At 37.7% G+C, this 144179-nt stretch overlaps 1 protein-coding gene across 1 annotated transcript; it reads left to right on the top strand.

The window, feature by feature from the left end:
• Positions 1-3791: 3791 nt before the first annotated feature.
• On the top strand, positions 3792-93861 carry LOC131679466 (neural-cadherin-like). The gene is made up of 2 exons (XM_058960196.1): positions 3792-4241; positions 92002-93861. Exon 2 carries the CDS (start codon positions 92218-92220, stop codon positions 93859-93861), a length of 1644 nt encoding a protein of 547 aa, XP_058816179.1. The 5' UTR covers positions 3792-4241; positions 92002-92217.
• Positions 93862-144179: the final 50318 nt, after the last annotated feature.

Consider the following 144179-nt stretch of genomic DNA (forward strand, 5'->3'; position numbering starts at 1 on the left):
GAGAGTATCCAGCAGACATATAGGCCGATACGATGCTGGATCTCCTGGTGGTTTCCCTGGTTTTTGCAGCAACACCAGCTTCTGGATCTTCCATCTATCTGGGAAGTAGCTATCGTCCAGACATTTCTGTAGGACTATTCTGAACATGTCCGGAAACGCCAGCATCGCAGTCTTCAGTGTCACGTTGAGGATACCATCCGGTCCGGGAGCTTTCTTCGCTTTCAGCCCTTTTGCAATATAAGAAGCTCGTCGCTGGAAACTCGACTGTCATCTGCATTTCCACCGTCTGTATAAACGTACGGTGTAGGCGGCCATGCTGTTAGGTCGTGCTTCGGGAAATGGTCCTCTACAATAATTTTCAAAATATTCTGGCTATTTTTCGTGTATCATTTCACGAAATTTGGAATTTTATTCTTGAATCCATTCAATCCTCGTGAACTAAGTAATGATCCCTAATGTGTTAGTCACGATCCAATATCCGTGCTCGTGAAATTGTTCACAAAATTATAAAATATTATTCATGTATTCTTGAACTGGTTCATGATACCTAGTATAATAGTCACAATTTATTATTCGTGTTAGTGAAAAAATTCACGAAATCGTAAAATATTATTCACGTAGTCGTGAACTGGTTCATGATTCCTAGTACATGATTTGCGCTATATCTAGTATTTATTTGCGTGCTTGTGATTTTTAGAAGATATCCCTCATCATTTACAATTTCATGCAACATAGTAATGAAATTTTTACGTGAATTCTTTCACAAAATTTCGAGTATTATTCATGGAATCATTTTTGTTCCATGATTTTTTTCATGAAATACCCAGCTGCTAGCGACTTGTAATTGGTACGAGTAGTAGATATAAAAAACTATTAGGACCTCGAACATCGTTATTCATTTGATAAGGTTCATTGTGATGTCCAGACAGAAAACGAAAACTGCACTGAGAACCCCAAATAGTTTGCGTGATATAGTTCACAGAACAAGAAATCGTGAATGAGTCTTATTTTAATGAACCAGTTCATATTGTCACGTTACGTTACGTCACGAGTATAAAAAACCGTTTATAACCAAAGAATTAGTAGATCACGATAAGGCGAAGAAAATTTATGAATACAAGGATAAAACTGCTGATATCATGAACATTAGTTACATTACTCTTTAAAAGTAAGCTCTAAAATAAAATATCATGATATCGTGACTAAGATCCTGAAATCATGAACACAAATCACACAACTATTGACAAAAATATCCAAAATCGTGACTAAGATCCTGAAATCATGAACATGAATTGCTCTATTCATGACTAAAATATCAAAGAAGTTACAAAAAACGCAACTACGATTCTGAAATCATGAATACAAATCACACAATTCGTGACAAAAATATTTGAAATCGTGACGAAGCTCCTGAAATCATGAATATGAAGCACTCTACTCATGACTAAAATATCACGATAACGTGAATAGAAATTACGAACATCGCGACTATGAGCTTGAAATCATAAACTTTAATCCCGCTAACGTCACGAGAATTCACAAGACTCGCAAATAAGCTCCTGAGAGCAAGACTGCTGGTCACGATCGAGCTAACGGCCCGAAAAAGAATGCTGTTGCAAAGCTCACTCTCGATAGACCCTTTTGGTCCGGAGTGTAACAAGATCCAGCTAAATATTTAGGTTTGATTTACGATAAAAAGCTTACTTTAAAGGATCACTTTAGAGAAACCCAAGCAAAATGTAACAAATACATAATATGTTTATACCCTCTTATATGGAGGCATTCTAGGCATTCTACATCAATTTATAAACAAATATTTCGACCGGCAATGTTATATGCAGTGCCAATTTAGGCAAGTTGTTGTGCTACCAACAAGCCAACGCTTCAAAGGATTCAGAACAAAATTCGAAATTGATTTTGAAGTGTTGGTTTAACGCAAACGAATTGCATAAACTCGCAAACATAGAATCATTATAAATTATGACGAACAGTATTATAAGCAATTTCCGACAAAGTTCGTTGCAATTATCAATTGGCTCTCATTATAGTTTATAAGTTAGTTTAAAAGATTTTAGCTCCTTATTCACATGACAACTTCCATCTGAAAAAATCACTTAACTGCGAAAGTTAATAATAATTAACCGAATCATGTGAACAATAGGTATCTAAAATCATCACTTGTGGCTGAACACCCAATATACTGCCCATGATCGCAAATCGGTCCCATAAAGATAGGAAAACCCATAGAAAATGGGACAAATATGCGATCATGGGTAGTATATTGAATTAGAAATGTAATATAAACTAAACAACGTGTATTGACCCAAACTTTTGTGAAAACACCTCTTTAAAAATTGTGTAGCATCGAACTTTGTCAAATAAACGAAATATAAAAAATATCCTAGCAATTATCTGCAGCAACACAAAGGTAAAGAAATACACGACATGATAAGCCATCGACCTTTTCTGGGGAATAACAACACGGCAGAAAAAAATATATTTGCAGCTGCCAAAAAAGTACACCCATCCGTGTATATCTATTTTGGCGATACATACTAGCTTTTATCTCCGGTACACATTATGAATCGCACGCCAAGCGCCAGCACTGACGGAAACGGGGTTAAAACCAGACAAAACCGACCGATCGACCGAAAATCAACACGTCTACGACATAAGGCCCACCCGCTAGTCATTTAAACCGACCAACTTTGGTTCTTCAATCACATTGATGGAGAGCGATTCAATTTTTTGGACACATGCTCCCCTATCGGTGAGTGTTCGGCTAGGGTGGCTTGTGGTATCGACAGGCTTAAAACCTACCTTCCTCTTCTCCAACCACCAAACTCTGAATGGACACCCGCCAATTGCAACATTACCAACACATGGCAGCGCATTCTTGAAAACAATTTGTCAATTCTTATTTGGGCGGTGGGTTGCTGGTGCACCGGTGTTGGTGTTTACAACTTTTCCGACCCACTCGAGGGGTGGCCCGGACGAGGGAGAGCGAAAAGCGTTCCTCTCTTACTACTTACGCGGGGTGGTGATACCAACACACGGAAAAGAAGGAGAAACGTTCCGTGACTGGACTGGACTAAATGTCAGAACTTTTCAACACATGGGTTTTGTTTTGTGTCGCAGCCGCCGGTACCAATACTAGCTAAACTGATGGGTTCTAAATGCTTATCGCGAACAGCGAGTTTTCCGCCGTCTGGGTGGCAGTCAGTGTGAAAAGCTTACTCTCATATGTTTTGGTGGTTTGAAAGTGTTGCCAAATTAGTATCATCAACCAGTTCAAGACTTTCATTAGGTTTCAATTAATTTGTACCATTGAAGTTTTTGTTTGATAAAAAATTGTATTGTCACATTTTTTTCAATTTTTTACTTTTGATCCAACGTTATGCAAACTTCTTGACACATTTTGCCGATTTGAAAATATTAGCAATTACCCTCTTTGGTCAGTATTGTTTCATTTACTGTCTTATGTTTAACGATATAACAACCCTCCATTCTGGCATCACTATCCCATCCAGCCTAGATATAGTCGACGGTCAGCAGCACGCGTTCGCACGGGGAGGATTTTATTGATTTTACGGCATAGAACCATTTTCCTGCTGGCAGCTGTGGTGCTGGTGATGGTGTTGGTGGCGGTGAAAATCGTACACCCTTCGAGTCGTCCCGAGAGCGAGCGGAAAACTCACCAATCGTGCGTGTATTGGTAGAATATACGGTCCCTATCGTGCAAGTGTCATGCAGCCTACCAGCCAGCCAGCCAGTCAGCCAGCCAGTCAGCTAGCCATCTAGTAGTGGGCCGCGAGAGCAAACGAGAGAGCGACGAGGGTAAGGAAAAAAGTTCTTGTATTAGCTGAATATATGCTGCAAACTGTGGTCGCAGGATTCGCTGTTTGTTGGACATTTTCTGGTTTTCTAGGTGCAATCCAGAACGGAACTAGCTGAATTGTAGTGCAATTGTTACGCGGACTCATTGCGAGTTGAATTCGGTTGTAGGCCGAGTGTATTTCGGAATAGTGTTGTGAGAAAAACTGAGTGAACTGTGATTTTCTACATACGATTGAAGCTCAGGACACTAGGCGTAAATTGGGAATTCGCCAAGTGTCGGCAGGTTTGCTTGCTGTCCACGGCCTAGGAGCTGATATCGAATCTAATGGAATACTAATCATCGATCTAGAGCAAAGTAAGCAGGAAACGGATTAATTTTAACTTCAAAACGGGTAGCGGTGCAGGTAGGATTAGTGAAACGGATCACCAGGATAATGGGGAGAAAATGGGTGCAGCATGTTCTCATTTATACTAGCACAGATTATATTAAGAGTGAAGTAAGCAAATCATTATTATTCGAAGAAAAAATGATAACCACATCAAAATATTTTCAGTCTACTTTTGTATTTAGAAAACTTTTGTGGAAATTCTCTTCATTTCCGCAAATTTTCCGACGGGCAGGAGAAAACAAATATGGCCGCCATTTGGCAGGTTCTCGTGCACCGAAAATTCCGATAATGTCTGCTAAGACTGACACACAGCAGTGAAGAGGGGGCTTCGTGGGGAGCCTTTTTGAGTTCGGTTCGTTTGTGGTGGTGGTGGTGTACTACTACGGTTGTCTCGGGAAGCAAAAGAGCGAACGTCTAGCGAGGATTCTGGCTGCCGTCGTTTTCTTAACGTTAACGGAAAGGAAAAAAAAGCGCGTTTATACGACTTTATTCTGTGCAATTTTTCTGCGCCCCGACCGGTAATTAGAAAGAGGAAATGCGTTTGTAGTAAACCGAATTCTGTACGGTATGCCGTTTATTTTTATTTTACATCAATCACGACTAATTGAGCCCCGCTTTACGCCAACCACCCTGCGGAGTGCTGACATATTTTTTGCATTACTCCATCCTGTTCAAATGAGCACGAAACATGGTGCTATCGCGTGCATGTCGATTGTCATAATCCGGCGCATACCCTCACAGGTCGGGAGTTCGTTCGAGGAAATATGTTTTAATGATTTCAAATGCATTTCCTCGCGGTCAACCCTTCAAGCTTTTGTTGTCATGTGTAGCACACTCAACGTGCATTGCCGCTGGATTGAGCAAAACATAACTTGAACCCTCCGTTCGAAGTATCCTCGCGGATTGTAGGAGGGTCGGTTCGTTGATTGCCTCTTGCACTGGGAACGTGTGTCGATGGTCGATTGTAGTTCGAATTGTTCCACCATACTCTAATTATAAGTGAGGGAAGTGTAGTATGCCACATTCCTACAGCAATTTAGGTGAAATCGCAAGAAAAAGAACTGGGTTGGGAATAGTCCTATGTTCCATAGTGCAATTATGAGATTTGATGTTTTCTACTAAACTTGATAATCTAAATTTACCAATTTATTCTAGAGTAGAATGGGGACAGTTATGTATGGGGGCACAATAGGTATAGGGGGTTGCGTGAATAGATACACGGTAGAGAACACCGTCGTTGACGGTCCTTTCGGCTGTTACCGTGGATCAGACGTACTGGTTGTTGTTGTTTATGTTTTCACGTGTTGTTCTGCGAAAACGCATTTCGTGCTCAGTACAGTACATTTAATAAATGTAAAAAAATGTCAAGTGAGGTTTTTCTTACGTAAAAAATAATGCTGAACACGAGTTTTGTGTTGGTTTTTCGATACTTTTGTTTTTTAAAAAAAATATGAACATCAATATGAAACATACGATTGGGGGCACTATAGGTCAGCCATTTGGGTACACTATAAATCATTACTACAATGTAAATTTGAATTATTTTGACCGGAAATGGTGCGTAATTTGGTACGAAATACGCCAAAACGAAGTGAAGAGGACACAAAGAACGCAATTGCATCTCTTGAAGACGGCGCCAGTATTCGATCAGCCTCTAAACAATCTAAACAATTCAAGGTTCCGTTCGAAACATTACGTTCTTTAAAGCGCAAATGTGATCCTTGTACAACTAAGCAACCACGTGTGCCAGAATGCACAACTTCAATTTCACACGCTGGCGACGACGAGGACAGTCATTTGCAAGTACAAAGCTGGACACAGATGCTGAAAAAAACATATTTTTTTAACATGTTCTTCCACGGATTTATGATTTTACACATTATTTGCCAATTCCTCATTTTATTACCTGAACGACGTCAATGTATTGCATTTATTATTTGTGTTATTTATTTTTAAATAATCTACAGTATTCATACTCTTCAAATAAAAGTTGAACCACTGATTTTCTAGGCGTGTACATTGTTTTATTTAACCTCGAATATAGTTACCTTTCGTACCTTCAGATTTCAAAAACATCGATTAAAAGTACCTCCGTGTGATTAGATTTAGCTTAAAAAATATTTAACCAGGCATAACATCATTATTGCCAAAACGTTGCCTGATGTAAAAAATTTCCAACGAGTGCTTGTTTGTAAAATAAGTGCAAATAAAAAAAAGAATAAATAAAAAAAGGATAAATAAAATAGCAAAATACCGTCGCACGAGCTCGCAAAGAAAACTGACCTGCTTGACCCCACTATACCCTACTTATTATTAAAGTTCTGTTTCAAGCTTCTTCCTCCTGCGAGATTCTTTTGATATTCTCGAAGCTCAAGGTTTCGGTTCTTAATCGTAGAGCAGGTCTATCTGAGGTGACCCTAAGTTGTATTTAAAATATATATTACCAGTAATTTCCACATCTATTTATCTCGTATTTCCTTCATATACGCCATTCTTTAAATAATATTTGAACATATCAACAAGTAGCTCACAGTGCTATCTACTCGAATAGCATTCGACCATAGTATTCACTCTATAACCAATCATTGAGAGTTATTGCAGAGTTAAATTTACGATAAAATTTGAGATAGCAATTAATTCTACTGTCCTCCAAAAAGAGATACAAGAAATCAAACTTAAATGTGGAAAAAATACATGGAAAACGTCGATACATAGCCAACCCGCTCTTTTTCACTATGAAAGTCGATTTTTCGTTGAAATTCGCTGTAAAAACGTTAAAGTTTATTGTTTTTGTATTGCACCATAACATTAGACTTTATTGTAAATTATTGTACTGTTATAGAAAAATTATGCTTTTTTAATTATACATTTCTTTTCGGAGTAAATGTATGATGGAAAAACGAAACAAAATGAAATTCTCAAAAAATGTCTATTTTGTTTTTGCAGTGGTATTGATTGAAATCAATATGCCATACGATTTGAAAAAATGCACAGTAGCTGCAAAGGTACCTAAACGTGCATTCTATTAATCGTGCTCTAGGAGTTGACTTTATTGATTTGGTTAGGATTACTTTTTTGGAACGAAAGCCCTCTTCTTATGATGTTTATTGAATTATGATCAATCCACCTAAAAATAAGATAGAAAAATTATTTCTAACTAATTGTCAAGTTATTGAAAATTCTTCAGCGAGATAACTTGCTAAATATGCAAACTCTCCTAAATGCAAAGCACGATGTTTTTTTTATTTTGATTATAGCGGTTTTAACCTTAGGGTCATTCGCCTCTTTTCAAGATAGAGAAATCTCCTTTTGAAAAATTTCTAACCCTATATGCGGGGTTGGGAATCAAACCCAGGTGAGCTGCGTACAAGGCAATTGATTTACCAACTACGCTATGCCCGTCCCCTATAGCGCCATGTTTGTGGAAGCTACCTAAAAATCAATTTTTCACTAAAACATTTTTTCTGAATTTTTTTCAATTCTTCAAATATTTTATGAACGAAATTTCGTGAAAACGGCATCAAATACGTTCTTACTCTTGCGAATATGCACAGTCAAATTTTTTGCACGTTTTTCAGCTCTCATATTCGAAATTGTTCTCAATTTGTATGTGTATTTTGATAGTCCCAATTATTTGAGAACAGTTGACACATAGGAAAAATCCCAAAAGTAGTTATGTTGAAAAAGTTCTACTTATTTGGTTACAAAATAGAAAAAAGAAAAAATTGCAGGAAAGTTTTTTCGATTTACAGGACCGTGAATGCCCGTTGTGACTAGTATTTTTTTTTCTTGTGGTACTTCTCATTGTCTTTCTCATGGAATTTAAATGTCTTCCACATATTTCCACAGCTCTTAGGAATCGACGTTCAAAATTACGGCATTTTTACCCTGCTTTGTTCAATAACTCTTAAGTTTTGAAGTTAAATGCTTTGACGTCTTCGTCATATATCTGAAAGTTCTTAAACCTAACAACTTTAGAAACATTTGAAAAATTGGAAAAATCTAAAAAATGTTTTTAGGGTTTCTCTCATAAATAATGATCTTCATCTCAACACCATTATATGTTAAAGAGTTTGCTATTTAGCCAGTTTTCTCGTACTATAATTTTCTATAACTTTGTCATTGATATCATGACTCTATCTCGAATGTTAGTGGACATAAATTTTCTATGTCTCTTTTAGGTGGATTAATCATAATTCAGTATATATCAAAAGAAGGTGACTTCTATCCCATCTATTCTAAAGTATTCCTAGCACAACAAATCCCTAAAATCACCTCCTAGAGCGCAATTAATAAAATGGATGTTTTGGTACCATTACGAACACTGCACAGTGGTCCAGAATGAAAATTTAGCTGGAATTTTAAGGTTTTACCAAAAACGAAAAAATTTAGCCCTATAAAGTCGACGGAAAAGTTTTCGTAATTTGTGAGCCCCATCTTTTTTGTTAAAACACGGTTCTAATTTTACCAAGATTAAAAAATTAACTATTTAGTCATTCTACCTAGAACTAAACGACCATCAATGAAGTTGTCGAGCGACAAATTTTAGAAAAAAATTGGAAAAGACGTGTAAGCTCTATCAGACATATTTTTCATTTTATAGCAAATTTAAATCAAAGGTTAGGGTGTTCCTGAGAAAAACTGTTTTATCCAAATAACCACAAAAGTTGATTATAAACTGAAGTAATCTGCAGACAACTTTAAGATTGTTTTAAGGCGAATAATTTGTTTCATGACACCACATATCGAACCACTTTGAACTTTTCGACAAACATGGAATTCTTTGGAATACTAATATCACTTCTTAGGGCAAACGAAAGATAATCCTTTTTTAAATGCATATAAGGTCATGACTCGAGGTATAGTTGAAAAAAATGGCGTACGCGATTTTTTTCAAAATTTCACAATCAATTTTGGTATTATAAGTACTTATATTTTTTGAGTAATAGAAGCTAGAGTTTTGATGTATTAGAAGAAAATATGTCGCCCACTAAAATACTGCTTTAGGCCCATTGTAGCGGGCCGTGATTCTGAATGTGATATTCATTGTACGGTTCAGGTATGTGTGGGCATAGGGACTCGCGATCGCGTGCATCATCGCGAACGGCTCGAACATTTGTACGTTAACGTGCTCGATCGCGTGTGCGTTTGTATGTCGCGTGTGCTAACGTGTATGTAACTTCGCGTGTATAAATTTTATTTCATAACCGTGTGCCTTTCGCATATTCGCGTATGTTCTAGAATAATCGCGCGCGGACCGTGAATCTGACACTTAATTTTTCGTGTACGATTCAGATTCCAGAAGACAGTGGGTTCTTCCATATTATTAGAGTTTTCAGTCATGTCGCCCTAGAACGTGTGGCCTAGTGGATATGAGCTTTATTTTTTTGATTGGTCCAACTGAATGTATGGACCTAAATTGCTAGAATGAAGGTTAAAGATTTCCGGACGTGACCGATTTATGATCGCGCGCGTTTGCGGGTTCGCGTTTGAGACCGCGTTTGTAACTTCGTAAGTACTAAAACGTTACCGGAGTGTTATCAAGAATGCGCGATTGCGGGCATAGGTGTGCGTAGATGATCGCGAAGGCCTTAAGCGTTCGTATGTTGACGTGTTTGTCGCGTGTGCTCGCGTGTATGTGACTTCGCGTGTGTAAAATCGATTTTGAAACCCTGCGGCCATTCATATATTCGCGGACCGTCATTGTGATATTTAGTTTTCGGTGTACGGATCACATTCTGACAGGGAGTGAGTTACCCCATATCACTAGGAGTCCGTTGTTCCTGCATTGTTGGCGATATGCAAGATGAAGAGTAAAATTTTCAAAACAAAATTAAATATGGAATACTAACAGAACTATGATTGCTACTAAATAACCTCAAATACCCTACTAAATAACCTCAAATAGTCAAATTTAAAAAAAAATCATATATTGCAAATGTAACGATTGCGGAAACTATGACAATTTGAATGGAAAGAGAACTGTTACTTAAGTTATTCTTGCGGTGCATTTGTCATTTGTAGTGTATAGATGTAGGTAAGCTCGACCAACAAAGTGGCATTACAAGTTTAACGTTAGTAACTGCCATGCACTGAAAGGATTATTTTAAAATACTTTGTCAAAAATAATTACAATGATATTGCATTAAATTTCAAAGCATTTAAACAAGAAGACAATGACGGATTAGTTCCCATTAGTCACGTCTGTTGCTGTTCATTTTTTATCTACAAAAGAACGAACACCGATTTAGTACCTACAACTTTTGGATTTGAAAGGCGCATGAATCGTTCAGAATGGCGTGATTTGCATTTTCTGACTTGTGGAAAAGGTAGTAACTGGTAATGAGAGCAGGTGTACATAAGAGGAAGGAGCCGCGGAGCAGGCATACCATACTGTTGCATTTAGCCACTGTGCAATGAATTGCGCCGAATTGTGCTCGAGAGGTGGTAGAAGAAAGAATCCTTGTTTCTAGCATCTAGCAGCTATTAAATATGAAGAAAACTGCGCTACCGAAAAGCAATTGATTTCAAAAGCAATCTCGGAATCAAAGGTGCCGCATTTGCTAAAAATCTACACATCTAAAATGTGAAATATTGTTCCATATATATCAATATTGCTGGCATGCTTTGTTCATCTGAATACTTTTTAAGTTTGTTAACTTAATCATAATCATAATTTTGAGCATCTAATTCCACTCTGAAGTGTTTTTGATCTCTTATTATAACAAAAGTTCGATACCTGTACCAGGGGCTTCAGTACCATGGAACCGATTCTCGCCAGAAAGAGTTGGTACTAGGAACCCTAGGTTACGCCATCCGGTAACAAATTGATGCGTTTAATTAATTCATCTTCAGACGCAGACGTACTCTCGAATTGACACGTCGTAATATGCCCACATTTGCGTATTCTACTTTAATGTTTTCGATGGAAACAGTCTTGAACAAATTTACAAGGTGATAATGAAATAAATAATTATTTTTCTACTTGAATAGTTTTAACACGCGAAGCAAAGCTTCTCTGCACTAGATAACTAGTACAAATAAAATACCAATTCTTTCTATTTGTTCGTGCTCATTGGTAACAATTGAGATTTAAATCACTTCTAAAGCTTCAAGAATTGGCGGGATTCACAAGAATTAAAATAGTTTTTTTAGGTACGATTTAAGTGGAATAAATAATTGAATACTATGTTCACATAGAGTTAAAACATGTTTTAATAATTGACAAGATAGCGTTGAAATAGGTTTAACCTATTTTAACTTTTTTTTTTCTAGAGCATTTAGGGTTGCAAAACTATTTTCCTTGAAAATGGTGACACGAAAAATCTTTTTTCGATGCGTTCTACGCAGTGCTGGAAGCTGCTCAAATTTTTCCTTCCAATCCTCAATACAGTACTCCTACAATAGTTGCAAGGATGTAATGAAAAGTCGAGATCTAATGCCAACCTGATTTTTTTTAAATATAACCTTTATAGAACATGGAAGATTCTGGATTTGAGTTGATACTGGGGTTTGAAAAGGCTGCTTTGAATTTATTTTCTATGCCAAACGTCTTAGAAATGCTCGAAACAACGGATCCTGCATCTTCTCATAAAAAAAATGTTGTGGAAGGTTACCTCCATGACATTTTTAATTTTTAAATTGAGATTTGGAAATAAAATGTTTTTTTTTTCGAATTCACTGCAGATTTCGACATTTCATGGATTTCTAAAACATTTGGCTTACAAACAAAATAAAAACTGCATTTCCAAACTCAAGTCCCATCTCAATTCAATTTCGGTTATATTCCAAACTTCATCCACTCATCTTTTTGCACAAGCAAATGAAACAAAGATGCTAATTAAGTTTTTCACATATTCTTCGTTCTAGTTTCTAATAAAATAGGTTGCATCCAGCCATATATCGTGTGAAGATAAATGACCTTGTTCGGGGGAGTGGGCGTAGCGTGTTGGTAAATCGATTGCCTTGTACGCAGCGCACCTGGGTTCGAGTCCCGACCCCGCACATAGGGTTAGAAATTTTTCCTAAGAGATTTTTCTAACCCGAAGAGGCGAATGACCTTAAGGTTAAAACCTCTATAATTGAAATAAAAAAAAATGACCATGTTATTGCTTTACTATCAAAGTCAGATTGTTCTTCAATTTATATCTCCCATGACATTTGTCTCTTATTCCTTTTCTTCGTTTATGTACCCGCTCACAAAGTTGAGATCGATGGTGTAGTTATCGGTTTGAACTTGGCATATTTGGCTGTTTCAAGAACCCCTTGCTCCAGTGAGCAAAGATTTTGGGTGACAATCGCACCGGGTGAGACTTCTTTGCGTCTTCTTCGACAAGGATCGTTTTCATAATCGGATGTTTGTGCCGCGCGTGTCATGCATGCAGTATTGCACTAATTACAAGCAAATGGGTCTTTGTAACAATATTTTTTCTCTCATGAAAGGCCTCCATGTATACTAGTAAGAGAAAGCTCTGCCTCAAATCCGAAGCAAACAGCAACTGGTTTCAGACAATTGAGAAGAAATGCAGAGTTTCCAATGTTTCCAGGAACACCAAAAATCTCATGTGCATGTAAACCAGAGATTCAACTTACTCAACTTAGAGCAGGTTTGGTTGGACGTGGGTTGGGAATCGGCAAATTTGTGATATTGCGGAACTCCTCCCGGCATCGAGATGGTCCGGCATGGGGTTATCTTCTCGATGATAATTGATCTAGCTTACTTTACGATCTTTACTACATTTCCTTTCCCCTTGTTTATATGGAACTGAGAAATCGAGTGGAAAAAGTTTGAAATAATTTTCGTTATTTTGTTGAAATTTTAGTCTTTGTGTTGTTCGTTGTTTATTCTGGACTAACAGGACCGTAGCTTAGTCTTCTGGCGCCTTTGGTTGAGTCTCAGATCTGCGCCTTTTTGTTGTCTGCTTTGGATTTATTTTTCAGTTAGACTTTCAAACAGTAATTGTGTGTGTACCTGGGAATGATACTACTATCCTGACTTATTTTATGACAATAAATCAAGTTCTCGTCAGAATTCAATGCTCTCCTCCTTGAACCTAGAATAATAGTGGAAAACTACTTTTGAATATTTGTATAGTATGTTAAAGTCAACACTTTGCTCTGAAAAAACACACATAAATAGATAAAAACTTTTTTAAATTAGGAATATTTTTGGTTTTATTGTTTGTACATTGGAAAGAGCCTTGTCAAAAAAACTGGCGAAACACAGAGACGCAACTACGCTCTTATTTGAATGAAAAATGCGGTACACTTCATAATTCTACCGAACAGAAACAGGAGAGAAATACTGCCGCTTGTGCAGTAAACAAACCCTGACTGCGAAAACTATGCAGATATTTAAAACGTTCAAAGAACCCTCAAACAAAAAAGCGCGCTGTAATAAACTCCCAATTATTTTATGTCTTTATTAGGTATAAGTAGCGAATTTCATAGGGCAGAATATTTCAGAGGATCGTAAACTCAATCGTAAAATCCCGATAGCCACTTAGACAGTAGGTTACGCTACGGTGCTGCAATAACTTCTGGCATTATAACAAGGAAGCAGACTGTTCGATTCGGCAAATCATCTAGGTCATTCTGTTGGAAAAAATCGTACCCTTACCCGCGATGTCAGCCGTTTACGATACTAGCTAAATTTTATCAACCTTCTCAAATACATTCATTATTACGACTCAAGTGACTTCAACCCCCCGGGGGAGCAGAAAGTGAAAAGCCACCAACTGTGCTAAGGTTCCATTCAATTCCATCACCACTCATCAACACCCGGTCGCTTTCATCCGAATTTCAATCTATCATGAATGTCGAATCCTGCCAGCATTTGTTTCGTCACCCTTGCTCCCATTCCACTGTTTGCCCGTACCGTCCCTAAATGAGTCCTATTCATCATATTGGTCGTTTATTCAAAAGTTCCTTTTTTCTATTTGATTCCCTGTGCTACATTCCTCTATTATTTAAATCATGGCCCACTCTCCTCGCGATAACCCTGTTTCGGATCCGGACGGCAGCGCGCCCATCTCGTGTGGCATCCCGTGCTACCCGGAGTCCTGTGGTATCAAATATTCATGACGTGTTCCCTTTCGCACACTGCTGACTGCGGTCTGCGGCACCATCCGAAAACGCCAGATAGCTAGTCTCCTGACTGTCGTCGATTTGAATGTGACAAATTTTTTTATGCCATTCCCCGAGTAGTATGCGTTCGCCGCGGCATGGCAGCAACCGATTCGACCACTCCGAATCTGACCGACAAAACGGTTCGGATTTTCTGTTGAAACTAGTCTGCCGGATATACAGATACATTTATGTAATGTGCCTCGTTGGAAAGGTGGGTGAGCAGAGTTTCTGTTTTTTTTATCATCCTTTGTTCCATACTGCGGTAGTAATTGTCGGAATTATGTTATTGCATGCTAATGTGGCACGAAGCCAGCGCAGCAGCTATTCGTTCAGGCAGAATTCCACCGATATATATGAAAAGGGGAAATCAGTTTCGTCAGAATGATAGCCAGTGCCAATAGTGGCATGTGTCAACTGTAGTATGCACAGGCAAGTACTGGTCGGAGGATTGAGGTTGACTGTGTTAATTAACGTGTTTGGTTTTTGGTGCAGGTTTGAACTGTTCATTTGGGATTAGTTTGCTAACACTACACTCATAGTAATCATAATATTTTAATCATTAGGAACTGTTTCCATCATTTCGGGTAAACTTATTTGCTCTAGTATCTGTTCGTTTTAATTTTCGGAGTTCACACCATAAACTTCTTTATCGAGAAATAAATAAAAAATACTTCTCAAAGAATACCGCAGTAAAGACAGCGTCGTCGTACAAACATTTCCCGCAATGAATATGTCACGTAAATAATAATAATACATATAACGATGTCGTCTTGAAAATCTGTCTGTTTGATCAAACTCAGTGGCGCACCTGGCGGCAGTATCCCGGTACCACAGGCAAAGCATTAATTTTTATTTAATAAATCTAGCGCATCATACGAAAACAATCAATCAAAAGTATAGAACTTATAACATGAATTCTGCAATTCGCATGTCATTTCGAAAATTTATGTAAATGACCTCTCCACAAAAAAACGGAAACGATATATCTTCCGCCAAGCACTTAAAACGCCAGCCCCAGTCGAACAGGCCCTAAATAATGTCAAAGGTTACGTATACCCATTGCCCTAACGAGATCAACACTCTTTCTAATTGCCAGAAGGTTTCAACTTTCTACGCGTTCTCGAAGAATAATCGTAACCGCAGAGTCATCCCGCACTTATCTACCACCGTGGGGTGCCAACCACGCTTTCTTTTGGCGTACGAGTATCAGTTTACCGGGTCACGATCGACGATATTCCCCCCAAGCTATGGTAAGTGGTTTCGAACCAGTCAACTTTGCTTTGTCTCAAACATAACCTTACAGTACAAAGAAAAACCAACACAGAGAAACAATTCAGAGTAATCAACAATTTTAAGTGGAATTTAAGTGCAATTTGAACAACAACCGACACACGTTAACGAAGGGTAAACTTGTGGTTCTTTTCCGAAATGCGAACGCTTTTCCGATAGCTGCAGTTGGAACTGAGGTGTACGGATGCTCGAGGCACGATCTCTCTACTATCACGCGGTTTCCAGCCCAACCCTGTAGATTCGTTAAACATTGCAGGCGAGTTACTTGCGGAAGGAATGCAGGTGAGAGCAAATTCGTGAAATTGCTTCAATGCCAAGCCGTTGCCAACACCAGTACTGATGCTGGTGATGATGATGTTACGGTCTGGCTATTGCAAGATGTTCAGGTTCAAGTTCTACGGTCTTTTCTATAAATACCGGGTCAGGGAAACGAGTGCAACATAATTTCATTAAAATTAAAACAAACAGCACCACGGGCTCGGTTTTCTGCTCCAGGTAGCGTTGAATGGAATGAAGAGGGAAAAAATCAACCTGCCTAACACCTGAGATCCGCCCGTGGTTCGACAGCGAACTGGGCGGTAATGCTGTGATGAAAGCGAATACTTCGAGGGTACCCAACATGGACGGAGCTATCTAGAAAATGTTGATCTACTCTACCTCGTTTTCGGTCCCCCGGGAAGACTGCCCGGGTCAGGACTGTACCAGTGAAGAGCGGGTCTTGATAGAGCTAAAATAAATTAAGTGCATTACTTCCTCCTAGCCCCGAAATGGATCCCAGGAGTGTCTCTGTCGGAACCGGGCCTCGAGGAAATGTTTCGCTTCACCTGATGATAAACTGAAGTGATAGTTCATGTTCGCGTCTCGCTATTACCTACTGCATCCCTGGTTGCAAGTGCATTACAGCTACTCGACCTTTCATCTTTTCTCCTCGCGTTCGAGATCGTCGTGACGGTGATGCTTTTTGCAGCACCCGCGCCGGTCGGGATCCCACGAGCGGGTTGGGTTGGGTTTCGTTCTGTGCCATTTCGGCACTGCTGGGAACATAAATCATGAATGAATGAGGTGATAGGAAGAATAAAGTGCGGAAATTACGGATGGAAATGTAAGCTTTTTAAGCATGCTTAGGTCAATTAAATAGGGAATCTACAATGTACATTTTATGTCTGTTTTGGTACACGGCACAGTGTGGGGGCAGGAAGGTACTTTCGGCGAACAAAACAGCGAGTGCTCCGGGCTGTAACAGTGGGTATTAGAGTGACTAAATGTATGCTATTTTCCAGCACAGCACCTTTTGAGTTTCTTTTAAAGTCCCAAATGGTTGTGAAAATTGTCTGGGGCTCCTCGGATTTCTGCATTGCGGTTAAAGTTTGGTATAGGAAACACTACTTTTTTGCATTTACGCACTTGCAGATCGGTATTACACTCAAACTGAAAAGCCAAACCTACAAAAGGTTTGTACAGAATGAGGTTAACAACTTTGTGGAAAAATGTTACCAGCTGGAATTTTTAAAAAAAGTCTCATTACGATTTTAAGATAGAAAGGTTCAATTCTGAAAATCACTCTAAAAATTCTGTCGAGTAAAAAGTCTGCGACTAATACATTCTTAAATATTTAGTATCAAACAGTTGGTTTCGGTGGTACATTGGCAGTGTTGTCAGAATTTATAAATTTCTACGATTAAATCTATCCTTTTATCTTGAAACAGTATTAAAATTTTGATTAAAAATCTGAGCAAGTTACAGTTTTCGGAAAAATTGCTAACTACACTCTGGACTATTTTTTTACCGAATTGATATTTCAATTTGAGTAAAATAGCTATCTGTATGAGCGAACATGCAAAAAAGTTTATTTTCCCAGAAGAATTCCTATACAAACTTTAAACGTAATGCGCCAAACCGAGGAGCAACCGATCGATTCCATAGTTTGCATTCACTTGGGACCAGAAAAGTACTCACTAATTATGATCATTCTTGTTTTTCCCCTTCCAACGTCGAGCCATAGAGGAGGCTGGGGCTCGTTGGCGGTTGGGGTAAGTTGGTGGAGTGTACTTTTCTCCGTTTTCACTAGTCATATAACACTGTCTCTCGTTGTGTACTTAAAGTAATGTGAAATACATTTTGCATTGTGTTTATGTTGCATAACATTTTATTTTGTAGAAGTTGTGGACGATATTGTGTTTTCAAGCATACTGAGTAAATTTTCCTAATTTTAAACATTTTGTGATATTTTGGGTGACTTTCAATCTATTCTACGAATAATTATATTTTTCGATAGTGTGTGAAAAACCCTTCCAGTATGCGTATCGATATTACGTAGGGTTATCAACCGTATTTTTTAAAGGTCATGTCCTTAATTTTAACGATTATGGCAAGCGACCTTAATTGTACATCAAATGTCCTTCATTTTAGTCTCAAACCTTGACATATTTGAAAAAAAAAAATCAAGTTTATTCCGAGAGAAAGAAACTTTTCAATCATCACTTTAATCCTTCACAGACCAGGTGACAATTAAAGTTGCCGAAGACCAGGTAGAGTCGTATCCGATCCTCATTTTTTATTGCACAAGAACCCCTTTATTAATATTGAAACATCGTTTTTAGTGAAATACCCAAGTAACCAAAAGTTCGTATAAGGGAGCTGCATAAGCTTCTCGTTTTAAGTAATTTTTCAGTACGTTTTATGTTCTAATAGCGGCTTAAGCAGCTTTCAAGTTCCATTAATGCTTAAGCAGCTTGAAAGTTCGCTAAGAACTTTATGTGAACTTTAAAGTGTGCTTTTTAAGTATTATCCGAACTTCTGGTTGCTTGGGTAGTTCTTTTTAATCAAATTATTTCAATGCTTAAAATTTATCTTGTTCAAGGGTACCTAAAACGAAAAGTCGTTCCCCTCCCCACGCATGCGATAGCCTACAACCAATAGAACATAGGGTCGTATCTAATCCCACCTGATTCGGAGGGTTAATTGGTCATTTCCTTCCAGTGCCTTTTGTCATTAAAGTTATTTACATGCATATCCGTCGCGATTCACTAAATACTTTAATAAAAGAAATATAAAGAAAATTAATAAAGTCTTCTCCTCTTAGAATTAAAACACATTATTTATTCGATAACAGCACACCTAGCGCTTGGATTTAGAATAATGTGACAGTGATTTATCAGAACAATACACGATACGCACGTCTTAAAAAAGTTGTGCAAGATGGAAGCCGAGAAAAGAATATTTATCCACGCACTCACTCCGAAAATCCGACACTGAAGTGTCGACAGTGCACTGGCCTGTCAATACCGCCGGCATTTTCTTCCTACGTCGAGCTGTTTGTGCAGCGTCCGGAGTCGTCTTTACAGTTTTCGTTAAGTTCCGCTTAACAATAGCCTAATACTCTTCGATTAGACTGTATTGAGTGTATGGGACCATCCATAAATGACGTAGCATTTTTTGAGTGATTTTTAAAACCCCCCTCCCCCATCGCAGCATTTCATCACAAACCTCTAAATACCTCCTTGATCAGCAAAAAATTAAAAAAAAACAATGTTGAAACGGGTAAGATTTCGTGACATCAGGTCAACCCCTATTTCCCTTTAAAAAAAATCTACGTAGCATGACATGACCTCCTACTCCTTCGTCGTCACATATCATCACAAAATACAAAACTCCCCCTCCTCCATATAATGCTACGTCATTTATGGATATCCTTGCGGATGAAATATTCTTTATTGTCACGGTAACCCTGTACCACCCAAGCTTGCCAAATCTATCCAGAACTTCATTGGGCCTTCTCCAGACACTCTTGCTTATGTGGCTTCGAGTCCATCGTTTTCTTGGGTATGAATAGTTTGGTCTTGAGTTCACAGCTGCAACTTCCTTGCCAGATCATAAATTTCTGGACAATTGATCGGCGTAAACAAGTTTAAATTTGGCGGGCTCCTCGTGCTGTACCCAGATGAAACTTTTGTGCGGAAACCTACCGGAACGGGGTTTCATCGCTGGTGTGTGCAGGATCAATTTTCTGTTTTCGTCTTCCACCTAGCACATTTTTAACTGATTTGTATTTGTATTTGTATTTGTATAAAAAAAAGTCCAACTGACAATTTGTCTTAATGAACTATACTAAACTAAGGTAAACTAAACATAATTAAAATAGTGACAATACACGACGACGAAACTGCGAAGAGTTCATGACGAAGTCGAAAATTTCAGCAAACTCGTTGAAGCGACGACTCATTGCTAAAATTGGACTATTGGTAGCGTAGTTAGTGCTGCGCATTTCAGAATGCAGCAGGGCTCGAGGGCGAAGAGAACGGGTAGGCGCGTAGAGGTTGATTTGCGCTAGTAGCTCCGGATCATCATATTCAGCCAGCAGAATCTTTGACACGAAGGTAGCTTGCGCTGCATGTCTCCGGCGTGTTAAAGTATTAAGTCCCAAAAGACGACAACGGTCCTCGTACGGTGGCAGGTTTAATGGATTGTTCCACGGCAATTCACGTAACGCATATCGTATGAATTTACGCTGGACTGCTTCGATCCTAAGGCTCCACGTAGCTTGATACGGGCACCAAACGACGTTTGCAAATTCCAACTGCGGGCGCACCAATGAGCAATAAAAAGCCTTGAAGCATAGAGGATCCCGAAATTCGTTGGATATTTTGAAAATAAATCCCAGCAAACGATTGGCTCTGTCGATTGTCGCTGAGACGTGATGAGTATACGTTAGCTTATCATCAAGAATGACTCCTAGATCCTTCACGTGGTCAACGCGTTGTAGTAGAGTTCCTGCGATGTTATAGTTGAAGGTAACCATATTTCTCGTTCGATAATAGCTGATGACAAAACATTTTGCAACGCTAAGGACCATCATGTTTCTTACACACCAGCTATAAAAGGTGTCAATAAGATGCTGTAGCTCACGGCAATCGGCTTCATTTCGTATAACAAGAAAAAATTTTAAGTCGTCGGCAAAAAACAGCTTTCCTCCACGGCTAAGAACGAAAACCGCATCGTTCACGAACAGTGAAAAAAGTAGTGGACCTAGCGTACTACCTTGAGGAACTCCGGAAGTGTTGAAAAAGGATTCTGAAACAATATCGCCAATTTGAACAACGATTTCACGGTGCACAAGGTAGGATCGAAGCCAATGGCAGAATCTAGTAGAACACCCTAGCTTATCAAGCTTTGTTATCAGTATCTCATGATTAACTCTATCAAAAGCTGCCTTTAGATCAGTGTATATTGTATCCACCTGAAATTTCTTAGACATTTGTTCCGTGCAAAATGACGTAAAGCAGACGAGATTCGTCTCGACTGAACGTCCTGGGAAAAATCCGTGCTGAGATGTACTAATGTAGTGTCGACAAGCAGAAAATAACGCCTCGTTGATAATTGATTCAAAAACTTTAGATTCGACTCCTAGCGAAGAGATTCCGCGATAGTTCGCTATGTTGCGTTTGTCACCTTTCTTGAATACCGGGAACATAACTGAGCATTTCCAATCCTCAGGAAACGTTTGCTGCTGAAGCGATAGGTTAAAATATATGCAAGTGGTGTTACAAGTAAGTCCGAACATTTTTTCAATACAGTTGAAGGTATAGCACTGAGGCCGGGTGCATAAGATGACTTGGTTTTCAGGATTGCAGATATAACCATTTGTTCAGAGACAGTAAACACATCCAAATCAACAGCACAAGCAGGAACGTCGCGAGAGGCATTTTCGAGTTCGTTTGTGGTTGGCGAGTCAGTTGAAAAAACACTCGAGAAGAATCTGGCAAACAGCGTACATTTCGCCACAGTTGTCGTAGCTTCTTCGCCGTCGTAAAGCATCCTTGATGGAAGTCCAGTTTCTTTACGCTTCGTGTTGACAAATGACCAAAAGCCCTTCGGGTTTCGGCGTAGATTATTCTGGATGCGGTTTACATAGCGTTTGTACAGAAGCTTGTTGTAACAACGATACTCATTACTGGCTAAAGTGAACATGCGCTTAGAAAGAGGACACCGTCGAGTTGTGTACGCACGTAGGGTTTTTGCTCGAGTACGTTTTAGCTTTCGAAGAGTGCTGTTTGACCAGGGTGGCTTGCTAGGAGGCTGACATTTAGGCACTGAGGTCTCAACACAGTTCAGTAGTAGTCGCTTGTAGATGGCAACTGCAGCATTAACACTCACTTGGGCATGCAGTACACTCCAATCAATTTGCGACAGAGAACTGCGCAGCTTTACAAAATCAGTTTTGCGAAAGTTGAGACGGTCGACAGAAAGAGTTTCTACATACTGAACTGATCGAATAGTGCCAATTGAGATTTCAAGCGCGGGATGAAAGTTGTCAAGTGGAACAATCACGCTGGATGCTTCATTGACGGAACATACAGGTATAATAGTTTCACTAACAAAGACGAGATCCAGAAAGCGTGACTGGTGGTTAGGAATCATGCTTACTTGACTTAGCCCGTTGAAAGCAAATCCGTCCAGTAGCAAACGACTGGCGATGTTGGTTGTCGAAGCAATCGGGTCCGGGTAAGCGTATCCGTGTCGTGACGGCACCCAAATGAGTCCTGGCTGATTGAAATCACCAAGGACAATTCGCATCAAGACGAAACTTACACCGCTGAAACACGTGTATTTAAAAAAAAATGCTGTTAAATCTTTCCAAATCCGAAAAAAGTGGTGCTACAGAATTAATGTGTGGGGCAAGCATAACGTAGTTGGTAAATCGATTGCCTTGTACACAGCTCACCTGGGTTCGACTCCCAACCTCGCACATAGGATTAGAGATTTTTCTAAATAGGGCGAATGACCTCTATAATAAAAAAATGTATACGAATTCTCTAAGTACAACAGTGGCTTTAACATTTAATTCAATGTGTCCTGTATTATACCTAACACCAAATGAAAGTCGTTTTTTAAATTCCTTTTTAGAAAACATGCGGAAAGGGTAAGTTGGCGGTGACGCACGCGGGACAAGTTGGCAGTACTATTTACAGTGCAAAAATAGTCATCGAATATTTTTATTTTTTTTTTAAATTTTGATTATAGAGGTTTTAACCTTAGGGTCACTCGCCTCTTTTCGGGTTAGAGTACTAACCTCTTATGGAATAATCTCTAACCCTATGTGCGGGGTTGGGAACCGAACCCAGGTGAGCTGCGTACAAGGCAATCGATTTTTTATTTTATATCTGGAATACGGCAAGAGAATTTATTTCTTATGTATCTCGTTAGGGATCATCCATAAATGACGTAGCATTATATGGGGGAGGGGGAGTTTTGTATTTTGTGATGATGTGTGACGACAGGGGGGTAGGGGGTCTTGTCATGCTACGTAGTTTTTTTTAAAGGGATATAGAAAAGAATTTTTAAAAAAATTTGCGGTGACAAGTTTTACCGTCAAGCTACGTAATTACCAGGGGGGTATTTAGAGATTTGTGACGAAATGCTACGATGGGGGAGGGGGGTGTTTAAAATCACTCCAAAAATGCTACGTCATTTATGGATGGTTCCTTAATGCACGAGACATTTACTTCGGCCAATTGTTTTTGAATATGGAGTACTCGTCGAAATCAAAATACCGGGGTATAATAGCAAAAGTCGGTTAATATACAGTTTTATTGAAAAGACATTCAGCACGTTCCATAAATTTCCCTATCTATAAAAGTAAAGACAGTTCAACAAAAACTGAATAAAAAACAGATATGTTGCTAACAGTCTGCCCTGTTAGGCATTGTGTTCTAAATCAAAGTGGTAAACAATAAAAACCGAAAACATTGCTAGCTATCCCCGGTCTCCCCTATTCCCTAGATGTGACCTGTCGGTTTGGACCGAATGTATTTTAGATTTCCAGGTTACTCGGGCCACCATTATTAGTCTTTTTTAACACTCACCGCACGCGTATCATCCTCACTATGTGTGCCAATAAATTCTGATTTTTTGATTGCACCAAGCCAGCGAGTACGGGATCTGCCCTGAAATTTAAGATCTCTCCCAGGTTTTCCGCTGACCATATCTTTAACTCACCTCTTCCGGAAGTCGCGCTACATGTCCAACCACAGTTAAAAATATTCAAACTCATTGAATGAAAATTGATCATATTCAGCCACATTCATTTTCAATATTCAGTGACGCAGCTGAAAACGTCAAACGAACAAACCACCGTCTCCGATTATTACACGAAACGACCATGCAGCAACGAATCAAACACATCAAAGTAGGCCCTGACACAATGTAAGCGATGATGATTGTTGTTTCATATGCTTTACCGGCATTTGAAAACATTTTCCTTGATAATTAGTGAAATGAATATATTGTTCGATATTCAACTGAATGAATAACATGGATATTTGAATGAATATTTTTTCTATTCACCGCGAGTAGCATCAGGTTCATTTTCAGCCGCCAAAATAGAGCTTCGATTATTTGTAGCTCTGTGTCCAACCCACAATAGTCGATCCCAGCCGACTTGTCGAAGTTCGCTTGGAATTCCGTACTACCCGACGGCCTACCGTGTTGCGCTTCTCGACGAGTCTTTCGCATTTCGTCTAGTGAAATTGGTACTACAACGTGCCGTTCATCTCCAGTCCTCATTTGATGCGTGTCTTCTTCACTCCTTTGTCCGTCCAATAGCCACCTCAAAACGCTCTTTTCACCTGGCTGTCAGTATGAACTGTCAAAAGTTTTCCGGAGGGTATCGAGCTGGATGAGTTGACATCTCGTAGCTTGGAAGACGAACAGGATCGCTCCAAGGGAGGCGTCGAAAAGCATACCGTATGAATTTGCGTTAATTGCCTTCAATTCGATCGCCGTTGTCCGTGTAATTCGGGTTCCAGGTTTCCGAGCAACAATCCAGTGTAGAGCGCACTAAAGAGCAGTAGAGGCTTTTGAGATATTAAATGTCTGCAAAGGATTTAGCCGTACGAAAAATGAAGCCCAGCCTTCGCGATGCTTTACCAACGACATCCGAAATGTGATTCTGATATGTAAGTTTTGAATCTAACATCACTCCTAGATCCTTAACGCAGTTTACCCGGCAAACAAGAGCTCCTAGCAAGTTATATTTTTAAATCCAATGGGATCTTTTTTTTCTGGAGAACGATATCACAGATCATTTCGCAGGATTCAGAATCACTCGGTTGTTATCGCACCACCAGCTTTTAGGACATTTGCAAACGACAACCGTGGGCCTTTCAGCTGATAGTTCACATCGTTGAAATAGAGAGTGAATATCAATGGTCCGAGATGACTTCCTTGCGGAATACCTGCCGTAGCGGAAAACAGTTTGGAGTATGCATCACCTGGGTTCACACTAAGTTTACGACCAACCAGAAAGGATTGAACCCATTAGAGTTGTTTTATTAATTTAGCGATTTATCGTGATTGATTTTGTCGTAAGCTATTGATAGGTCAGTTTGATTCGCGCCAAACCCTTCGGACACAAAAGAGTCGCTGTCGGTTGGCTCGGCATGACTTTATATTGGTCTAAAGAATATATTTCTTAGAGTGAAAAAAAAAACACTGACTCCACCACGACTAACTGAAAAAGCTTGGATACGACACAAAGAGCAGAAATTCCTCGATAATTATCGAAGTTTCTTTTCTCATTTGTCAGTGTACAGGAAACATGAAAGCTGCTTTCTACAATTCAGGTGATCTGTGAAAGCTGTCCTGTTGCCATTATTTAGCCGGATTTTTGTTGGCTGGAGATTTGGTGAGACTTTCGGCTGAAGGTAGTTCGGTGAAGATTTGTTGGATTCCGAGTATCAAATTTCGATATATACAGACGAACCTGCCCACAGATCATTCTGGCATCCGTCCAAAAATTGAGCCACTCGTATCGTAGGAGGCGACTGAAAAAAGCAGTTCACTAAGTCAAGGTGTAATTCTGTGCCGAGTATTTAATGGCTGGAGGGTCTGAAATATGCTAGTCGCACACGGAGCATTTTGGGTTTAGCGTTATGCAAAACTCTGGCACAGTGAATAATTGTTTTCTCCACAAATCGTGGAAATCAGATGACTATGTCCCTGATATGGCTCGCTAAATGCGTTAACATCCCTAGTTGTTGTGCAATATGTGTTGGAAATGAAATATATAGTTTTCTAATCAACAAGGGTTAGAATAGCACAAATCAATCTCCTGCATAAACGTACAAAAACTATGAATCTATCTCGACCTATGCAGGAACACAGTTTCCATAGAGTTGGTTCAAGGACCGCACTTCTTCAAAGCAAACTTCTATATTGAAAATTGACTTAGTACTTCATTGTCTTCATTGCTTACAGCAAGACAGGCATGACTAAGCTGTCCAACTCTGAAGAAAAAATCGTGCAACATGCGGACTGTGTGCCTGACCGTGATGAACGATCGCACTTTGTTGCAGAATAGTGCAAGGATTTTTTCGTCAGAGTTGGTTAGCTTAGGCATGACTAACCCGCGTGAAATGCCTCGTGCATGCATTCTTTCAAAAAAAGGCTATTGACGCGTATATTTTACCGAAGCTCACAACTCGCGATATTTGTGCAGTCACAATTACTCTGACTATCGATAGCATTGACAAAAAATATATTTATTGTACCTTCTGATTATTTCAAAAGCGTTGTGTCATATTGTAGCAGGTATGGGTTAACGCTCATTATCGACAGTGATGCAAATGCTCATAACATCAATTGGTGCAGCTCATACATCACTTTGGCAGACTTTGAACTGATGGATGAAGTGAGTAGTACAACTCTACATGTTTTGAATGTAGGACACCGACCAACATTTGCGAGTTCTGGGAGAGAAAGGGTGTTAGACATAGCGAAAGAGTGTTGCATGAGCTGGGAAATTGTCAGGTTCCAAATGAAACTGAACCGTCTCTATCCGATCATAAATATATATTTTTCGATCATCTTAATGTCACCCTAAATTTGGTAGCACATTGTAATCCTAAATCTACAAACTGGAACCTTTTTTATGAAAATTGAGCGACTAAATTTCATGGATATTTTCAACAATTAGTCAACTAGACGACTAGGATGACGTCACTGATACGACAAGCTTATTAATAGTAGCGTCCTACGAAGAATCTTATCCGCTTTGTACTGTGAAATCGACTAGGGGAACCCCTTGGTGAAAGGCTGAACTTAATAGAATGAAGAAAGGTATGAGAGGAGCTTGAAACCAGCGTCAGCGTGATGGCTTTCAGGTTAGCTTGTAGTGCATATAAGAAATATCTTAGATCTGCAGAGCGGGCTGTCTGGTAAGATCTATACACTACTGTCTCTGGTCTGAACGAGGTTAGCAGGTTAAATAAAATTCTCTCAAAATCGAAAGATTTTCAGATGGGCTCCATAAAAACCAGAGATGGTGTTTATATGACGGACGAAAAAGATGTTCTTAATTGTCTCTTCGATATACACTTTCCAAGTTGTACCGATTCGGGACTGAACAAAGTCAACAGATCTCATTCTGGAGGTTCGGACTCGTGGGCGTTAGCTCGCACATTGGTTACCACTGGATAGGTCAAGTGGGCAGTTAACAGCTTTGCGCCATACAAATCGCCTGGAAAAGATGAAATCAGGTGGAATTTCCTTAGCAATCTCTGCGCAAAGTTTTCCGTGATGTAGCAGCTGATTACAGTATTGGCATTTAGGAATCTGTCCTGGATACGTGACTAGTGTTCGTTGAGAATATTCAACACCTTGTAGATCCCTGCATGTGAGGGTCAAGTAAGAGGGAATAGGTTTTGTCAGACGCATTCTCACTACACGAACGTCGTTGCGAAGTCCTGGGAAGAAGTTTCTCCAAGTATCTTCCTCAACATTATTCACCTCCTCGTATTTTGACATGAGTTGTTTAATAGCATGGTGCCAGGTCATATAGCTTTATTTCAATACTGTCAATATCTATATACGTTGGGATACTGTATAAAATGTTTACATTCGACGACGTATTTCAAGTTATCACTCATTGTTCACGATTCACACACCAGGTAGAAGGAATCAATTTTTGCTTTTGGAAATAGACAAAGCGGCGGCGCCCGGGTGAATTTGATCACTTGGCTTGCTATAGCAGCAGAGCGATTTCTAGCTTCTGGACTGAGCGAGATGAGAAACCGGACTGATGTATTTTAGGGTTGAATAAACGCAATGCTTAGTAACCGCATTTTTGCTCGTCACTAAGATAGGCAAAGATAAGGAAGTTGAGTATTTGTTTTCTATTTTTGGTCACCGTTGGTAAATGCTATCGTTTTTTATTGATATTTTTCGGTGATTATATTAAAAAACTCTTACTGTTGACGTTTCAGCTTACTCGATTATAATTTCAGCCATCTTCAGAACTATTTAACCCCATTCGCCTCTTGCTATCGCTGGGGGTAGTTTAAATTTGTTTCCCCCAGCGATAGCAAGAGGCGAATGGGGTTAAATAGTTCTGAAGATGGCTGAAATTATAATCGAGTAAGCTGAAACGTCAACAGTAAAAGTTTTTTAATATAATCACCGAAAAATATCAATAAAAAACGATAGCAAGTTGAGTATTTGCGGCTGTCCTCAGGGTGGCGTTAGATCTATGGACCTTTGTTATGGAACCTGTTTGCCGACGGATTGTTAAGAAAACTTAATGAACTTTCATTTCCAATCTACGGGTTTCTAAAAAATAGTTGAAAATGAGAAACAGTTTAAAGAAAATGGACATGATTTTTGAATTTTGTAGTCATTGAACTTTAAAAAGATTTTAAAGTATGATTTCACAAATAACAGATTGATAAAGATTATAATACTTATAAATGTTGCAGTAGGATACCTGATTTGGGAAATTTTTTTAAGCATGGTGTAATTAATCTTCTTTAAACAGGTGGGTGTTTGTTCCGTTTAATTTTGGCGTTTCTTCCGTTTAATTCCTCTATAATACTATTATAGTGGAAATAAATGAAAAACATCTGTCTTGAGAGGGTTAATTGAGATGTTCCATTAAGTTGATCGAAAAGTTTTGTTTTTTTAATGTAGAAAAAGTGCGTCGGAGAAGAAACTTATTGCCGGGCACACTGGCAATAAGTTTTTTCTCTAACAAATAAGCGCACTTTCTAGACGCATCATACCACGAATAGATAAATACTTAAAAGCGCACTAAATTTACGGTCAAATGTTCATTCTATACCACAAGATCAGTCGTTGCCATCTTACAGCAGCTTGTATTCCAGGTGGACACGGTAATCCCCTCTGGTTCACCGTAACACCCTAATTTACATGTCAACCATACCCAGCGTCCATTCACTCGCCGTACCTTACAACCGGTCTGACACGAACCTGACCTCACGTCACTTGTTGGGTGCTGCGCATTATGAAGATTTATTGTTACAACCAATTACGAGATCCAGAGATCCACCCACCGGGGAACGTGGTGTGCCCATGGGTTCAACTTAAGCCAGAAAAAAAGGAACAAAGAGATTATTTATTGGCACACCACCGCCATCGTTGTCGGCCGTGCCATCGTATTCCGCCACACGACCGTGCATAATTGATTCTGGTCGATGCTACGCGCCACAGCGGTTTTGGAGAAGAATGGGCGAGAAACGAGTAATGTTTTTCCCACGTTTCAGCTGAATCGAAATCCAGCCCGAAAACAGCATCATCGTACCTTCGCTTCGGGTAAGCTGCCTCGGTTATATGAAAATTTAGTTAATCTCGTCCGATCCGGCAGCTCCCATAACTGTTTGCCACTTGGGACGCGGGAGTATCTGATTTTCAATTTCCTCGCGTTGCTCGCGAGTTGAATCGAATTGGAGAACTGCACGTTCTTCAATTTGTGGTACGATTTTCCACAGGTAAGTGCGGCCTTAGCTAGAAAGCATCGAACGTCTATCATCCACGCATTACCGACGCCAAACATGCATGAACTACAATCACCTCGGCTGATCCGATTGCTGTTGAAAGTGATACCTGGGCCAGACAAACGATGTATGAGAAGGATTACCGAATTTTCGCGATTGTCTGCGTTCGAATAGAATTCATGTTCACCCAGCTGGAAGCCTCATCAGTGTTGGGTGAGCGATGTTGCTTGCTTTGTATCTATAAATTTGTGGCGATATTAAACTTCAATCATGAAATAGTGCTGTATCATTATACGGACAATCGAGCCGGATAGTGATGCCGTGATGAGGGATTATAGCTCGTCATCGCGCTCGTTGCGCGAAAGAAACATTTGGAGCAATGTTGTTGTTGTTGTTGTTTGTGTTCGGGTCGGTCAAAAAGAGCTGCGACCGAAAGTTTGATTGAAACCGAAAGATCAATGTTTGAAGAAACAATATTGTTCAGCCGCGCCTAATCTGACAATGGGGATCGCTACAGAAATGGATCAACTATTCTTTGACCCTTTGAGGCAATTAGTGTAAGCAAACGAATGGGCGGATTTGAAATACGTTCACGGAAAAACACTTGAGAAGCGAGCTTTATATTTTCAACAGTTTAAGATGGGTTTAATATTCAAAAAACAGCCACAACCATAATCCAATTATGGCGTTCCGAGAACCCCCACTTTAAAAATGAAGATAACAAGACATTGCTGGTGTGGCAGCGAAACCGTCGTGACCAACTTCAGCAGTTTGCAATTTCCGACGAATGTAATTTAGATTCCGTTCCTCATATCTTCTTTCGTTGGTCGTTGCATTTCATGTCCACACGTCAAGCATGATTAACCTCAACTCGGAAGCTAGTGTGTTACGTTGAGCATCGCGGAACCGGGATGTGGTTTACAGTAGAGACCGACGTGAAAGCCAATAGGTCAGAACACTCACACATACACACACACACACATGCAACCACACAATCCCGCAACTTGTCTTCTGCTGGTTCCATCAATCGTGATTTAGCCATCCATCCGTGAGACACCCAGCAAAGAATGGATTTTGTCATCCATCGTTCAAGTCCCGGGTTTATGCCCATAGCGACAGAGACCCGCCTGGAAAAGCTCAATCATCCAGGTGGAACGATGAGTTTGTACGTACGACCACGGGAAAGAAACTATGTCGTGATCAGGAAAGGCAGAAATGACACTTTGTGTATTGCTGTCAGTGTTACTTTTGAACGACCGTTCGTGGCTTCAGTAGAGATAAAAAAGGCATAGTACTTCCTTCTGTATCACACGGACGACGGCTCTTGATAGTAGAAGCACAGAGACAGTCGATGCGATGAGAATGGAGGTGGTTGGTTTATGCTCAGTAAGTGAAGTTTGCTTTCGTCAGTCCTGGAAGAAGACTACCTATCCTCCTCTAAATAAGCTTTGATAGCGTACAAAATGATGAATTACTGCAAAGCCAGCTGGTGCCAAAGATGAATGCTGAAAGGACACACGCTGGTTATTGGTAGTGCGGAAAAGTACTTACTGATGTTGATGAAGTATGGCAACTTTCAGTAACTACTTTACGTATAAACTCGGCGAAATAAAGTATTTTAAAATTGAAAGCGCTCTACACATTTATATGGGGCTGAGGTTAGATGTCAAACTAAAATTTGGAATTCGATCCGCGTCACAAGTCTGTGGTATAATTTTAAACGATGGTAGTGCTATAAATTGTTGATGACTTTGCGGCATTTAATCGTCAATCGTTTCAGAAAAGTTGTTTGCCACATTATTTTTGGAATTTCAGCTGTACACTGTTAAAAAATCTGTATTTTTTTTTCAAACCACTGCACTGTGAAAATTCGAGAAAACAGGTAAAGTTTTCGCTTACTTTTTGTTAATTGTTTATCGGATTTTCATAATTCAACCACCAATCGATTCAAAAAAATTTCAATAATTTTTTTTGGAAATTTATTTAATCACCATACTCATAAGCGTCGTACAAATCTCATTCCTCGATAGGGTGGGCGTAGCGTAGTTTGTAAATAGATTGCCTTGCACGCAGCGCACCTGGGCTCGAGTCCCGACCTCGCACATAGGGTTAGAAATGTTTCATAAGAGATTTTTCTAACCCGAAGAAGCAAATAACCTTAAGGATAAAACCTCTATACTGCCCATAAAAGCATAAGAGTCCCATATGGATTTTTGTCGAAAATGAGTTATCTGTTGAATTGTATTCTGTATCACTACTGAATCACAATGCACATATAGGATTACCAGATTTGTTTAGAAAATATCGAAAAAATACCAAACATGGTTGTCCCATCCCATAAGGCTCAATGAAAATGTAAATCTTGAACAGCGTTTTTCTCGGCTTGCTGTTTTTCATTATGGGACTCTTATGCTTTTATGGGCAGTATAATCGAAATTTAAAAAATATCATTCCTCGTTATAAGGAATTATACTGACAGAATTCCTTCATCACCATGCCTACTCTGTTGGCAACATAAGTAAGATAATTGAGCTGCTGGTAAGATTTATCAGCAATGACTGCACAATAGAGAGCGAAATGCTTAAATTTTGATTTTTATCGAGCGTATGAGCCGTGCCGGCAAGGTTCAAATCGGTTCATAGAATTCTCAACCCGAATCTCAAGTCATAAATTCTAGCAAACAGTTCTTAATTGGACGAATTCATGATGGAGTTAGAATTCAATTAGAAAAATCCTTCTGTTTACTTGAACCCAAGGTGTTTAGAGCTATAAGTTGATTCGTCTTTGGCAGTAACTAGGTGAGGAGTGAGGTAAGCGTGCAGCATACTGCGGGGAAGAAAAATGACAGCGAACAACTTTGTTTACCACCTGAAATCTAAGCAAACATATGGAGAGAAATAGTAAACAATGTTGTTAGCTGTCGTTTCGAAATCCAACATGGCTGATCGGAGTTTTTGAGGATCGTATCACCTGAGAATAAAAACTCCTTGCTTGAACCTATTAACCTCCATGGCACTACCTTACGGCATTCCTTCGGGAGGGTGTTTTTCTATATGCATAGCACACACTCTAATCCAACTGTAGTTTGTTCCTGCAGCTCCCCTCCTCGACACACTATCAGTTTTCGTCCATCCACACAACGTGGCCATTTCTGTATGACAGTAGGACAGCTAGCTGTGGGTAGAGAATTAGTGCTCTTCCCCTACGAGGACAATCTGGGCGGCAAACTCCAGATTGTCAAATTTACTGAGCCCTTCAGCTCCCTTGTGCCATTCAACACTACGACTCGGCCCCCTTGTGCCATTCAGCACAGCAACTTCTTGGGCCCTTAGGCTCTCTATCCGGTGCCGTTCATTACCGCAACTTGTTTAGACCCTTTGGTTCCCTTCTTATGCCATTTAGTACCCCTTCCTCGTTGAACTTATTCACAAACTATTCGTTTTAGTCCCGACGATGGACCTACCCTACTACGACGGAGAATTCCCCAGCGGGAGAAGTTCTTCTGAAACCGAGCTAACCAGCCAGGTTCCGCGGTCGGTCCGGTGATTCCGGTGCACCAAGGAGCTCGGTTCGCTAGTGCCTCGACGACCCGCAACTGGTGGTGTCGCGTCGCGATATACACAGTCTAGTCTGTTTTCGACTAGTCACCGACGGTGAATCTTGCTTACGCCGACGGAGAGTTTCCCGGCGGAAGAAGTTCTCTCAACGCCGATTCTTCTTCTGTTTCGCTATATTTCTCTCGAGCCTACCGGTAGAGAGCTGTGGTCAGTCCGGCGATTGCAAGTGGAGCGTTGCGTCGAGTTTGCTGGTACCCCGTCGACCCATACCCGGTGCTCTGTCGCGATCTACTCTACTTATCCCCAGCGATAGATCTAGCCTACTTCAGCAAAGAGTTTCCCGGCGGTGATTGCTCTCCCGAAACCGTTGCTTGCTGTTCATCTGCGTCACCACTCTATTGACCACGTTCTACGTGATTGCGTTACTCGTTGTGGAATTTTTCGGCTTGATGTCCGGTCCTCTCGTTTCAAGCATCTCCCTGCGTATCATTTCGAACCTCGGGGATTCAAAGGCCACGTGCTCCGTTGTCTCCTCGTTGTTCTCACACTTCGGGCACAATGGTGATGTTGCGTGCCCGAACCGATGAACATACTTTCTGATGCAGCCGTGATCCGCCAAGAGTTGTGTCAGGTGGAAGTGCTTTCTATTGACCCACGACAACAGGTTTAGGATGAGCCGGTAGGTCCACCTTTTTCCGTATTATTCCATTCCTGCTGCCACCTCGCCATTAAATCGATTCTCACCAGCTTCTTCACGTTTCTGGCGTTTCTCCAATTGTAGCACACGATATCCTCCGCCAGGGTGATGCAGATGGGGACTATCCTGGCGATATCGCACAATGCCTTCGACTAGGTTATTCTGTACGTGTCTGCGACTCATTTGGCCATCAGGCGGAACATCCTGAACAGCTTTTCGCGGTTCCGCTTGGTTTTCAGCGCTGCACCCCTGGCCGGAACTCCCTATCACAGTGTCGATGATGAACACTAGCTAGTAGAAGTCTCGTGCTGCTTCTCGGACCACCGACGATTGGCATCATCCTCGCTATCCCGTTCGTAGCCCTCGACGATCTTTTACAGTCGTAGTCGACGTGAGTGTTGAAGCTCAACCGATCGTCGATTAGTTGTCCGAGTTTTCTAAGTGTATCCAGCAAACATATAGGCCTGTACGAGATGGGATCGTCGAATAACTTCCTTGGCTTTAAGAGTATCACCAGCTATTGTTCCTTCCACATTTCGGAGAACTTGCCTTAATCTAAACAGCACCATCCTGAACATGTTCGGATATACCAGGATCACAGATTTCAGGGCCACAGTTTTCGCGGCATTGTGGCGTCACAAACCGTCACAACCCTTCCTGTTAGACAACCGCATCAACGTTCTCAGTCTTGCCGTCCGGCCGAAGTGCCTCAACGAAACAGTCTTCCACTGTCGCTGTCGGTCGTCCTTCATCGTGCTGCAGCAAGATTCCTTGGCCAATGTGGTAGCGAATCGTGGTGGTTGCTATGGGTATACAGTATACTTCTCCTACACTCGCCAGTCCACACTCACCGTCAGTGAAGGACAACAGCATGTGACATCAATAATAGACTCCGTCCCGTCTCTCCGAAATGTGCCACCGAAACCATTCACAATCGTACTTCTAACTTCACTAGAGCTTCCTGCAGGATACATCCTCTTGCGTTGGTTACTCTACTGTCCAATTCGCAGTCCAGGTATTGAAGTCATCAGCAATGATTACCGACTTTCGGCCGATCAACTGCTCGGTTAACTGTTCCAACATTAGGCTGAACTGCTCCACTATCCACCTTAAAGGTGCGCAACAGTTGCACATGAAGAAGCCTTTGATTTTGGCGATTATTAAGCCTTTTTCGCACGAGTTTTCTGAAGTCACTCGGAGCCTCGCTTGATCCATGGCTCGGCCTGTCATCCCTTCAATTACCGACAGTTTTCTTGCTTTTCGTCGTTTTTCCCATCTATTACGCTATAAAGATCATCTGCGTACTTGAGCCATTTATCCACGAACTTCACTCGAATACAAGGTAAATTACTGCAAGGCATTTCTGTGAGCCGTTTAGCTCACGTTTTTTGTTAGCTATTTAATTTTCGTCTCATTAATCCATTTAGCTCCTCATACCATGAGCTATTTAGCCTTTCTCCGAGAGCCATTTAGTTCCCAACTTTATCGCAATCTGCTCGGATAGTCCCCGGCAGTAAACTCACCTCACCTTAATCCGACTGAGAGTTCCCCGGCAGCGGAATTTCTCCTGAAACTGATACCCGTTTTCTTGAGCCATGTAGCTCCCAGGCGGTGAAACTATCATGTTCCGACTGAGAGTTCCCTGGCGGCGGAATTTATCTTCGTACCGATATCCGTTTCGTGAAATTGTTAGCTCCCAGTTTTGTCACGATAGAAGTGAACTATTTAACTCTTCCCTTCATCGTGATGTACTCGATGGCAGACCTAGTATCCAAAACGAACCAACCGGTAGGTACCGAGGTTTGTCGCTAATTTTCTTTACAAGCAAATATTGTTAGAAGACAACTTTTGCAAAAGAAACTTAGAGAATTCCTTTTAAATATTAGGCACAGTTTTGTCGAATTCGAAATTCGAATATTCTATTTTTCAAATTTTAATAAAATATTTGAGGTAGCTGGAAGATGGGAGAAAAGTAACTGTAATTTTTATTATTATTGTAGTGGAATATAACAGAAGACATCTATCTTAAGAGGGTTATTTGTGACATTCCACTAAGTCACTCAAAAAGTTTTGATTATTAATGTGTTTATATGACCAATTTTAGACGCCCGATATAGAGAGAATTTAAAAAAATGACGGTGTCATATTCTACATGTGTTCTTCGTAATGATTCCCAAATGTGATGTGGAACTCACATTCATTAAATGATAATCCATCATAGGGTAATGTGCCTATTATTGCAGTAGAGCCAAGTCTATGATATAATGACATTATCTATTTGGCTAAAAAGGTGTGCAAGAATAAGTTTTAGTTCTTACACAGTTGCGTTTCGGCTTCGTCTCATCAGAAACCGACACTAACTTTTTGTCGGAATAGATAAGCGGCGGCTTGAGGCAAATCCCTTAAAACTAAAACACACTTTGTGTTTCAATCGGACGACTGATCAAACGTGATGTCCCGTCCGAGCAGAAGTTCTGTTTAGGGAGTGGGCGTAGCGTATTGGTAAATCGATTGCATTGTACGCAGCGCACCTGGGTTCTAGTCCCGACCCCGCACATAGGGTTAGAAATTTTTCCTAAGAGATTTTTCTAACCCGAAGAGGCGAATGACCTTAAGGTTAAAACCTCTATAATTGAAATAAAAAAAAGTTCTGTTTATGCCGATGAGACACAGTGAAGCCGTGAAGTTTTAGTTATATCCTTCAGTTATTTAAAACTATCGGCTAAATCCAACTTTTGGGTAAAATTAAATTACATTCTTGAAATATCTGACCGCATTCACATAGTTAACCGAAACAGGACGCTTAGCAAAACCATAAATATATTAATCATTGCACTGATACATAGCTTTATTTAAGCTGGAGAATCCATTTATGATTTAGTATGAACGCACTTCAGATACACTACCACATTCAAAACAATTTTAATGTGTCTAGCACACAGGAAAGAATCAGCAGTGCTGGCAGCTGGCATGCTGAAAAATAAACTTGAACAATAAACAGGTAAAAATCATCAATTATTTCGTGTTATTCAACTGATTGCATGAGATTTTATTTTCATCTGCACTGCACATAAAATTTGGCTCGCGACAATTGAAACATTGAAGTGAAACTAGTTATTAGCAGTTGTTAGCCTTTGCATGGTTAGCGCAATTTTGGGAGCTCTTATTTTACCAACTGACAGCTGTTCTTTCATGTGTGTGATGTATATGTAAAATAAAAAATCTTTGTGATTTCTTTTAGTAATGAAATTCTGTACGACTTATATCTAATTGGAATGAATTAATCATTAATTGATTGTATAATAAACATAGGAATTATAAAATTAATTTTTGTCGCTTGTTTTCACTTAAACCACGTAAGTAATTTGTAAATGAATAATTCCATACTAAATTTGCAAAAGGGCGAATAAGATTTGTAAACAAACTTTTATTTTGATGGTTTCTCTTAATTTACTATAATTTCAAAGCAGAAAACAATTGAAATTACTTCTACGAAGAATAAAAATTTACATAAACGCGTATTTTACATGAAATTCCACTCTGCAGCAGACTAGTGAGCGAATCAAGTTTGTTTACAAAAAACAATTTCGCCCTTTTGACGAATTAATATTGAATTGTTAAAACTAGTTTCAGGTATAATATCGGCATCGTACAGAATTACACTACCTTTAAGAAATTATGATGATTTTTCATTTCAGTTTACTTCCAAAGACTGCAGTCAAACGAACCAACCGCGTTTTCAATTTTTCATTCAACGCAGGTTTTCATTCGTCTCTGATTATGTATTGCACGAAGTGAATGTGCTACAATGAATCAAAGGCATCGAAGTGGAACCTGGAACAGTGTAAGCGACGATAATTATTGTTTTGTATGCTTTACCAAAATTTGAAAACAACTACTTACATATTTAGTGATTTTTGAATGTAGACTAATTCCATTCATCACGAGTCGCATCAGGTTCATTCGATTTTTTTAACTCTGCTGAATACCTTAGAATTTTTATCAAAGTGTGTGGGGCTGGCAAAATAGAGTCGCTATATCGAATCTAAATTAAATTTGAACATTTTATAATAATCGACGTAAAGATTGATTGAAAAACTTACGTACTTTTACAAAACACACTGTCAATCGCATCAATAGCTCACTTTTGCTTAAATTTGTCATTATCTTTTGATATTTTTGTTTGCGGAGTACCCATCTTTAATCGCACACAATGTGGTGTTTTTTAAAGTGCAATGAAGGAAGATGAACGGATTCAGCTAAGAAGCTCACTTGCTTATATGAAACACATAATTTGACGCTTGACGTGTCTTCATAATTGTTCGCAAAGATTTCCAATAAAACCTGAACCTAAATCATTTTGTTGGTTTAATTTTGATTATACACTTTGTTGAAAACGCATTTTTCCAACGAAAATCAATTACCAAAATATTTTCTTGCCTGCAAGATTCTATCAAAGCTTATAATTGATTTTCCGCGAAAAAATCTTCGTCTACCCCATTATTATGAGCTTCATTCTGCCGCCCAAACATTTAGCGGGTTCCGAACCCCGTAATTTGCTCTTCTGGCGCGCGAAAGGTCCCTAATTATCGATTCTCTCCCTGTTTACCCGCTTACTACCATATGTATACACATAGTAGCAACTGTTGCTGACTGTCAGTATAAATTTTGCCTTACATAATTCGATTATGAATAATTAATTACGTATATCAACTGTTTACCACCTTCGCTAAGCTGTGACATTTTCCATCCATTCCCTCCTGTCGCATTGAGTGATGTGTGTTAAAGTTCGCTTCCCCCGTTCCTTGCTTGCTTTGCTTTCCGCCTTTGGCAAGTCTGCCTTCGGGTTGTGTTCCGGAGATCCGACCTCGAAAGACCACCCCTCTGCCGGTACGTACGTTGAGAGGGGGTGAGAAGGTGTCAATCGTATATCCAGCTGATGTGAATTGAGTACACGTAAGGTTTTCTATATTTGGGTTCAATCAATAAGTTTTACTTATGGCTTTTAGCATTTTGTTCGTTTGGTTCAATTTGCTATGGTAATTGTATATGTTTGAGCCTAATTGGTGGAAAGATATGAAATTAAAAATAGCATATCGTATTGGTATTACGCCTTATTCTAAATATGGAAGCCTCCATTATTCTAAAGTGTACAGTTCTGTGCATTATTCGAGTCACGTAGCTGCCTTCGAAAATATTATGATGCTGCTGATTTGTTAAGTGTTTTAAAAATGCATAGATTTCTGGGCAAAATATTTTTTTCTCGAGATTTTCGGTTTTAACTTTTTTTTAAACATGTGCTCAAATTATACTTAGTTTAAAAGTTTTTTGAGCATTTTAAAAAATAAAATGTAGATTGTCATATAAATCTTATACGTGTATTTCCAATATAAAACCTCAATCGGTTTTGGGCACGTGGTCTAATTTCGCTTAAATGAAGCATAGGATATTTTCTGGTACCTACGTCGCATTGATTGTACGACCGCCGATGGACATAATTTAAACATTCCAAACATAACTGCTACCCTGATATACATTAATAAATCCAGTTGCAAAGTTTTCCCCATATTATTAAGACAGTTCACTGTTCATTTTATTAGTTTTATAAAAAAATACATTTTACAAAATATGAATATCTTATTTAGTGGCAGACGGTGGCAGCTAAGTCGCGATCATAATTATTACAACCGCGAAGTGAATAAATGGAGACAACGTCGTCGTGACTACGAGTTTTCAAAATACCGGATTATACGTTAATAACTTTCATTGTATTGAATGGAATTACAGCCTGTCTGCATTGTTCGGTTGCAAAAATGTTCACCAATTTAGTGTGAAATTTCAAAGTATGTATGACTTCTACGAACAATGCAAAAACTGATTTTCAGGTAATGAAATGAATGTCTATTTCAGTTGGAGTCGTTAATACAGAACATCTAAGAGACCTAATCGAGTTTTGTTAGGGTATTTAAGTCTCGTATGTATTCTTGTGTCTCACTCGTTGCTTGCTGGTTGAACGAGAAACATGTGGGTGCATGTTCCGAAAATCTCCTATTCTTAATAACCATTCTACTCTAAGCTGCTAATCATACATATTTTCATGCAAAAATCTCAGGAATCGAACGGAATTCTTGTGACCTTTGTCAGATTACGAGAAGTTGGGATTCTAGAGCATTTTGTCATACATATAATTATCTCGAGCATATGCCTCTATATGCCTTCAATCAAATTTTATAAAATATGCCTTGTTTTCTGGAACAAAATAGAAATAGATTCATCATCGGTGAAACTCAGAAACATCAGATTTAGATATTTAATGGAGAAACTACATTTTTTCATCAAATGGTACTACCCCAACTTCCGGAATTTTTCGTAAAATGAAAAATGAATTCTACCAAATTATTTCAGAGCATTTTTCACACTAGAAATAGTAAATTAAATAATAGTTTATTGTTAAATGGAGTTGATATATGCTATTTAATAATAAAACGTATAATATAGACTAAACGTCGAAAAATCTAAGGTATCTGAATTTTGCCCTTGAGTTTTTTTTAGGTTCAACAAGGTACATTCAATAAAATTTGAATAAAGAATATTAGAGATATATGCACGAGAAAAAGATGAAATATAATAGGAATGACGAAATGCTCCAGAGCCCCAACTTTTCATGTTCTGAAAAAGGTGTCACAGGTTCCGTTCGATTTCCGAGAGTTTTTCACATTGGAATAGTTATTAGGAAATTGAGATTTTTGGAACAAAACATCAAATCAAACAGCATTGCTGAAGAAAGTTTTATGTTCTAGTACGTTTGTATCCAAAGCTAGAACTAATCCAGTTGAGTTGTAAGTTATCTAGATCAAAACCAAAGTTGTCAAAATATCAAATTTCATCCAAGATAATTTATCAAAGACTCCAATCCGCTAAAATGGCATTAGCGTGTCTGTTGGTCGAAAGCAGCTCCATGACCCACTGTGCATTGTACTGACTGATACGGCGTCATAGCGTTGTCAAAATCGTGCGATTTATTAATTACGCCTAAATCGTCAAATTTAGACCAATGACATCTACGGAGGAATTTGTAGACAGTCTTTTCGTATGGTATTGTGGTTTTAATGATTAATCTCCTTAAAAGTGAGATATATTGATCAATTTTCTTGTAAGTACGTATGTTGAGACTCTGTCTTCGGCAAAGTTGTAAAGCACGCTTTTACCAATAACTTTGCTGAAGGCACAATGTCGTTATCTTTAATATATTCAATATTATTGCTCGTTGTTTGCTGGGGACCCATTAAAAAGCAATTCATTAATATAACTTTTTGAATATTATCGTGACAAGTAGGGTATGTTCTGTAAAAAGGTTTGAATTATCGAAATGAATAGAAAACTTTCCAAATTGCAACATTGCCTGATCTTGTATAGTTTCAAAGTAATTCGCAATTCTTGAAAAATATAGTGCTTCAAATAGTGATTAGTTGTTAACATTGAAACGGCTGAGTATGTCAATAGTGTTTTCGGGATACTTATCAAAAATATCAAGGCCTGTCATTTGCTGTTACGATTTTAGTGATTAATCCTCGTTAAAGTGAGAATTTTCAATAATATTTTTTAAAAGAAGTAAAGTTGTTAAAATTGCTTTGATTGGCGGTGTTGTTGAGGTTGCTTTGCTGAACATACAAGGTAGCTGATTTAACTTCTTTAGAAGTTATACCTGGTTATATATGAATGACACCCAGGTTAACCTGTTTGGTATAAAGACATTTGGCATAAAATCGTTTGGTATAATGCCCATTTGGCATAAAAAATAATTTGTCATAATGGTCATTTGGCATAAATGTACAGGATATTGAATACTATCAAGGTCATTTAGCATAATGGTCTTTTGAAAAAAATGTCGTTTGGAATATCGGTAGTTTGGTATAAGAGCCATTTGGCATAAAGTATGAAAATACTCGTTAAAATGTTTATGGCGTTTAGATGCACTGAAATTAGTACGATTCCAAGAACTGCTCATGTTTGAAAGAAGAAATCAACTTCAGTGAGACGAATAATATTTCTGTGTCAGATTGATTACACTGAAAACTAAAGTAAGCATAGAATTTGTGCATTGAAAACATTTGCATTTAGAACAATGTTGATCATCTTATATGAAAGATAACACATTTGTGACATGTCATACAACAATTGTAATTGCAATCTGCTTATGCTAGATTCAAACTACATATCTCAGGTCAAGGAAATCGGAGGGAATCAGCGAAAAAGAATTGTCTGTCTGATTGTACTAACCATTCCATGTACGAATATTTGGATTGCTACAATTTTTTAACCAAACTACTACTTATACGATATGTAATTTAATTCGTGATATATAGTACAGTGGAGACCCGATTTTATCAGCACCCGATTTTATCAGCCTCCGAATCGATCTACCCCCGATTTTATCAGCTTTTTGACTCGATTTTATCAGCTTCGTATAAAAATTGATAGTTGATAGTTTGATGGGCCATAGGAGACGAACCAAGTTGAATTCGAGAAAATTCTTTTCTTGGGCATATATTTCTTATCTTAGAGATCCGAAAAATGCAAAAATAAAAATATAACTTTTTTTTAAATTTTGCACTGTCAGACCCTTACACAGTGGTCGGAAACGTCAAAAACGTGAACTTAATTCACTAGAGGCCAAACCATCGAATATATTCACAGGGTGTCTTTGGAGGAATTGTTCGTATAAATATTCCCCACAATCTGATAACAATGGAAATTAGGCATGGCTTACTATGAACGAACTAAAAAAATTAACTTTTTACACTGACGAGATAGAAAGTTGGTGTCTTCGACAAAGTTTTAGAAATACTCATAGTGAAGAATTTTGTTGAAGAACTTGAGCTTGTAGGAGTAAAGGTTATCGATTTATAAGACGTTTTCTATGACAACCCCCTTAAATCTAGTATAATGCGAAATAGTCAATATGTCAAATGGCAATCTAACTTCAATTTTGTTTTACTTGATTAATACCTTTGAGGCCAAATGCCCAACTTTTTTCTCGTACATGTAGGATTCCAAAACTATTTTTTCTTGAAAACGGTGGGTTCAAGAAACACGAAAAGCCTTTTTTTTATAAAGATAGATGCTTTCTTCGCAGTGCTAGAAACTGCTAATTTTTTACCTTTCTATGCTCAATACAATTCTCCTAGAATATTTTCAATAGTCCAATTGCGTAGAAATCGTAGCCAAAGACAGTATAAATTGATAAGTTTTATCAGTTTTCAAAAATATTGCAACATAACGAAGATATATGAAAAATTAATTTTCAGTAGTAAGCGTAAACTGTCCCTGGCAGCACTGCTCCATTAGAATCCAATCAGACTAATTGCAGTAACTTCAATTCTAAAGCGGATCCTTGTAACTGTTAATACTCAAATGAAAAGCAATAGTTACAGCTTTATCACCCTTACTTATTTTTGTGAGCAAATCTTGCCTCAATCAAAAGATATAGCTGTCAAAAAACGTTGTTGTCTACAAACAACATGGGCATAAATGGGTTAAAACGGCCAGGTATACTGTGCAGAGTTGGGTTTGAAGGTATTTCAAACTCAGACGGCAATTAAATTATTCTTTAATGAGTTTGAGTAACGAATTGTTTTGAATCTTGAATGAGGAAGAAACGAGGACAACCGTATCGACCGTTTCAGTTCAAGGGGGATATAATAATTCATTGGGAGTGACTTGGCTAAAAAGGTTAATGTCACTCCTTTGGGATGGGACAGAGGTATTTACACCTTGCCCTGGCTAATAAGCCCAGGATAAAACACCTTTAGTCGCATTTTTTCTGATAACTAGTTCACTCACAAAAGTATTCAAGTTTCTATCAGTTTAAACTAAAATTCAATAAAAAAAATCCCACTGTAACTCGGCATACCTCGAAACTTAAGGTCGCGTAGCTTATTTTATTACAATCAGCTTTGTTGAGGGTTGCATATTGATTGGAGGTTCCCCGACAAAGTTCACTGAATGTCAATTGATTTATGGAAATTTCCTATTCTAAGCATGTGCGAGAAAGAAAGGCAACACATAACTATATATCAGAATAGCTTTTTGCGACAAAATCGGATCAGTCTTGCTGTCTTCTGCAATGTCAATACTTCATCTTAAACTATATATTTGCCGATTTTGGGATGTAACTGGCACTTTTTACCGATTTTGTTTCTATTGCCGATTTTTCATATATGTTCACATACAAACTTGAAAATTCTAATGATTGTGCGGTGTTCCGAGAAACGCCCATTTTTGATCAAATGGACAGGCTTATAAGGCGTGGCCATATTTAATTTTTTTTTTATTTTTATTTTCGTGACATTAAATTTAATTCATTCGTCACGTGGTGCTGAATGTTGTTGCGTGAAATTGATGACTCTGTTTGGGCGATGCTTTTGCACATGATCAGAGCACTATGATTGATATGGTGAAATTGCAGAGTGTTAAGTTCTGCCACCTTTGTTCAACTTTCCACTTGACCTTACGGAACAATCCAAGAAATCAACAGAACGAAACAATTCAAGGAATCCGGGAGCAACGATATATGTATTTGAAAATGGTATTCTGTTTGTGCAGTAGACTGTGATAAAGCGGTAGGTAGAATTGATTACTTCGTTGTCATCTATAGTGGAGCGATTTTTAGATCTTGTTCTGGGCGAGATGAGAAGGTAGAATGATTCTCGTATCTTCAGGGTTGTATTAAAATTCACTAATAGTGTTCCGGTAGTGGAAAATATGATGTTTGCTCACCCCTTTCGTAACTGAAATTCAATGAGACCTGCATCACCAACTTGCAAGGAGAAACTATTTTCTGACTAGCGTCTCACTGTTTAGCAACTTAGTTCTTTTTCAGAAGATAATTAATTTCCAATCTAAGCTTAGAATATTTGCTTTTGTAATTTCATTCACATGCCTTCAGTATTAAAACGGTAGAAGCGTTCTGCTTCAAAATCCTCCTTTAACCTTGTATGTATATCATCTCTTATATCAAGTCAAACAGCGTGAAAAACAACTCATCACCGTGGCTAGCGTTTTACCAACCCTGTCCCATTTCACACTTAGACGACTTGCATGACAGACTGAGAGACACGCAGCAAGCGAGAAACCACTTCCGAAGTTGTAAAACCACTTATCACCCCCTTCCTAGATGTGTCTGTCTTGCATTGCATTGTACGGTAGCCCTTTTCCAGATGGGGGTGACTTGTCATTGAAGCTAGTCGTTTTCGACCGAGGAAAAAAATGAGAGTTCGCTGCGTTGGCGCTTCGTTCCAGTACACACTGTCATAAGTTGCAGATTACGAGTGCTTCATCTTTTTCCTTTCCGGATCGGATGCTACAGAACAAGCCATTTTTGCGAAAAAAATGTGCGTTCAAGAAATTGAAAGATGAACGAAGGCTGGTTCTTGGATACTACCCACAACTAAGCTTCGATGGGTCGACTCAAGATGTTTATTTTCTGGATCCTTTTCGCCTTCCAAACCGTCTTCAAGCAAGCAGCAGAATAGCTCTTGCGACCGTTTGCGGGTGTGTTGATTTTTTTCCTTCTGGCAAATGTTCCACCGGCGTAGAGCATGCGCCTTTGCCCGGCGGATTCTTGGTAGTTGTGAGCCAATGTTTGTGATGATTGTGAAACAATGTTGTTATACGGCCTCCAGGGGTGAGAAGCTACGAAATTGCTCGCTTGTCGAAGCTGCACGGTTTGCGGGAATGACGATTGGAAAGTGCTGGACGTACCAGGCTGGCTGGCGGACGTACATATGTCAGATCGAACAATATTTGGAGTTCGGGTGTTTTTCGCAAATTGTGATTGTCTCGGTGAAAGCAGGTCTGATGAGCAGAAGGGCAAAAGGTGACTCATGCAGTGGTGGTGATGTAGGGGGATTTAATGAAGATTTCGAACGGTGAATTAGGGTGCTCGCTCGGGTGGGTATATTGTTCGCTTTGCTGGGGGGTGGAAATTGGATAGACGGCGAGGCGGATCGTTTGATGGATTTATGTGTCGAATGTACGAAATATGAAGAATAAAGTTTTGCCCTTAATCTAATGTGTCATGTATTTTCTTTTCTTGTTTATTTCAGGTAAGAGCTGAAGATTGCTGATTGGAAATTTATACTCACGTTTTTCGAGAAAGAATGTATATTCTCATTTCTATCGGCAGGCAAGTTGTTCTTTTTTTGTAGGTATAATTTGAAGTTTTCACTTGCAAGTTTGTACAGCCATAGTTCAAGAAATCATCTATTATGTTGACATCTTCATAGTCCTGACGTAATTTGAAATCCCCTTACTAATCGTTTCTATTACTGATTTATATGCGTACGGTCAGATCGCACGCGTAGGGCACGTGTGCGAAAAATTCTATAAACTTGTTATCGAGCTGGTTTGAAACAATTTCATTTATTGCCAAACGCGAGCAGTCTGTGTCGTACCTCGAATTACGCTAATGGTATTGTATGATGCACGCGTGTCGGGAGTAACAATGTTATTAATTCGATGTACGGTACTTCTGCATAGACATATGACTACGCGAGTAAATTTCAATTTGTTACATTACGATTGTATGCTGAAAGTGCACCGATGTTGCCAGAGTGAGCAAAGCAGTTTCGGTGATAGGAATTATAAGGTACTTCGATCTTCTGTTTCAGCAGATTTTGCAACCGATTCCTATCGTACACGACAAGTATAGAGCTTTTGTTAGTATCCTATTAGCACTGAGTCCAACGCATGTTCCTATCAATAAGCTCCCATTGCCGTTAATTGAACAGCACTTGCGACGAATGTCAAACCACATTGAGACATCTTAACCGAACGGATTGTGTGCAGATTTGTTGTGTGTGTCGGGAAGTTCAACCCTTCGAATCTCGCGTCAATGGCAGCTGCTGCACCCCGAGGTCTATTTCGCTAGAATTTCTGAACGTGGCAGTGCACTAGCGCGACTGCCGGATGGGTAATCACCTAATTTAATTTTCTTATTGAGACGGAGGGACGCTAATTCACCAACTCTGAACCCTTCGAGCACACTGAATAAGTGCCAAAAATTCAATTTTCCTCATCCCATCCGTACTCAAATTGTTTACAACACGCCAATGAACTCTAATTTTAGCGACCGGACTAAAGTTTGTTTCATCATTTTTTCTGCCGAACTCCACCCAAAAAGTCGAAATTCTACTACGACATAGGCAGACGCGGCATAACGGTGACGAGAGTGCTCAGCTTTGGTTGACAATATGCCATGACCGTAACCTTGAGCTGTATGAAAGACATCAACCCACGTCCACTTCATTTCACTGGCTGTTACTGGATGCTTACACAGAATTTTCAGCACCCAATGTGAACTGAAAAACGGGCACGAGTCAATGAACCTTTTCCCTTCTGTCGTTCTTCACCTATATGCATGGACATAGTATAGCTACACAGGAACCAAATAATATTTTTAATATGGTGGTTGCTGTTGTCGCAAAGTCTAGCCCTACGTGGAAAAATGAAATGACTGGAACCACTTGGCCCGAATCAATGAACGATGTGCAAACCAAAAGTTGTGCGGCTCCGCAGATGATGTGACGAGGGTTGATTTTGTGATTCTGTGCCATCTTTTAGGGGTTGATTTGGGATGGTTTTCGGTGCCAGATCGAGTTCTGTGTGTAAGGGTGGGAGAAAAGTTTTGCATTGTATGATTTGGAAAACAGGTTTTGTTCATCGAATTAATAAATTTGTGCTACATAATGTTTACCAATGAACTGCTGGGAACAGTGTTGAGAAAATCATGATTAATTTTGGGTAAGAAAGTTAAGTCGTTGCCTTATTCAAATATTTTTTTCATGTAACTCTTCAAGCAATCTCGATTCCTTGATCCGTTGTAAATGTTGTAAACGACATTGTTCTAAAACTTCAAAGACACTAAATTTCCAAAGATGACGATTTCGAAATTAACAATTATTACAGTTTTCTTAATTTTAAAAGAGTAAAACATAAGCGCGAAACCTTGTATACAAAATCTGCTGTGTCTAATTTCATTCATAACAGAGCGCCTGACAATCTCCAATGACAAAAAATCTCGCTCGGTTTGTAAAGTAAAGGGCGAACACGAAATTATTGCGACACATTCAACAGGGCATAACTTTTTTACCATTGGGTAAAAATCAACCAAATTTTGCACACTTTCTCATTGATGTGTATTGTTTACATGCTGTCAAACTCGAAGTCGTGTTTTTCGATTCAACAAAAATGGAGGTGAACCAACGCGAGTCGAGAGAACAAATTCTTTCCAAACACCTGGAATTTCCTGACCTGTCGCACCGGCAGTTGGGAAAAATGTTGAACATTCACCCTTCAACCGTCTCCAGGGTGTTGAAGCGGTTCCAGGAGCGGTTGACGTTGGACCACGGCAAAGGAGCTGGAAGAAAACCGGGACCGGAGAACAAAAAGACGGAGGGAAAGGTGAAGCGAATGATTAAAGCAAATCCCAACGTCTCAAGCCGTGATTTGGCTAAAAAGATCGGCATGTCGCAGAACCACGTCCAGAATGCAAAGAAGAGAGCTGGACTACATACATACAAGGTACAGAGCTTCCCAAACCGCGATGAGCGACAACAATCGACGGCTAAAACTCGGGCACGGAAGCTCTACGAGAAGATGCTGACAAAATATGGCTGCTGTGTGATGGACGACGAAACGTATATAAAAGCCGATTTTAAGCAACTTCCGGGGTTGGAGTTTTTCACCGGCAAGAGCAAGTTCTATGTGGACGACAAATTTAAGAAGAAGAAAATGTCGAAGTTCGCCTCCAAATGTCTCATTTGGCAGGCCAATCTGCTCTTGCGGACTGAGGAGTGGGCTTTTCGTGACAAAGGGCACAGTAAATGGCGAGATCTACAAATCTGAGTGCCTCGAGAAGCACTATTTGCCGTTCTTGCAGCTGCACGACGAAGCTCCGCTATTTTGGCCAGATTTGGCATCATGTCACTATTCTAAAAGTGTCCTGGAGTGGTATGAGGCCAAATCAGTCCATTTTGTTCCAAAGGACATGAATCCGCCAAACTGTCCGGAGCTGCGCCCGGTGGAGCAGTACTGGGCAATGATGAAGCGGGAACTTCGGAAGAGCAAGGAGACAGTCAAAGACGAGAAGAACATGTTAAGAAAATGGAAAAAACTGAGAAACTGGTACCGGATGACGCTGTAAAGACTTTACACTCAAGGCTCCATCGATTAACTTTTCTTTTGATTTTTGAAGTAAATATATGTGTAAAACTACCCTAAAATTTTAGTTCGATTTTGAACACTATAAGAAAATTAGCATGACATTTTCGGTGTCGCAATAATTTCGTGTTCGCCGTGTTTAAAATCGCCGTGTTTAAGATCGAAACCATTGAAGAACATTACTGTTGAATCTAATTCTACTAATTTTGCGATTGTATTATCGTGTAATTCACCTTATCGAAAGCGGTCAACAAATCAGTGTAAATGATCGACCGGAGCGCGATACCCGAGCAAATACTCATGGGTTCAAACACCACATAGCCCCTTGAAAAGACCTTAAACATGGTCCGTGCCAAAATTTACAACCATCAAGACACCAAAAAATGTTCTCAATAACCCATAAATACACCAACATATGGTATTTTATATGGGATCTGCCGGACCATGGTGATGGTATTTTCATGGGTTGAACCCATTTCAAACAGCCATGTCAAACCCCATGAGCATGGGGGTATTATGGGCTTTTCATTTGCTCGGGTATTTCATACTCTCTGTTATGAACGTTAGACATTTACTTCTGCGTCAGGAATACCTCAAGGAAGCCATTTGGATTCGTTGATCTTTTCACTGTACTTCAATGGGCTGCACCATATGCTGAAGACTCCGCGATTGTCTTTTGCGTATGTTCTCAAAATATTTTGTCTGATCCGTTCAATTGATTGCAGATTTCTCCAACATTAACTTCAGCTCATGTTGGAATAGGACAACGTGATTAAAACAAATAAATGGAAAAGAAATGAAGAGTTCAGAGCTTCGTTGTATCATTTATATGAGTAAATGCCCCCGGATAATTTTCCACTTCGACAATAAAAACTCACATTTTCACACAAAAAGTTATTGGCAATTACATAACTTCTCCCGATAAATTCAACGCATTATTTCTTCGGATAATTAAATCCGCTAGAGAATGAGCGAATGAGTTTATCACGGTATCCTTTTTGCGCTTGTTGCTTTGTTGGTGCTATTCCAACACACGAAAAAACAAGTCTATCGCACTTCTTTGACGCATTTCTTGGAAATGAAGTATATATTTTGACACTTTCATTGATTTCCATGAAATTAAAGTATTAAAAATATTATTATCTTCTCCAGTGAGAAACAAAAAACCAGATAAATTTTATCCGGGAAATTATTCTTGCGCTACTTGTGGAGATGGACAATTTTGCGACTCATCTTGTTTCGGAAAAGTTGGACATCGAATAAGCTTCTTCTCGTGGGAGTGAGTGAGAATTACAATACCTGTCCGTCATTCATTCGCTCGGTGCAACGCATTCACGAATGAGGAAGGTTTTGAAACCGAATGCTAGTTTTTGTAAATACACGCAGAAACATGCAACTGAATTTGAGCTTTCGCACTACTGCTTTGACTATAAATAATTGGAACTTGTGTTTATTATAGATCTTTAATACTACGTTCACACTACGCGTTAAAACGTGTTTTATAACTATCTTGATGACATTTTTCTTGTTGCTAATTATTATAACGTGTTTTAACTGTGTAGTGTAAACGTAGTATAAAAGGTTGAAAATAAGTCGGAAAATGTATCATGTTACAAATATTCCGCATAGCGAAAAAGGTATAGAATCGGCATTAGTGATTTGTTGGAGTGATTAACCATGGAAAAGAATAAGAGAAGGAGTGAGGAAGCGATACATGATTTAGTCTGACTCTTAATGAATAAGTAAAAATTTCAACCGTGCAAGAAACTCATATGACGACCGTCTAGTTGTTTTAGGGTTTTTATTCTGAAAGTTTTTTTTAATCGAATCTTATATCGAAGAGCTCCTGTCCGATTCTCACGCTTGAAGTTTATATCCTATTTTTACATTCCAATCACGGTGTTCCTAAAACCGTTATTAATTATTTAAAATGGGCTTTACTAAGCATGTTCTTTTTTTGCGAAACGTTGAACAGTTAACATATCACTTATTTAACCGTTTTGTTTCAATTAATTAAATTCCTATGTTTTATCCACAGCTGGAAATTGAAACTTTGTGACATCTTCGAACTTCACTAAGTCAAGCTTTTGGGTTAATAATATTGTTGATATAGTAAGGGTGGGAGTGAGTAGGGGCTCCTGAATTTTTTTACTACGTAACAGGCCGACGTGGGTACCCGGGTACCCACAAAACTAAATTGCCCGTAACTAAGGTAATATACAACCGATTTCGATACTTTTGGCCGTTTTGGATTCAGGAACTCATCCACTTTTGGACTTGGTAAAAATAAATAGGATTACTTCATTCGGTTCCCGGGAATCCGGGTTTCCGGAAGGAGGTTCCAGTGCTGGGGTACTATTTGCGAACTTCAATGGAATACTGGCAATATGGGTATCAAAATTCTTGGAATTGCATCAGTAGGCTGTATCTCGTGGTTTTGGAACCATTTGGTGATTTGACCCCGGAACGGACATTCCGGAGTAGGTTCCCGTGGGGCCGTGAGTGGCCATTCCATTCCAATTCCTTTTTTCAAATTGCCATAGGGTCCCGTAACAATAAAAAACAGACTTCCGAGACAATTTGAAGAGTTTTGATACTCATATTGCTAGCACATTATCAAAATTTACAAATCATATCCTAGTACTGGAACATTACTCCGAAAAATCCGGATTACCAAAAACCAGATTCATTATTCCGGTTCTATTGTACAGAATCAAAAAGTGGACGAGTTTCTGAATCCAAAATATCTAAAAGTGTCCAAATCGGTTAAAGGAAGCCATAGTTATGAGCATTTCAATTTGTGGGTACCCGGGTACCCTCGTTGACCTGTTAAAGGTGTTTTTTTTGACACATAACTGTTAACTACAGAATTTATTAATAAATGTGGGATCGGCGATTAGACAGCGATTAAATTGAACAAAAGTTATCAGAATTTTCAGATTCAAGCAAAACTTAATGACAATACAATAATGCTCATAAATAAAAACGTTTGGAATACAGTACATAAATGTTCAGTTATTAAAATATCAAAAAATTGCCAAAAACCCAATCTTCCAAGGAAAAAACCGTTTTAACCGGGAAAAAACCTTGGGGTTTTCCTCAAGATTATAAAAATCTGATTTGGCACATCACTGCCCGCAACACATGATTGTTGTAGCATTGGCAGTTTCTCTGTTTTATTTCATTGTTCTCGCAGTTCGACGAAAGATCTTCTTTACTGAGACTGCATATTTTTTTTCGGAAAGTCGAAGATGAAAAACTGCGTATTCCGTTTAAATCTTGTACGTCAGATTCTGTTTTTATGGGCATTTAAAGATTAATATTGAATGAACAATGAAGAACTGTCAACACTAAACAGTCTTTTAAAATTTTACCACAATTTCGTGATGAAGATCGATTTTCAAATTTTAGTTTCACACCAAGCTTCATAGTCGAGTAAAAACTGTTCATTACTAGAAATGGAACAGAGCGTCACTGTTTTAAATGAAAGCTTGCATCAAATTTTTAAGAAAAAAATCTTTCTGCTGGCTGTACCATTTCTAACGCACCGGACTGGGAAACAGAACCAAACCAAAAATTGCCAGGCATATGGAGTTGCTACTGAACCGAACCGAAACAGTTTTGAACATAAAAATTGGAACGAGCTATTTCACTTTTTGAGCTAAAAAAACTAAAAATTGCACCACCAAAAAATGGCTTGAAATAAACTTCTCCGAAAACATCTTTACCCAAATTTTCCCATTTTGTTGTTAATAAATCGCGTGAATTTGTCACAAAAACACCACATTCCAGTCAGTCTCCTGGGAGAACTGTGCGGTCAACGAAAATAACCACAATGCAAAGCTAGACACCACATTAGCAACCATCCGCATCGAACATTTTGCAAATTGCCTCTCAGCTACTGTCGCTGATTTGATTCGTTCGGCTCCTTTTTCCCGTCTGCCATCAGCAACAGCAACCGGGTCAAGTTCTGGACGGTGAGAACACAGCAGCAGAAGCTACAACCGTTAATGGACCAGACGATTATTATGACGATATGATCGGAGCTTGTTACCACCACTCGCCGACGAGTTGGCACTTTCCGCGGAACCGAACCCGTCGGTCAAGCCACTCTGTCGGTTGTAGCGTGTCGAGAAGGTTAAATTCAATTTAGCTTCAATTGCATAATTTAACAACAGCCAGCAATTTTTCCGGGACATTTGCCCAGCAGTGAAGGTACTGTCCAACCCGCCATCCTCTTTGAATGGTATTCGGAACGTGAAGAAAGAAACATCGGCGACGCAAAGATTAGCTGGAAAGCGACGAGGGAAGGAAAATGTGCCGCTTTTGTGGATTACTCCCGGGTAAGTGTTCGTGGATCTCTTATACTGCGTCTTGGGGAGTAATTTGGGTACCGTGAGAACTGGCTAGCGTGGAGGCCTCGGGAAAGAAGTCGTAAAGTTTATTTTCTGAGAGCTATAAAACGGTAGCCTTGGAATCTAAGTTTTCTAGGGTTCTCGAGGTGATGATTTGTGCTGATTGCGTGCAGTAGCATGACGAAATTACTGTACACTTTTGGGTGTTGATGTTGCTCCAGGGAATTTGATGGTGGTCTGGCTCTCAAATTTGACTACCGTTGTAGGAAGGATGATAGTGAAAATAAACTATCAAAAGAACTGTAAGTTGCTGAGGTTTTTTTATACTAGATGGTGCATGGTACGTGTCGAATGTTTCGAGTCGTACATTCGTGCATTCTAAAAATTCTAAATTGTTCCAACAAAAAAATTATAAACTGCATGACTAACAGCAAATGTAATGCACAAAAAACTAGCACATCGACTAATTTATGATTAAAGCAATCAGTTAGTCAGCAATTTTGTACCTACGTGAAAAGGGACTGCACATATACCCCCTTATGTTTGTTGCGGTAGGTCAAGAGGGTTCCACCCCTAGCAGAAAAAAAGATTTACACATTCAAATGCAGACGGTTCGTGCCTTTCCGGTGGTCAACGAAACAAAACGTATGTGGTTATCTTGTTACCAACCAGTCTCATGTTTATTTGAATACACAGACTTGACTATTCGAGTGTTTTTCTGGCTCTGTCCCTAAAACTAGCCCGTATCAACTGACACCACAATTACCGCACTTCCGGTCTGCCATCAAATCAGAGAATGTCACGCTGTTCAGTTTAGACATATGCATGCGCGGAATGGACCCATGTTTGCGGGAAAGCAAAGGTTTGCTTTTAATTTAATTTAAAAACGTTGATTATTTGTCTCGCCCAATGCAGACAACGGCATTGATAATAATAAATCTTTCGCTTGGACCGCAGCATTATCCTGTCGCGGATGCTCCCGTAGCGGATTCTCAAACAACACGGCATACCGAGTCGGAATGCGATTATGCTTTGTACCAACTCCATTATTCGTAGGACCAGAGGTTGGGTACCTCGAGCTATGGCAGCTCAGTTCGCAACAACGATGTGTGGTGTCCTGGACCGGGGTGCAAATGCGAGCGCAACTGTTTATCACCGTTATTATCATCCCACTTGATCTTTTCTCTGGTCCTTTCGGCTGACTGTTAGGCTCTGCAAAAGCGAAGGATACACGTACCCATGCAGTCGTCGGTTTACGAGCACACATGTCTATGCTGATGAAATAAACGCAGTATTATCGCTTTATTAGAATCTTAATTCAAGCTCAAGCCGGCAGTAAAATTTCCTCCCTCTTCGATAATATTTTTCGGTGCACTCAGCCATAATTCACGTTACGTTGTTAATGCCCTCGATAAATTAACCGAGTGAATATGGTGTAAAATTTGACTGGGCCTGAGAAATAATGGCGTTAAAAATAAAGTACGCTGAAATTAAACTGTAGTAGCTACGCTCAAATTATATTCCCTTGACGATTATGAGTCTTTAAAAAGTTCTACTACTTTGATTTGATTATGAAACTGAAAATGTCGCCTGATTACGGCCCTTACGTTGGAAGTACGACATCGTTCTTTGGCCTAGAGCCCGCCATTGAAACATGTACCATATCAATATTGAACGCATTCGATTGAATAGAATCCAATCAAACAGGAATAAAATCATTGAAAAGGTCCGCTCTGTAGGGAGGGGAGAGGTAAAGTAAAAGTTTTCGAAGTAACGGCGACAAAATCGGATTAGGATTCAGGGGAATGATATGGACTGGGATGAGGGTTTTCAGACAGCTGAAAGCTGGGCGACGCATCCTACAGTTCAGTCACAGATGGTGAATTGCTTTTCCGGATCTTCCGTTACCAGGGGAATGCGCGTGAATGTGTACGGGGATAAACTTTCCCCATATCTCAGTGCGTGCCGGGAAGGGATGATTTTTTTTCTGGATTTTAGTGCAACAAATAGAGAGGAAAGCAACTTGCACCCTCGATGCAATGAAGTGGAACGTTTAATGTTAGCAGGTCGTTTTTCTTGTTGGAACTTGAACAATAAACAAAAAAATAGGTGAGCTTGTTGGCTGTGCAATCAGGTCCACAACAAATTGGATAGCTCAGTAGCATAGTATATTAGAAATAAACAGGAAATGCTTAATTAGAATTAGCAGAAACTTATTTATGCATCGATAGCATTTTTTTATCTGCCTCTCGTTTCTTCTGGTGTAAATTTTATGCATTGGACATATTTGGTCAACTAATTAATGCTTACTAGAACTAGAAAATGCATAAATATAGAATAAATGAGACGGGAATAGAAAGTATGCTAACTATGCATATTTTTTCTCAGTGTAAATACAAGCAAGAGTACCGTCTTTATGCATGGGCACTAGGCCTCGGGATTTTAGGGCCTCGCGATGAGGATAGGCGCATAAAATCATACTGAATATCTGCACTACTGGCACCGTGAAAAATTTTAAAGGAAAAGAGCTGCTCAATCCTTATTGGTAATTGTTCCGAATCGCGGCTTTTTTGAAAAGAGGGTTAATTTCTTTTGGAAATGGTTTTAAATGGCCTATTTTATAACAAGCAATGAAAAAAAATTGGGGGGAAAGCTTTAAAGTAGTTTAAACTGGAAAAATAAGTTGTTCCCACTTACCTTACTAACAATGGCATTGCTCATGAGAAAGTGACGTTAAGGGTGAAGGTAGTGTGATGCGGCTTTGCCGCATAGTCGAATCCAAGGATTCGAAGCGGCGCAAAGCCGCTGAGAAACCGACGGACGAGGTGGTTTTGGTCTTGCTATCGAAGGGTGCAATCAAACCTGTAATCCACTCTTTTGCCCGGTATACTCAAACATAGGGGCTATCCCTGCCGACTGAGCGGCAGCGAAGTCGGACAGCATGACAAAAAGCGATGTGGCGTAGCCACATTAGGCATTAACATTGTTTTATTTAGTAACAATAGGATAGTATTCATTTACAACAATAAAATGTTGTTAGTGCCGAATGTGGCTACGCCACATCGCTTCATTCAAGTGCTGTCCGACTTCGCTGCCGCTCAGTCGGACTTAAACTAGGAATAGTCCCTATGTTTGAGTATACCGGGCAAACGAGTGGATTACAGGTTTGAATGCACCCTTCGATAGCAAGACCAAAACCACCTCGTCCTTGGACTCGACTATGCGGCAAAGCCGCATCACACTACCTTCACCCTTAACGTCACTTTCTCATGAGCAATGGCATTGTTAGTAAGGTAAGTGGGAACAACTTATTTTTCCAGTTTAAACTGCTTTAAAGCTTTCCCCTCAAATTTCTTTCATTGTTTGTTATAAAATAGGCCATTTAGAACCATTTCCAAAAGAAATTAACTTCGGAACGATTACCTCCTTATTTATTTCAAAATTGAGAAGAGTGGGCGTAGTGGTAAATCGATTGCCTTGTACGCAGCGCACCTGGGTTAGAGTCCCGACACCGCACATAGGGTTAGAAATTTTTCCTAAGAGATTTTTCTAACCCGAAGAGGCGAATGACCTTAAGGTTAAAACCTCTATAATTGAAATTAAAAAAAATTCAAAATTGGATTAATATACCGATCACAAGTAAAATATGCTTCAGCTGCTGATTTCATCAAAAAATCGTTATTCCTTATCCTGCAGCAAGAAATGCGGCTTGAAAAAGAATCGTCCTGATTCTAAATCATCTGAAGGGATTCGCCATATTGATTGATTTCAAACCCTTCTGTTCGCGAAGTGGAATGTTTATTGAAATATGGCTTTTCTAATGCCACATTATATCCAGTTTCATCACATCAGGAACGTGGTGCTGCTCACGTTTAACATGTTAAGAATAACTCTTTTGTAAGCCCCGTAGTTTAAAAATGATCAATAAAAATTGATAGATCGTTTAAATCTTCGTGTTGAAATCGCAACCAATGCATAATTTTAACAGTTGAGTTTTATTGGCATATTGTTATTTGGTTTTCGTAGGTTTTCATTGTGTTATATCAGCCCTATTATATTGCATGGGCAAACTAATCCTCGGTACACTACATGCACTTCTGATTTCAGTTAGCTCAGTCCGAAGCAAAACGCATCAAACTGATAGTTTTGCAACCAAAGGTTGTCGACGAAACTTTTGCACTACGTAGAAACCGTGACCAAAAATTAGTTCATTATCCAAATCAAGAAAAAGATTCGTATGTAATATTTAAAAACGGTTTAGAATGTTAGTCTAAACTAAACGTTTACCCAGTAGCATCTGTAAGTACTTCTATTTTAATTACATTTTCATCTCATTTTTAGAAACATCGGATTTTAAGCAGCTTCTTCGTAATTGCCCACTATCTTTCGATTTAGTAAAGTTCCGGGCAGTTTGGCGTATTGCAATCTATGGACACAAAAATTATTTTGATGACTCTATACCAATGTTTTTCAACCGAGGGTGAATTAGCCCCCAGGGGTACGTCAGATTATGAATTATTTCTGGTAAATTTCAACTTGTTATCCTAATATTTCCATCGAATTAAGGACTCTATAATATAGAGACAATAATTCGATGGAAATATTAGTATAATAAGTCGAAATTTACCCGGAATAATTCATAATCCAACGTACCCCTGGTGGTGAGTTCACCACCGGTTGAAAAACACTGCTCTATACAATTCTAAATCTGATTTCGCATAACGGCATGACGCCAAATCAGGCCAAAATTCCGGAGAACCACAGTCTTGTCTAAAAGAGGTAGTTGACGTTTGTGAAGGCACTCTTTCTGGTATGTACCCGTGCCCTGGTTAAACTCCCGGTTGTGACATAAATCTGACCATGTTTGCCGCAACTGCAGATTGCTTGCCTGACCAAATAATCCTGACCAATATCGAATCATTGATTGTATTTTTCAACAATATAAAATCTATCTCTGGCGGTAAATATCAGTCACACTTGCAACTGTGGAGTTCACTGCCCAGAGTCGTTTCTAAGTTTGCGATGGGATCATTTAGAATTCATATTTCACCAAATTTACAGAATATGAACATTAAACTGTATTTCAACTAAATATGGTTATTCTGCGTCGTTCTGAATGACTTGCGGTGCAAAAATTTCGTGGATAGTGTTCAGAGTGGGAAACCAAAAAAATCGAATGATAGTATGAACTAACAAAAATCAAAATATGAATGAATTTTTCCCAATATTTTGTCCGTATGTAATGTATCAAAAAATTGCAATAGCCGAGCGCATTGTTTACGAAAATAACCTTAAATGCATCATGAAGTACGAAGAATTCTGTTCAACTATAGAGCCCACATCGTTCATTAGTGCTCAGGGGCTCCGAATGGTCTTAAGACGGCCCTGACTGACAACCACATGTGCCTTTGTAGCAATAAGGACTGATGTGGCAAGTGGGCAGGGAATCATGGGGATGATGTTCCTTAAAGGACCACGAGTCACGACAAACCATGCTCTCTTAGCTCGGGAAAAGTTCGACTAGGACGTTCTCCTCGTGGGGACTGTTACTGCCCATAAAAACTACAGCCAGATAAAATTCCTTGTAAAGGCCATAGTTTCTCACTTGAGGGGATGCCGAATGTATCATCTCAAGGAAGTGCTAACACAAAGACGAACAAACCAGCTCCTGATTTAAAAAAAATTAGGTAAAACAAGATGTTTCCATCATTCCCAGGAACAGAACAAATCCCAAGTGGTGCAACATTTCAACCAGTGATTCAATTAGTGTGGTTGGGCCATGGTTGGGCACCGGAAGTTTTGTGATATTTCTGAGCTCCTCCCAGTACTGAAGAAACTACGATTCTCACGGTACGGCATGGGGTTGTTTTCTCAATGATAACACAGTGCTACAAATAAAAAAAATGAATGTATTTTTAAAGTGGTCTGTTAAAGGTTGTAGATCTTGTAGTTGTTACGTTTGATCAATTTAATATACTCTCAAATTTTGATTTATAGCACAAAAACAGTTTTTTTTCAGGATTTTCAGCAAGAAAAATTTTCATTTTTCAACGGGTTTCAAATTCTCTAAGTGTTTTAAAAAGAAGAAGAAATGATCTTTCCAACGGTATGCTATTTTATGTACTTTTGTTAAAAGTAGGTACTATGCGGTTTTGGGATAACATTACGAAAGTAACAATTATTTTGCGATTTTTTTATTAAAAATATGAAAATTGGTCTACATTTTTATTAGCAAGAATATTTGTTCAAATAGAAACTTATGAGAACATTTGATTTCACATCCAACGACCTATTTATGATCAAAATCGATTGGAAAATGGCAGAGTTGTTAATTTTTTTTCCAAATTAGAAACTTGCTCGCATGGACTTTTAAGGGGACAATCTAATATAAAATTTTCAAAAAATAGAATTTTTTTTTTGCTCGATTACGTAAACATTCAAAAGTATGTGTGCACTTTGAGCTTGAAGTTGGAAAAAATAACGGAAGATATAATTATAGCATCTTACAGTGCGAGAAAATACCTCAGAAATCAAGAATCAGTAGCGACATACTCAAATGGCACGTTCCTCATGTTGATCGGAGTTGTGCCTTGCCATGATTTGTCTTTTCGTCATTTCCCTGATGGGCAGGATTGGAGATAAGAAAAATAACGACAGTGAGAATATAAACAATACGGAAGGTTGTTTCATTCTCAAAGGAATAAAAGACACCTCAATTTGCGGATATATCAGCCTCCGAGGGGATGTTGAGATAATAGAAGGACAACGCTCCGAAGAGATATTGTCATTCAAATTCGGCTTAAACCGATGTAGGTTTATAAACTATCGTCGTGACATTTGATAGCCATAATTCAGTTTATAACCCTTTTTTGCTAGAAATTCCAGAGAGCGGTCGTCGATACTGCAAACATACTGCTGTATTTTCTCTGTAAGGGGGAATTTACAATCTAGCAAAGTCCACACAATTAAATTCTATTTTTTTTTACCACTTATTCAAAATTGAATTTATAACACCGTAGAACCGCAAGAGGTTGCTACATCTAGGCGTTCAAATGATCAAAGTCGATGTACTTATGATCAGATAACTATGGTTCGAACTCGTTAGATATGAGCCAGTTTGCCAACTCATGTGTAATACAGTCAGAGCAGAGAGTTTCAACTAACACCTCTTCTCTGCCAGATCGTGCAAATGTTAGATGATTTGTGACATTAATTTGCATATAAATTTGTGCTGCTTAAACAGTCCATCATTTCGGTGCATATCAAATTGATATCTGAGTTGCCTCAAATTATGTGGTGGGTCTTTGCATCACTACTGTTGGAAGTGAAATTGAATGCTCTCTATAATTTTATAATAAAAGAATTAAGCTTTTTTAGAAGAATGTTTTCCAATTTTAAAAATTTTCATCCGCAAAATTATGGTTGTTTTCATATTGTTGTCCCAAAACCGCAATGTATTCTTGAAAAAAGAACGTAATATAGCAAACTGTTGGAAAGGTTATTTCTTCTGCTTTCCAGAACACTCTAAAAAAATAAATCAGTTGAAAAATGACTGCGAAGCATTTTTTTTAATGCCGAAAGTCCCGAAAAATAGTTTTTTTGCCATAAAACTAGAATTTGAGGGTATACAACATTTTTCAAATATTATTTTGTGTTGCATTTAGCTTACTCCATAATCTTTACTACAGCTTTAAGAAGATGACCTGTTCTACTACCTATCACCACATTTCTGTTCCATTAGCTTTGAAACAATGAAATCGAACAATAAAGTTAGCAATAGTTTTCGCTATGTTTTGAAATTGAAATCTTTGCATTTGAAATTTTTGTGTCGTGCCACTCAAACAGGATCGTTATCTCTATCGACTTTAGATTAGAGGACAACTCCATTTATTGTGAATAAATTTGAATGGTACCGACAGGCAGTAGCGAACTCTGTTGATGTATTTGGTGGAGTCTCATTTTTGCACTCCTTTGGTGGTTACATTGGCTTTCTTTTGCAGTTTGATTTTCGAACAGTAATTTAGTGAATGCCTGGAAACTTATCCTCATTTATTTTATAATGATTTTAAGATTTTTACGCTCCACGACAACCCGTACGCTACGGGCCTGAGGATAATATATGGTGTTTGGAGGCATCACGTGATTCTGAAAGTTGATCGTTTCTACAAGAAGCAAGTAGTTCTAAAACGGACATTTTGTAAATATAAAAAATGTATGTAATAGCCCTGGAAATGAAGCGTTTTTTAGCTACCTAAAATATGTTTGTGTTTGGCTTGTACCAAAAATTTTTCTGCGAAGACTTCATATTAAAAAATAGCGAAAATTTATTGTAAACTTTTTCCTTCGTTTTTCGACTTAATGAAAACGCAAATAGGACTGATGTGATGGATAGTAATAGTGATTAATAACTTCCAATATCACACAGTTGCGAAGTGACCCTATCACCATCGACACACAGAATATTCTTGCAACTTTTCTTTGCTGCATCGAAAACTGAATACCCTAGATTTAACGAAGATAGCTATGCATCCGTACCTTCATGCGACTAATTGATTGAAATTCCGTTAAGGATTTCGAAAACTGAGTGCCCAAAGAAATATTTTACAATAATCAGTAGACACTTTTCATGTGTTATTTTCCTATGTTCTATTGAGTTGGAATGGCAGATTCTTCTTCGTAGAGCCCTTTGATTGTAACACTTGAAGAGTAAAATTCGCGCTGTAGTCCTCCAGTATAAAAATTTTAAGGTACAACCGCCAGTGTTAAAATTGGTTAAAACAGCCGCTTTTTACTGCGATCCTTTTCAACTTTTGAATATTTACTGTGGAATGAAATTTCATACATCTTCCGTTTTTGCTTGCGGTGAAACTGAGGCAAAATGTATGAACTGACAGAGGTTGGGATTGGAGCCTGACTCAGTTTCGGGGTCAAGTAAAATGGTAATAGCCTTCGAATATGAATAAGTCGTCTTTGCTGAGTTGCCTACGTAATGATTTTCTCGGTTGACTCTTAAGGGGGGAGAATTTTTTTTAAACGATTCTTATACCACAGTCCGAGTTTTTCGCTAACATTTTTAACCGTCTTTCACATTTAAGTAGAATTGTAAAGATTTCGAAAAACAAGATCTTTGCTTCCAAAGATTCGATTTTGTCGCTAATTCAAAATTAAAGAAATGCTAAACAAGAAGTTTTTTCGCCAGAAATACTGAGAAAGTTTCTTGCGAATAAGTAAATACGAAAGGTAATACGAAATTATTGTTGTAGTACATCTGAAATGATCGCAATTCGTGACGTGATTTGTTTAAATAACTAAAGCGGCCAAAAAAAGGGTTAGACTAAACGAAAATTACTGTCATCGTGCTAAGGATTACAAAAATCGTAATATCTAGTTAATAGTTGTTTAAATTTGGGAGTACTAAAAAATTTCCTGTACAATAAACTCAAAGTTCTCGCTTACTCAGAACGAAAGTTCCAGTATTGCACTGCTCGGTAGATTTTTGTGTGAAATCTGGCTGTGTACAATCTGGTGGCAACTTCGACGGAAGCGATCCGGACGATGACTTCGGTGGTGGACAATCCCATGGTATCTTCGACGATTTCGAAGATGATTTCGATGGAGGACAAACTGGTGTAGAAATTTCACTTTTTAACCAAAGCATTAATGGGGTTACAAAACAAATACCTCTATTGCTGATTTTAGAGGTACATTGACTGGTACAGTGGAGAGTTGGGGTTTCTTTGGATTTTTTTTTTCGCTACATGTGTATATGTAATCCTATAACACTAAAAGGAACCTTTTGATTTGGAACCAGTAACGTGCGTTGTTTCTTTCGGTTGTACCTGCCATGCCATCGCTGTTTGTTGGTACTTTTGGGGATAACACATGGCGAAGTGTCACTTAATATGCTTGAAGACCAGCGATGACTGCAGAATTTTCAGATGAACAAAATTTTATCATGAATTGTTTATATTATGAGGAACTTACCAAATGAATTTATTGTCGTTCGAAAGGTCACTACCAGATGTGCATTACGGAGGTTGACTGTCGTTAGACGGGAAACGTGATAAGATGGTCCTCGCGCTATTTGTACGCAGGACATGCCGGGAGATCATGTGGGTTTCCCCCACAGTAGACACAAGACTTTTCGACATCTCTTCCACAGGAATCATCCACATGATCCACATTTCCCACAAAGGGCCTTATTACTACAATGGGTGGTTGTGTGCCCCAATTGTTTGCAATTAGTACAGTTCATGACCCGCGGTACAAAGTGACGAACAGGTAGACGAACCTTGTCAAAGAGAAGGTAGTTGGGTAGATCAGAACCGCCGAAGGTCACTCGATAAGAGTCTGAGTTGACGTATGTTTTCTTCCCGTCGCTTGCGACTCATGCTGAATGCAAACGTTTGACTGGAATCGGCAACGACCCCACAGACTTCAACCCCATTAACTGGAATAAACACTCTGTACTCCTTCGTAAAAGGCCCGTAGCCAGCAATATCATTTGCCTGATTTAAACTGTTAACAACCACCTGAAGTTTATCAGGGAGAATTTTCGATATTTCTGTCACGGCCGAATACCGATCCGTCAGAACTCGAGAAATCTGCAAAAGACTCAAACACTGTTTGTCTGTGGTCCGGATGAAGATCGCGAAGGGTGTGGTAGCTGAAATAGGAAACAATGTGTTGAGCTGAAGAAAAAAACTACATCGGCGTTAGAAACTTGGGCACGACGAAAATATACTCGCTGAGGCAGATGGAAGCTTTGCGAAAAATGACGCGCGGAAGCTTTCCAAAACAACATGAAGAGGAAAAACTCACCGACACCGATCACACTATCGACTAGAACGATAATCTGTTGACAGAGTACAGGAGTGAAAGGAATACTTTTAGTTGCTGCTAAACGAATAAACGATTGGAAATTGATTTCAAGGCGGTGTTCGATTCAGTGAAACAAAACCAACTGTGATGCTTAAACGTGAATTTCCGACTAAACTGATTAAGGGGATCCTCTTATTTAATTGTGGAAAAAGTATCTATTGATCAATTTGTTTTGAGCAGGAAAATGGCTAAGACATACGCGCTATTCTGTAAAATGTTTATTAGGGTTTCATCCATAAAATAAAAAAATCGTGCCCTTATTCATCTCATTAGTCATGATGTCACAATATTTCGCTGATAACTCGGCTTGCACTAATTGGGTTGCGCCTAAAAAGGTATCAACATCCTTGCTTCGTTCTTAAGAAGCTGATCAATAAAAAATCTCGCTTGGAAAATGTAAAATACTCGCGTTAGAGCGAAGCGAAAAGTCGATTACAATGCACCCTTCTTCATCCTACCATTTGAATTAATGCGTTGAAAAGAGATAGCAGACACTGCTCTAACTAATGTGCTCAAATGGGAGGGGTGAATAAAGGTGCTAAGATGAATTAGGGAACAGTAACCTTATTTTTACAAAAAACTTTTAAAATTCTTATAACGAAACTAGGTGCAACAAAACGAATTCGCTTTCAACATAAGGTTCTTTATTCATGTTTATTTTCCGTCCTTCTTACCATCAACACCAGAGAGGTCACTCCACCATCTGGATCCTAGATATCAACCAATTAACACATGGACCGGGACCAACAGCTTTTCTTCCATTCCGAAGAAAGACCTGACCACAAATTTTTCACCTCAAAAAATCTTGACGACCTCTAGTGGAATTGAACCCAAACCCACTGGAGCGAGAAGCGTCAACCATCAGCGACGTCTGACAACAACCATTTAAATGATATTTGTGTTGATCTAGTGTATAATAGCAATAAACGCTATACACATAAACCGCATATATCTAAGTTTGCTCTAGTTCTAACCTCAAATGCTAATAATGGACTGTAGATTTTCCTACAAGCAGGTTCCGATGCATCTAACTCATGTCAATACTGTACTATTCACGGTCAATTTGTTATATTTGATCATGACGCTTTAATTGCTAGGTAAACTGATGTAATAACAAACTGTCGCACTTCCCATACCCCAGTAAGATTCCGTAAATCGATACCAGACCAAATGCTCAGCACTTCGAACCTAAACCGCAAACAACGTAGTAACCAATTTGCAACCGAAAGACGCCACTGAAAGCCCGGATCATTAGCGAATGAATTGAAGCTTGATTGATTTCTATTTCTCCACTGTGAACGCTTCGTTAGATTACGTTCCGCCCCATCCTCGAATTAATCGCTCCCGCACAGCGCACTTCAAAGTAAACATTGCGCTCACCAGGTGGCGACACAGAAGACCCCCGTGCAAATCGATAATCGTTCAGACTGGGATTAGGCAGGTTTCGGCTTCTCCAGTGTCATCCGCTCGCAATCCGCCATAGACAAGTCGATTTCGACTCAACAAAAAACCGGTGATGTTCAGAATTGAAATTAAAAGTCAGTGGGTGGCTTCTGTCGTTGTGTTCTGTGGTGTGCGTACATGCTGGTGTCGTGAGACAGGCGAAGACCGGTTTATCATGAAAGTCATCATCTACGGTGATTAGGGTTCGTCGCGGTTGCGGTAATTACCGCAACCGCGCGGTATTTACCGCATCCGCACCGCAAAATCTGCGGTGCGGTAAGACATTTTTTCCCGCGGATGCGGTGCGGGAAAGAGCTTTTACCGCGCGGTTTTACCGCAACCGCACCGCAAAAAAATAATTGATAAAGTGATAATTTTGGTTATTCTAAATTGATAAACAGACTGCCATTACGAAAGAAAATCTAGCTGTGTCCGAAATATTTTGACGCTATTATTTTACGACATATTTTGGATACTAGTTATTTCATACTTCTAAGTAAGACTTCACAAACTAACCATTTCAAATACATAAAATGCAAGATCCAAATAGAGACAAAATTATTAGATCATTTAAAAACAATAAATTTTTACTCTTAAATACAATTTAAAAGTGCATCACTTCTCCCGATTTCTGTTGGAAATCGTTGAATTATGAATCGTTTCCGATATCAATTTTTCAACTGTGAATTTTGATTAATTTAAAGAAATTAGAGATAAACTAATTATGCTGGGACTTAAACACAACCCAAAGAATATAATTATCTTCATCAAACCAAACGAATTTGGAGTAATTGGCAGTAAAGGATACAAATGTATGAAATCGTCCAAAATAAGGAGGGGTCCAAATTAGGATGATTATTCTATCATTCGTTCATCAACATCTTATTTCTATCTTCTTTGATTGCTATGTAAATTCAATGTAAGTCAATGCAGTCAATTTTATTGGACTCTTTCTCAAAAAGTATGCTACATAACTTTTTTTCGCGTACTTCCATTCAAATTTACGATAGTTTTCTACCAAATTAAGTCCTAATATTTTTCAGTTAACCCTCCATCACTCGCGCGAATGGTTCCCCGAATGAGCAGCCGCTGTTGCTGAAGGAAGGTTTCACGAGAGTTTCGGAAGGTGTTTCACAAAATACAACGGCGCGTGTGCTGGAGGGTTAAGACTATTTTGTAGCTTTTTTGAAACTATTTTTGCTAAATACCACATCGTTTGACTCCCGTCCACTTTAATTGAAGTTTTTGCCATTGGCTCTTTGGGAAAATATTATAGGAAAATACATTAAATGCTAGAACTTTCTAGAACTAGCCTTTAGAAAATTACACTTCATAGATTTTTAAAGGGAGCAATCTTAGTTTCTGAATGAGAATACATATGTTTCTTGAAAAAATGCGGAAGTTAGAGTTTTGGGATATTTTGTCTATAAAACCCCTATTTTTAATAACATTTCTGCTGTATGTTACAAATCATACAGTTTTAGCAGGTTTTCTAATGTTCAATAATTCTGTACCGGTTGAGACCGGACTCCTGATTAGATGTAATGCATAGAGCAATTTTTTCATCAAATATGGCGTCGTTCTTATTGATGAAATACAATGTTTTTATTTCACTATATTGGAATATTTGCGCTACTATATAGAAGTACTGGTATTTCGACTTCAAATTTTTTTTTGTTGAAATTCCTTTAAGAATGAAGGTGGTTTTTACTACGTAAATGCGAAAATCATCCATTTCATTTTCATATGTCAAACACATTGAAAATATGACAATTTAAAGAAAAAAATACTTCATTTCTTATAACATTTTTATTACATTTTTTCAATTAACTGAAGGGTTGCTAAAATAAAAGTTTTCCTATTACTGCAGTACAACGTTTTTGAATGTTGCATTTTAAATGTACGGAGTTTTATTAATAGAAAATGCAAAAGTTGATTTTTTCTTAAACATTACATTCTGAGGAGTCTCTTAAAGTTAAATTTCGTGTAAATAAGAATAACATTTTATTATATATGGTTATACAAATGAACAATTTTTCAACACTATTTTTAAAAATATAAAAAATTTACCGCATTTACCGCATTACCGCGCGGTGCGGTGCGGTAAATAAAGTGCGGTTGCGGTAAGCGGTGCGGTTTTGATATTTTTTTGCGGTTGCGGTGCGGATAATCCATTTACCGCCCACATCCGCACCGCGACGAACCCTAACGGTGATCATCATTAGATGACAGAGCGAACAGAGATAAAATTTACGAGGAAGTCTTCAATTGGCCGGTTGCTCTGCGGACAAACATGAGCACTACAGCTAAACGGAATGTGGCTGTGCCATGTCGTTCGGTATCAATCAGCCGCCGGAGATAATTGGAGGTTACCCTGGTAACGATGATATTCAGTCCCATACCGACGTCTGCTCCTTCTGAGCTAACGCCAACCGAACCGTACGGGAATGAGAAGCAATGATAAGTACGCATTGAAGTTCTCTTATTAATAAGATAAGTACATATGATACGGCTAATCCATACATTACAGCGGTTTCGGTATCAAAAGCGACTCGGATTTCAAAATGTGAAGGCGCCTTTTCAAAGTGTCTCATTAAAAATGACGAGTTTTGGTCAGAAAATTGATGATTGGGATCCAAAATGATTGATTGTTAACTTGGGTGGTATGACAATTTCTCAAGAAGAGTTGGTCCATTCTACAAACTGGACATGGATATCTTGTTTATTTGCAGACAGATACAGTTACTTCAGTCATTTTGTACCATGGTTAAAACAAAAAAAGGGAAAATGCCAAACATCGCCCAACTACTATTCCAACCAACCTTCATACTGTGGCTGGCACATAGTAATTAAATCGGCATCAAAGCCATATATTTCAGGATTAGTTGTAAGCAGCAGCTGTCACATGAGTGTACTGCACACATGAGCGAATTCAATTTCGTTTATTCGATCCCATCTCCCATCGTCCGGTATTTAAACTGTCATTTATCACGCCCAAAGCTGAGGGTATGACGGCAAAAGGCAAAAAGACTACACTACACTACACCGAAAACCATTCAAATTCATGTGTAATTGGTAGGTAATTTAATGACACGAAGAAATTATTCGGCTTCAAACTGTGCCCGTTCTATGTGTGTGGGATGTTTTATCAATGACCACCTTTCGGCTTCAGTGAGGGTGTTTTTGAAGCACCATTTATTCTGATGGGGTCCCGAGCCGCCGGCCGTTTCGGCGTCTGCTTTCCCATGTATTTAGGTAGGTGCTTCAGTGCACTGTGGTCAGCTAGGCTTATATGATATATGATCCGGCAAATTAGTGTTTTACGCATAAAAATTGATCTTTATTGTGGAAATGATACCGAGTTTTCAGTGTTGGAAGATTGGATGCAGTAAAGTTAATTGAAAGTATCAAAAAGCGAAACGAGATTTAACATTTACTCGGCCGTTGTAATTATAAAGTAACATCAATCAGTATGTGTTCTGTCATATAGAGTGTGATTGATAGCTGAATCTTTTGTTGTATTTCAGATTTAGCTTTACTCATTAATGTCGTGTTCGTATAGAAAATGGCACTGCTAAGTTTGTGTAAAAGAGTTATTTGAATATAACTCTGGTTTCAAGATCTATAAATCATAATTTTCATAACATAACGAAATATAATGAAATCATTTTTTGCAAAACCGAAAGTGTTAGTCTATTCAGTCAATTTCCATATAACAATTCACTCAAGTTTTTTTTTACGCGGTTTTTTTTGCGCGATATTTTTTTACGCGGTTTTTTTACGCGGATTTTGAAATTTACGCGGTTTTCATTTACGCGGTTTTCATTTACGCGGTTTTTGAAATTTACGCGGTTTTCATTTACGCGGTTTTTGAAATTTACGCGGTTTTCATTTACGCGGATTTTGAAATTTACGCGGTATCCATCAATGAGGTTCCCTTTATCGCGGGTTCTTAAATTTAAGTGGTCTTCCTTTACGCGGATTTTGAAATTTACGCGGTTTTCATTTACGCGGATTTTGAAATTTACGCGGTTTTCATTTACGCGGATTCTGAAATTTACGCGGTTTTCATTTACGCGGATTTTGAAATTTACGCGGTTTTCATTTACGCGGATTTTGAAATTTACGCGGTTTTCATTTACGCGGTTTTCATTTACGTGGCTCGTATCCCCCGCGTAAAAAAAACCTGAGTGTATAATCTGCCTTTGAAACCATTTTGAATGACGCTGAAAAGGTATTGAAATTTAAACAATTTTTTACTTTTTTCTAATAACTTTTTTTCAATTTAAAAAACACATTGGAAGAAGTTCGAAGGACATTGAATATATTTTGGAATACTTTCGAAACACTTTACTGTAATACTGTTGACAGATTATTTAAGGATTTTTGAAAAACTTTAAAAAGAGTTTATTACATTTTTTCAAGAATCCTAAACACTTTTTGAAGACGTTTAAAAGACATTTGAAAGACTTTTCAACGATTTTAAGACTATTGCAATACATTTAGAAGACTTTTTGTCTACCTTTAGAAATTGTTTAAATAAATTTCAAACGTCTTTCAAGAGCCTTGCAAAAATCTTTCAAAAGCGTTTCATTATTCTTTCAATAGTTATGCAAAATGATTTCAAAAGTCTATCGCAAGTATTTCAAATGATTTAGAAATGCTTTCAAAAGTGTCGCTAAAAGATTTTAAAAACTTTTCGGGGAGCGTTCAAAATTATTTAATATTTCGAACAGTTCGAAAGACTTGGCCGTTTTACAAAAGGTTTTTGAAAACTTTCAGTAACGCCTTTGAAAACCTTTAATTTTGATTTTGGTGGACTGATAGTGATTGCAAATCTTCATCGGTTGCTTTCAAATTATGAGAATGTTTCTATAAATGCATTATATAGTGAACCACGCATTGAATTTCGAAAATATCGATTTTGTGAAAAATGTAAAGCGTTTCATCGAAAATTTCATTGCTTACGCCAAAGATGCATCTTAAATTGTTTATAAAAACCGATTTAATCCACCTAGCAGTTACATTTCTTACACATCATTCTGTTGGATCTACCATTATGCGAAGTAGGTACTCGACTACAGATGGTATGAAAACAGCTACGAGTCCTGCACCAATAAAACCTCAAACTGAATAAATTATACAAAATCGATAAAACAAATGAAATTAAAAAACTAAGCAGAAAATGAAAAAAAAAAAAGATTTCACGTTCATAGAATGAGAAGATTGATTAATATAAATCGAAATAAAAAATAATTAAATTAGTTCAGCTCACTAAATGCAAAATTTGACAATATTAAAAAAGTTATAAAATTAACAGAATAAAATTTTCAAACTAACAAACGGGTTAAAATAAATAAAAGAACTAAACATAAGTAATAAAATGAAGATACTAAATAAAATGCACGAACTGAGAAAAATCATAAAAGATTGGATCATAGTAGCCATGCGTGTTGGACGTAACAAATTTTCGCTGCCGTTAATTTTGTAAAAATTTTATTTTTTGACAAATTCAAGATTGAATACGCTCCATAAATTTGAAAGGGTAGTTGTCGATTAGAAATGTTTTATTATTTATTTATTAAGATTATTGATGGTAACTTTGTGTTGATAAAGGAAGGATTTCTTCGCAAAGACGACAAAGGCTACTTGTAATGTAAACTCGGCTATTGTCCTGTATTATGAAGGATCGAACGTCACCAAGGTAAGTGGCATGAATAAGGCATCTTTTAACGCTATGGCAGCGTAGTAGTGCCGTTCCACAAAAGTGCGAATTCTCGAAAGCCTTCATTTCCGCGTGGATCTTTCATATGTGACACTCAGTCAGAGATGTGGGGAGATCTCTATATAGCCCCCGGAATACACGGCGAATGATGCGGAACCTGGTGCTTGAAGCCTGAACCATTTGAAGGGGAATCAAGAGAAATTTGGTGAGAAAAGCCCAATTTATTTAAATTTAATCATATACTTGTTCTGAAACATTCGTTAACACTATGCAATCACTCTTGTTATATATTACATAATTCATACCATATTCCTTCCCTACTAACAAACTCCAACTTCCGTAATACTTGTGAAGATTTCTTGGGTTCCCCGCATCTTTTAAAGTAGGTATTCAACTAACGTTCTCGTGCCTCTAACGATCGTAAGGACATGGCCAGGCGTGCAGTGAACTATACTATTGTATAAAAAGATATCACTGTATCAGCCACCCATGAGTGCGGTCGTTTTTGCTATGCTATGAACTGGGAAAAAAAATCATAAAGTCAATAAAATGAATAAACTAAGGTAAATGAAAGAATTTTATAGAATGAATAAAATAAATAAAATAAAATAAATAAAATGCGATGAATAAAATCATTATATTTAATAGAATGAATAAAATTATTGAATAAAAAGAATAACAAAATAAACAGAATTAAATGATTAAAATGAAAAAAATAAACCATATTAGAATTTGAAATAAATAGAATTGTGTCAAATTATTATTTGGATGAAATGAATAAATTGAATGATTGAATAAATTAGTGAGATTATTAAAATGAAAAAAAAAACTGAATAAAATGTTTGAACTGGGAAAAAATAAAATGCAAAAAATTAAAACAGATAAAATGAAATCAAACGAACAAAATAAACAAAAAGAAAACGGCTTGCAATAAATAATTATAATGAAATGATCATATATTTGAAATTAGTCAAATATTCAAAATTAAAAATAAAAACAAAACGAACAAAATCCATGGAGCGAATAAACTAAAAAAATAAGTGTATATAATGAAATTGGAGGAAATGATTTAAATGAAATAAATCAATTAAGCAAATTGGACAAATTAGAGAACCAATGTATTGCTTAAGAAAGTTCTGAAATATTTGTAGAATTCCGTTTATTTGAAAAATGACCATTTGAGATGCAAATACAATGTCTTTTCAAGTGCTTTCATTCCTTTTCGTGTTCACCTTTTCGTTTTCGTTCTTCTTTTTACGACGGGGTCGTTTAAGATTATTTGGTATTTCTACCGTATTGATGAACATTTTAAAGTTATCAGTAAACTGAAACGGCAAATTTGTTTTGAAATTCAATGCTACCTTTTAGTCACAGATTTCTAAAAAAAAGAGCGAAACAGAGAGAGAATTCGCTTCGTGAATGAGACAGATAGATATTTCAAAGCACTCATTTGCATTGAAGGAAGTGTGAAGTGTCTGTGCTATGTTGTTGATTATTTTATTGACATTAGCACAAAAGCAGTGCTTACAGTCGATTATAATGCAATCTCGTTCTAATAGCCTACAAATTGTCGGAATTCTCGTTCCGGAGATATGAATTAATGAGTCCTATAGAAGCCAACACCAAGAAAAAGAAATCGTTCAACCTAGCAGAAAAAGTATTTACATTTTTGGAAAAGCATTGAAAGTGTCCCTGGACATATAAACTGCTGTGAACATGAATATTCTTGAATTCTTAATTTTTTTGCAAATAAATATTTTTAGTCACATTATTTATTAATTGGGGTATTCAATACAACAGGGTGTCATTTGCTACTACACAGTAATGGTGAAAATGTAGTCAGATCAACTATCTGTCCAATGCATAAACTCTGATTGTAATCCTTGCTCATTTATCTGTAGAAACGATAGTGTACTGAATTATCCAGCGCCTCTCCATTCATTGTGACCTCTTTTGAAATTTCAATTGAAGCGTTCTCAGCGTAGGGCAAATATGAGCAACTGAAACCTTTGATACGAGTTAGAAGACACATTTTTCTTGCATCCCCATCGAGAGTTCAGCGAGTCTTTGGGGAACTTTTTCCCGGATCTAATTTGTGGATAATTTTGAACCTTATCTGTTATTTTTCATAAAAATTCAGAACAATACAATAAATATGCATTTTCAATGATATCATCACACATTTGAACATATTTGTTATATCAAAATGAAATATGTACCAAGAGTTTCAAAAACGCTCGTGGAATGTCTCTTCATATACGAATTATTCCCGTGAAAAGTTCTACTCTACACTAAAATGCAAAAACTATTTATAGGGATTTATAAATTTATCTTGGACTTTAACAAATATATTACATTAGTAGAAGATCTTATAACACAGCTTAGAAATGGATAGAGGAATATCAAGCTTAATGTGTCACGACCACGAAGAAAAACAGAGAGAGGGGGGAGGGGCGTGAGTAATAATAAATGATAGTTAGTGCCATGACTTTATTTTTATATTATAGGCGGTATTTTGATTGCTTACATCTTAACTATACATGATATAATCGGTAATTTTTGCGTCATAACCAGTATAACCAGTATAATCTAAATCTTGCACAATTTTTACCCGAATTTTGGGATTCCAAAATATAGCAGCTCTTGTTGATGCCAGGAGTATAACATGAATTTTAGTTATATGAGAAATCTATTATCTCACTACTAGGTGGATTATTTGGTGATCTGTGTGTTGATATACCATCTAACATCTATCTCATAGCTGAACGCAACGCTTAATCCAAGTGGTAAATACATCAATTCTGTAAAAAAAATCACTTTGAAGTAAACTTACACATTATTTGGTGTTTGATTTGAGCTTTCATAATAATATTTGAGAAATAGTTCATTCATTATTGAGTAAATTCACAAAATGTGTCCGGAATAGAATTCATTGAGTCACGCAGATGTGTTTTAATACCCCGATATTAAAAATTGGTTTAGTTTTGCCCCTAAAAAACCAATAAAGCAACAGTTTGTATGTAGCAGTCTCATTTTTAGTTATTGGAAATTGGTAAGTGAGAAATAGAAATATGAAATGTTTCATATCTTCGAGGCTCGTGAACGGGTTTTGACAATCTAGAGCTTGTTAGAAAGGTATTTATACCCCAGTAACAATTGAGGTTTTATGGTAGTTTTATAGCCACTCATAAAACTTGGATTGCACTTGTAGCATGCTCTAAAACTTCAATTGTTACTTGGGTATATGCACCAAGCGTGACCAAATTGCTTTGTTTGGGAGTTATTTGAAAAAACATGCCCCACATATCCAAAAACAAAAATAATTGTGCCAAATGGTCGCGCTAGGCCTTTTATTTGAAACTAGTCTCGTTAAAATCGGTTCAGCCGTTGCTGAGATAATTACATGAAATTAGTGCACATTTTACACACACATACACATACAGACATTGTAACCAATTTGTCGAGCTGAGTCGATTGGTATATGAGACTCGGCCCTCCGGATCTCGGTAAAAGTTTACAAAATTTGAGCGAATCCTATATATTTCTTTTGTAAGAAATGTTAAAAGTAGACAACATATCAATAACCCCCAATGTGAGCCACTAGATCGAAGATACCTTCAAAATTTGAAAGCAATCGATAAAGATATCACTATCAGTTAGCCCGGTTTTTGACACGGTGGCTTAAAAATATATTTACAGCTTTCAGTGATAGGTAGCGCCACCGCAAACTGTTTCAAACGAACGATAGGAGACTGTTTATGATTGCAAGGCCTATGTTTTCTTATCCTCGAAGGTATGAGAAAAGTGTAAGATGAAAGAAAGAATTTATACAGGAATTTGAGAAGTTGCATGGTGTCTACACGTTAAGGGGAGTTGTATACTTGGGTACCAAGGAATGATGATTTTTATGATTTTTTAGGATAACTATTTGAAATTACCGTTTGAAAGTTTTACTCTCTAAAAGTGTTCATCTTCAAGTATTCAAATATTCAAATATTCAAAAAAATACAAAGGTCAACTTTCTCATACATTCCAGGTGTACATCTCCCCTTAAATACCGTAAACCGGGGTGACTTTGATAATCGGGGTGACTTTGATCACTCGAAACTTTTTTCGTAGATCGCTTATTAAACCATAATAATCTACCGAATCATTTTAGTTTGAAATGATTTTTACTCTAAATTTATAAAATACTGGTTTGTTATACTTTTTGTGTATTTTGTTTGGTTTTTGGGTATAAAAACTTTGACTTTACCTTATTTTTACGAAGCTTCATAAAGTGTCTATTTTTTATGAAACAAATAAATCTCAGATTTGAGCAAGAGTAATAAATTACAAGCGAGATTTTATTTTCCTTTAGAGTGGGATGTACCGAATTTACTTTTAAGAGTTTATTTATTTTAAATACAATTTTTTTGTGAAACTAGTTGGCAATTATTTCAAATTTTTTTAAGCTAAAACGCGCAACTTTTTTTTATTGTTCAATATTTCAACGTGTTAAAATGGATGAAACATTTTGTACATTTATAAAGCACTGAAATAAAACAATTTTAGCAGTTTTAAAAGTTTTCAAAATCTTTTATTCTAGTTGGACACAAATTATACGAATTTTGGCTACTCGAATTTTACAGTACATTGAATACTTTGTATAATACAAATTAACATCTATTTAACAATGAGCATCTTTCCAGAATTAGTGAAAACAAACATTTGAATGCAAAACATTGACATCAAGAACTTAATGTGGGTGAACATGCAGGTTATCAAAGTCACCCCGGAATACGAAAACGGACATCAACTTGAAATCATTTTTGGAAAAATAGTTGTAAGCGGACAATTTTAGGTAAAACCATCCAATCTTGTTCTGCTTACATCAGTACATGGTTTAAAAATATTAAACTTGAAAAAAACGTGTTGTGTCTAAAAATATGCAATGATTACTTCGAAAAGTGATCAATGTCACCCCGGTTTACGGTATATCTTGTTGAACATCATTGACCTCCCACTGTGTCACTCAGCAAAATATCAATTTAATCGGACAGCAACTATTCTAACAAAACGATTTAAAGTTCCCTTTTAGAGCTCCACTGCAATAACTCAACTCTCCTATCACGTTAAGACTCGAGGCGAACCAGCTCTTCTAGATCAACCGTGAACAGGCTCCGATTTACCTATAAGAGGGCGTAGCTCGTTTATCAGAAAACCATCACAATATTGCCCTCTTTAAGACTGAACCGAATCGGAAGAAACATAATCGGCCTGAAAAGAAGATCACACCTCGATGCTCAGTTTGCTACAACCTGAAGAGGTGTGAAAATCGAAACCGTCTATGTTGAGACAAGGTTTCTGTTATGTTCGATTCTTCCTTTCTCATTCTTTGAACAGCAGCTTGGACCCAAATCGATATACAAATGAATGTGGTCCTATAAAGCCGGCTCACGATCAAACGATTCGTTTGTAATCTTTTTTTATTACCCTCCCGGCTACAGATACGGCATCTTCCTGGGCAGTGAGCTTTTATTTGGAGTTAACACTGATTGATTAGCTGTTTGTCTGTTTAGTCATTTGAATGGTTAATGAGAAAGCCCACCAGCGCGGAATCCTGTCACGAGTCTGTGGCAAACCCGGTGAAGAAGTGTAAAAGGTTTCCACCCACCTTTCCATCATTTTCTTCACTCCTGCTCAACCGAATAATGGTGCGACACATTCCACCGGACAGTCGTAAATCAGGTCCCCCGGACGATGCTGGTGCTGATCCGTGAGAGGCATGGGAGCGTCTTTAATTGATTGACAACAATTAATTCTCGGGACAACCAGAAAATTGCCTTTCACAATGTGGCTGGCAATTTCAATACGGCACGATTCCGTGAGGTTTGCCTGCGAGCTGCTGGAGAGCAACGCAGCGGGTGAGAACGATGCTGGTGCTTGGATTGGAGAGTTCACGCCTCACCACTGACGCTTAGGCATCCATAGGTTACGAGGCGACCGGTTCACATGCGGTGCCAGCTGGTAAATGTGATATTCTTCAAGCTCATAAATAAAACAGCCAACGATGTTGATGGTGATTGGAAGACATACGGTGGTGAACCTTTGATGAGAGCCCAGTGAGTAATCGAGGCATTGGACGTGTGCCATGGTTTCGTACAAGACATGGTCCCTTCCTCGATTTACGTGGGATGATTCATTCTGCTCAAGATTATATATATATATAGGGTAGCTTTTTACACCTTTTCAGAAAAAAACTGTTACACTAACATATGACACGTTGGAACTGTTTTTAACTCTTCTACTCAGACGATTACCATTATTATCATCATTACCCATTTTCGGTAGAGAAACACTAGAACCTTCCTGGAACCGAAAGACGGAAAAAAATGATCTGAAACGCGGGAAAGGTTAACCAGCTGGAACGAACTGGAAAGAAAGGAGCAACGAAATGATGCAAACAGTGGATGGCTCACAGACCTGGATAAACCAGAATAGAAATGGTAGATGAATGAATCACACAGCTTATGGTTTCTACCCAACCTACATACAAAGAAATAGAGGACCTTTCGGTGTTGCTTCGACTGTTGTGGTTACGGGTGATATGGCAACAAAAGACCTGTAGCTCTAATGGGAATTACATTTGTAGATTTCAGGCATTTATCCCTCTCACTGTGAATCGAATGTGCATTCCATTGAGTTTGTGTTAATTTTAGTGCTCCATCTAGGGTTTTGATAGTCGATTCGTTTGAACTTTACGATTACCATTTAAAATGCATTTAGATAACTAATATGAATTTTATATAAAACGATTTTTTCGTTAATCTTATTAGAATTAGTTTCAGAATTGCATTGGGTGGTATCCCGATCAAAAAGAAATAACAAAATTATTACAGACTGAGTTACTTTGTTATGATAACAAGTTGTGTTATAACTTTGGTCTCGTTAGTTGGTAAAATAACAGAAAACATAACAGAAATTCTTCTAGTATATATCAAAAATATGACAACCTGTGATAGGCTTCTATCAGAATTATAACAAAATTTGTTAGGTTCACCTACGGCCAATATAGCTTTTATTACCTATTGTATAGTATCAACGAATTTAGCGTGCAGGTCTAAAAATAGAATCGAAAAGAAAAAATATAGCATACATTAAGGCGTTTTTCGTTTGGAAGCAAAAAGCTTTATGTAGCAAAAACTTTCTATAATTTTGTCAAATGATTGCATACATGCTGGCTGATTGTTATTATGAATAAATGACACGCTGATTGTTATTTGTGGATATAGCGATTTGAACCTGGGTATTCTGAGTTTTATGAGAATGTTTCCTGCATGAACCAACGACGTTGCTTTCGACCGATGTTTAATGTTAGCATAATATTCTACGCATTCGTCAAGAGCAAAACGATTATAGATGCAGAAGATGTTTCCAGAACGCACACATTGAACTTTGCCAAAGGACTGTTTGTTTTCCTTGTATAATACGCTTTGTTTTCATATAGTTTTGCTCACTACTACAGCTGCCTATATTACGATAGACTAAATAGCTTTATAATATCTTTTCAGATTAGGAAAGTGGGGCTATTTTTAGATTCTGAATAGTGCGCTTCGGTGCTTCTCTTGTACGTTAACATGATTTACACGATTTTTAGAAATAATGTCGATGCGATATGGTAACATTTAGCGGATAATTTACCTACATTATTTTACGGAGAATACGACAAATTTTACTTATGATTCCGAATAGATTCAAAGAAACAAATACCAAAATTTTGAGGCTTGCATTTTGAGATTTCAAATAAAGTCGCTTTCGGGGTTTATTTACTGGCATTTTTAATATGGGGAATATTAAGCAAACCAGTACAATTATCTCACATCTAATAAATTCGCAAAAATACAACTTTTTACAATAGTTCAATCTATCAACTGCGAATATTATAACAGATTATTATAAAATTAAAGAAATTGTTGAGGATTCTTCGGTGTGACGAATTGTAGAATATTTCATGTTTTTTAGAATACATTTTCTTTTCTAAATTTTATTTAGTTTTAAGGAGGAAATTATTCAATATTTTTACATTAAAGTTTTTAGCTATTTCAAGCACTATCTAAAACACACATTTAAATTGTAACAGCAAACAATAATACCAGCTGGGATATGTATATATTCAAAGATTTCTAGGCCATTTTGAAATATTGATAGCTTTATGCAGCATACTCACAAATATTAATCTTTCAACAATTTGAACAGGTCGCAATAATCGTTTTTTTTACTTTCTACAAAATGAATCAAGTATCTTGATTATTACGAAAATTTGTTAGTTCGATGTTTTTTTAAGACGAACGAAGTACCATCGAATACAACGGAAACATTAGTAAATATGCGCATTCAAAGTAATTGTCAGTTCATTGTATATGTCAAACTTTCTTAGGTGGAATGAAAAGATACAACAATCTCAAACTCAAACATCTTTATGCGGGGGTTTACATAAAAAAAAATATAATACTTTAGTGATTCGGAGAACGCACAAAATAAGATACCCACAAACTGGACAAGTTTCGGTTGTTTATGAAAAACACGCATAAATTGGAGAAATCGGACTAAAGATCCTCGAAGATCCTCAAAATTCATAACGGTATTGTGGAAATCAGTACATATCAAACAGCTTTTTAAGTTCTGAAAATTCGTTTTCGCAATATGTACAATTAATTAAAAGAAAATTATGTATATAATCATTTGACTAAACCATAACAAATAGTTTAAAAATGCTTTTGTATTTGAATCCGCGTTTCTTCATTTCATCTGGAGTGCTTGATACTTCCTGCATCTTATTTAAAATAAGTTTTATATGAAAATTATATTCTTTAGAATAGCTTGTTTATAGCTTTGCGATTCCAAAACTTTTTGAATAAAGGCTTCAATGTTGAAATCATAAGCCACATATTCGAAATAGCGTGTCAGACGAGTGTCCCAGAAAATAGGTAATCTCTTAATGAAATGCAACCAAGTAAGTTAAACACCTTATTTTCAAGTTTTCCAACCACTTGCATCTAAAACTTATCTATTCTTAAAATCGTGGAACTTTGAATATCCATGTGGAAAACGCAAGTATAAGGAAATCAACTAAAACTTCGAAAATTTGCTTTAAAACTTGAATAAATACGCATAAAAAGAGGCTTCAGCTTATTAGCAAATAGACGGTCAAACAATCATTCACAGTTGATTGATTGATTTGTTTATTGGGGCTTTAACCAACTGGTCATTTGCCCGCTTTACAGTTAACAGTTAGCGTTCAAAGATAATTGTGAAAGAATATGTAATATATTATAACATCAACATATGCGTACATTAAAATCATATTAGCAGTTCAATGATATCACCAGAAGATATAATCTTGATATAAGTTTGCTTGCCTTGCTGATTGGGATATCACAAAAATAACACAGTGAGTAATAAATATCAACATGAGATATAAATTTGATAGCTTTCTGTTATGTCGTTCTGATCGGGATGCCTTGGTGTGGTAATCTAAAGCAATTAGCTCTTTCGGTTCGTTAACCTACCGCATACATTTCTCTATGAAATCTATGTATGATTTTTGGAGCTAGCGTCTATACGGCACTGGCTTAGTCTTGTCACTAAGTTAGTGTCGGATTCTGATGAGATGATGTCGAAACAAAATTTTCATAACTAATTAAGTTATAACTTTTGCGCCTTGAATGTGAAAATGTGGTCTAAATCAATTTACTCCTTAGAACCCATTATTGCCCAACCTACTATATATAGTAGGTGCTGAGAATAACTCCTATTAGTCAAGCAATAATGCAGAACAGGCATTATAAATGAGTTAATATTGTTTATATACTCTTGCAGAATACGTTTAGAGAAGTTAAAGTGGTTAAACCGGTGTGTATGTTTTTAATTTCCCCTTAAGGGATTACACATTTTTGTCAGGATGAAAAAAATCGAATTTTTGTAAATTAGGGTTACTGTGCCCTAATTCATCTTAGCACCTCTATTCATACAACCCATTTGAACACATTAGTTAGAGCAGTGTCTGCTATCTCTATTCAACGCATTAGCTCAAATGGCAGGATGAATCAGGATGCATTGACTCAACTTTTCGCTTCGCTCTTACGCGAGTATTTTACATTTTCCAAGCCAGATTTTTTATTGATCTGCTTCTTTAGAACGAAGCAAAGATGTTGGTACCTATTTAAGCGCAATCCAATCAGTGTAAGCCAAGTTATCGGCAAAATAGTGTGACATCGTTACTAATGAGATGAATAAGGGCACGTCTACCCTAGATATTCTCAAATTACATACGCTGGCGAAAATTTTCTCAAAATTTGATTAAGATCGTTTATTAAGTTGTAGTATTCCACAACTTGAGTTACAGCTATTTATAAACCGCTACCCATTAACCACTCGTAGGCGGTGCGTAGTGTTTGATACGCTAGACCGTTGACTCGCTGCACCGACAGTAAAACTCGATTTTCTCGGAGTTGTATTTTGTTGAAAAGTTAATTCGTGGCGATCACGATATCTCAGGACCTAATTAATCGATCAATCTGAAATTTTCACTGGTTGTTCCTTATTATATCAGCTACTTTGAGTACAAAAATAATTTTACTGGAATGACCACATAATTTTTTTCCGATCCGAAAACTCAATTTGTGATGCGAGTGCAAAATAAGTTGGGCAATAATGGGTTAAGAAAAAAAGTTTCTTTCTAAATTTTTCTCCACTAAGAAGAAATATAGCATAATGCATCAATGCACTTAGTTGTTAGCTGAGGACTAACCAAGGTTGCGGTGCTGATTCAAAAATATTCATTGAAATTTCCGTGTGAAGCATTCAAACCAGAGCTCAAAAAAATTGACATCGCTGTATGAACTTGAAAGAAAACGAAATTCAATTCATGCCCGCTGCGGTGAATGAATTTTTTTATTCGTTTCCGTCGTCATTCGTTCTCCCGACGCAGCGCTTTCAGGTACGGACATGTTCGATTTCAGAAGCAAAGTGAATTTTATTTCTACGCTAGCTCTGAGAGGCATTATTGAGCAAAAGTGCACCAGATATAGATTACGCAGTTCACTTATACTCGAAAATGTAGAAGATGGTAACTTCTGCCTTCAAACTGTCGACATAATAACAAATGAATGCTTTGGTTCGTGAATGAATTTATTTTTCCTCTGCACTCAAGCGTTCGATTCTGCATGAAATTTCAGTCAGTTGGAAAGTGAATAAATGAGGGAGGCGTTGAATCTGAATGTCGGTTTCAGTAAATGCAAGCAGAAATAGGTAGCTGATTTTGAATATTCGTAGCACTGATTCAAACAAACCATTCATAAATTACGTTACGCAAAAATTGCCCAAAATTGTTTGTCCGTAATGACAAGACGCAGAGCCCTACGCCAAAAAGAATGAACCCCTTATGCTTTCGGATAAATGGTAAAAGTAGTTTATTCAAACACTATGAACCGTAAATTTGTGTGTTTATTGTTCCAGTTGTGAAGAAAATATCGATTATCAAACCACAACCGTATATTTCCTGCCAAACGAGAAATTTCTTGGGAAACTATGACAATCTTTTTCTGCTTGAAATGTTTAGCAACAAAGCCTCTTTGAAATGAGATATAAATTCCAGTCCCGGCATTTATTTAAAGACCACTATATAGTATTTTTCATCACCCTTTATCAAGCATTCGGATTTGTTAATCATTGTGTCGGACAACTTCCGCGCACGCGTTTCTGTATCCTTATTTTACTTATCGTTACGATTTGGAGTAACACCTTGTTGGAGCTTCGAACACTTCTTTCAGGTTAAAAAAAGTTGGTTTTTTGGTCCCTCGCAAGCAACCCTGTGATTCACTTGTTTGCTCGGATTACTCAAACATAGGGGCTACGAATTAATTTAAGTTCTTCTGAGCGGGAACGATGCCGGACAGTTCCTAACTTGAAGTGATGTGGCTTATCCACATTAGACCTCTATCGTATTTATTTATTCCATCACGGAAGTAAATATGCAGCGAGAGAAATGACGTAAATATGCTAAACATTGTTAGTATTTAAAACCCGCAAAATTCACACTTCCATTCGGCCTTGTATCTTTTGGTCTAATGACCATCTGGCCTAATGACCATTCCGCCTACTGACCATTTAGCCAATGCCCTACGATACAATGATATACAAACGCTCGAAGCATTCGCAATAATATAAACCAGGTCGCAAACGCAATCACTCACGTATTCCTACCTCCCCGCCACGATTTCGCAATCATAGAATCGTCAATTACTAAATCATATAAACGTAGCACAAACTCGTAATTACATAAATGTCATATAAACGTCCGATTATGTCAACGTCGCACAGAGGTGTGACTACTACCAAACCTTGGCCAAAATAGAAAAAATGGATTTTTTGTCTTTTTGTATATATTTTTCGTCTAAAGTTGTTTTCAAACCATATTTTAACGAATGATTCCGGGAAAATGGGGTTTTCAATTGACTATTTATGTAAATATATGAAAATGGTGAATTTTGAGCATAGTTTTCGAACTTTGAAATACATTATTTCACCTCTTTTTTTAATATTTCACATTTTTCAAAATTTCTCAAAAGCCGATTATTTCAAAATCGTAACTTTTATAATTAATACCAAACAACTATAACCAAAGAACTTCAATTTTTGTCCTTTTGTTCTTTCTTTCAAATGAGTTAAGAAAGTGCAACTTTTTCAATAATTATGAAAATTTGATGGTAAACCTTTTCGAACATTGTCGATCAGTTCTGTTTAATGAATAAGATTATTTGATTTATCTCTTCCCAGTTCATCGATAAAAACATTCCCAATTTATCCCGTTATGGTTTTACAGCAGGCTGAAAATGGTATGTTTATTTGGGTGCATTGTATGAAAAAATATTGAATACCGCAGAACCAAGTTAAAAAAAATTGCAATTCATTAACGAATTCCTACGCTAAATCTGATTCAAATCTTTTTGAAGCATGTTTTAGCACAAATTATTCTAAGTTTGTATGGAGTCTACTATGAAAAAACAATGCATTTTCAATAAACTCATGAATATATCGTCTTTTTTTCTTTATTTGGCATGTTATTATGCCTTTTATTACTATATCTCTATACTATTTTCTATCTAAACTAATATAGGCACAAACGCTCGTGACCTTCTCGATAACACAAACCTAGTCATAAACGCGACCATGAAATTGCAATCATCTCCGCATGCGATTTTGCCAACATTAAAGTACAGGTAGTTATTTAAACGTTGTATCATCTACGTAAAATCTTAAAAACGCGGTCTCAAGCATTAACCTTCCACTCACGCGATCATGAAACGGTCACGTCCGGAAGTCCAACCTCGGTCCTAGCAGCTTAAACCCATACCTTCAGTTGGACCAATAAAAAATTACGCTCATATTCACTAGACAACACGTTCCATGGCGACATGATCGGGAACTCTAGTGATATGGGAAAACTGACTCTTTTCTACCTTCTGTAACATACACTAAAAATTAAGCATCAGATTCACGGTTCGCGTGTGATCATTTAAGAATATATGTCACATGATTATAAAATCGAAATTATACACTCGAAGTCACATACACATGACAAACACGATAACATACAAATGGTTGAGCCGTTCGCGACCATCCACGGCACCTACACCCGCGATCTCGTGAACATGAGAAAATCTCGGTGATAAAATGAACGTCTCAGCGCTTATAAACTTTCAGACGAGGTCTCATGAGTGATCCTAAAAACTCATGCGATCGCACAATTATGAATCGGTCACTTCCGAAAGTTTCACGGTTACAAAATCGAGTTTTGTACACGCGAGGTCACATGCACGCGACAAACACGTTAAGGTACGAACGCTTAAGCCCTTCACGATCAAAAACGCACATCTACACCGCGCAAACTTGATAACACCCCGATAATAAGGTGAACGTTTTAGCACTCGGTCTCAAACGCGAACCTACAAACGTCTGTGTTCGCGCGATCATGAATCGGTCACGTCCGGAAATCATTACCCTCCGTTCTAACAACTTAGGTCCATACATTCAGTTAGACCACTCAAAAAAATAAAGCTCATATCCATTAGACTACACCTACCATGGCGCCATGACCGAGAAATCTAATGATATGGAAGATCTCACTTTCTTCTCTCATCTGAGCCGTACACCAAAAATTAAGTATTAGATTAACGGTCCGCGCGCGATCATTCAGGAACACACGCGAATATGTGAAAGGTACACGGTTATAAAATAGAATTTATACATGCGAAGTTACATACACGTTAGCACACGCGACATACAAACGTACACGCGATTGAACACGTTAAATTACAAATACTCGAGCCCTTCGCGATGATACACCCTATCGCGAAGTCTCATTATGGACGATCATTTCACAATTTTGTGTAGATTACTGACAAATAACTGACTATCGGCATTATGAAAATCTGTTTACAACTTGTTGTAAAGCCTCTTTTGAAAAAAGTGTGCATTATTGGTGGATTGTTAATGTTCATTTCTTTTTAATGTGCTTTTTTGAACCATCGGCAACATGGTTATTTTCCAGATAACGATTGAAAAAGCAAATGGCTTATGAAGAGATATCGTTTTCAAATGCTGGTAAAAATTACTGCTAGATTTGTCGAAGATAAGTGCGGTAAACTAGAGGACTAGAACCTAATTGCGCCTAAGAAAAACTAGGCACGTTTTATCGCAAACTAGCCAATCATAAAAAGCAACAATGTCTTAATTTTAGTGTTGGTTTTTATGATTGATCGGTTTCATTTTCATTTTCCACTAAGTGCGAAGACCTTTAACTGACACTTGTCACTCAATAACCTCGTGAGTTTTTGATAAAATCAAAGTGGAAATGGAATATTCTTATTTCGGCGCTGCATTACACTACTAGGATGATTAATACTTTCATTATTTACTCGAATATCGTCCAAAAATAATTTTTTTGCCCATCTTTGATATACAATAAAGCTTAAAAACGTGTATAATAGTTTTGTCCATGCATTTGGTCTAGTTACGCCACTGTGCATCGTAGCACTAACGACTTTTTAATGGCGGTCTCATGTGAAAAAATAAAAACGCCCACTTTCGCGCGGTCACAATCTTACTCGTCCGGGAGCTCTCACTCCTAAATACTAATGAGATGGGGAAGCTTACTTTCTTCCATCATCGGAAGCGTACGTTCAAAATTAAACATTAGAATTGCGACATGTGCGAACATTCAAATATAAAAAATAATATAAACGAATTCAAACCATAAAACGCCCACGCGATAGACAGAAAAACGTTCATTCCCTTACCGATAAGACACATCAGATCATGCATGAGACCATTTCATCGTTATCACCTGCGCATACCTATGCCCGCCATGAATCGGTTACGTTCGGAAGTCGCTACTCTTGGCCCTAGAACCATTGATCCATGCCTTCAGCTCAATCATCTGAGCATTCAAACTATTTTTTCGCGATCAATATCACACTTCTACTCACAATTACTAAAATTGCACGATTAAGGGCGCGTTTAAGCACAACTTAGAAACGCAGTGACAAGCGCGAACTTACAAACGCCAGTTTTCGCGCGATCTAGAATTGTTCATATCCGGAAGTCTCTACCCTCAGTCCTAGTAGCCTAGGTACAGGCGTTCAGTTGGCCCAATCTAATTAAAAAAGAAAAAAATAATGCTCATATACACTGAACAATGCCGGCATGACCGGGAACTGTAGTGATGTGGGGAAACTCACTCTTCTAGTATCTGAACCGCACACTGAAAATCAACTATCAGATTCACGGATTCAAGAACACATGCGAATATGCGAATGGCCACACGGTTATAACGGTGGTTGATATTTCCAGTCTCATCTGCAATTGTAATGAATGATTCTGACAGGGAGCCCTTCCGAGAGCCCAGCGCGACAGCAACAGTAGTAAAAACATGATGTTCTCAATGTTGTTAATTTTTTTTAATTAATTTAGTGAAAAAACGTGAAATTACTCAATTTAAAGCTAAACAAAAAGAAAATGGAGAATTTTTCCGTCAGAAATATACAGGTTTTATAGGGCGAAATATGCATAAGGGTATTTATCATGAACAAATTTTTTAATTGGTATTTAATTCACCAATTTCATGTTTTTTCACTACTTTACGATTGATAATTACCGACGGTGTGAATATATAGTTGAAAATAATTTCTGAAAATGACTATTTTTTGGATGGACGAAGAATCCATCATTGTTTGACGTTTAATATGAGACGAATTTCGCGCCAACTCGAACAAATGTTGGCAGCACCCTCTCAGATTTTAATGAAACTTTCTGTACATGAAGATTTTGTCACAAAAAGCCACTTTCATACTTTGTTTTTCTAAAAATGATCTAGCCTGTCTTTTGAAAAGGGCCAAACATTTTTTACCAATTTTTTTTTCAAATGGCTATAGTCTAAAAATGACAAGTCCTACAAAAAATGTTGTAGGAATGATTTTCACAAAATTAGTCAAATTTTCGAATAAAAATATTAATAAAATTCTTCATCGACTCCTACACTGAAAAAAATCGATTTTAAAAATTTAAAGTCGATTTACAAAAAAACCACATTTTTTATTTTGATGAAATTTTGTTCCAAGATAGGTAATTATGTTCCTATTTGAAAAAAACTTTTCCTTGTCCAAACTGAACTTTTTTTCAGTGTATTTTTATCGAAAACTAAATCAATGAAAGTCATAATCATCTCAGAATCCATTTTCCCAGTTACTTGTAGCCTGATACATGCAAAAAGTATCAGTAACGAATTTGGTATATATTCATAACAAACTTGAATGAAGACTGGAAGATTGGAAGATCGGAAGACTGGAAGACTTGAAGACTGCAATTCATTTGTTCCTCTCAAAACTGATAAATTTTATGAAACAATTGACAAACTTTTCTAAAATTTATTTTATGTCTGATCGAGCAGCAGCACAATACAAAAATAAGCAAAACTTCGCAAGCTTGTGCAGATTCCAGTCAAAGTATGAGTTAAGCGCAGGATGGTATTTTGTTGCAGCATCCCATGGAAAAGGACCCCGTGATGCTATTAGTGGCACTCTCAAGCGAATGGCAAAAACAGCCAGTCCTGCTCGCGACTATGGAAATATCATAACAACTCCCCAGAGTTATATAACTGGGCGTTGAACAAATTGATAAAACTATCACAAAATTAATTTTCTGCTACATATTCACTGAACAATACCACAAAATGTCAGAAGAACTCGAAGAGCTGTATAATAACGCCAAAACAATATCTGAAACTCAAAAATTCCACAGATTTGTGCCTATTCCTGGTGGCAAGAGGTAGAGACGAAAGGGTATTCGAATTCAGAAGATGAACCAAAAATATTTTCCTTGTATAGAAATAATACAAAATAGCATGCATGAAGATAGTTTTAAGACAAATGTTACATATAAAAATAAATAAATATTTATGTAAAATTCAAATAAAAGAAATGTCAAGAAAGTTTGAATTTAAGTAAAGTAATAAAGCAATGATTTCATTACATCAAACTTATAATATTTTGGTAGTACATTTTTCAGTGAAATAAACAAGCATAAGTTTATGAAAATAAATTGGTAATTGGCGGAGTTATGGCTTTTTCCCCGAAACCCGTTTTTATTTAAGAGGTTTTCGGTGATCACGATTGAAGACCAATAGATCATCTAAAATCCCAAAATTCAAAAAAATCCATTTATATATTAGTATTCATCGTACTTTAACGATTAGTTGAATAAATAATAACTTTTTTCCTGCATTCGAGAACGTTTTTAGTAAAAAAAAATCGTTGTTTTAATCTCTAAAAATTGTATTAAAAAATTCTTATCCATGAAGCAAAAATTTATGAATAAAAAAGGAATCGTTATGGAACGAGAAAAATTAATTACGATCAATTGAAAAAAATTAAGAAAATTGATTGAGTAGTTTTTCGGCAATCGTGAATACGGATAAACCATTTTTAGTAGGACGACATTTCGAGATAATCGAGTTTAAAATTTCAAAATACTACTGCTCTTGGTAGGCGAAGCTTTAACTTTCGATCTATTGCTCGGATCTCTATAAAAATTTGGGAAAACATTCTCAAGGAGTTGTACCTTCAGATAAAGTAATAAAAAAAATTCGATTTTATGAAAAATGAAAAAGTATTAACCCCTTAATAAAAATATGCTTAGTTGCTAAATTAGACAATATCTTCTCACAAACTGAGTTTTGTTGGATTCTGAGATGATTATGACTTTCATTGGTTTAGTTTTCTATAGAAATACACTGAAGAAAAAATTCAGTTTAGACAAGGAAAAGCTTTTTCTTTAAATAACTTTTTTCCTTGAAAGAGCCCAACTTGAATTTTTGACGGTAGGTAGGAAACATAATTATCTATCTTGGAACAAAATTTCATCCAAATCAAAAATGTTTTTTTTTGTAAATCGACTTTAAATTTTTAAAATTGATTTTTTTCAGTGTAGGAGTCAATGAAGAATTTTTTCAATATTTTTATTCGAAAATTTGACTAATTTTGTGAAAATCACTCCTATAACATTTTTTTGTAGTATTTGTCATTTTTAGACTATAGCTATTTGAAAAAATTGGTAAAAAAAGTTTGGCCCTTTTTAAAAGACAGTCTAGATCATTTTTAGATAAACAATATATGCAAAGTGGCTTTTTGTGACAAAATCTTCATGTACAGAAAGTTTCATTAAAATCTGAGAGGGTGCTGCCAACTCGGAATATGATTTGGTGCGAAATTCGTCATGAACATTTATAATACGTGTCGATGGATATTGATGTGAAATTCATAATTCCATGCAACGCAATAAATGTTTTGGTTCAGAATTTTTTGTTGGTTGAAATTCAAAAATAGCCAAAAATGGCAGTTATTGAGACTTTTTTACCATTGTGCTGATTGATTTTTATGTATTTTTCCGAAATAAAACATACCTAGTTAATTCGGTGAAACCATGAAAATCACAATATTGTGAAGCGATTGGTGCGAGCAGTTCCGGTTGGAATTTTAATTAGAGAAACAGCTTAAATTTATTTGTTTAAGTTTTGTTTATATTTTCAAAATGCAGTTTGGGCATTATCATACAATATTTTTTTTTGCTTGGACCACTCTAATGTTCAGGCCATTTGCGTCTAATATAAGGATTTATTTGACGTGAAACACTGTACACGTTCACGCCTTTCAAGCATATTGGTGCGAAATTGGGAATTGGGAAATAAAGCTACACACATTTTTTTCGAACTACGTAGTGTTCATTTACTGTAGCTAGTTAAAATGTTACATTACAGTAGTACAATTGGTACGATGTAGCATTGTCTTCACAAGCTAGGGAAATTCAACGACAACTCATATTTCAACGTTATAATGTAATCTATGCTGCTGCTATCAGTAGCCACTGTCACAACTTCTCTCATATATTCCGCATTGAATTCCGTCCAATTTGTCGTCGGAGTAACGGGATGTATGTCCTTTCACCACCGAGATTTCACTTTACCACTGCTGTGGTAAGTACCTACTCGTGCTATTTCATTGCCGTGAGTCCTTGTGTTATTTTACATACATAAAGTTTCTATCGTTGATTCAGAAGTTTATCAAATTTCCCCAAATTGTTTTTAATGAACAAAGGAGTTTGAAAAAGCATATTTCAAAACGTGTTTAAATTCCCCGTCCAATACTATGATCAACTCAGTTTTTCACATTGTCTAATTCTAATTCGGTTTCTGTCCCTCCTTCTGGGACTTGATTATTGATGGCAAACTTTTCCAATTTTGAAATAGGTACGAAACAGTTTCAAAACGTGACAATCGATTTTTCTTACACCACCAGCAGTAGAGCCAATAACAATTCTTCCCTTGATTGAAACTAAAATTGCTGATCATGAAGTTCGTTGCTTCCTAAATCGAAAGGTGGGTTAAGCTCGAGATGAACGTACACATCGACTGGGGTCAACATTCCGAAGGTGGAAGGCACTGTGCCGTTAATTCAGCTCGCCCAATTTCCGGTAAGCGTATGATGAGCCCATCCTATCTATCGAAGTTCGTTTTTGTTTCATCTTCAATTGCTTGCGCCGGGTGCTGTTGCTGCTACTACTTCTTCTGGTGGAAATAATTTCATCAGAGACTTGATCGGCAATGCTGTTGAGTCAGTTCTATCTCATTTTTTTTTCTTTCGCCACGTAGCTTGAATTGCTTTTCCACATGCGAATCTCCTGAATGAAAACGAAAAGAAGGAATCAAATTTCATAGTGCTTTCAAACGCTGAACCACGTGGTTCGGGACTGGTTCATGCCGGATTCTTCTGTTATTGTACAATTGTTTTGTTTCTTCGGTTTTTGTTAGTCATCATCACAGTAACTAGAAACCTCGGCAAAAATACGTATGCGGATCGTTTTGAACACATGACATTTAATCGGCCAAAGCGATAGAAAACTACCGTTAGGGGATCACTCATCTGTGGTTTCCTGCCAGCTGAGGTAATAATTCATTTGATACATCTCAGACCGAGGCTGATACTGCGTGAAGCACGTCCACTTTAATCTATTCAAAATCACCTCCAATAAACTTAAGGCTTACCACTGAAATCTGATCACTAATTCTATCTCTCTCACTTTGCTACATCTATTTCCAGGTGATTTCATCATCGTCATCAGCGCGCTTGGAACAAGATGCCTCGCCGGTCAACAAGTAGTGCGTGTTTAATCCGTAAGATAGCCAATACCTACTAGTGTATATGGCTTGATGACAACTTCGTTGTGTAATTAGTGAATAAAGAAAAATTAGATTCCAATTGAGCGAAATCGGTGCATTTAGTGAATTGTGCGTGCGTTTAGTGGACCTCAGTGAGATGGGGAAGCTCGGAGCGGCCGCCGACGGAATGCGGTGCCCGAGCAGTTCGGCCCAGGGGTGTAGTCAACGGTTGCCGTACCGTCACCCAGTGCAACGTAGTCATCGATTAAAATTACTCAGTGTTTCAATGTTAGCCATCGTAGTAGTGTTAGTGTTAAATCTCAATGTTGTCATAGTATCGTGTAAGCACCATCGCCATCATAGCGCTAGCAACGAAGAGTTCAAGTTCGATCCAACGAACAGCTTTATAAGCTTAGTCCTGCCACATGACACATATCCGGGCTATAGCATCCAGAAGTTCACCGCTAACTTCACCAGTCCGAACTCGCCGTTCTCGTCGATTTCGTCCTATTCGTCCAAGCCGCTCAACTATCGGCTACTGGAGACGGACTACTCCAAATACTTTACTGTACTGGATGACGGAATGGTTATGACCACTTCCGATCTCTCCCCGCTAGTCAACCGGCCGGTCAAACTGGTCGTTCTGGAGGAGACCCCTAACTCAACTGCCACCCATCAGCTACAGCTGTACATTATGAACCGCAAGGATATGCTACATTTCCCCAGTGCTCTCGGTGAAACGGTCGGTGAATTGAGTGAAAATAAAAACGCCGGTACGCGAGTTCGTGAACTTCCGCTTCTGCAGGCAAATTCCGCGCGCGGTGCCAAATCGGTTATCTACTCGATCGTACACGGTAACAATGGTCGCGAATTCGCACTGGAGGACAGTAGCAGCGGAGAGATCAAGAACACCGTTCGAATCGATGACACACGTAAGCACGGTGTTTGGTTGGTTTCGAACAAGCCATTGGATCGTGAAGCCAAGGACGAATACAATATCGTGGTGGAAGCTACGGATTCAAAGAAAATTAATAGAGCAGAAGTTAAACTGCAAATTAAGATTTTGGACGTAAATGATAATCATCCCGTGTTCACCAAGCCAGACTACCGTTTCACGGTAAATGGTGTCAAATCAACGAACGCCTATGGCAATGAAACCATCACCTGGGAACGATTCACCAGCTTTGGAAAGGTCGAAGCCAAAGACGCCGACGGAGACAAGGTGGCATACCGTCTGACGAACCCCAGTAATATGGTGGTAATTGTCCCGCAAACCGGTGAACTGCTGCTAGCCGGTGAACCGGACATGTCCGAACTGTTCATCGACGTGGAGGCCCATGACATTCGCACGCCTAGTTTGACAAGTGAAAAACCAGCTCGCGTACTGATCGAATTCGTTGCACCGGATCCGGTTCCGGTGGTGATGCAACATCTGAACCACGAGTATCAACATTCCCATCGGAGAGACAAACGGCGTGTCACCCGTGCAGTTCGACCTACCAAACGGATCGATTTCACCGAAGCCGAGGGTGACACGGAAGGCCGCAATGTGTTCCAGCTGGAGAAGGAAACGGATCGGGAAACGTTCAAGATCCGGGACGAGAACCCGTGGGTTACGGTCGAAACTAATGGTGCCGTTCGCGTTAAGAAGAAGTGGGACTACGAAGAGCTGGGACCGGAGAAGACGATCGACTTCTGGGTTATCATCACCAATCAGGGACATAATGGTGAGTGTTGGATTTTTGCAGTTTTGTATTTGCTAGTTTTTTTATTTGTGGGTTATCATCTGGGTGGGTTTTAACCCACTGAGGACCACATAGGAATAGCAAATAACGTACTAAACTTCTGTTTAGCGCTCCAAAAATTTTTCCAAGAAAATGTAAAAATGGGGTCTTTTCTCCTTTTATTCATCTCTCACTCTCCCCTATTTTACAGGAGTGAGAGATGTTTAGCCCATCATAGTTTTTATACATTTTTATTTAATCAGTTATGCCCGCTTTATGAACAATCAAATCAACAAACAATGATATCTGTTAAACTTTTAAGAATGGGCATACAAACTGAGTTTGTATTTTCTTTGTAATTATTTAAAATAGGGAAACCTGTACAGGGTTAGGGGAACTTGTGTGCATTTTTCATTCAACGCGGAACTTCAAATCTGCTTTTTACTTTTGCCCGTATCGACACTACAAACTAGCACAATGAACGGTAACCAACAGTCGCTCGCTGGGTCGTAGAGAGAAAATACGGACCAGGGGGTTCAACGTAGGGGCCCCAACCGCTATATATTACCCGAGCACCAAAAAGTAAAATTTTAAAATCCATTGGAGTTCACTGATTGATGGAAATCAGTGTATAATTCACTGAAATTTTATAGACATGCACAATTTTTTTTGCTCTTATTGTTTGTAGTATCAATGACAAAATAAACGTAGGCTGTTAATGCGTTGGAGTATTTTGAATTCGAAATTTTTGGTGATTTTGATTAGAGCATTTTTTTTCAATTTGTCATGAATATCCAGGTTGGAATTTTGCATGAGTTTATTCTGAACCTAATGTCATGGGTCCGTCTGGTCAATGGTCTGATCCGTCAAAGTGCTACATTACTCTGCTATATTGTCATTCTGAGAAAATATTACGTCTCATTTGTTGCTTATTCTAGCAGACTTTTTATACTTAAATAAAAATAACTGCAAAGACTTCAAATAAATTAAGTTTGAGACAAATGGAGACATACATGCAAAAGGAGGATTATTTGAAAATAAAAATAAAATTAAATATCAAAATGCTAATGTTTCAAATAAAATATTAAAAATGAATCGAACAAAAAAAACAAGTGCTAAAAATGTAGAAAATATTAGTTAAGGTAAAGAAATGGAAAGATTAGAAATATGATAATTTCAAAAATTTAAAATATCTAAACGAAGATCAATGTTAAAAGGCAAAAATAATACAATGGGAAAGCTGAACATTGAAATAATGTACAAAAAACAAAAGTAACAAAATCAACTAAATAATCAGAGTCAAATGTATAACCGAGAAAAACCCAAAAAGAAACAATAAAAAGAAATTGAAAAGAATCAGAAAACTAGACAAAAAATTTGCAAAGATTAAAGAAGTCGAAAATTATTGAACAAATGGTTAAATAATGAAAAATCGGTAAAAGAAGGCGCATTTTGAGAATCAATAGAAATGCAAAAAAAATATATATTACAAGAATGTTGTAACTAAATAAGATACAATCATTAATATAAAAATGCATAAAACCTAATAACTCGATAAATCGAAAGTAATAATATATTTTTAACATTAACAACCAAAAATATTCAAAGCAATAGAAAAAGTGAGTGAAACTTGCATAAAATTTAAAAGGACAGCGTGGAAAATTTTGAAAAACTAGATGAAGATGTATATGTGAATGATGAAAAGACAAAAAATATAAAGAAATTTGGATGGTATGGATGATATGGATTGAATTAGAAACAGAGCAGCAAACGGAAAAAAATGGAAACACAAAATAGTAGAAAAATCAAATAGGCTACTATATAAACCCACAAAATGGAGAAAACAAAATAAGGAAATTCAAAGAGATATAAAATGGAATAAATTATTAAAATTATAAAAAAAACAAAAGTAATGAAATTTTAAATGAATATAAACTACGAACTAAAGTTAAAACAAAGAAGCGCATAATTGCTAGAAAAGATAAATCAAATGATTTTTTTGGAAAATATAAAACTAAAAAAAAATTTAAAAGAGAACGTTTAGAAAAATGTTTAATAGGAAACTACCTTCAAAATAGGTTGAATGGAAAAAATTAAGAGATAACAATAATGAAAAAACTGAAAGTTTAAGAAAGAAATGTAAAAATAAATAAAATTATATTAAATTAACAATAGGTTAAAAAATAAAACTACTGAAAAACTGAAAGCTTAAAATTAGAAAACATGAAACAGAAGACTAGAAAGGTAAATATTGGGACAATAAGATAATATGGGATCAATTTAAAAAAGGAATGTGAAAATCAAAACAAAAAACAAATATGAAGTAAAATAATAGAAAAAGATGATAAGAATAAATGGAGCAAATAGACTAATTTTTATAATAGAATTGAATAGCAGAAACAAAAAAGCGAGGTATCAAAATATGAAACAATACAAAAAATTAAAGTAGGTGCAAAAATGCGGAAAGTGAAAAGATGGTTGTAATTAAAATATGGTATCAATGGAAAATAGGTAAAAAGCGAAGAATGTAAAAATTGCAGAATAACAAAAAATCCACAACTTTAAAAATAGACCAAATAAAATAAAATCCGCGCAAAAAATGAAAAAATGGCGAAACAAGGATCAAATCTCAAATAATGGATTTTATGCTATTCTGGTTTCGAAAAGATCACGAACCTATAAAATAAAATATATTACAAAAATGTTGTAACTGATTTCTAGTAAATAGTACAAAAAATACATCATTACGTTAAGGAAGCGAAAGATATTGATTATCAAATTCTTACGCCATTTCAGCTACCAAAATTCTAAAAGGGGTCGTATATTGAAACGTATTATATATCAAAGTTCTTTCATAATTAGATGTTTTATGACTTTCATTCTTCACAATGTTTTTATGGATTCGTTTTCGAGTTTTTAGTTCTCAATATTTTCGAGATTTCGTTTGCATTTCGCGCTCTGATTAACCGATTTTGCCAAGCACTCAAATCAAAGGTTGTAGAATTTTCTTCAAATGTGTTTGTAGAGTAGCAGTAGGTGTTATCGGGAACGCGCTAGTCATCACTATCAAGACCATCCTTTGAAGATGGCTTAACTTCGATTGGATTGTCATGACTTCTCCCCTCTGCCACCACACAAAACACATGTATACCAGTATTGGTTTAACAATTATTGTGTTGATCCACTGAATGGTTTGAGTCCCATCCGCAGACACTAAGTTTCCTTATCTCTACTTCTCAAAACGATGAGCACAGATGTCGGTTGCTAAGCATTGCGTGTATCCAGTTCGTGATATATAAAGGTACTCCATGAGCTCGCGCTGCTCCCTATTCAAGACAGCATTTTGTAACAGGGTGGTAGAAGACTTTCCCGTTAGATATGCATGTTGCATTACACGCGGCTGGTGCCAACATCAAGGATTTACTGGTCGATTAAACGTTCCACTAATTTGAGAAGGAAAAAGATCAGACTGATCGGTCTAAAGCTTTTTGCCTCCTCTTTAGTAACTCGGCCACCGATGGGAATGAATTTTACAATTATTTCGCGCCATGCTAGTGGAATTTATCCTGTTGCAAAACTAGTAAGTATCATCCTATCTTTTCCCAGAGACGTATGCGGAGCAAAACTTTCAATCTCCCATTCGATCGAATCTGTTATTACAATTCTATGAGCACAGGCTAACGAATCTAAGCTAGAGGGATTCCATGAGAAACCGGCCGACCACAAAATATGACCATCGTTGATTCGAACGAAATTTTGAAGTTGTATTCGGTTTATGAATCTCCATGATTTTCTCAGACAATTGCAACATTTTGATACAAGAGCAATTTTTCAAAAGTGACATTTCTACGTGCATTAATTTAAATTTGTTTGTTCAATTACTGTATTTTATACAGCAAGACTTTTTGAGAACTAGTTACAGGGGATGAATATTTCTGTACGAAAAAAATATAGTGTCATTTTTCACAAAAACAAAATTTGGTGTTAAAAATTTAAATTGCAAAAAACCCTTTTTTCAAAATTTTTATATTTACTCAAACAAAAACCTAAAGAGAAAAGAAACATTTTGAATGTGATTGTATGATGGAGAATCTATCAGTAAAAAGTTTTTCTAACAATAACTTCATACATGTTTTTAAATTTCATACTAATTGACATACAAAAATGTAATTTTATTATAGAATATAGTTCTAAGTATCGTTTTAAATCAAAATGCATGTAACAAAAATCTTCCAAAATGCGATAGTTTTCGAGATATTTAGAATTTTGTTCCAACAAAAACAGTTAATTCGTGTGATTATGCTCTTTTAAAGTTAATTCGTGTTAACCCATCATAAAATGTCAAAAATCTAATGTTTATCGTTTTAAAGACGTAAATGAAACTTTTCAGTGTGTTGGGATCATGGAGAAGCTTTCAATAAACAAGTTTTCCTAATAACAACCTTTGACTAATTTTTATAATTCAAACTATTTGAAGTGAAAAATACTTTTTTCTTTTTGAATATAATTCTAAATGCCATTTTAAATCAAAATGCTAATAACAAAAAATTTCTGAAATGTTGTATATCTCGAGATATTTAAAATTTTGATTTAACAACACAATTCTTTTGTTTATTACGACCTTTTCAGAAGTTATTTGCGTTTCTCCATCAACAACAATAAGTTTTTTAAAAGGCTTTTAACATTTCCTGTAACTTTCTTTCTCTTTGATATCAAGGCGATATTGTAAACCATTTGAAAAAATTATTGTTATTGGTGGAGAAACGGGAATAACTTATGAAAAGGTAGTAAAAAAATAATAATTGTGTTGTTAAAACAAAATTTAAGATATCTCGAGAACTACTACATTTCAAAAAAAAATTGTTATGAGCATTTTGATTTAAAATGGCGATTTGAGTCATATTCAAAAAGAAAATTGTATTTTTGACTGACAAATAGTATGAATTATGAAAATATGCCAAAAGTTGTTGTTAGGAAAAAAATGTTGGAAGCTTCTCCATGATTCAAATACACTGAAAAAGTTTCTTTGTCGTTTTTATAAAGTTAAACACTAGATTTTTGACTTTTTTTGATGGAGTAACGCGAATAACTTTTAAAAAGGGCATAATCACACGAAATAATTGTTTTTTTTGGAACCAAATCTATCGCATTTTCGAAGATTGTTGTTAAACGTATTTTGATTTTAAACGATACTTAGAATTATATTCTATAATAAAATTACAGTTTTGTAAGTCAATTAGTATAAAATTTAAAAACATGTATAAAGTTATTGTTAGAAAAATTTTTTCACCGATAAGTTCTCAATCATACAATCACATTCAAAATGTTTCTTTTCTCTTTAGATTTTTGTTGACAAACTAAAAAAAATTGAAATTTTTTTTTGGTTTTTTGGAAATTTAAATTTTTAACACAAATTTCTGATTTTGTGAAAAATGACATAACATTTTTTAGTGCATATTTTTTGCGCTGAAATATTTATTCTCTGTAACTGATTCTCAGAAATGTTTGCTGTGTAAAAGACAAAATTCGAACAAATTTTTTTTCACGGTGTTCCTAAAACCGTTATTAACAAAAGAAAATGACCATAAATTTGTCATACGACATTCGAAAGATACAGTATCCAAGCATCTTCTCAGTGAATTTCAAAATGATCCATCGAGGGATTCGAGAGAAATTGCAATTTGAAGTTTTATGACACGTTTCATAAGGCTACCAGCAAACACCCACGGGTTTGGTCCTATCTCGACAAACAAAATTTTTTATGTCTACATATTTAGTACATAGCATTCGAAAGATATAGTAATCAAGTATATCTCCTGCAAGTTTGAAAATATTTCATTGAATCCATGTTTGTCCATTGACTATTTAGATCGATTATACGTGCCGCGGTTTTTAAAGGAAAACCTGACCATTTAATTACATAAATATAATGTACAAAAGGTGTTATTTATATGGTACACTGAAAAAATATGAAAATAGGATTGTCTACCAAACGTTAAATACAATGTGTAAATTAAAAAAATGGATAAAAGTCGGAATGTTTACTTCAAAAGGCCATATTTCAATGGTTTGGTGACCGATTCTAATTATTTTTTCATTATTGAACAAGTAGACGTTTCATCGTTAATTTTCATTGAGAAGAATATAAAATAGAGTCGCCTACTTCAAACAATAGACAACATAATTATCCTCAATTATATGTATTATCACTATTTAGTGAATATCTTTGTATTCAAAACAATGACCTATACATTAGTTGAATGCAACGAACGCAAACTACAAATGATGGAAATATAAAACCATAAATTTAAAAAATATGAAGGTATTTGCTGATTCAGATCAATTTATGTTATGATACGGTTTTTGTTGGAAATTTTGTACAATCGCTGGTTGGGTTGACAGATGTTAAAACTGGTCAAAGGGGATGTTATTAGTACAAGTTCATCTGCTCATATCTCTAACTAGTGTCAGTTTTATTGTCGAATTGAACTTATCATGAGAATTTGACATTCAGATGTTTATACAGCAATTGCAATCAACTAGTATATAAAAATGGATAGGCAGCTATTTTTAAAACAAAAATATTTACTAAATAATGATAATACATTTAGTTGAGATCAACTATATCGCCTATTTATTGATGTAGACTCTATTTTATATTCTTCTTAATGTACATTAACAATGAAACGTTTACCTGGTCAATAATGAAAAAAATAATTAGAATCGGTCAACAAACCATTGAGATATAGCCTTTAGAAGTAAACATTCTAATTTTTATTCATTTTTTTAGTTTTCACATTATATTTAACGTTTGGTAGACAACCCTATTTTCATATTTTTTCAGTGCACCATATAAATAACATCTTTTGTACATTATATTTATGTGATTAAATGGTAAGGTTTTCCTTTAAAAACCGCGACACGTATAAACGATCTAAATAGTCAATGGACAAACATGGATTCACGCTTGAAGTCTGGTAGAAAACCCATCTATGACCGCATACCACATCCAAACCGTTATAAATTTTGATTCCGTCAATGAAATATTTTCAAACTTGCAGGAGATATACTTGATTACTATATCTTTCGAATGCTATGTACTAAATAAGTAGACAAAAAAATTTTGTTTGTAGAGATAGGACCAAACCCGTGGGTGTTTGCCTTATGAAACGTGTCATAAAACTTCAAATTGCAATTTCTCTCGAATCCCTCGATGGATCATTTTGAAATTCACTGAGAAGATGCTTGAATACTGTATCTTTCGAATGTCGTATGACAAATTTATGGTCATTTTCTTTTGTTAATAACGGTTTTAGGAACACCGTGTTTTTGAAATTATGGCAGGTATAAATGTTTAAGCACTTTTAAAAAATTGCTCTAGAGTCAAAATAATCTTACTGATTGTGAATAATGTTTAGTCTTCCATGCCGGTGAAACGTATAAAGTTTCATAGGGATCTAAGATGGTAGGTCACAATTTTAAATATTTTCGGACGAATTTTCCTGTAATTCCTCACTATCTGAAAACAACTCAAGGCCAGTTGGTCGTTGTTAAGTCAGACCGGACTAAGTGACAAAATATTGATTTCGAGAAAAACGGGTTTAAAGTTTTAATCACAGCATCCTCTACGTTATAATTGGAAATGATTTTTTGCCATAATTCTTGTTTATGCTTACATATTTTAAATCTGGCAAAAGTCGAATATAGCTGAAGAAATTATTTATCCAGTGATATTATTATCTCATTTTTGATGTTTTGCGACTTAGTCCGGTCTGACTTAACACCGACCAGTTGTCGGTGATGGTCGGAAAGTGTGTGTGTCAAAAACAGTCGAGTACTACATCTTTGTTAGAAGAGTATTCACCATTAGCAGTTCAAATCCAACTGTCATGGGAGTCTTTCGATTTCAAAAGTAACTTATTTGATCTACTGGTCTCGTTGAGTCTTGAAACGTTTCTGCAGAACATTTCTGTATGCTTTGCGAGTCAACATAAATGCCTCCGACCCATTCCTGCATCTGCGATTCCGAGGTCTTCAACATAACTTCTTGAGGCGAACAAGTTCGGTATTCCACTAAGAGATTCCTTGGGAAGCACGCTTAACTGAAAGCGGACAAGCCAAATCGTTCCCGGATGTATACTTTCTTGAAAGTCTGAACTTTTCCCTTTTCCGGCCATCTCTAGAGTATTGTTAGATGATCTGGAGCCCGCTCTATATGAATGATGGCGACCGAGTTGAAGGTAACCAATGCAAATTCATACGATTCGATCTGAGACAGCTACCCTGGCGGAATCAATCTTCGCCTACCTAGCTGCTGTCAAGTAATTCATATCGACACCCTCCACAAACGCAGACACAGGTAAATCTCTAGTTATCTCCAATATTAGCGCGTATCGATTCTCCAACTTTAACCGAACGAGTAAACGTGAATGGCGACATAGATTGGCTTCATGTTGCACAATAATACAGCTTTGTCAACCACCGCCAGGAATTAATTTAATATCGCTTTAAAATACGAGCAAACGATAATTCGAAATTGGCTAGGATAGTTTTGGTCTGGCAAGCAATCTAAAGTTGTGACGAACAAAGCAAATAAAATTCAGGTTTCAATGAAACATACTTTATGCATGATCTATCTTTTGTACCAGTTGCAATATTGGTAAATTCCCAAAGAAATACTAATGTTTTGAAAATCTCGGAGTGGCATCTTTCTTGAAGGAACCCATCTTTCATCATTTCCATTTCATTGAAACCATGTTAACTGAAAACTAAGCAAAATCATAAAACATTCCACTTGTCATGAAAGCGTTCCATCAGCAATATCATAAATCTGTTCTCGCATTTTGAACATATCCAGCGGCTCCAGGGCTAACAAGAAACCGCAGCTTTTGTTGCAATCCTCGAAATCCATTCCCATGATTAAATGACACGGCCGTTCTCCAGAACGTATGTCAATTCTGATGGCAAATGTCCCCGATTTTAACTGATTCCCCAAGCCGCATGGCGTCAGAGAAGTGCTAAAAAAAGCTCGTAGTCATAAATCCTATGCTTTATGATCGCATATTTTTTGGCTTGTTTTTTTTATTCGGGACCAGAAGCACCACCACTGATCATCAAATTATATGCGAAGCATAGTTCCAGCAGGGTAGAAAAAGGTCCCACCGGAAATGGGGCGCAAGCGAGCCGTTGAAATGGTTTTTTTTTCGGTGGGAGCTAAATGTAAATGAAAATGCCACCATCAGTCGGACTACCATCAGACCACCAACTGACATAAATGTCATACGAAATGGGGCCCGTAAATAATCGCTGAAAGGGCTGAATGATTTGTACGCAGTGGAAAGGTGGTCCAAAGCACCGCGAATAGAGCTAGTAGAGGGTTCTATACAATGTAAAGAAATTACCATATTGCAATCTTGCAATCCAATCGAAATAAAGGTTTATACACTTTTGAACCTTGATTTTCTGGAAAGATTGTGAGACCACACGCTATCAAGCGTTAAATTATGAAACAAAACATCAAATATTCAATTGTTGGTACTTATCAGGTTATCATTCAATTTTAATATGCATTGCACATCCCACAGTAGCAGTAAATTCAGTTTCTATTGTTATTTCGTCAACATGTTGTTACTCTATAAAGCAATAAAATGGCAGCTCTGTACTTAGTGTAGTTCATTGAAAAATGACCCGACAAAATTTAAATACGAAACACCTGTAAAAGACAATAATGACAGGTCGCTACAAGCCATCTTTGAGGAAAGAATGAATTTATTGCTCACCTTGCCTAAGGCATAATTTACACGATTATTAAACATAACCCCAAATATTCAAGCTACCAATTTGAATGAAAATTTATTGCGTTTTCCCTTTTCCTCTCTCTCTCCTTTCATCTAAACCCTCTCCTTCTGCACAAAGACACCATCCGAGTTCGACACCTTAATAAACAGAAACACCAATTAGGCTTTCGGTCATAATCGAGTCGGTATCACAGGCAATTTCGGTTTTAATTGTAATCGACGTATTAAAATTAAAAAATTTACGACCCCCTCGTGCTGAAGGTGTCGGTCTGTTTTGACTGGGATTTCCTGACCACAGAACGAGAGTAAAAGAACAACTGTCTCGATTGGATAATTTCATTACACATTCACTGATACCGAAACCCAAGCAGCCAGAAACCATCGTCGGTTCGCATCGCTCGCTTGAAATGGTATATTGTGGCGATGACCGCCACAAAACGATCCATGCTATTAGTATTCACTCTATAGTCAACTGCTTTGTCTTCACTTCATTCCTGTGGCGACATCGTTCTCGAGTAAAAGAATATTCGCCCGCGCAGCCACTCGGGTTGAGCGGGTAGCGGTCGACCAACCATTGGATAATAATTTAGCATATCATTTCCAATTGTCGCAGATATACCGCTGCATTAAGCCTGCGAAGAGTCTCGTAGAAACAAAAGTCTATCCCCGTAATCCGCTGCAATCCTTGCTGATGGCCAATTCCAAGGGACATTTCTTCGAATCGTGAAATGATAATGCTGCTTCTGCTATCTTCCCCCTCCGAAGAAATCCAAACTTCAGTAAGAGGGACGGAGCGGGCGCGGTGTTGTGTGATAAGAACCGAAAATCTTTATTCATAGAAACTCGAAGCATCGGAGACACGGTTCACAGTTGGTTGGCTAGCTAGCCAGCTGGCTGGCTAGGCTACAGTGCTCGGTTAAACACAAAAGCACGGGCGGCGCCCGGCTCCTTAGGAGGGAGAGATGAGATGGAAATGAATTGGATGGGTTTTATCGAAAGCGGAGGATAGAAAGCAAATAGATACTACTTTTGCATAAGTATTACGCCCGATGATGCAGCGGTAGAGAGCTTCTCCTATATAATATATGCATCTCACACTAGAAGATAACAGTAGTTTTCAAAAAAAACCCTTCAGTTCCGTATCTCAATATGACATAGGCCAATAGTTAACACATAATGGGTTTTTTGAAGCATTATTGACTTTCGCATATAAGAAGTTCGATTTTCGGAGTTGATCAGAATTGATTAAGTATATCTCTAGTACTGGAGGACTAGAGACGTTAATCGTGCTTTACCCAGTAATTCAAATACAGGTCATATTCGATTATCCGTAGTCTCGATTATCCGTAGACTCGATTATCAGTAACTCGATTATCCGTAGAAAATGTTTCCGCATATTAGGTTTTCTAAAGCTACATTACAGTCTATTATTGTAATTGATACCAACAACAGTTTCTGAAAGAATAAATATTTTCTAAAAAATTATGAAATCTTCATAGAAATACAGAAGTTTTACTTAATTAGCATATAATTTTGAATTCGATGTGATGACACATATTTTCGTACACCAATCGGCTACAATTGATATTAGCTACAGTTTTTGGAAAACCAGAACTTTATGTTCTCACTAAATATTCACAAAAATACGTGAAAATACAGAAATTTCGCCTTTTTGTGAGCCCCGTTGTGTATTTAGGATTGACGAAATCTGAACATTTTGGTTTCAGATTGTTTGGCACTATCTACACACCTAGAAAAAATCGTGAAAATTTACGTCTCCTGACCCTGACATATACGAGCATCAAAAATGACTTACTTTTACATTTGATTTTAACTTTACATGATGTTGAATTTCGTAAATCACGTAATTTTACTCGACATATCGTCGCTGTTGTGCTATCTTATGACAAACGCCATTTTGGGGTAAACTGAGTTAGATATGCCACATTACTCGTCTAACGAATCTCTACAAGATGGCGTTTCCAGAATTTTGAAATTTTGCTTGGTTACTGAAATATAGCGAGAAAAGTGATTAGAAATTGTGAGCTTTTTGCTTCAAATCATTATATCTTGGTATTGGCCCAAGTTATAATAAAATTTTAGTTGCTTTTATGTGTAAAAATGTCGTAGGAACACAATGGCATAATAATTTTCTAAAGAAAAATACATGTATTGGGAGAAAAACGCAGTTTTAGCTTTAAAATGGAAATATTGCCTATTTGGCAACACTGTAACTAAAAATAACTATTTTTTCTAGATTCCCTGACTCATTTCCTTCAAAATGCATCTAACCGATTGTCTATAGACCAAATGAAGCCAAAGATATGAATAAAAGTTCATAATTGGTGATTTTTTTCTTTGGAAAATTTTCCATGCACGATTATGACACGACATACAAATTTTTGCATCAATACACACCTATGACACGTGTGAGTGCGACTTTTGTTTATATTTTTAGTGAAAACTCGCAACATAGTCAACCGATCTTCGTAATATTTGAGAGATTAGTACAAAATAGGTAGAAGCATCAATTGTCTTCTCTGAATTGTTTCTACCATTTATAAGTTTCATGATATTCAATCTCAAACTTTAAAAATCGTTTTTCTCGAAATATGCAAAATGGCGCTTGTCATAAGATAGCACAATAGCGACGATATAGCGTTTGTTCTGAATGGCAGTAAGTGTAATTTTATGTCATTGAGCATGTAAAGTATGTGTTTCATGTAAAATTAAACGGAGCACGGTTATATTTCGTCATTTCGTGAATTACGGTTTGTTAAATTATGTCATGTTTGAAATTACGTCAACGATAAAATTCATATTTTTTTGGAGTGTGTAGTATGAAATAAACCCCTAAAATACTCTTCGGAATCAGTATATTACGCCTCAATTTGAAAAAAGATTGAAACTTTTTAGATACTTTAAGAACATCGGCATTTTGAATTCTTAACGCACTTACGCAAAGGTTTTCGCTTTAATTCCATCGTGTAACATAGGGGAATTCAATCAGAAGACGGTGTCTCAAATGTGGTTGACAAAATCGGGTCAAAAAGCTGACAAACTCTGTTGTAGAAGAAATCGGAAGCGGACAAACACGGGGACGAATAAAATAGGATCTTCACTGTAGTCAGTACTGTGCACCGCTCTGAAAAGAACAGCGCTAATAATTCTTTAGAAGTAGAACAGCCTTTAAGCGACTCGGTAGATTGCCGAACAATGACCGAATGAAGATCCTGGATGATGTTTCCACCAAGCAAAAAAGAAAAAAAAGTTTACTGTGCGACTGTGTATAGCAAACTGAATCATTTAATACGTTTGAACAAGCATATTTATAGCTAAAATCCCTAGTAACAATTGGGGTTTTATGGTAGTTTTATAGCCATTCATAAAACTTAGATTGCACTTGTAGCATGCTATAAAACTTCAATTGTTACTTGGGATATCAAAGAACCAAGATTCAACTAGTTTCTGATTGGCTCGCTAAACAATATCTCTAAAGCGCATGATGACGATGATGATACTGCTGCTGATTGAAGAACGCACGCTTCTTGGTGTCGTGAGCATAAAAAGTTGGGCATTTTTGATATTCGCAACGAGCGCAAAATTTATCCCCCTAAGAAATCCATGTTTCAAAATTGTCCAATGCTGGTTCTTTGTTGGACCAACGTTGGGCGACGCCCAGCAGACCGTTCAGCAGGCGTCCATTGCTGGATTTGTGTTGAATGGTTTTGAAACAAGTTCTTGGGCGTCTCAGTGGAATCTAGCATGTTGCTTCTCTTAGAGGATTCCCAAAGTCGAACACAATACTTCAAGTTTGCACAGGCAAAAAGCGAAAACGAAAAAAAAACAGTTTTTTCCACACCGTTTGTTAGATCTTCATAAAAATCAATCAGCTTATGTAGAATGTTGTTACAGTACTGCTGATTAATTTTTATGAAGATCTAACACACGGTGTGGAAAAAACTGCTTTTTTCGTTTTTTGCCCCTTCTCTGTTCAACCTTAACATAAAATAAGTTGACTAAATAACTTATTACATGTCTTACTTTCATTTTATAGAATATAAAGTGATCGATATTCGTCCTTAAGTCAAACATTAATGCATGTACCATAGGTCAAACATTGATTCATGTACCTTAGATACTGTTTTTCAACATATAATAAATATATTTCATGAAGAAAAAAAAACATTTTTTTGGTTCGATTATCCGGATGATTCGATTCGAAATTTTTCTGCACCCTACAGATAATCGAATCTGGCCTGTACCTACTAAGATTCTAATTAGGTTGAAAAAGTTAGTTTTCTAGTCGGCAATCGTCATGAAAAAATCAGGAAGTGCAAAAATGGTCTAGTTGCTATATTAAATGGGATGGTCGCTATATTGAGATTGGGATTGGGATTAGGATTAGGATTAGGATTAGGATTAGGATTAGGATTAGGATTAGGATTAGGATTAGGATTAGGATTAGGATTAGGATTAGGATTAGGATTAGGATTAGGATTAGGATTAGGATTAGGATTAGGATTAGGATTAGGATTAGGATTAGGATTAGGATTAGGATTAGGATTAGGATTAGGATTAGGATTAGGATTAGGATTAGGATTAGGATTAGGATTAGGATTAGGATTAGGATTAGGATTAGGATTAGGATTAGGATTAGGATTAGGATTAGGATTAGGATTAGGATTAGGATTAGGATTAGGATTAGGATTAGGATTAGGATTAGGATTAGGATTAGGATTAGGATTAGGATTAGGATTAGGATTAGGATTAGGATTAGGATTAGGATTAGGATTAGGATTAGGATTAGGATTAGGATTAGGATTAGGATTAGGATTAGGATTAGGATTAGGATTAGGATTAGGATTAGGATTAGGATTAGGATTAGGATTAGGATTAGGATTAGGATTAGGATTAGGATTAGGATTAGGATTAGGATTAGGATTAGGATTAGGATTAGGATTAGGATTAGGATTAGGATTAGGATTAGGATTAGGATTAGGATTAGGATTAGGATTAGGATTAGGATTAGGATTAGGATTAGGATTAGGATTAGGATTAGGATTAGGATTAGGATTAGGATTAGGATTAGGATTAGGATTAGGATTAGGATTAGGATTAGGATTAGGATTAGGATTAGGATTAGGATTAGGATTAGGATTAGGATTAGGATTAGGATTAGGATTAGGATTAGGATTAGGATTAGGATTAGGATTAGGATTAGGATTAGGATTAGGATTAGGATTAGGATTAGGATTAGGATTAGGATTAGGATTAGGATTAGGATTAGGATTAGGATTAGGATTAGGATTAGGATTAGGATTAGGATTAGGATTAGGATTAGGATTAGGATTAGGATTAGGATTAGGATTAGGATTAGGATTAGGATTAGGATTAGGATTAGGATTAGGATTAGGATTAGGATTAGGATTAGGATTAGGATTAGGATTAGGATTAGGATTAGGATTAGGATTAGGATTAGGATTAGGATTAGGATTAGGATTAGGATTAGGATTAGGATTAGGATTAGGATTAGGATTAGGATTAGGATTAGGATTAGGATTAGGATTAGGATTAGGATTAGGATTAGGATTAGGATTAGGATTAGGATTAGGATTAGGATTGGGATTAGGATAGGGATAGGGATAGGGATAGGGATAGGGATAGGGATAGGGATAGGGATAGGGATAGGGATAGGGATAGGGATAGGGATAGGGATAGGGATAGGGATAGGGATAGGGATAGGGATAGGGATAGGGATAGGGATAGGGATAGGGATAGGGATAGGGATAGGGATAGGGATAGGGATAGGGATAGGGATAGGGATAGGGATAGGGATAGGGATAGGGATAGGGATAGGGATAGGGATAGGGATAGGGATAGGGATAGGGATAGGGATAGGGATAGGGATAGGGATAGGGATAGGGATAGGGATAGGGATAGGGATAGGGATAGGGATAGGGATAGGGATAGGGATAGGGATAGGGATAGGGATAGGGATAGGGATAGGGATAGGGATAGGGATAGGGATAGGGATAGGGATAGGGATAGGGATAGGGATAGGGATAGGGATAGGGATAGGGATAGGGATAGGGATAGGGATAGGGATAGGGATAGGGATAGGGATAGGGATAGGGATAGGGATAGGGATAGGGATAGGGATAGGGATAGGGATAGGGATAGGGATAGGGATAGGGATAGGGATAGGGATAGGGATAGGGATAGGGATAGGGATAGGGATAGGGATAGGGATAGGGATAGGGATAGGGATAGGGATAGGGATAGGGATAGGGATAGGGATAGGGATAGGGATAGGGATAGGGATAGGGATAGGGATAGGGATAGGGATAGGGATAGGGATAGGGATAGGGATAGGGATAGGGATAGGGATAGGGATAGGGATAGGGATAGGGATAGGGATAGGGATAGGGATAGGGATAGGGATAGGGATAGGGATAGGGATAGGGATAGGGATAGGGATAGGGATAGGGATAGGGATAGGGATAGGGATAGGGATAGGGATAGGGATAGGGATAGGGATAGGGATAGGGATAGGGATAGGGATAGGGATAGGGATAGGGATAGGGATAGGGATAGGGATAGGGATAGGGATAGGGATAGGGATAGGGATAGGGATAGGGATAGGGATAGGGATAGGGATAGGGATAGGGATAGGGATAGGGATAGGGATAGGGATAGGGATAGGGATAGGGATAGGGATAGGGATAGGGATAGGGATAGGGATAGGGATAGGGATAGGGATAGGGATAGGGATAGGGATAGGGATAGGGATAGGGATAGGGATAGGGATAGGGATAGGGATAGGGATAGGGATAGGGATAGGGATAGGGATAGGGATAGGGATAGGGATAGGGATAGGGATAGGGATAGGGATAGGGATAGGGATAGGGATAGGGATAGGGATAGGGATAGGGATAGGGATAGGGATAGGGATAGGGATAGGGATAGGGATAGGGATAGGGATAGGGATAGGGATAGGGATAGGGATAGGGATAGGGATAGGGATAGGGATAGGGATAGGGATAGGGATAGGGATAGGGATAGGGATAGGGATAGGGATAGGGATAGGGATAGGGATAGGGATAGGGATAGGGATAGGGATAGGGATAGGGATAGGGATAGGGATAGGGATAGGGATAGGGATAGGGATAGGGATAGGGATAGGGATAGGGATAGGGATAGGGATAGGGATAGGGATAGGGATAGGGATTGGAATTGGAATTGGGATTGGGATTAGGGTTGGGATTGGGATTGCGATTAGGATTGGGATTGAAATTGGGATTTGGATCGTGATTTGATTTGGAAATGAGATTGGGATTGAGAGTCAAATTTGGAATATTTACAAGGCTCGCTTGTCGACCGTCCACAAACTGAAACGAATCTCCTGAGCATTAAGATTCTTCACAAACTGGGTTATATCGGGTGAGTTGGTCGTCCAGAATGTTACCACGTCCATAATATACATGGATTGTGAAGTCTCTTGGGCATTCTCGAAGTAGGAAAGGACGTATTTGGCAGTCCGAAAAAACGAATTTTTATTTGGTGGAACATTTCAATTATGTCTCCACACAGAAACCGTAAATTGTCGAAATTAGAACAATACTGCATCCAAGTGAGTTAATGAAATGATTAGCAATTTTTTGTTAAAGTAATTATTGGTAAGTATTTATTATTTGAATTATACACAGTTACGAAACTGCACAACAAATTTAACCACCTTCAATTCGATCTGAATTCCGAGAAGTGCGTTGTTCCCGCATCGGCTGCAATCCTTCCGCCGATTGACAGGCTTGCCACTCGTTGTGGTTGGGTGCGTAATGCACATTCGGCCCTCCGCTCTCAACGTCAATATTTAAATTGAAAATAATGAAAATTTATCGTTTCAAACCGCCCGCGCACTACGCTCCCGGATAATCATTTAGCGTGAAAGGCTTGCACGTTGCATTCTCTCATAAATTGAGATGTATTTACTATTATCAAGAGCTACAGAACCGACTGAATACTGTTTCCCGGAGCGATCAAGTGACCCATACCCTTCACTATTCCCAAGATCCGTTCCAATTAATTTCACCGCCGGGGTTTATCGAAAATGTTCGTGGTTTTGCGGAGCTGTCACTGCATAAAATAGCACACCATTATCGATAATCGAGAACTTTCACAGAGAAACCACATTAATGACTTAAATAATAATAGCATCCATTAGTTAAAACCGCTCCCATTAACATAGTACGTCCACCGATAGTAGTTCGACTGTGGATAATGGTGCCTGGTTGTGAATGCCTTTGGTGTACATTTGCATAAGAATCTTTCGCCAAGCTTGGCTGGGTTCGAGAAACTTGTTCTTACCCTCTTCGTATATATGGGTATGGTAGCGTGCCGGTTGATGCATAAAAACTTTACGTCTGAACTTGACTGCTGGCTCTCTTACGTCCTTGCCCGATGCGTTGTCACTATCAGTGCCAAGATGAAAATGAAAGAGTTGACGGCGAGAAGTGGGTCACATCAGAACGACGTTTTTCGCCACCCACCAAGCAGCAGACGATAATGCGATTATTATCATTTGTGATTTTATCACCAGGTGGGGCTCGCTGAGCGAAAATTTTACCATTCATTATGCCGACCGGATGGAAAACCAACGAGAGTGGATAGAGGAAAAAAGATGTCATGTTGACTTCACTGACTACCAGAGCATCAACTGGAAAGCATTACCACCGGGTCGAGGAACGGAAGGAAAAGCAGCCCTGAGAAGGAGAGAGGCAGAGAGGGGGACAACTTTTCCCATATAGCCACAGCTCTTACGAGCACACTAATTTGGCAGCCAACAAGCAGCTAAATGCAGAAGCGCAGCACAGCACTAGCGGGAAGTGAATGTTTAATTGCTTTGTGAACTGCAGTTTTCCTGGAAATTATTTGCTCGAGTATGGGCTGGATTCAGGGAATCATTTCTGAATCAAGTTGGGCTAATTTTCAGCACAAACTTCTCGGAACAATGCTACTGGTCGTAACGAAATGTTTGCTATCAATGGGAAGATGTGAAGAGAAATGGGATGTACGACAAATTGCAATTAAAGTCATCATTGAATTTTCAATATGGTTTCGCATAGAAAGTTTGTGCAATTGATGTGATTGTTTACTTTATCAAGACTATTTTATTGGAAACAGAAGGTGTAGTAATCAAGTACTACATTGCAGCTACATCGAAACAATTACGGGCCAACCAGAAATAACCATTGTGCTGAAAAATAAATTTAAAAATTGAAATCATATAATTACAGATAGTGATGATGTTGAAAGCAATGGAGTCAGTCACATCATTCACAATGCTTTCATAACCAATCAAGTGACACCACATAAAAATATGTACATTCATATTTGAACCTAATAAAAATCGAGGGAGACGTAAATGTTTTGAATCGACATTTGTTATTCAACTCCACCCAACAGCTTCTCATAACACAAACTCGCGTTTATGCAGCTATCCACTATTTATGAGCAATCTTGCTCCCAAGCCACAAAAACGACAGATTGTCAATAGCATCACCATCGTCTCTGGTTTGCAGCCGCTATAAAGACACAACCAAGTCGAGAAACGAATCTAAGACCAGTCTGAAATAGACTCCATGTGTGTGCAGTCAAGATCATGCAAGTCAGGGAGCGGGGGCTTCCTCTTCTCATAACCCTGATGACAGCCGCCAGTGCACTGCTTCCCCCAGCATGTTATGGTGGAAGTATTCGTTTGGATTCTAAAAATGGATATTTTATTCTACATCGAGCTGCCACTGATCATGTTTTGAAAAATGTCATACTTTGGATTTATTTAAGTCTTCAGAAACTCTGGTAGAGAGCTGTTAAAATTTATAACTCTTGTTAGTATGATCGAATAAAGTGTAAGATGTACGCATCTGTCTCTATTTTGGTTTTATACCTTTACTGAGCTGCAGAAGACCCAGTTAATTCAATAATTATGATTCATTATTCGAAATAGGCAAAAAAGGTACTGAAAACTACTACTGATCTAGCTGATACCTGCTTTTGAAAAAATGATTGTGATATTTCGTCAGAGCAGCTGTTCTGGAACATGCAATACGAAGGTGTCCCTGGTTGTTGGTCACTCATCTTAATTTTTGGCCAAGTTCAGCGTGTTTCCGATTTTCGTCCAGCTTCTGATTTGATGAAAGGTTCCAGAAACGGATGTACACTGCCATCCGTTCCGGGAACCATTGGGGGACCTTTAGAGCGTTCGAATTTTGCATATCCAGTTTTCCTAAGGCGCGATGCGGTAACCCCGAATTTTACACCATTTTTGACACTGCAGAACACCTGCGCATATAAACAATACATTCTAAAGAGAAACTGTGTAAACTTCGGTTCATTTCGGTCAAGTTTGAAAAAAGTTACGCAAGTTTAAATGTGCCCCAATAATTAGCGATTCGCCCTTTAAATGGGTTTTCTGGATCGCCAATGTGGTAGAAGTTTTAGTTTTATTATTCTTTATAGGATTATATGAATAGTTTAATATTTCTTACGATTAGCGGCTCACCCTTTAACACATGAAGCTAGCAGCCGCATTTGTTATGAACCAATTTGCATAACAATTATTTCATTTGTGATTAAAGTCACATTATTTCAATTCTGCTTGTTAAAAGCTCAGCATATTAATTTTTAAACAGAGCTTTACTTCATACTTTTGCAGTTTTAATGATGTTTTCCAGTTGGTCCACAACTGGAAACAAACAATTCGTTCAGTAAAAAATAGCTCCTCAGACAATCGCTCGCAATTTTTATGTTTCAAGCTAAATCAACCCCCAGCAGAAAGTTACAAACGGTATATGGGTAGAAAACAACACCCGGCTCACAGATCATGGCCAAGTAGACAACTATTTTGATTTTGACCTTTTGTAACGAATTTGCTGGTGAAACGCGTCGTTAGCTAAGTTGAAAAGAAAAACGTTAGTGTTCATGTAACATAATTAATTATGACAATGGATGGTCTAGTAAGTCCGACTATGTCACTACATGATTTGAAAATATCGAATGTAAAAAGTTTTTCCCTAAAAAATAAAGTAAATCAAACCTGAAAATTTAGGTATAAACCGGGGTCTGTGCTCAAATATCAATTTTTGTTGCAAAAACTACTTTACGACCAGTTTGCAACAAAAAACCCCATTTATAGATTTGGGATTTAGATTCGAAACGTACAAACGCTCTTGGTCTTCGCCGTAACGCAAACCTGGTTACAAACGTGAATATGCAATTGCAGTCATGCACATTACATAACTACGCCCGCGATCTCGCCAGCATTTAAACATGCCGATAATTAAATACACCCAGTTTTTTTACGCGGGGGATACGTACCGCGTAAAAAAACCGAGTTATTTGGAAAATCCGCGTAAAAAACCGCGTTAATTGGAAAATCCGCGTAAAAAAACCGCGTCAATTCTCAGCAAAAGACTTAGAATATTTTTGGAAGTTTTTTTTGCGCGGATTTCGCAATTAACACGGTTTCTGCAAAAAATATTCTAAGTCCTTTTGAATGCAAAAGAAGATTTTCGGAAAGATGGAAGAGAGGGGTCTGAAAGACTCCTTATGGCCCACACCCCAACAATATGGGTATTTTTGGAATGGTCTTGAGCAGTAGGTGTCAGAAATTGATTTTTGACGTCATTTTGCAATCAAAGATGGCGACTTCCGGTTTAGCGAAATGCGCTATAACCCAATCAATATGGGTATTTTTGGAATGGTCTAGAAGAGTAGGTGCCAGAAATTGATTTTTGACGCCATTTTGAAATCCAAGATGGTGACTTCCGGTTTAGCGAAATTCGCTATAACCTTCAAGACCATTCCGACAATACCTATACTGCATGGGTTGTAGGAAATTTCCGCTAAACCGGATGTCGCCATCTTGGATTTCAAAATGGCGTCAAACATAAATTTCTAGCACCTACTTGTCAATACCATTCCGAAAATACCCATATTAATTGGGTTATATCTAATTTCGTTAAACCGGAAGTCGCCATTTTTGATTTCAGATTGGCGTCAAAAATCAATTTCTGTTACCTACTCTTCAAGACCATTCCGAAAATACCCATATTGATTGAGTTATAATGAATTTCGCTAAACCGGAAGTCGCCATCTTTGATTTCAAAATGGCGTCAAAAATCAATTTGTCACCTACTTTTCAAGACCATTCCGAAAATACCCATATTGTTGGGGTGCGGGCCATAAGGTATCTTCCAGACCCGTCTCTTCCATCTTTCCGAAAATCTTCTAAGTCTTTTGCATTCAAAAGGACATAGAACATTTTTTGCCAAAACCGCGTTAATGGCGAAATCCGCGCAAAATAAAAACTGCCAAAAATTTTTGCATTTAAAAGGACTTAGAAATTTTTTACAGAAAAAAGTCTAAGTCTTTTGCATTCAAAAGGACTTGCAAATTTTTGAATATTTTTGCAAAACCCGCGTTAATTAGAAAATCCGCGTAAAAAAAACCGCGTTAATTGGAAAATCCGCGTAAAAAACCGCGTTAATTGGAAAATCCGCGTAAAAAACCTCGTAAAAAACCGCGCAAAAAACCGCGCAAAAAACCGCGTGAAAAAACCTGGGTGTAAACGTTTTAGCACCTATTAATTTACAAACGCGGTGTCAAGCATTAACCTACCGCTCAAAAATCAACGATCATATTCACTAGACAACACGTTTCATGGCGACATGACCGCGAACTTTAGTGATATGGGGAATCTCTCTCTTCTATCTCTCACCGCATTAACATACAAATGCTTAAGACCTACGCGATCATCCGCACACACCAAAGCCTGTGGTCTCACAAACATGAAAACACTCCGCTGATTAAGTGAATGTTTTAGTACAGTCCCATTCTACTCAACTAGGTATGGGGGTACAATAGGTATACAGCATTATCTCTGCTATGCTATTGCAGAGGTCGTTCATCTTGTGTGAATTAGATACACGGTAGAAAACATCGTTGACGACTGTTATTTCGACTGTTACCGTGGATCAGTTGTATTAGTTATGGCGTCGTTTATGTTTTCGCGTGTTGTTCTGGGAAAACGCACTGTCTTTCGTCCTCAGTAAAGTACATTTAATCAATGTAAAAAATTGTCAAGTGAGTATTTTCTTACGTAAAAGTTAATTTTGAACGCGATAGTTGTATTGGTTTTTCAATTTTTTTTTTGAAAAAAATACGGACATAAACACGAAATATACGCTTGGGGGCACGATAGATCAGATGTTTAGGGGCACTGTAGGTCACTACTGATCGTCCAACAGCTAAGCAACCACGTGAGCCGGAATGAACAACTTCATTTCCACACTCTGGCGACGAGGAGGACACCTAAGAAGTCATTCGCAAGTACAAAGCCTGCGCAGTCTCCAGAACAACAAAATTTTTGCAACATTTCCTTTCGCGGTTTCGTGATTTTTCACATCATTTGCCACTTCTCATTTTCTTACCTGAATGACGTCAATTTAATTTTTAAATAATCTACAGTATTAATACTCTTCAAATAAAAGTAGAACCGGTGATTTTCTAGGCGTGTACATTGTTTAATTTATCTTCGAATATAGTGACCTATCGTACCCCCTGATTTTAAAAAAAAATCGAAAAAGATACCTTCGCCTTATTGGATTAAGCTTGAAAAATATTTAGCCAGACATAAAACTATCATTACCAAAACGTTGCCAGAACCTTTCCAACGAGTGCTTGTTTGTCAAAATCAGTGCAAAAATACCATCGCGCGTGCTCGCCAAAGAAAACTGACCTACGTGACCCCACTTTACTCCACTAATAATCTTATAAACGCTGTCTCAAACGCGAAACTATAAACCCCTATGTTCGCGCGATAATGCATAGGTCTCGTCGGGAAATCTCTTCCCTCGATTTTAGCAGCCTAGGTTCATGCATTTAGTTGAACCAATAATAAATGACCCTCATATCCACTAGACAACACGTTGCACGGCGACATGACCGGGATCTCTAGTGCCGTAGAACAACTCACTCTCTTCTAGCATCTGAGGCGTACACCGAAAATTAAGTATTAGATTCACAGTCCGCGCGATCGTCCAAGAGCACATGCGAATATGCGAATGGACACACTGTAATAAAATCAGATTTACACACTAGAAAGTTACATACACCTTAGCACACGCGACATACAAATGCCCACGCGATCGAACACGCTAACGCACAAACGTTCGAGTCCTTCGCGATGATACATATCGGAACCATGCAATGAATACCGCATTCCCGCTGCAATTGACCTAAGCAGTATTTGTAGTGAGCGATTCTGACGGGCTGCTGAACCCAGCTGAGACCCCAGCTATATAGCTCCAGTAGGACATTTCTCAAAAAAAAATATCAAAAAACCTGTTTTAATCCATCTAGTGTTACAATTGTGTCTTTTTCATTTTTCTAAATAAAGATTCTATGGCTGTTCAATATAATTGTGGAAATGTATTTATTTCATTCTTAGAACACCTATATGCGATATATGGGTGAGTAACCCCCCACTATACACCCATGTTAAAATACAGAATACGTATTTAAGTTAAGAGAAATTGACTTGAACTAGGTTGACGATTTTCAGAGTAACGGTAAAACCGCCAAAGACAAAGGCAAAAAGTAATTATTATGATCGTACAGGTATGTATGGGAAATTCCGCACTAACCCACCTGTAACTCCGGAACCGAAAGTCATATCAGGATGAAATTCAATAGCAGCCAATTGAATCATTTTATCAATGATTTCAAATTTGAAAATCGGATTATAAGTTTCTGAGAAATATCTGTAAAATTTACTTAAGACCGTCCAAAATGGCCAATTTGATAAAAGTGACTACGTGCTTGAAAATTGAAGTAATTTAACACTCATTTTAACCTTCCGGCAGTCGCGCTAGTGCACTGAGTGCACGCTGCTATGAAAATCTAGCGAAATCGTCTTAGGGCACCAGCCGCTGCTCGTTCAATGGGCCATAAGCGCGACTTCCGGAGGGTTAATAAGTTTTAAATATTCTAAATATCGTGGTGGTACCAGTTTATGTGGAGGTTTACTGTTTGGCCGCACTTGTCAACCAGTAACTTCGGAACCGGATGTCGGCTCAGAAATAAATTCAATAGCAATCTGTGCCTTTCATTTGAGACTAAGTTTGAAAAAATAGGTTAAGGCATCTTCGAGTCACCGATGTTGTTGGTCACATATCGAAGTAATTTACAACATATTTTATGAAGTTTCGCATCTTGTAGATAACTTGCTGATACTGATTTATTTTAGGAATAATAACAACACTTCAACCCGTGGCTGCGGAACCGGAAGTCAGATTTAAATGAAATTCAATAGCAGTCTGTGATAAAATCTTTTCGGCCATCTCCGAGTAACCGATATGCGATTGTTGGTCACATACATGCACACACAGACATTTGTCGAACTCGACGAACTGAGTCAAAAGCTATAAGGGACTCAGCCCTCCGGCCCTCTGTTGAGAAGTTTGTTTTCAAAGGGATTGTATAGCCTTTCTATAGGAGAAAGGCAAACAATAAATTAAAATAACATCAAATGTTTGAGGGTATCTGTTAGATGTCGTGCACGTTCGCCAACAATATCTTAGCGACTACTCACTCATCTATCGTAGTCGCGCACGTCCATAGTGTCCCTTTAACACTGTTTTGATAATCTTGGTCAAACATCTTAGGTTAGGTTATACATGTAAAGTGTGGCCAGTCCTACATATTTATCGCAAGTTCCCTAGTACAATTGTTTAATTTGAAAGCATCAAAGCTCTTTCATTTTCAATCGATCCCACACATTTTTTGGCGTACATACTAACAAGGATTCTGTTCTTAACCTTCCGGAGGTCGCGCAAACGGCTAACTGAATGAGCAGCCGCTGGTGATATAAGACGATTTTGCTAGAGCGGTGTGCACTCAGTGCACTAGCTTGAGTGACGGAAGGTTAAGCAAGCTTTACTAGAGTTTTTTGCGCTGTTTCGCAATCTATATGCGTTCAGAGCAGTGATACGAATCTTCATTTCCAAATACCAACTTTCAATTGAGTCAACCACAACCGAGCTTCAAATTCAAAGCCTCCCTCAACCTTCAAGTTGACGGGATTTTCATGAATATACCGAGAGCCTTCATTCCAAATTGATGCTTTTTCATTCACCAACCAAAGCCGTTATCTGCTCTGTAGTAGTGGCCAGGTTAGATTAAATGTTGGCATGTTTAACATTTTCAAACATGCATGAACAGTGTGAAGTATATTCTGAGTAGTTTTGTTTAAAAAACCTTGTCTGTACCTCAGCAGAGAGATACTCACAGGGTCAATGAAATTGAAAATGAATGGAAAATGATTGACTGGCTAGGTTGTTTGAATGAATGATACAACAAACAACAGCCATTTGAACATAGCAGGGGATGATTTGAGATTTGTTCCTCCTTTAAGTTCAAACAAACCTGTTGAAAATTAGCAGCTCTGGTTCAGAGTGTAAATTTGGTCAATTAATGCATATTATTATTCAACTAAGATGAAAAGGTCCAATCTGATTCGTCACTAGCTATTAATTCGTTCTCATACTGAAGCTCATTGATCATCATCATCACATTCCATGTCAACGATCTCATATTGAAAACAAACAAAGAAATTTAAACCCTCGATCGTAACAAATTTGTACACAACTCTGCCACCTTTTGCCGGATCCTGTTTTGGCCTCAAACGTTCGTAAGTACAGTTTGTTTATTCAACAAATAATTTCCTGTCTTAATTTATTTATTATTGCTTTGCTCGGCAAGCTGCAAACGAGAAACGAGAACGAAGGAACGCCGGAAAGCGAACAACGTCAGCTTTGCGGAGGAATCCCTGTCGAAATTTTGGTTTTCTTTTATTCGACCTTGCCCGGTGGCTGTGGGTAATGCTCGTTCATGCTCCGGTCCATTAAGCAGCTCGCTGCTGTGCAATGAAAATAATCGTTGGGGCCTACTCCCTTTGCGGCGGGCGATTCTGCGCCCAATTTTGAATTTAGCCTCCATACGCTTTGCGATTAGTGAGATGAGTACTATGTAAATGTTTGCTGAATAGTTTTGTCGTATTCAGAAAGTCATTTCGAATCATCCCAGAACGAACTGTCTCACTTTCTCAATTCTATAATATACCTGCTTGGTTTTTCTTTTTTCCGTTTTAGAATAATTTTCGAAAACGGGATAGATAAGTATTTAATAATAAACGATGCAGCCTTGCTTTAACATATTTTGAAACATTACTTCTGACAAAAAACGTTCAATGTTCTCGATTGAAGTATTGAATTCTTTAGGAATACGAAGTTAAACTATTCGACCGTATCCAGTGAAGGAAACTTTGTTTTGGCTATGAGTTAAATACAGATGTAGTTACAACTATTCTAAAAAGTAATCAAATGAAGTGTTAAACACAAAACTAATAGAAAGATCATGTAGATATATTTCTCATATTATTATCAATGAGCATATCGTGTACACTTGTATAGTTTAATCACATGCTTCGGATAATAACTATCATCATTTAATGAAGACAACCGATTCATTGGAGCCATATGATGCCAGCTAACTCTATACACATCGGATGCACACAACTAAGTACGTTTACGTACACGCCAAAATTGGGACGTCTGCCAAGAGTTGATGTAGATATGTTGATGAATTCTACGACAATGGAACAGGCCATAAAACTCGACCGTTCACGATACGAAACAAGACTTTGCATTTGTGTTCGGTTTAGGAATCTATTTTTATGTTTTCCACTGGCAACAGCCTATTTTGACTTAGGAGTATTTTTTAAAAGGGTATATGGCTTCGAACATTCTGGATGTGCATAGAAGTGTCAATGAGAAAAAAATGCTAATTTTTTCAACCTTTTAGGAATAAGTTGAGAGATGTAGGTGAATGAAAATCAATAGTTTTAGACATTTTTAATGCGGAGGGAGCGCAAATGTAATAAAACTGAGAATTTTTAATCTTTTCTGGAATGATTTTACAATTAAAAGGCGGTCAAGAGAAAATCAACTGTTATGTCCATTTCAAATGTCCGTAGGATTTTTTTAACTTTTAAGGAATGCATTTTCTATTGAAAGGCAAGTTTTTGATACTTAGAATATCATAGTTATTGTATATGCCAACTGGCCACTTGAGCGAAATGGTGTTTTCTTGTAGATAAGCTACAATTAAAGCTGTCTGCAGACGAGGCAACAGGACACACGCCACAAACATATTCAATATGGATTTTGTTGTAGTTATTCTAACGCGGCAATAACAACATCTAGAACAAAATCCATAGTGAATATTGGTGTGGTGTACTGTTGCCTTGTCTGCAAACTTTTTTAACAAAAGCTTATCTGACAAGCAGCATACCATGAGAAAAGATCGTCCGTCGATAGGATGGTATCATTTTTAGCGAAAAACGGGTGGTAAAAAATACATGAAACCAAACTTCACCTGGTACCAAAAAACATAAACACGATGTTAACAAAATCCACAGATTTGGACATTTTCAATGCAAACAGTGGTCCGCTAATATGTTGAAATGGATAATATTTTAACCTTTTAGGAATGAATTTCCAATTCGAAGGCAGTTAATAATCAATAGTGTTAGACATTTTGAACGTACAAAATGGCCGTCACCTTTTATGGGTATACTTCCGACACATAAGCGCTCTTCACACAGTTGCTGCCGACAACAAAGGTGTTTTTTCTAGTTCTAGAGTCAAAGTAAGAATCTAAAGAATATATTTGAATATATTTTCTTTTTACCAACAACAAGTATTTTCGATGCTTGGAAGTTTACACTGTTAGTGAAAAATTTAAATTTCAAACAATCTGACAATATATCATACCACACCAATATTCCAATCGTTATTGACAAGCTGTTTGAAATTTGATTTTCCTATGCTCATATTTCGATCTTTCCAGAAGTGCTAAAACAGATCGTTTATGGGTGTGTCTTACGTGACAATTCGTTTCATCTAAATACCGTAAGGTGTTCCAAACCGTCAGACTAGTGTTGGGCTACAATATTATTTCACAGCGCGACATGGGATATTAAATCATGACATTTGGAGCTCATATCGGGCTAGATTGTTTGTTAAGGAGGAATGCCAAATCCGGTCGCGGACTTAATTACTTCCCTGACAACAAAATCCTTTTCTAGCAACCGTTAATGTAAAGAATATGTTCCAGGAAGTTTTATTGTTAAAAGGCTGTACTAAAATTCAATTATCCCAAACATGCATAAAAATTGCAACAATGACTAATACTATCTGCCAGATTAAGTGCTTCATTCCAATTAACTACGTAAAGTGTGCTACTTCATTCTGACTGTGTATCAGCCATTATCTACCCATCTTTTTCCCGTCTAGAAGAATTATCGCCTTTTCATCGTTTGCTTAGCACCGCTATTGGCAATAACTAGTACAATTAGTGACTCGGGACATGTGGCTTTAGGCGTTCACATATGTCGTGTGAACTGTTTGGATTTTTTTGTGTCTAACTAGTGCTAATTTGGGTACTAGTTTAGATACATCCTCTAACTAGACACCCAGATGGTGATAGTTACTGACGAGATGAATTCAAAACACAAAAAAAAAACAAAACTAAATTATAATTAGTGAAGCTGTTTGCGTTTCGACTTCGTCTCTTCAGAACCACGGCACTTTACCAATGATCCGGGCTGACGCTAATCCAAAATTGGAAACACTACTTGTGAACACACTAAACAACTTCTAACTTAGGGCCACCGTGCCTATTGGACTACTCAAGGAAAAAAACATTTTTGACACTTAAGAAACCCACCTCTGAGTCGGTTGCTAATCCCACTAGGAGTATCTTTTCAAAATTTGAATCCAATCGGATAAGTTTAACTACCGGACGAACGCGTTTGAAGTTTGTACAGGATTTTTCCACAATTTATATAGAGAAAGCTCTATAGCTCGCCTTTTCACCTCTAGGTGGACGCATGCCTAAGATTGCGAGTAAAAATAAGAAAGATAATTGCACTGCCTACGACTTCAAGTCAATGCAGTCTTGGTAGGAGAAGTTATTCAACTTTTAAAGAGGTTATGTCTAAGTCAGTTTTGCATGGGGCCTAATAGGGCATAGTGGTGTATTAGTACTCGATTCCCACAAGCGTAGCATTTTTGCGATTTTTTTTTGGTTTAGTAATATACGTTGGTAAGGAGAATTTTAGTATACAATATGAATCATATTTTGGATACTAAATTTTAATTGCACATTTTATCGAATAGAGAGCTTGCCGACGAAGTTATTGCCATCACAAACTTTTTAAAGAACGAGGATAGAGTGTGGATACGTTCAGAAAAATTACTGCAAAATGCCGGATCTATAACTTTGTAGAAGATACCTAATTTCTATCTTTCTATACGGTGGAATGTGGAAATGACATTTTAACACCGAAATAATACCCGTAGTATACACTAAAATTGTTCCAAGCATACTAATATGTAAACCCATACGGTCGGTATTAAGTCAGACCGGACTAAGTGACAAAATATTGATTTCGAGAAAAACGAGTTTAAAGTTTGAATCGCAGCATCCTTTACATTATGATAGGAAATTAATTTTTGCCATAATTCCTGTTTATTGTTACATATTTCAAATCTGGCAAGAGTCGAATGTAGCTGACGAAATTCTTTATCCAATGCTATAATTATCTCATTTTTTAATGTTTTGCGACTTAGTCCGGTCTGACTTAACACCGACCATATATTATTTAGCAAAAAGAACAAGTTTCGTGAGAATCGAGCACTGATTAACCAACATGCGCTGTTGGGCCCCATGCAAAACTGACATTTCGTTAAGAGTTTAATAACTTCTTCTATAAAGTAGGATTGACGTGCAGTCTTCAACGAAGTTATTGCCAATCAAATTATCTTTCTTATTTATATTTGCTGCGATTTTTTAAATGCATTCATTTCCACTTAGCGGTGTAAATGTTAATTAGTGAGTTTTAACGGCGAAAATTGTTAAAAAATTCCATACAAGTACGTTGGTCCGGGACTAGACTTGTCCGATCTGATTCAGATTAAGAGCAGACACTCCCAGTGGGACAATAAATCGACTTAGGAGCAGGTCATTTTTGTTGTTGTCAGTCTATACGCATAGACGGTACTACATATTTTTCAAATTCTTTTCAAGTGAAATACTTCTAGCGTTTAAAAATTTTCGGTCAGAATTTTACCCGATTATTCGAACGTGTATATCTTCTGTTGTACCTACTGAATGAAAGCATTAGATTTTTGCGCTATCTGATTGGAAATATGTACAACAATTTTGTAACTAATTCGGTAACCTTTTTCGTTCCATGTATCCCTTTCCGAATAATGATCTTCATCGTGTACCCCTGTTCGAAAATTGTTTATCGCCAAATTTTCAATTGGATGAATACCATACTTCTTTATTCTTGAAACCTTTTCATTCCTAGAATAGAATTCATCCCCGAATGAAAACCATTGCTGTAGAATGTGCAATCACTGAAAACAATAGAAATAATAGATTTTGTAAAAACAGTTATTATCTGCGCCATGATTGGTTCGTACAATTCGATTACATGTGAACCAAACTAGTTTTCGTTCGAAGCTCCATCTCTTTTACGATGGAAGTAAACTATTTTTTGTTCGATGGTCGGCCCCTTTGGCTTCGATCGTAAACTGAGTACAAAACCGGGGGTTGTATGCGAGTGCGGCATCATTCGTGTGTTACACTCGTGCTGGCTAAACTAGCACACCCAGTCGGCCGAATCCATCGTTTGCTGAGAAAGGGTCACTGCGCCGAGCTTGTCGGTGCCGGAGCACCCGTCCATCTGGCAGCAGTGATGGAATATCTTGCCGCCAAAGTATTGCAACTGGCAGTAAACGCTGCTCGTGATAATAAGAAAACCGGGATCATCCCCCGTCATCTGCAACTGGCCATTTGAAATGACGAAGAACTGAACAAATTGCTCTCAGGCGTGACTATTTCTCAGGGTGGTGTGTTGCATAATATTCAAGAAATTTTGCTGCCAAAAAAGATTGAAAAAGGCGCCGGATTAAGTCTGTTAATACGAATGCTGCAATTTTTAATATATTGCGAAAAGTTTTATTATTTATTTTACTATATTGCGAAAGGTAATAAATTATTTCGGTATTTCTAATGAAAATGCCGAAATAACGGTACACGTATTCCAACTTTCCGCTATTGCCAAATGCATTGTTTCACTATCATTAAATGCTCTTTTCAGGGTTACCGTATGAGAATCCATATGTTCGAATATGTTTGAATATTTCAGATATAAATGTACGTGTACCGATATTTCGGTATTTCGATTAGGAGTACCGAAATAACTAATTTTAACCCTCAAAAAGGCAAGCTAAAATTATAGCTTCAAGAAGCATCGCTCCGAAATTCCAATGATGTCAAAAGCTCTTTTTTGTCGTTTTATCAGTGAGAGAAAAACGAAAACGATCGATTTACAAGCTCAATGAAACTAGAGAACAGTATATAGCCGGGGGTCTGGAACCCCTTGCCATTTTGAGGGTTAATACAACCTTTCAGAAGATAGTAGAAATTGCAGCATACGTACTAACAGCCTGAAGTGTATTCCACTTCATTTCGGTTATGTATCTGACATTACTCACCCATCTTTTTAGTAACGAAATTGTACAAAAATCATAAAATACACAAAGATCTTCATAATTATACAAAAAGAGTTAAGAAAGAAATGAGCTTAAAATCATTATTTCGATATTTATAACACTATAGAATTTTAATAAATTAATAGCAACGTTTCTTAATACAATAAAAAAGCATTGTTCAATTATAGTATAAATTACAATTTTTGAAATAAACGGCGTATTCATTTTTAATGATGTTTGACACTAATTTGAAGTATAGCGGAACATAAAAAATAATTTGATGTACATCTAAAGAAGCCTATCGAGCGTGGAGCCCCTGGTTCTAGCCCATTGTGTCCATATATAGAGATGGTACAGCTCAAATGCCATATAGCAGTATGACATACGTGACAAAATTTTCTACTGATGTTAGCTACAGTTTTGGTAACATTTTTTTTGTTTTCGGCTTATTACATTCTTACATACAAATTTCTAGTCTAGTCTAGTCTAGTGTACACATACACAGCCAATACATGTAGGGATCCTGGAAAATTGCAGACGTTCGCCTACAATTATTCTTGTCAATATTATTGTTTGGGGCACACATGGTATGTGACACAATCATTAAAGCGCCCAGGCCAACTGTGCAGCGTACAAAATGAAAATGTTTCAAAATTATACGGCAAGCAAATTATTCATCTAATGAAGAATTTAATCAATGAATGAATCATTTTGAACCTTGAATAAGGAAGAAACGTGGACAACCGTACCGACCGTTTCATTTCAAAAGGTGTTTGATTAATCGTTGGGAGTGACTTGGCTAAGAAGGTTAATGTCACTCCTTTGGTCTTCCTTCCTGGGATGGGACAGAGGTATTTAGACCTGTCCTGGCTAATTCGCCTAGGTTATAGCGCCTTTACTCTTGACTCTAAATTTAGAATAAAAACAGTTTTTTTGTCTATTCAGGTTAAATCGATATTTTAAGTCCTGGTTTCAACCAACCAAATAGTTTGAGAGGATTCATCAATATTTAAAGGGAGGTTCTCATCCAAAATTTTCAAAAATTGAATTGTTTTTTTTTTCATTGCATTTTTGAAAGTTACAAGTGTCTACTATATTGTGTTAAACGAGTTTTTCGATCCGCACATCAAAAAGTTTCTACAAGTCATTGTTCGAAGCGGCGTCCTGCCCGCCATGGGATGCTCTAGGCTTGAGAAGCGCGCCTCAGGTAGAAACCTTTTCGTGGCATTATGTCAGAATGCTTCGTGTTGCACTGTACATGTGTACAGTATAGTGGCTCGCGGTTGTATGAGAAAACTTCAAAATGATTTAAACTAGCGGGCACAGCACTTTTTGAGTTCCTTTTGTGGTCCCAAATGCCTGTGCAAAATTTGGTAGCGGTTGGTTGCTTCTCGGGTTTGCGCATTGCGTTCAAAGTTTGCATGAGATTTTATATGGGGAAATCAATTATTTTGCATTTTAATTAATAAAGATCCCTATTTCACTGATATTGAAAAACCAGCTACATAAAACTATAGTTCAAACCTTGGTTAACAACTTTGCCGAAGACAGTAACTAGCTACGAGTTTTCAAAAAATAGTTATAACGATTTTAAAACTTATGGTAAAATCCAAATGCAGAAATTGATTAGTTTTTCCAACACTGCCGGTGCACCACCGACATCGACATTAAAAACTTAGGTAAATGAGAATATATTCATCGCAGAGACTTGGTATCTCTGAATGAAATGTTCAGAATTAATTGCTGAATAAAATAGACGTAGTCAGAAAATGAAAAGAAGCGGGGGTGGGGGTCTTGTATACTCCCCAGTCCCTTTTTAGATTGTTTTGTATAAGACAAAGAATCATTACGTCCTTGTAAAAGTCAACGACTGAACATTCTTAATATTTTGATAGACCCAAATATGAATCATACTACAATCTTTGTTTTGGGAAAAAACATTTACAATATTTAGGATTTACACCTACAAATTTATGTTATTTTTGCTTGATGCAAAAACTAACTCAGGTCTGGAAATCGCGTTGGGTTCTAACCTGAAGTATATTGCTGGTCCACCAAGATCACCTCTGTTTTGCGTGAACCTAACCTAATTTCATCAAAAAACGCTTGTTTGAAGTAACTATCCTGGTTTCGTTCCTAGATTCTCAAACGAAAACTTCAAACAAAAAAACAATTCCGAGACCTTAAGGAATCTAAGGATATGCATTTTTTTTTAAATTCTGACTCTGAACGGCTAAGAAATAGGGTTTTAAAATATGCAAAACTTATAAACCGTTGTACCATTTTAAATAAGATAACAGTAGAGCCCTTAAATAGCAGCACTCAAACACGTAAGATTAATTTTTAATTCGACGGTACAAACCTGCGTTGAAGATGTGCTCCTTATGTTATACTAAACTATCTAAAAATGGAACTGGGGAGTACACAAGCCTCCTCGCTCCCTCTTCTTTTCATTTTCTGACTACGTCTGTGTTATTCAGCAATTAATTCTGAACATTTCATTCAAAGGTACCAAGTCTCTGCGATGAATATATTCTCATTTGTTCAAGTTTAAAGTATCGGTGTCGTGGTGTACTGACAGTGTTGGAAGAAATAATTAATTTCTGCATTTGGATTGAACCATAAGTTTTAAAATCGTTATAACTATTTTTTGAAAACTCGTAGCTAGTTACCGGTTTCGACAAAGTTGTTAACCAAGGTTTGAATTATCGTTTTATAAACCTGGTTTTTCATATTGAGTGAAATAGCGATCTTTATTAACGTAAATGCAAAATAATCGATTTCCCCATATAAAATCCCATACAAACTTTAAACGAAATGCGCAAACCCGGGAAGCAGCCGACCGCTCCCAAACTTTTCACAGGCATTTGGGACCACAAAAGGAACTCAAAAAGTGCTGTGCTGAAAAATGTCATTTGCGAGCCACTCTAGTGTACAGGTCTCGAGAGCTTATTTCACGGCTTGATCTGTAGAGCCATCGCAGACTAATCGTGAGTTATTAAACAACCACAAAACTGTGAAAAACGAAGAAAAATTGGTCTAAAGTCATATTTCGGTTCGCCATATTGGAATTGCCATTTTTATTTTGATACATATTAACTTAAATTCGTGTTTATGAATTACAAAACCTTTTTTGTCGATTTTGACTGAAATACCACTTATTTTTTCAGCAGGAGTCTGCCATATTGGATCGGCCGCTTTAAATTTCGAAAAACTGAATTCAGATTCATAATCAGCAATTTTTAAGACCCATATTTTCATGCAATTGTTAGAAAAAATTGTCGAATAATTCATTGAAAGTGTTCTTAACCGTTATGTGTCCGACGTGGTACCCGGGTACCTTTTTAGGTTTCAATTAATGAAATTCCTATGTTTTATCCATAGCTGGAAATTGAAACTTTGTGACATCTTAGAACTTCACTAAGTTAAGCTTTTGGGTTAATAATATTGTTGATATAGTAAGAGGGTGAGTGAGAAGGGGTTCCTGATTTTATTATTACGTAACAGGCCGACGTGGGTACCCGGGTACCCACAAAACTGAAATGCCAATAACTAAGTTAATTTTTAACAGATTTTGATACTTTTAAGTGTTTTGGATTCAGGAACTCATCCACTTTTAGGCTTGCTAAAAATGAATATGGTTGCTTGATTCGGTTCGCGGGAATCCGGATTTCCGGAAGCTTGTTCCTGTGTTGGGATACTGTTTGTGAACTTCAATGAAATACTAGCAATATGGGTATCAAAATTCATGGAATTGAATCAGTAGGCTGTATCTCATGGTTTTGCAATTATTTGATGATTTGACCTTGGAACGGATATTCCGGAGCAGGTTCCCGTGGGACCGTGAGTGGCCATTCCATTTCAATTCCCGTAACAGAAAATAACAGACTTCCTAGACAATTTGAAGTGTTTTGATACTCATATTGCTAGGACATTATTAAAATTTACAAATCATACCCTAGTACTGGAATGCTACTCCGGAAAATCCGGATTACCAAGAACCAGATCCGTTCATCCGTTTCTATTTTACAGAATCAAAACGGACGAATTTCTGATTCCAAAACATTTAAAAGTGTCCAAATTGGTTAAAAGAAACCATCGTTGGCCTGTTAAAGGTGTTTTTGTGTTGGACACATAACTGTTACAACTTTAAACGCGTTTATCTCAAAACATGATTTTTCAAAACTGCGTGAACTGAAAGCGGTTCAATTTAAAGACATCATCTTTTGACATCTCGAAAAAAATCGTTTTCATTGGAGAAAATCTACAAAATCTTCAAATTCTTTGTCACTGTTTTGAGTGAATCTTGAAAGTGAAAAAAAAGAGTTAATACATCGATCTCAAAATTTGAGATCTCGCCATTACAACAAATTTGAAGTGTTTTGCCCGTTCGTAGGTCATTTCTCCACTAAATTTAGTTTACTTTAAAGCCTTATTATTGGTTTTGTGTTTCAGATCGATCCTGAGGCAGCAGGTTGTACGCACTCTTGAAAAAAATTGGAAATGAAGACCAAAATATACGCTTTTGGATTCCTAAAACTATTTCCTTTTATGTTTTTGCATTGACCCACAAAAAAGTTCCAAATTTTGCCTAGTTTTTGGTCATTTGAATTGAACCCTTAACAGCATTCAAAACAAATCATCGTGAGCGCAAATGCATTTGTTTTTTCCACTCTTTAACTGTGAGCTAGTTATTTTTTGTTTAGTGAGACTTATCTCCCAATAGATATATAAAACAAAGGAGTTATTTATAACAGTGAGAAGTTGGTAAAAAACAAAATGATTCAATGACGATACTGACAGGCCGGCTGTGATGAGGCAAATGAAATCCTCATACTCATCATGCGTGTGAAGCTTATATAACTATTTAACGACTTAACGAATATGTGTCGTTATAGCACGAGTAGTGAGGAGGCGTTTTTAGCAAATATATGTTTCTCGGCTTTAGTCTATAAATCTAGTAGCCAATTGTTTTTTTCTAGATGTTTCAGGACATTAGTTATTTGTAGATGTGGAGGGGAAAAGGAAAAAAAAAACAAAATGCAGTGAGAGTGAGAGTTATGGAGGACAGGGAATTTGTGTGAGTTTCACGAGCAGCAATTGGATTCGAAACTCAATACACTAACAAAGTCCAGTTTGTATGTGAGGGTTACCCGTCGATTTTTTTCGAAAGCGTTGCGCTCACATTAAACTGCGCGGATCAGTATATGTTAAAAAAGGATGGCTTTTTGGAATGAGTCTATTCTTTTCTCGTGCAAATTTTTTCCATTAATCCGACCCCATTTTCGGCGTGTACATCCAACTAACACGCTGGCTTAGACGGAACCTGATTTGTTCCAATGTTACCTCTCATGGATCTATGTACCATCATACGATAGTGCTGTAGTGATAGTCCGCTTCATGCTAGGCACGTTTTGTCTAGTGCAGATCGACATGCAATCCTGAAGGAGCTGAGCCATGCGACTACTGGCATACAGAGCAGACTCATTAAAATTAATGAACCCCAACCGCAGAATACCGAAGGCGACGATAGGGTGAGAGTGAAATTGTACCTACTCTACTTAACCATGCCATGATGAGTGGGATTGGTTTGCTTTTACCTTTGCTTAGAATATTTTGTTGGACGGAAAATTGTTGTTGATCTGCCTGTGACCTGATGAATGATAAGCTGCTCTAGTAAAAGCTTTTTTCAATCACTATACGTGTGACATTTTCATTCAATGTACACAGGAGTAGCTCGAGTCGGGCATTTCCTTCCATGAATCGATTGTTCCAGTCCTACAGTTTTCAACGCACTTCGTCTTTAAGAAAGACCCCTTAAAACGTGGTTCAATAAAAAAGGAACAAAACAATACAAAATGGTACACATGTGCGCTGCATACACACGGCATGTGCGCACTGTCGAACCTGATTTGCCCTTTTACATCGCCGGTTTTTGTTCGTACTTGGTCCCGTAAGAAGATCAAAATTCAGCAGACGATGGGAATTAAGAGCCAACCTAAAAAAAATACACACACGCCAAGAGCCTTCCCTAGTATGTTTTATGATTCCCACCACTCCGGCAAAAATGGATCTTGGAAGGACCGACAGGCAGCACGGGTGCCCATATGTTCGCTGCCGTATTACCATCGCGCTCAATAGCACGTATCTACATATTTATACATGCACCGATGTATATGCTATGCTGACGAGGAAGAAGGAGGTCTTGTTTTAATAAGGTATGAGCAAAAAACGTAAACTTCTTCTGTCTTGCCGTAGGAAGCGAGTTTGTATGCAGTGTTTGAAATTCGGTAGAAATTCAACGAGACCGGCGGATGGTAAAACGAAAATATGTAAACTAAACCATGGGAGTGAGTATGTTGATGTTTGGGTGCGAGCAACACTGCACCCGCCAGCAGGGATGCTACGAGCTCAAATCGATAAATGGATTGGAAGCTGGCTCGCTGTAGCGCTTCCTACCACCTCGTTGCATATATATCAGTTCGGTTCGATAGGGGAGAATGTTGTTTATTTTCACAACAAACGCAGCATACTGATGTCGAGTTTGCCACACGGGTGCAATTCATTGATTATTGATGGGTTTCGCTCAATTCATTATAAGCAGGTTCAGCTAATGGCGATTGGTTGTGATTCATTTATGATGCGTGCTACGACTTTTTCGCATGTGAAAGATCCTGATGACCCCGGTATTGGCATGAATTTTGAACATTAGCCTGCCAGTGGACCCAACTCATTCTAAATTTAAAACTTTTCAATTTAGTAAATTGGTACACATCAACAAACATGGAAGCATTCCGAACGAAGGTACATATTACTGAGGCAATATACACGCAACCTGCATAACCGAATTCCAGCGGTTTTTCGACCAGTTTACAAAAGGCCAACCGATTGAAAACAATTCATCCAGCCCGTCATGATTTAATTACTACCCTCCTGTATTGCCAGGCTGCTGAAGAGGGGAGTCTAGTTTTACCACAGCATGTTTTTACGCACTAAAAAATTATTTGTGTTGTTCTACGGCTACAGGATAGCACAGAGCAATGCATATTTAATCGATTAATGGAACACTTTACGAGGTGTTGGTCATAATTGCTACACAATGTGGGGGGACCGAGCGAAGAAGTTTAGTAGCAAGTTTACATGTTCCAGTGTTAATAACAATTATATTTTCCATTAAAAAGTTGTTTTTTATCTGCACAACAAACCAGCCAACATATATTTTAATTGGCGGTTAGCCTGTCGCAAGGGACTTTCGTTTCCAACACTCTGTAATGTAGCTTTAATGAGATGAGCCTAGTCCACTCTGTTCTCGGTGCCATAGCGAATCGTAAAATTTTAATTGAAATGATATCATCCATTTTGACGATAATGGTGGCGACAGTTAGCCCGAAGGCGATTTGCTGTTTATTACAGAGAGAATGTAGCAGAATCTCATCAACTAACCGACGCCCGTTTGGTTCGCAATCTGTATGGAAATGTCCCATGTTCATATATCCCGAAGTTTTGTTTCACGAGGTCCGGTTCTCGTTTTGAAAAGGTTACTTGAGCTAATTAGGCATGTCTATGCGAATACATGCTGCAGTAACATTTCGATGGGATTGCTCATCGTTGGATCTTTCCTGGCATATTCAACCATATAAGCTATTCATTCACGATCGAAAGTTCGACGAACAACTAAAAGTTGTATGCATTTTTATTTAGAAAAAAAAACAAATTGTGACATCGAATAAGCGATCAGCCGTTCCGCTTCCGGTCGTACCCGTTTGCGCCCTTCATTTCACTTTCATCCTCTAAAACTTGACAGCCCACATTTTCTGTTCGTTCTTTTTTTATACGTTCTACATATATGCACTTTATTCCGTTCCATGAAATATGAATTTAATTTCTCTATCCCTGTTTGTGCCATTCAACTAACTAAAACCAGAACGCGTTCGTTGGTTCCTCGTTCTGCATCACACGTTTCACGCATCGTCGTTTAATTTTTGCGTTCGCTCTAGAAGCAGGCCCCCGGAAATGCGAATCAAAATTGCCTGCAGCTAAAGCAAACAAATATGACATGTGTGCACTGTGCCATGTATAGGGTAAAGTGTTCGACTGTTGATGCAGTTAGAATTTAGAATTTAGCGATGGTAGTGAAAATTTTAAAAATTGGTGGGAATTATGTTTTATGAACTTTTTTTTAATTTCGTTTATAGAGGTTTTAACCTTAAGGTCATTCGCCTCTTCGGGTTAGAAAATTCTCTTATGAAAATTTTCTAACCCTATGTGCGGGGTCGGGGTTCGAACCCAGGTGCGCTGCGTACAAGGCAATCGATTTACCAACTACGCTACGCCCACCCCCTTTTTATGAACTTGATAAATACTGAAGAAACGGAATTTCTGATTGAGAATTAAATAACTATTTTGCCCTATGTTAATAATTCACCGTAACAAAGGGTAAAATATGATACTTTTGTTTATTTATAGCTTGATTATTTTATAACATACCTAGTTGTTAATTAGACAGAGCAGTGTTTGTTTATTATCGGCAATGCAGTATTGCAATCCGCCATTTTACTTCAACATTAACTTATGTATTTTATGATATAACATGTTTTGATAGTATTTCAGTTATAACCTACTTACCAATTTGTCTTAGGTCGTGATGTTCTTTTTTGTGTATCAAAAAGTCGACTCCAGTTTACGCAGTCCATGGCTGTTTGTCATCAGTCTCACAGGTTTCGAAGACTTCTCAACTTTCAGTTTGGTTGATTCACCTTCCTCACCTTCACTGAACTTTTGTAACCCTTTTTGCGCCGGTCGTCGATACTGCAAAAATAATGCTGTATTTTCTGTGTAATCGACTTGGTTCTCAGAACTTCCCAGTAAATACTATAGCTTTTTACCACACTGAGTTGGGAACAATAACATGAGTTTCAGCTCTCCGCGCATAGGTTCATCTATTTATGAAGAACCAAAAATTCGGATACGCAATTGCATTACTGTAGGGCAGTTATATATCAAATGCTATGAAGTACCGTAATCGAATTCACAAAGATCACACGCATAATACTCAGCACGCTCAATAGTAATCTTGTGATAATTGAGTTTACAATGTCCAGTGAGTGCCCTGACTAGAATACTGCAATTATGATTGGAAAAGTGCAACAAATTATTTGATAATTTTGGACTTACATCCGGCAGAAATTTTTTTGTTTGAACAGAAGTGTACAAGTTACATTAATAATTGGCATGTTCGGATGCAGCCCAAGAGCGAATCTTGTGCTTTATCCAACTTATCGAAAGTAGTAGAACTGGTTCTGGACCAACGAAGTCAGTCGCAGCGCCCGCTCTAGCCAATTCATTCGCCCTAGTTATATCCAGTGATAACGGAATGACCGGGGATCCACAGTGGGGAGATATCGTTTGAAATGCCAAGTTCTTTGACTTGAGTTCGACATACGATTACTAATTTCGATCTCGAATCTGTCGAACTATGTACTTCCAGGGCAGCCTGACTGTCAGCGCAAAAATCGATTCCCTGTTGAAGTGCCGATTGTACGTCACAAAAATAGCGAAGATTTCTACTTGGAATACGGTACAGTATCTACCAGGAGAATACGATTGTTTTAATCTCATTTCACGACAATAAACTCCAGCACCGGCTCGGCCCTCTAACAAAGAACCGCCTTCGCGAGGAGGAATTTTCACATTGAAAGTTTTAAAAGGAAAACTAAGTGGAGTGTAATGTCACTGAGAGCAAGTGTACACTCAATCCAAGCAACCATTTGGCACCCCAGTCTTGAACGGTCAGTTGCACAATCTATTGGGTTACTGTTCTAAGGTCCAGTAACTTTAAGACGGAATGCACAAGAAAGTGCTTGTTGTTTCAGAAACACATATAGTGGTTTTATGTTCATGAGTGCCTCTAGATCAGCGGTACCTGATGTCGAGAACACACCAGTCATAGCCATCAAGACCATCCTCTGAAAATGGTTTAACTTTGATTGGATTGTCATAACTGCTCCCTCCTGCCACCAAACAACGCACTCGTATGCAAGTATTGGGCTAACAATTGTTGTGTAGATCCACTGAATGTACTTGGGTTTGAGCCCCAGATTTGCCGAAAGCCCGGCTACATTAGCCGAAGGTCATGCAAGCTTTCTTGATTATGAAATCAATTCGGGCTGTCCAATTAAGTTTTGAGTCACGACCACAACGTACTTAACTTGATCTGCGACAATGATTTTAGAGGCAAAGAACTGCAACGGACGAGCTCGGGGTGTAATCCTTCTTTGCGTGAAAAGCAGTATTGACATTTTATTTAGATTAACTGATAGTCCAACATGAAGACACCATTGCTCAACAACACATAAGGCTTATTGCATCATATCAAAAAATGTGTTAACGCAAATTCCGGTGATCATTATATGATAATCATCGACGAAACCATATTGCGGAAACCCAAGCTCGTTCGGTGACCAGGTTCCATAGAAGTGGTGACAGCACTTGTCTTAACGATGAGCACAGATGTCGGTTGCTAAGCATTGCGTGTATCCAGTTCATGATATATAAAGGTACTCCATGAAATCGTGCTGCTTCCAAAATGAATTTGCAAGACACGTTGTCAAAAGCACCTTTAATATCGCAAAAAACCTAAACTTGATTGTTTTTGTGAAAAAACTGTTTCAATTTTGTAGACAATATTGTGTAATCGAGTGGTTCCCCCGCTGTTGTGTATGTTGTACTTGCTCAAGCTAACATCCCGAATGTAGTAATCGATTAAACGTTCCACTGATTTGAGAAGGAAGGAGCTAAAACTGATCGGTCTAAAGCTCTTTGCCTCCTCATAAGTGACGCGGCCACGCTAATGGAATGTATCCTGTTGCAAGACTACATCTTCATCAGACGAGTATTCGCCATTAGAAGTTCCAATCGAACTGACATGAAAGTCTTTCGATTTTGAAAGTAGTTTATTTAATCTACTAGTCTCGTTGAGACTTGAGACATTTGTGCAGAGGCTTTTCCAACCACTACGCTTGGAAGATCGAATGGCATTTCGGTATGGTTTGCGAACCAACTTCAATACCTCCGACCCGAACCTGCGTTAGCGATTTCAAGCTCTTATATAACTTTTCCAGTGTTCGGTATTCCACCAAGTTGTTCATCTAGAAGCACGCATAACTCGAAGCGGACAAACCTCTTGGTATTCCGCTACTATGAGTGAGTTTGTTTTATCCACGACCTCATCCAAGTCTCTTGGAGATTCAATCGTCGAAAGATACCTTTTGGTGATAGAAACGAGACTACCGAGTTTGTAGAATTACAAATTTCTACAACGAAGAGGAGCATTGTAGGTTAGGGTTCTTGCAATAAGGAACTATTGTACTTACTATAGTAGCCCTTCTCTATCACGCAACAACTAAATCAGCGAATTAAGGATCATATTCGTCGTAACCTTTGTAAACATTTTTTTTAATTAGTTTTAAGTTAGACTAAGTAGATATGTCAATATTATCTGTCCTGATGCTTTAATTAGTAAATTTACGTTACGTTTTCCTACAGCCTTTTAACTTAACCGTAGGTCCTATTTTAGGGCAAATTCATGTTAAATTCTGAATCGATTTTGTTGGCTATTTTCGACAAACTAGAATCTAAGCAAGCTCATAAGAACATGATCGAAAAGAAAAGTGAAGAGTCTTTTGTCTTCTGCTAAGTAGGAGTTGGACGTTGCACCCAAGTCTACTGCATGGTCGTTGATAGAACATAGCAAATCATCATGTTTTACCGTCGACGACGACTAAAGAAACTTCACAAATCCTCGCCTAGAACGACCATTCTCTTCACTTTCTTCTAGCATCAAGCTGTGACGTATGCATTCAATTGACACCAAGCTATCGGTGCCGTGCCGATTCTATCGTGATTGAACTACCTCTTGATTTTTTCGTTCTGCACTTTGTCAACCCTCAAAAAGGCAACCGGGTCTCAGAGGCCCGGCACGTTACAATTTTTTAGTTACAAAAAAATGTGTATGCAGTATAAGCTTGTGCATGGAAATTTTGATAAGTAGCTTTGAAATCTATAACAAAAATAAAGAATTGTGAAATTTTCATCTATGGAGTGATGCGCAGCTATGTTTGAAATTTTTACATGCACAAAAAGGCAAGTCGGGTCTGGCAGGCCCGGTGTGTATACAATATTTACTAGGAATACCACGGGTTTTATACATTAATATTCATCTGAAAAAAACATTTTGATGAGTTCATCTTCATATTAGCAGGATTTTTTTTCATGTTTTGATTGATTTTATCTTTTTACCTTTTCTTATAAGAAAAAAATCTTGAAAGTTTGAGCGAATTCTATACATTTCTTTTAAAAGAAATGTAAAAATGGCATACGATAATGACGTGTGTTATATTTTTTGGGTAAATGCTTTTATTTCACCCACTGTGGTCTACTTGACAATTATTTGGATACAACATAACCTAACTCTGTCGTTATTGTCTATTTTTGTTGTCTATGCTTTGTGTTATAGTTGTCGTAATTGTTCAAATTGTAGGATCTAAAAGCAACAAAAAATTGAAATGGCTATAAGACGATATGCCCATGTTTTCAATCGTCTCAAAGAATATGAAATAATGGAAGAAATTCGAGCAAATTCAACAGCAGACGATTCCGAAACTGATTTGCAAAGCGAGAAAGAAGGTGTGAATGATATAGCTTCCAACGATGAATCTGATGCAGACTCGGAAGAAAAATCTGAATATGTACTCCGGTTATGCATCAGAAGAAACTAATAGCAACCCAGAAACATTTATTGGTCGTGTTCAAACGAAATGGAGCTCAGAACCAATCGACAGTCGACGTGATCTTCCTTGTGGAAAAAAAATTGACCTTTTTACATCCATTTCCTTATACGCTGAAATCGGGATTTGCTGCGTGTTCGTACTCATCATCCTGTAATTCCGGAACCGGAAGTCGGATCAAATAGAAATTCAACAGCAGCCAATGGGAATGCTGTACCTTTCATTTGAAATCAAGTTTGTAAAAATCGGTAAAGAATTCGCTGAAAAATAGGTATGACATTATCTTAGGAACTTGGTAAGTTTCCCCGCGGCATCAAGAACCGCCATAGCTGGCCAATGTGGTCGAAGTGCCTTCGGTGCGTCATTAATGATCTAGACATGAAAAGCAAAGTAATGTTGCACATATTTTATTATATATTGCATCATTTGGACATCATGGTGGTATCAGTTTCTATGGAAATTTGCTGTGTCAATAAAAAAAATCAATAGCGACCGATGGGAAGGCTGCACTTTTCATTTGATACTAAATTTGTACAAATCGGTCCAGCCACCTCAGAGAAAAATCGGTGAGATTGTTGGCACATACATACATCCATACATACATCCATACATACATCCATACATACATCCATACATACATACACACACATACATACATTTTACGAATTCGACGAACTGAGTCGAATGGTATAAGAGATTTGGCCCTGCGGGTCTCGGTTAAAAAATCGTAATTTCGACCGATTGCATAACCTTTCTATATGAGAACGGCAAAAAGGAGCTTGAATTTAGACGGGCCTGAGAGGCCCGGCTTGCCCTTTAATGTTAGGATTTTAGCTTGCCTTCACAAGGGTTAATTGATACCAGCTAACCGTGCCACGTGCTAACCGGTTATCGATATTACGCTACTAACAATACCCATAGAACCTAGTCAGTAAGCCCTCTTCGTAGAAGTCCCAGTTCGTAGATTTTGGATTAGGATATGTGATGATATCTCGCGAGATGTTTAAATGATTTTTGATCATTTATCGATGTATTTATAAACCGATAACAACGGTTCGAGCTCGTTTGATACGAACCAGTTTACCAACTCATGCGTAATACTGTCAGAACAAAGAGTTACATCTAACACCTCTTCTCTGTCAGCTCGTGTAAATATCGGACGGATTCCTATATTATGTAGGTATAGATTTGTAAATTTAAATCTGAGCTGCCATAAATTATATGGTGGATATTTGCATCACTGCCGATTATGACGGAAAATCCATTTCAGCCGCAGTATGATACAACCCTTTTGAAATCACCAGAAGCGGCTAATATGCCGAACAATAGACGTATTTTTGTTCATGTTATCAACGCTTATATTGACTGTGGAAGCACAAATATCACGAGTTGTGAAGTCGGATTGAGGTAGGGAAAAACCCTCTTGAGATGAGACAACATACGCTCACTTTCTCAAACAGGCGCAAAACTTCCAACGGTGCTCATAACTCGGCAGATTTATTGGATCTCTCCAAGGCAACTGACGTAGAGCGAAGCGTACAAATTTCCGTTGTACTGCCTCTATGCACTGCACTCCGTTGTGATAAAAAGGCGACCAAACGACTGCCGAATACTCTAGTAACGAACAAACAAGGGCGATATACAACGCCTTCAAACAATGGATGTTTTTAATGATTTAGTCATAATGTGTCAATAGTACTATTCGCAAGTATACATGCACGGTGCATTTCCCGTGGATATGTCATGAAGTTTTTGTTGAAAGCTACGAAGACGGAGTTAGGTAGCTTTGACACATAGAAGTTTCCTTTATGGTAATACGGCTTTTAAAACAAAGTTATAATTTTTTTTCTTCCTGCACAAGGCGGGATACATTCATAGTTGCTGTACGCTTATGCTGAAGATTGATTTGTGCTACTCTAACCATACTCGATCACAGCATTTTACATTTCATCATTAGCACTTGTTGTACAGCAGCACACGTTGGTCCATAGCGAGCCCCGAAATAGGAATTAGACCCACGATACTCCATGCACGACTGGCATATTTTAGTCCCGTCAGCCGTTCAGTCCTCGGCACGGAGAAACACCATGACTTGAGGACTCCTGTTTACAGTCGCCTCTTGCGACATGGGAGCAGGAGCCCAGTGGATCAATTCTTCGTTGAGGAACTTCAACCCGCCGGATGTTACACGGTTGGTTTTGCTCGGAGAAATATACTGTTATCAATCTTCTAGTGGTTTCTAGCCCACAGCTTATTTGGAATCAAGAACCGTCGTGGATGGCCAATGTGGTCAAAGCGACATTGGTTAATCATTATTGATCTAGACTGTCAAATACAGATAATTTTGCATCCATTTCAATAAGGTTTGCATCATTTCGATATCATGTTGGAACCAGTTTATGTGGGAATTTGCTATGTGATGGCACTCTTCAACCCGTAACTCCGGAACCGGAAGTGCGATCAATGAAAAAATCAATGACAGCCGATGGGAAGGTTGTACCTTTCAGTTGAGACTAAGTTTGTGCAAAGCGGTTCAGCCATCTCTGAGAAACAGAGGTAACATTTTTTGTCACATACACGCATACATTTTTCAATCTCGACGAACTGAATCGAATGGTATATGACACTCAAAGCCCTCCGAGCCGGGATTGAGTTAAAGACGTTCATAGTAAGGCAAAAAGTCCACATGGGATACTCCCATACCCTCACCTCCCTCTTCGTGGACAATTGTGGACCGATTTTCGTATCCCCTACCCTCTTCTAAACTGTCCACGTGGTATATGGATGACACCTAATAATGTCACTTTTATTGCGTCGGTGCCAGTTGACACTTTCAACTAAAGGCGTTGTTTATGTTATAAAGACCCGCACAGAGTGAAGCCAAATCTACCTATCGAAGAGTCAGATGGCTACCTATCGTGCAAAGTAAACAAACATTCTTCTTTCGGGGAACATGCAAGAAAAGTATTAGTGTTGAGAAAAATAATATCATGGCAAAATATTTCAATCGCCTAAACAAGACACTGAATTAAGTTTATTATACTTGCTGTAGTAATGTGAAATAAGTTACATGGAATAGTATTATGAATAAAGTGCTATAAGCCTCGAAACAGTAGGTTTTCAATTCACTCCACTGTGTAGCTTGGTTGAAGTCACTCAAAGTTACAGCAAAAACTTTGGGTGCCAGGAACAAAGAAAAGGGCATCATTTTAGGAAGTGTTGCGCATTCCTCTGTACGGGACTCTATAATACCACAGACTCTACTTTCAACTATTTCGTCAACTGGGCGTGCGAGTAGTTTTTCGCTATGCCAAAACTTTTGCTCATTTGCCATTTTCACAATTGAAGAACAAATGTACAACTCAAACAGTAGGCATGATGTTACACACAAACACCTTTAAAGTGAGGGATGTGCTGGTTATTTTAATGCACGATGAAAAACAAAATGCGTCAAGCTGAAGTTTACCCATTTTGTATCGCAACACCTTTTAAGAACGGTTTGCAGTGCGATTCTGTCAAAAGCGATAAATTTGTACGGTAATAACGCAAATATTGGTCATTTTTTTAATTCGTTTATTTAACACGGCTTAATGCGCTAGCGCAGAGGAGCCATGGGTCTTTTATAAATTTACAATATGTAAAAAATGAAAATTACAATACATTTTATTTTGAGCCTGTAAGATCTCGTGCGCGCAACTATTGCGAGCTATTGCGAGCGGAGATGTTTTTTCGCGTCGGGAAGATGTTCCTTCTCTCGTCAATTCCGGGGTTATCCATGTCTCTCTCGTTGTCGTTTACGCCCGTATCCGCATCTTGATTACTGCCTTGATACTCGCGATCAGATGTTCTTCCTAGCTTCTTGCCCTTGCGTGTCACGAATGTGAACACTCCATCCTTGGTGGTAGTTTCTTCACTGGTGGTATTAGTTAAGTTTGAAGTACTTGGCGCATCTTTTACAATTGTCATTATTGCCTTAACAGCAGCCATAAATTTGGCAACCGTTTGCGGTTCAGTTGAAGATATTGGAGCTTGGGTGTTGGCATTTCTTTCTGCAGGTGAGCTTTCCTCAGCGGTTTCTGTGCAGGGTTGTCCGTAGTGTACCGTTTGTTCACAGAACTGGCACGTATTTGTTTGTCCTTGATATGTACAAAGAGTTCGCTGTGTAATGGTATCACCCCCTTCTGTTTTGTACTGCAGGGTAAGGTAGGAGGGAATGGGTTGGTCTACCCGCATTCTCATCACAAAGACACCAATTGAAAAACCTGGGAAGTAGTTTGTCCATGTGTCCTCCGTAATAGATTCCACTGCTCCGAAATTCGACATGAATTTTTTAATCGCCACTTTGCAAGTAAGTGGAGATAAATCATGTAAGTTAACTTCAATATTTCCATTATCCATGTATATAGGGATCTTGATTTCAACGTTTCCACAAACAAGCACGTGTTTCAAGTTTTTCTGCGAAATAAATCTTTTCGCCTGGGCGAATTTGTTGAAGGTTATCAGCACCGCATGCCTGACGTGTTCAAGCTGTATGGAGGTGACTTCCGAAAACCGAAGCTGCATTTTCACTTTCAGCAGATGTTCCACATCACGAATACTTAGTCTTATGCGAAAAGACCTCAAGTCAATCGCCACTGTGTTAGGCCGAATAATCACGTTTTGTTGATGAGACTCAGTCATCTTAAAAAATCACCCATGAATACACATAACGGTATCCTTTGTTCTTCAAACAATGCACACAAGTAACTTTTTGCCTTTCTCATATAGAAAGGTTATGCAATCACTCTGAAAAACGTTAACCTAATCCCGGCCCGGAGGGCCGAGTGTCATATCCCATTCGACTCAGTTCTTCGAGATCGGAAAAAGTCTGTATGTGTGTGTATGTGTGTATGTATGTGTGTGTATGTGTGTGTATGTATGTGCGTATGTGTCAAATAATGTCACTCATTTTTCTCAGAGATGGCTGGACCGATTTGCCCAAACTTAGTCTCAAATGAAAGGTGCAACCTTCCCATCGGCTGCTATTGAATTTTGGATCGATCGGAATTCTGGTTCCGGAATTACGGGTTTCAGAGTGCGGCCACACAGAAATTTCTCATATAAACTATAGGAAAAATTAAAAATAGAA

Source organism: Topomyia yanbarensis, chromosome 2 (genome assembly GCF_030247195.1).
Source record: "Topomyia yanbarensis strain Yona2022 chromosome 2, ASM3024719v1, whole genome shotgun sequence".
NCBI classification, from domain to species: Eukaryota; Metazoa; Arthropoda; class Insecta; order Diptera; family Culicidae; genus Topomyia; species Topomyia yanbarensis.

Coding starts and splice junctions, on each gene's coding strand:
- LOC131679466 (XM_058960196.1), top strand. CDS start 92,218: ATGGGGAAGCTCGGAGCGGCCGCCGACGGAATGCGGTGCCCGAGCAGT.